Source organism: Myripristis murdjan, chromosome 5 (assembly GCF_902150065.1).
Source record: "Myripristis murdjan chromosome 5, fMyrMur1.1, whole genome shotgun sequence".
NCBI classification, from domain to species: Eukaryota; Metazoa; Chordata; class Actinopteri; order Holocentriformes; family Holocentridae; genus Myripristis; species Myripristis murdjan.
In genome coordinates, this window is record NC_043984.1 from 22,570,116 (window position 1) to 22,714,294 (window position 144,179).

At 40.3% G+C, this 144,179-nt stretch overlaps 8 protein-coding genes and 1 non-coding gene across 11 annotated transcripts; 4 read left to right on the forward strand and 5 right to left on the reverse strand.

Moving 5' to 3' along the window:
- Positions 1-4,847: 4,847 nt before the first annotated feature.
- On the reverse strand, positions 4,848-63,021 carry camk1b (calcium/calmodulin-dependent protein kinase Ib). The gene is made up of 12 exons (XM_030051170.1): positions 62,887-63,021; positions 56,540-56,653; positions 29,108-29,239; positions 16,670-16,744; positions 14,422-14,560; positions 13,758-13,884; positions 13,267-13,342; positions 11,909-12,021; positions 11,401-11,479; positions 11,032-11,119; positions 9,976-10,117; positions 4,848-9,085 (listed from the first exon to the last, which is right to left on the reverse strand). The coding sequence occupies exons 2-12, from the start codon at positions 56,623-56,625 to the stop codon at positions 8,979-8,981; spliced, it is 1,164 nt and encodes a 387-aa protein (XP_029907030.1). The 5' UTR covers positions 56,626-56,653; positions 62,887-63,021; the 3' UTR covers positions 4,848-8,978.
- On the reverse strand, positions 40,630-43,273 carry LOC115358989 (zinc finger BED domain-containing protein 1-like). Its single transcript, XM_030051171.1, has 2 exons — positions 43,173-43,273; positions 40,630-41,935 (listed from the first exon to the last, which is right to left on the reverse strand). The coding sequence occupies exons 1-2, from the start codon at positions 43,239-43,241 to the stop codon at positions 41,417-41,419; spliced, it is 588 nt and encodes a 195-aa protein (XP_029907031.1). The 5' UTR covers positions 43,242-43,273; the 3' UTR covers positions 40,630-41,416.
- A 3,342-nt stretch (positions 63,022-66,363) lies between the features above and the next one.
- On the forward strand, positions 66,364-75,188 carry nek4 (NIMA-related kinase 4). 2 transcript variants are annotated; one of them, XM_030051927.1, is made up of 16 exons: positions 66,364-66,629; positions 67,585-67,851; positions 67,952-68,149; positions 68,287-68,394; positions 69,023-69,177; positions 69,354-69,498; positions 70,155-70,844; positions 70,949-71,005; positions 71,179-71,328; positions 72,015-72,179; positions 72,475-72,541; positions 72,791-72,891; positions 72,974-73,065; positions 73,278-73,486; positions 73,579-73,712; positions 74,212-75,188. In XM_030051927.1, exons 1-16 carry the CDS (start codon positions 66,543-66,545, stop codon positions 74,308-74,310), a joined length of 2,724 nt encoding a protein of 907 aa, XP_029907787.1. In that variant the 5' UTR covers positions 66,364-66,542; the 3' UTR covers positions 74,311-75,188. The 2 variants fall into 2 exon arrangements, with proteins under 2 accessions (XP_029907787.1, XP_029907788.1); XM_030051928.1 differs by having other exon boundaries at positions 72,977-73,065.
- spcs1 (signal peptidase complex subunit 1) lies at positions 75,063-77,056 on the reverse strand. The gene is made up of 4 exons (XM_030051931.1): positions 76,889-77,056; positions 76,188-76,247; positions 75,987-76,073; positions 75,063-75,682 (listed from the first exon to the last, which is right to left on the reverse strand). Exons 1-4 carry the CDS (start codon positions 76,922-76,924, stop codon positions 75,557-75,559), a joined length of 309 nt encoding a protein of 102 aa, XP_029907791.1. The 5' UTR covers positions 76,925-77,056; the 3' UTR covers positions 75,063-75,556.
- A 368-nt stretch (positions 77,057-77,424) lies between these two features.
- glt8d1 (glycosyltransferase 8 domain containing 1) lies at positions 77,425-82,006 on the forward strand. Its single transcript, XM_030051930.1, has 9 exons — positions 77,425-77,716; positions 77,974-78,072; positions 78,231-78,447; positions 78,537-78,654; positions 78,755-78,839; positions 79,008-79,120; positions 79,774-79,940; positions 80,157-80,269; positions 80,615-82,006. Exons 1-9 carry the CDS (start codon positions 77,701-77,703, stop codon positions 80,794-80,796), a joined length of 1,110 nt encoding a protein of 369 aa, XP_029907790.1. The 5' UTR covers positions 77,425-77,700; the 3' UTR covers positions 80,797-82,006.
- A 176-nt stretch (positions 82,007-82,182) lies between these two features.
- gnl3 (G protein nucleolar 3) lies at positions 82,183-90,658 on the reverse strand. Of its 2 annotated transcripts, none has more exons than XM_030052578.1 (15): positions 90,521-90,658; positions 90,244-90,302; positions 89,829-89,969; positions 88,421-88,540; positions 88,239-88,319; positions 87,322-87,457; positions 87,050-87,153; positions 86,108-86,258; positions 85,730-85,817; positions 85,170-85,347; positions 84,553-84,695; positions 84,300-84,436; positions 83,565-83,707; positions 82,716-82,785; positions 82,183-82,616 (listed from the first exon to the last, which is right to left on the reverse strand). In XM_030052578.1, exons 1-15 carry the CDS (start codon positions 90,531-90,533, stop codon positions 82,516-82,518), a joined length of 1,665 nt encoding a protein of 554 aa, XP_029908438.1. In that variant the 5' UTR covers positions 90,534-90,658; the 3' UTR covers positions 82,183-82,515. The 2 variants fall into 2 exon arrangements, with proteins under 2 accessions (XP_029908438.1, XP_029908440.1); XM_030052580.1 differs by having other exon boundaries at positions 82,712-82,785.
- Positions 86,445-86,581, reverse strand: LOC115359989 (small nucleolar RNA SNORA47). The gene has a single exon (XR_003928302.1). It is a non-coding gene; the product is annotated as a small nucleolar RNA SNORA47 (small nucleolar RNA).
- Positions 90,659-93,056: 2,398 nt separating the features above from the next.
- On the forward strand, positions 93,057-96,702 carry LOC115359719 (zinc finger and SCAN domain-containing protein 21-like). The gene is made up of 2 exons (XM_030052325.1): positions 93,057-93,307; positions 93,806-96,702. Exons 1-2 carry the CDS (start codon positions 93,127-93,129, stop codon positions 94,720-94,722), a joined length of 1,098 nt encoding a protein of 365 aa, XP_029908185.1. The 5' UTR covers positions 93,057-93,126; the 3' UTR covers positions 94,723-96,702.
- Positions 96,703-128,944: 32,242 nt separating this feature from the next.
- Positions 128,945-137,557, forward strand: LOC115358650 (adenosine receptor A1-like). Its single transcript, XM_030050589.1, has 3 exons — positions 128,945-129,501; positions 132,822-133,116; positions 134,153-137,557. The coding sequence occupies exons 1-3, from the start codon at positions 129,161-129,163 to the stop codon at positions 134,534-134,536; spliced, it is 1,020 nt and encodes a 339-aa protein (XP_029906449.1). The 5' UTR covers positions 128,945-129,160; the 3' UTR covers positions 134,537-137,557.
- Positions 137,558-144,179: the final 6,622 nt, after the last annotated feature.

A 144,179-nucleotide genomic window follows, 5' to 3' on the forward strand; every position in this document is an offset into this window, starting at 1 on the left:
GGAGGTAATTTATCATCTACTACAGCTTTACATAGTTTCCTGAATTATTTTTCGAATGGAAAAAAGGGTGAAAAAGAGTTAAAAGTTCAAAGCACTTGTGAAAGCACCCCTTACCTATGCTAGAACACACATCGAAGGACAAGTTGGACGTAATGAGCTCACAGAAGTCCACAGAGCACTGACAGATACACACACAATAAATTCCTGATGACAGATGCGGGGGCAGAGTGTGTGCGTGCTCTTTTACTGCGCACATAATACATTTCATTTGCTCTCAAGCACTGGAGAAACCTTAACTCAACACTTTTACATAAGGAGAGCCGGGTAACCTTGAATAAAAACGGTTTATAAGGAGAATTTTCATTGAAGATACGACCATTATAAGCCTTCTAAAGGTGGTCTGACACCAGCAGTGACCTCTATTATCAATTAATATATCTTAATATTAATTTCATTACAACTTGATGCCAACTACAATCGGTCACCTTGCCCTTTGGCTCTCCGGGGCAGCAGTGCTAGTCAGGAAGTTAATGAGAATACTGACGTAATCATTGGGTAAGGACTTATTTAACTTAAAGGCCCCATGCGTAGAGTACATAACTCAGTATCATGGAAAAATAATACACCTCCTTCAAAGGTTTATTCTAGCTACATTATTCATTTTGAATTATGACACGATATGAATATGAATATGAATGTGATACTAATTGGTCTTGTTTCTGCAGAGTGGTGAGACTCTTTATGACAGCTGACATAAAATACATCCATGAAAGAACTCGAGGAGTCGCCAAAGTCATCAGATTTCAAATTGTACTGGCAGTAGTTCTGAGCAGTTGTTTCGGGTTGTCTGCTGTGGACTTCAGGAGAACTGGCTCCATTTTCTTGACACAAAACTTTGTGAGTAACTTTGATCTATATCCTCTGTGATTAAGTTATGCGATTTATACACACTCCACTTATGTTATGTAACTGAAATATGTAAGCAGTAAGGAAAACGTTTCTCTTGCCAAAGGACACAAATCATCCTTCCAGTGACCTCATTTCACTGCTCAAACTTTAAACTTTCCTGAACACTCGGAGCCAATGTTCTCTCATTACCTGCAGCAGCAGGAACAGCAGGTGTGTCACACCTGGGATTCTGTGCCTTGTTCATATGACTGCAGTTAATTCTTTTTCTGGCTTTTTATAAACCAAACATTTGCTTTGTGATGGTTATTTTAACAATGTTTAAATCGCAAGTGGCATTACTAAGAAAAATCAGCCTGTAAATCATGATGTTGCAGGTCAGAGATAACATTGTTGGCTCATTTCTGTGTCACACCCCTGGTTTTATCTCAAACTGCACCCCAGTTCAGTAGATTGTCAGCATGTAGTGAGTGGGAATTGTGGCAATGGTTAGTCTTTTGAGTTGATGAACACTGGGACACTGAAGAGTCAGTGATTTGTTGCTCCTGATAATGATGATTGACAAGCTAAAGCCACACTTAATGATGATGATTAAAGGTAACATCCCTTGAATTATGCACTAGTTTAGAAATCCTGATGCAAAAAGTACTGAAAAATAAAGGCTTAACTATTTAAAGGCAGAATTAGCATTTGTCAGTTGCAATTTGGAAACACAACATTCAAAGCTGGCCCATCCTCCCTAAATGTAACGTTGCCATCCTAGGAAATGCATTTGGTCCACAGGCACCTTCCTGTCCAAAATAAAACAGGCCAACACTGTGCCACTCTTCATCATCATCCTCTCCTTCAGTGCTCGCCAGCGGGTGAAAGCCAACCCCAGATTCACTCTGGTGGTGGAATGAGCTTTGTCCACTTGGTGTTTGAGCTCACAGTATTTCCTTTTTTCTGCGATCTGTGCACACGATTTTTGTGGCTTCCTAATTGGCTGTCGTGCTATTGATCTGGCATCACACGCTGTGATTGGCTGGGAGTTACACACCCACTGCCCAAAGAGTGATGCCCAGAAGAGTCCAGAGCACAGCAAAACAAAAAATCCAGGCAGAGGGCAAGGTTTCTGCAGATACACACACCAACACACACTTCTAGTGGGAAGTGATGATTGAGAGGGATTTATGCATTTTTTGGGGGGGGGAATCCTCCTCATTCTGCCTTTAACAATGGTGTTGTATCAATATTTACATATGAAAATCAAGTTTGGTCTGTCCTCTTCCATGACATCTAACAGTTGGCAAAAGTTGTGAATCAGAGGTTTGGCCGACTTTATTTCCAGTCAGTGAGCACAATGAGCAAAGATGCTCGCTACTTTTTATGGTGCGTTCTGGGAGTTTTCCAGGGAGCTGAACTTCCAGTGCACTGGAACGATTTTGAGACTGGGACTCGCTGAAAAATATCTGACTCCTTGGTGGTTTACTGTCCGTGGAACTTAGAGGCAGCTTGAGACACACCCTCTACTTTGCACCACTTCACATTTCATACAAGCATGAGAAACTGCACTCTGAAGACGCACTGGGAGGCGGATGTGGTGTGAGCAGAGTGCATGTCACACTAATCAACACCGGTGTGCCATTACACTCATATTGTAAGAGACATAAAAACAAAGGACAAAAATAGAGCATGTTTGTTTGCTTAGAAAATTCAGGCACATTCTCTTCTTGTTCTGTCCTTTTTCTTATTTGTACTATTCTCTGCAGTGCCGGGTTTCACCCTTGGCTGTGGTTTCATTCAGTTTTTCCACTGTTCCCCATCGAAACGTGGCTTGCATCTTTCAGCACTTTCTTCCTTGTGATCCATGCAATTTCACTCCCATTATTATGAACCAGTCCCTTGTTCCTAGTTTGACCACATAATCTTTACTCTGTCTACTGTCTCTTGAGTGAGGTAGACCACCAGACTCCCGCTCTCTTTGCTGTAGTCCCCTCCAGCCAGACCACAAGCCTCAATTACCCAGCATTCCTTGGAGAGAGGAAGAGAGAGGCCTCATGTAGCAGACTATGAAATTAACATTCATGACAAACCTCTCAACCCACAAAACTATTTTATGTGATCAACAATTACTCTTGAGAAAACTTCCCTCTATTCTATTCTATTCTATTCTATTCTATTCTATTCTATTCTATTCTATTCTATTCTATTCTATCCTTCTCTGCTGCTGTGTGATTATGACTGTGAGAAGAGGAAGATAAAGTTACTGAGGGAAAAAAATTAGGCATTTTAGTCAATCAGAAGTTGGTTTTAAAGGAAAAGTCCAGCCTAAAATTTGATTGGCACTACATACATTGTGTCTCTGGTTCATTTGTGTTGTTTTAGAGTGTAACTCTGGATTTCCGTTGGTAAAATCGCCAAAAGCAATGCACATAGAGAGCAGCTGCAGCTACATTAGAGGTTAATGGGAGAGAGAAGCGTGCTCTATGCCTTCTATACCGGATTTATCCCTTTATGTTTGTTGAACATAACTTAAATTGATGACTCTACAATGAAGCCCTTGCTCTTATTTTTAAGGGTCATCATCGACATCTGTGTTTTTTTCCCTATTAACACCTTAACCTCTGAAATTCCCTTAAATTCAGTTAGATTTTTTTTCTATATTACTCAACAGTATCACATGTTCTGTATCTGCTAGTTGCAACACTTCACTGACGCCACATCGCAATTATAATGAGTGAAATATTCAAACCCAAGATGTCATTGTTTATGGTTGCACCAATACATCATATGGAAAACATCTATTTGTCTAGACGTCTAGATGTGCATCATTTTTCATGCATTTCCCTGCAAGTCCGCAGGACATATTTGGTATCTTTGGAAACACAGGGATCTCCACTAGAGTTTAAAAATGAAGTTCAGTGGGTTTGAATAAAGCTTAGCTGTGCAGCACAGACACATCCACTAGTGGTGGTGGTGGAGCTGAAGAAGCTAAACACCACTGTAACCGCGCGGAAGACGCCTCCCAGTGATGTAACCGGATTCATTTCAGACTAATTTATGGCAATCCCTGTTTTTAAATGGTACTTATGTGTTTTTAGGCTGTTTTTTCCTTTTAATCTTTACATTTGAAATGGATGAGACACAGATTCAGGATTTCCATTGGGGAATCCACCGTTAACACCGTGTAATTCCCCTGTAGATCCTTTATATCTGATGCAGTGACTCAACAAGGAGCTGCATGTTTTGTGAATCTTGGCAGTTGCAGATTATTAATGTGTGTGATGTTGTAAACAAGTTTTCAGTCAATAAAGCCCCTGCGGTGTGCTGTTTAAGTAAGCTGGACAGAATGATCTGAGCCAGCTTGACTCATGATTTAACACTTGCAGTGCAGTTTGTGTATCAGATGATCAGCATCTCATGGACTTTCCTCAGTGCTGTCAGCTGACTCCATACACGCAACTTGGACTGTCCAGCTGTCATGACTAGCTTCATACAAATATAACAGACTTTAAAGTCACAATGAATGACTTTCTGAGAGCATCTGACTTCTGTAATGTTATTTCCTGCTGACACAGGGACACACCAAAGCAGGATAGCACATGAGGAGGGATCATCCAAAAACAGTCAATGGTGTGAAGTAAAGGGATAGCAGTTTCTGATAGGAGGAGACAGTTTTATATACCGGGATAGGTGGAGGGCTGATTGCTCAAAAAATTTATGACGATATTATTGGTTGGAATTTTCATGTAAGCCCGCTGGTATGTGATGAAAAGCTGCCACACAAAATACATTTCTTTCCAGAGAGGAAAAGTATGGTTTTGTTATAAAAGTTGGGGATTATTATAAAAGTATGCTGCTAGAATTTTTTGTGTAATTAAATGGGTGCATATAATGACATGGAACATTAGCTCATTTCATTGTGACTTTAAACTTTATTAATGGACTCGGATGCAAAATGCATAGACAGGGATTTTAATGTAAGCTTCACTACAAATCTGTTCCAAGCACAAGTCATTGGCTTTGACACTGAGCAGTAGTCAATATTCAACGGTCCATGATGCATTGCATCTATGTATACAGTAAGTACTGTAGCCCAAAACAGCATTTACAAAAAAGGCAACATATTTTACGGTACAAATATTCATTTGTGCAGCATAACTTTCCAAAACAATTGGGTCATTCTCTACAAGTGGCTTATGATTTATCAAAGACTAGAACAGGCTGAAACACAACTTAACTTATCATAGTTTTATCATTAAAAAAATGTATTGGGATCTGGTAGATTTTATGTATTATAAAATCTGTGCAGGAACAATGTATGGACTGTAAAAAAAAAAAAAAAGCTGTGGAAAAAAAGTATTAACCTGTTTGCAAGCATAAGTATTATATTAAAGCTTTACTCTCCTCTGCAAATATGTGCTACTCTTAGTCGGATGCAAATTCAGTATTTCTTTTCCCTAACTCTGCTTTTCATATTAATACCAAAAATTTTGCCCATGCTACTATCCCCTGCTTTTGTTTCCTACCAAGGTGGCTGAGTGGTGAGGTAATGGGATACTGTCAATATAATATCTTGGTTACATATTTTATCATCACTTGCCTCAGTGCACTAGAATGTGGAAATCTTAACTTTTCTCTTTCCAAGGTCTTGGTCCAGCTCATCAGCTGAAAAAACATTCAAAGAGAGAGTTTTTTTTTTTTGGTCAGTCTGTCCTGTCCTCAGACACATGCTCACATACTCAGAGAGACACAGACACACTATAATGGTGCTGACTACAATAAAGCAAATGATAATGTTTACCTCAAGCAGGTTAAACTCTATGTTCTGGCTTCATTTGGCCATCAAATAACATTTGCTTTTAGAGCTGGTGAGAAATACTTTTAATTATCAACTTTTGAGTTCCAGTGCACCAAACCAATAGAGGAACTGGAATAAGTTCACCAATTTATTATATTCCCAATTTAAGATTACAAAATAACTTGCCCATTGTTTGTAGGCCAATTAAAAGTGCTAAATCAAATCACAAAAATCAAATGATAGATGCAGCTGGTATATGTGATCATATGTTACCTTAGTAAAAAAACATATAAAACATAAAACATATACTGTAGATGAGGACTGCCTTCATGCTTTAGACTTCTTATCCTTGTGTTGGTGCTCATTTGTTACAGTAATTCATGAAACATGTAAAATTCACACCGAGGATTCCTGAAAAAGTCACTACAGTTTTGACTCACCAATTACGTCACTGTCCAAATACATCACAATGCTCACTCAAAATAATGCAGAGTAAAGCTCAAAAATAAGTTTTTGGAAGCAACACTTTTGACTTGCTTTAACCCTTCGTCTATATGAGAAACTATTCAAGAGGATTCTGGACTATTACAAAGAAAAAGCATCTGATCAAATCCCTCATTTTACCAGGACTTGTCAAACATTTGTTTTTCACAATAACTGAGTACACACTACTCATCATCAGTCATGGGGTTCACACATTTTAAAGCCACATCATGCAAGCATACGCAAAATTCTGCACTTTTATGACAGAGAAAGCGAAAAAAAACAAAAAAAAAACAAAAACATGATCATGTCAAGGAAAGGCCAAAGTCAAGAGGAGTGTCTGTAAACCTCATGGAGGAACCGAACAGTTCTGCATGCACTCGCTGCAGACCTCAGCATTCGATCATTTTTACTGCCTTTCATCATATTCTGACGGAGCTATCGTTGGAGGTGAGCCGTGAGCCGTGCCAAACGGCAGCTCAAAACGACCTGACTGTAATAGCCTCCAGGATGAAATACAGAGCATACAGACATTGTTTATAACAGCACTTCCACCACTAGTACTGTAATCACGAGCAGAGCAATCATCTGGCTACATTTTGGGAATTCTTTACAAAACCAACCAACACTGAGATAAACATGTGTGTTTAATGAGTTTTTTTTTTTTAATCTATAAAAAGCTTATGAGTCAACAACCACATTCTTCATATGTACTCTTCATGCACACACTAGAATTAAAGTAGTGATGGGTGTAATGATGAAGTGAGCCAACGTGATGCATATTCACATCCTTTAATTCAGGTTCTCTCTGTACAGACTGAATGGAGGTGGAAAACATGCCCATGAAAGAATTTATAAAGACTAGGATGGTAAGGGAGGTGCATTTACAGTACATGGTGACAGCTGCAACTAATGGTAATTTTTAGTTGCAGTTTCTGGCATTCACAGAACCTGCTCTGAGGCTCGAGTCAAGCTGCGTCTGCGTGATCAGATCTTACCATCTTAAATGGATTACAATTTTAATCAGACTGGAAGAGCAGGAACCACACCTATGAGAATGCTAACCCTTCAATCATCACCTTTCAGAGTAAAAATGAGTTAAGTAAGGTAGGTAAGGTAAAGTTTATGTGCTTCCTTGTTGTACATGCAATTATATGTAGAAAGCAACTCAGGACTTCATTTTCTCAACTATAAATTAATTTCTTGATTTTTTTTTGTCTGGTTTGCAACTGGGTGTTCTGGATTTGGGTGTCAGGAGCTGGTAAATAACTGCAAACATTTCCTGTCAAGTTCAGTGTTGACACAGGCTTAAATATGCAGATTTCTAAGGTTAAAGAATAAAATAAAATAAATAAAAATCCAAATGATTTCTATAAATGAGGCTCCCAGAGGGGAGATTTAACAATTAGTTTTGACTGTTAAGAGTGGATTTTAGAGGAAAACATCAAAGGTGGTTTTGACTGTGATGAAATTTTAGCTATTAGATGTACGAATGTCCTCATTATGAGATTACAGTACTTAACTTTCAGACCAAAAAAAAAAAAAAAAATCAAAGAAAACTGCCTTTTCAAGCTGTTACAGCATCAGTGAAATACAGTACATACAAAACATGAAATGACAAAAATAGTTAGTGCTGTAAAACCTGTACAGAGGCAAAGAAACGTCTTCCATTTTTTTTGTTTGTTTGTTTTTGTTTTTGTTTTTTTTTTTGAAGCTACCAGAAAAACAAACCCTTCACACCGTATATCCTAAAGGCACCTTAGACAAAGATTTTTCCCTGTGCTGAAGTGGTTAAAGAGGTTTGGGTTGGAGAAGAGCTGGGTGAGCCTTTTTGTTTTAAAAGCCTAACCACTGGCTGGGAACACCAGACTGTCACAATAAAGGCTACATAGTTGATGGACCGAGTATTCGTTGCATAAACTATTCTGTCACTGATTGTCTAAGAGCCCAACTTAAAGATACTAAATTGGCATGTTGATCTGTGCTGACATTGTAGTACAAATCTAAAATTACTATATAAAGTTTATGAGATTTATGAGAACATCAGTTAATATTCTAAAGCAGCCCTTCATATTAAAACTGCAACGTATCAAAATGCTGAAAAGACATGCTGTTGTGAACCAGTGGGGATATAGAGGCCTACGCCTTTGCACATTTTACTCCATCACATTTGCAACATACTGCAATGCCGCGTTTCTGCAGAGCGGCATTTTTTACAAATAACAAAACATGCTTGGGGATATTCTCTCCTAATCATGCAGATATTTTCTCTGGACTCATGACTCTAATGCTAATGGAGAAAGATTTAAAAAGATACCACATAAATATATAAAAAAAAAAATCAACGAAAAACAAACCAAGAGACATGTTGAATCAAAAAGAATGAATAAGAACCATGACCAACAAGCTCTGTCCTGCTCCCGTAAAACACAATACCCATGAAGCACTGGGTGGTGAGGGATGGGGGTGGGGTTGGGGGGTTGGGGTCTTCCCCTCTCTCCTCCATTTCCTCGCCCCCTTTCAACTCATCCCCTACTATCAGCCCAGTCTGCAAAAGTGATCTCCTGTGATGCATCATCATCATCAGCAGCAGCATCATCATCAAGTCTCTCCTCCCTTCATCCCACTTTACTTCCTCTTCCTCAGACTGGACATGCTTGCCCCCCCCTGCAGGCGAGAGGTTGGAATGACACTGTATTCCTAACCAGACAGGAGGGGGGGAGTTGATGCCTCTGGTTCCACCCAGGGGTTAAAAATGGAAAGTCACTGGGATAGATTAGGTAGGTCAGTGGAGCAGGCGAAAGGATCACACCCTGCTGGTAGGGTGGCAGCGGTAGGTGCAGTTGTTGGACAGAGGGTCTCGCTCTGCACCGCCGTCGACATTTTGGGAGCATCCCCCTTCACACTGGGCCTCTGGGAGAGAGAGAAAGAGAGTATTAATGTAGCTCTTCCTTTAACGTCCAATGCTGTTTTCCTGAGCAGTCTTTTATCTTACAGCTAGCCCTATGAATATTTTTTGACCAATGGTGACATCGGCCAGCTAATATGTCAGCTGTGGTTAGGAAGAATGTGAAAACTAAACCTCAAAACATAAAAGTCTACGGTCTAGGAAAAAAATGCAATCAGGTCACTAAATATGACATAGTGATAATGAAAATAATGAAAATATTTAGAACTACATTTTCCCTCGCCTGGTACCAGCTTCTGCATCGCTCTTACTAATCCTGCCCACTTAGCGGTCATTTTGAGATTTAGATAATATAATATGTCCATGTTCACCACCACCATTAGATTAAACTTTTCCCACACCCTGAAGATAGATAGATAGATAGATCAATAAAGTATATCTATCTATCTATCTATCTATCTTCAGGGTATGGGAAAAGTTTAATCTAATGGTGGTATCACGGAATAAAATTCTCTTCAGGCGTATCAGCATCCATTGCATGCAGTATTCAATGTCAGCGGCCTTTGTTTTTGTACAAGTAGACACGTAAGCACTCCTGCCATCACATTTTTCTTTGAAATTCATGCCCATAGCAGAATCCTAGCTCGCAACAGATGCCAAGCGCCTCAAACATAATTTTGCTGTGATAAGCCATCATTAATGGGAATTATTCCATACTGTCAGTTGCAAAATGACTCCTGAGTACGTGGGGGCTAGTGAGAGTGATTCAGGCGCTGATGCAAGGCTTCGGTTCCCTGTCTTTACTGGCTACATGTGTGCAACAGTATTTGCAAAGCAATGTGTGTGAATGTAGAGTTTGTGCATGTGAGCAGGTGTGCTTCCTCCTGCACAGTACCTGTGTGTTGGGGGTGATCGTCTGGCAGCAGCAGGTGAGCTCGACAGGGGCTGGTCAGGGTGTTTGGACTGGGGCCCTCGCTACTGGTGCCCAGCTGGAGACGCCTCATATGCCGCACCACTGCTGTGGCATTGAACGCTTGCTGCAGAAGACAAGGCACAGATACAAAAACAATAAAATCTTTTTCACCTGAGCCTTTGACTTCCAAACTGACCTGATAGGGAAAAGGCTAAAAAAAAAATCTAAAAATACATACAAAAAATTTAGTGATACAAAAATAAAAAAAACATGATTTAATGAAAACAATCAGTAATGGTTGACGAGATCATTAGTTAAACTAATAAATATATTAGTTACCAAATACTATATGTAAACATTTCTGTATTAACATAACACAAGGCTGGTATTGATATAAACACAGTATCTTAAACCTAGGTAAGTCAACACTAAAATAGTTTTCTGTATCTGTTGCTTGTACTGCTGCATTGAAGCTACATCACAAATATTGAGTAAATTCAAAGGCACTGTTGAATACACATACACACATGCACAACAGTGATTTGCAATGATGATTTGTCTCCCTAAATGTGGCTCAATTCGCCCTCCCTTGATAAAAAAGAACCTCTGATGTTAAGTTGGAAATGCAGCCTTTTACAGGGGTACCTGTCCTAATGAGAATCATTAACCAACACCCCAGCCAATCAGAGAAACGCTGAGAGTGGGTGCAAAATTACTTTATAAACAGTTACAATAGAGAAGAAAATCTGTTCCTTATCAATTCCTCATTAATATACAAAATTATGCAGCAAGTTGCTCCTTAGTCATCTAGTGTGCTGGAAGTACCACTAGTGTAAGTATGAGTTATTGTTTCATTGTTTTATTGTGTAAGACAAAACTGAAAGCATAAGACTTGGATAGCAGCTTAAAAAAACTGTGAAAGTCTCATTCCCAAGAGGTTTCAATAAAACTTTGCAGGAGGGAAAGTACTGTGTATTGTGTATGTTGTAAAACTATACACCATACATACAGAAGAAGAAAATCAAAATTCTGACTCACCTTCCACTTGCTTTTGGCAAAATTCTTCTTGATCTGAGCACTGACAGACTCATGGATGTTCTTTTCCAGAGCTGTATCCCCGGCAATCCTGATGAACAAGAGGAAAAAGAGGACAAGATCACTCTGATAATGTTTGCATTTAGATCTCAGTGGATAGAGCATAAATGTGACATGATATAATGTCGGCTTTTGAGGAACAAGGGAAATATGTGCTGTTTTGTGTGAAAGAAAAGCATATTATTCAACTGAAATTTAAACAGGACAATTACTAACAATTGCAGCTGTGAGATTTTCACGAAACAGCAGAAATGTTACTCTACAAAGTGACTGTGTGCATGTGTCAAGACAGAGGAGTGTTCGGCCCAGTACCAGGGGTGCTGCAGAGCCTGTTCACACGTGTACCGTAGCCTGGGGTCTTTCTCCATCAGGTGGATTATGAAGTCTTTAGCTATATATAAAAAAATATAAAAGGCACAAAAAACCCCAAAAAACATTATCATAAAAGTCACTAGCTGTTCATTAGTCCACTGTATTTGTTAGTGAAAATTAATGTTATAATATTCATAAAATTCAATCAAAAAACAAAAATTAGATCCAACTTAATAAAACTAGAGGCAGTGGATTATTATCGCTGTTAGTACAGCTAGTAAAATATAATATAGCTAGTAAAAAACTAAACAAGTAGTGAAATAATTTCCTGATATTTCTACATCAACCATCAATGTCCTTGTATTCATCTGTTCTTGTTCTGGCTTGGAGACCTGCACATCAACAACGATTTATGCAAATACTGTATGTGTGCAGTCTTTATGAGAAAAGACTGATGGCTTTATGAGAAGACCACGGATAAACAGGTAAATATCAAATCCTCTCTTACCTGAATCAGAGATATCGTCCCAGTAAGGAGAGTCAAACTCGTACTCTGCCTTCAAGATCTGCTCAAACAGTTTGGCATCATTCTCATCATAGAAAGGGGGGTAACCACACAATCTGAAACCACACAGGAGAGGGCACATGTCATTTTCCTTGACAACCAATGCTGTTTTTCTTCTGGAAGCCCCTACACATCCCTGGGAGCTCAATAATAACGGCAGGGGTCCTAAAAGCATTGGGGTCTAGAAATGCAGAATAATAAGAATATGTTAATGAAATATTTGGAACTAGACAACAGAGATTAAATCATGATTAAAGGGTTGTTTCAATGGAGAATCTTTATTAAACAGATGTACTCATCCTACATTAAGTTTATTTATTTACATAAAAAATTTATTTAAAGGTTATTCCACAGCCGAGGGGAGCAACAGAAAAAGCCTCTCAGTCTTTAATGGCCCTGAGGAGTGGCTACAAGCAATTGGTCAGATAACTGAAGTGATCATTCAGGAACAGAGGAGGATAAAAGGTCTGATAAAAAGGAGGATGCCAAACCATGAAGAGCTAAAAAAAAAAACAAATAAAGAACTTTAAAATGTACTTTAAAACAAACTTGCAGCTCTGCAAACGAGAGAGGGTTGAAGGACTGACTCCAAGGTACATGGAATTGGAATAATCAAGACATGAATTAATGAAGGTGGATAACCTCAAAATTATTTGGAGACATAACTGGTGAAATGATTCAGATACGATATGAATCATTGCAGGGATGTTCCTTGGATCCCGACCCAGTTTTAAACTCTGCTGATGGGGATTTTATGATCAACAGTATCAAAGGCTGTACAGGGTCCAGGAGAATAAAAATAGCAAAATTACCTTTGTCAGCTGTTAACAAGAAGTCATTAAGAACCTTAAAAAGAGCAAATCCAGTGCTGTGAAAAACCTTAAAACTGGACTGAATGACTTCAGTAAGACTGTGTTGGATCAGAAGACAATTTCTTACAGAACTTTGGCAAAAAAGGCAGCTTTTTAGAAATGGGCCTAAACTTTGCCACTGTGGAGCTTTTTTGATAAGACGCTGAATCACAGCATGTTTAAATTTTTTAAGTGGATAAAACGCTTGGGCCAACAATATCAAACATATTTTTCGGGTACGATGTCCAAGGACAAGTCAGCTCATTTGACAAATATTTCCTTGCATTAGGCAAGGTACATATCTGGAAAACTGGAAAGCAAAAATTTGACAAGAAGCTTGGAAATTTGGTGTGTGTAAAAAGAAAACATGATCTCGTCAGGAAAAACAACTCAATATTTTATGCTGAAATGTTATGCCAGCTTTAAAAAGCAACAGCTGCAGGTACTCACAGAATATAGGCAATGACGCCAATAGACCAACAGTCCACTGCCTTGCTGTAGGGTTTCTGAGCCAGGACTTCAGGGGCTGAAAGATAAAGAGCAGATCATTCAGTAGCTAACATAAGATGACATCACATTGGCAAGACAGAAATTTCACCGAGTCTAAGACACGACCAGCTCTATTAGCATGTGTTAAGTCTAACCAAATAATGTGGAATTTGTCTGGCAAAGCATTTGGCATCACATCAAAACTATGATCATGCTCTCAGAGGAGGTTCACAGGAAAAAAAGTGAGTGAGTCAAACAATTCTCATGCAATGTTTTACACCTTTAGAAGTGAATATGTATTATTTCAAAACAGTAGAATAATATATCAGCGATGTAAGCAATCCGATTCTCAAAAACGTGTATTGTTTATCACTGCATTTGGGTACATCATGTTGCCCTGTTTAATACACTTTGTGATTCTTGGTTACACCTGATAGAGAAAAGTGCTTTACCAACGTATCCAGGAGTGCCACAGGCCGTAGACATGACGCTGCCAGTGCCCTCGATTTTCGACAGGCCGAAGTCACTGATCATGATCTTGGAGTCTTCGTCCATGCTGTAGTACAACAGGTTCTCTGGCTATTACGGTGGGAACAACACCAAAGACACAGACATAAACAAAGAGCAGTACACCGTGTACACATGTATTCAAAATCTCTCGACACATGTTCCCGAACCCCTCACAAAAGTAAACAATTATTAGTAATCTCGAAATGCGGACTGCATGTAAAGAAAGTTTTGACAGAGACAAATTTTACTTCTTGTCAACAAATCCACACGATAATGAAAATGCTGGTTACTCATAGGTTTATTTATTCTACCCTGTATTAACCCTCTATTGCAAGAATTATTGCTAAAACAGGCTATTTTTGTTTTGAGTTTTTATTTTTTTTTAAATTGCTTGAATAATGGAAAGCACATGCTGTGCTTGGGGCCAGTCATCTGAGCTGACTGGTAAAAATGACGGAACGACATGGTGGCAAAGCAACCTGCTGCTTCTGTTTCCTTTTAAAAGAGAGACTTTTGGCTGTGCTCTCATCCCTCATTTGCTGTGACCTTTCCGTTTCCCACCCCTCCCCTCTGACCTTTCATGTGGATCTCTGACCACTGACTGACCTTTAGGTCACGATGGACAATTCCCATGTCGTGGAGATATTTGACAGCGTCCAGGATCTGCTGGATGAGCTTGCTGGCGTCTTTCTCTGTGTAGAAGCCCTTCTCTATGATACGATCAAACAATTCCCCACCTGATACCCTGGATGAGGAAGGAGAATTTGAACAGTTGAGTGGACAGCTGACCTGAACTCTGTCAGACACATTAAATGGAAATAATGACCACACACATCAGGGAAAGTGCAAAAGACTTGTAGAAAATAGAGGGAATCCGATTACATGGTCACTGATTTCCAAGACTAACATTAAATTTGATTTGTTGAGAGTGTGCAGAGGGATGGTTAGAGATTGCGTCAGACAATCTGAAAGTAAGAAAAAGAGTAATGGGAGGACACTGAATTTTGGGTTTAAGGGAAAAACAGGTGAGGGAAAATCAGGGTGTAAGGGATAGAGCTAGAAGAAAATGTACAGCAGGGGCTATACATAACAAAATAAACATAACTTAAAGATAAAAAAAAAATCACATTACAGTATAATAAATAAAACAGAACATAATAACTTAGGTTATCTTAGGATAAAGCAAAAGAATAAAGGGGATACTGAAAATTGACGACCTCAGTGAGTTCAAAAATGAACAAAACTGTTTTGTCAACCATTTGTCATTGATTCTTCCTCCGAAGTGAAGTAACAACAACAAGCTCACAACAGTGCATGCAGTACACAACAACCTGCCTCCCAGAGCTGATGCAGTGACCCTTTGGGAAAAACACTGACAACTATGCACCATGATCCCAACAAACAACCTCTGAAAGCTCTACACCAATAAAATTGCTCATATTTAAGCACAAGAATGACCATCTATGCTCATATGGACCTATACTATTCCCTCATGCTGCAATACAGTATAGAATAAACACTTTATATCTATACAAATGCCATGTATAGGAACAAACATTTCCTTAAGTCAAATTTATTTCAGTGTTCAGAACTTTTATTAATAATTGTTAATAAAAAGCCCAATGCGTTGTATAAACATGCTGAGTGCCACATTGTCTTAATTCAGCTTGATGCCAACTCAGCGGCCACTAGATGGAGCCGTCACTCTATCTGCAGCATAAAGCATCGACACCATGACTGTTATTTGCTGAGTGCTTTCACTGTAAACACACACACACACACACACACACACACACACACACACACACACCATCACCACCATCACCAACAACAACGACAACACAACAGAGAAGAGGGATGGACAGGACAGGTGGAAAGAAACGGCCTTTCGCCTGTTTGCAGGGTAAAAGTGACTTGGCCTCTGGCTGTGTGAGTAAGCTGGGTGTCAAAAACATCCCCCATGTCACTGAGCCCACCTACTGCTTTCAGTGGAAACAGCGGATTGTGCTTTGTTGTTTCCTCTCATTTTCTTTCAAGCCGTCTCTAGAAGACACGCTATCAGCTGGACACATTTGAAAGTGACAGCTCTCTCATGACGGCCATTGTTACAGAACAACATCAGTTTTACCAGAAGTGGTCGAAGAACAGGCTACAACTGTGTGTGATGACGCACACTCCTATTTCTCACAGTTTCAGTGGATGCTTGATTTTTTCGAGCCAAAGTGGAAGTCAAACTTAATAATATATTTTTCCTCCTAAACTGCTGGTAACGGCCATCTTACCCCTTTAATAACTGAGGTAGTAATCCAGCTTTAATTAGTAATATCACAGATGTCCAATGATTTCTAAAACATGGTAGGGATGCAGTTTTCAAAACAGCGCTCATGGGTGTGTCTGTGAAATAAATAATCACTCTCTCTCCCCTGGTGATACTGTCAGGAGGCCTTATTCTCTCCCTCTGCCTCACCCTTTCATTTCTCCAATTCTCCACTGACACTGAATAAACACATTATTTATTTTTTAGACCCCCCTCAGGCCATCCTATGAACTTGTTCTCTTCAATATTCTTCTCCCCTTCGATGTCTTTTCTCTCTTTCTCTCTCTGACATTTCAGTAGTTAAGGTGGGTGGGAGGCTGACAGGCTGCAGGTGTGAGGGCGTACTCCCCGGTGGTTGTCACGAGTAGGCATGGTAGTGTGTGTGGTTGTTTTTGTGCGTTTGTGTGTGTTGTGTGCACAGGCGAGCGTGTTTTACAGAGCGCAATTAATGGCATGTGGCACTGCGGTGCGTGGGAGACACCGCAGGTAGGGAATTTCAAACACACATCTCACAAACACACATATGTGAATACTCACAGTTGCATGACAAGGTAGAGGTGGGATTTACTCTCAAAGATATCTTCAAGAGATACGATGTTGGCGTGTTTGATCCTGTGAGGAAAGAGCGAGAGGGAGAGGGACAGATAAAAAAAAAAAGAAAAAGAAAATGAAACAATCCAGTGAATAAAGTGCTTGGAAAACTTTCCTCTTTTTATAATTATTGCTATTTGGTAATTCATATGTTTTGTGGTGCGAGCATTATTTCCTGTTGAGAATAATCAAGGTATCCATAGGGATTAAAATACAGAAAGTGCATTAACTGGGGGTTGAAACCTTTTCCGTGAGCAAGGGCTGGAAACTTGGTCTGAGAATCAGTGAACCTGCCAGCTGCGTTTCATACTTTCACCCAACAGTCAAATGCCTTGCTGGCTGCAGACTCTTCAGCCTTGTGTGTCGGCGAGTGCTTCCCTAATTGGCTGATCTCCACGTTCTGATGCCCCATGAGTGGGTGTGGTGACAGGGGCGAGCAGATTGAGTCACCAATCATTGCATTTTCACCAGTATATTTCTCTGCCACTCAACCTGACAAGCGTCTACCTTCAGAGGGCCACACCAGTGATTTTGTAAATTTGGTGTAATATCTACAAAATGTATATATTTGACATTTCTGCCAGTCGTATTTTATAACTCCAAAAGAATTTTTTATGCAGCCATCATTCCACTATGATATGAAAATGAACTTTCAGAAACTTCAAACCTTCTTAACACCAATATTCCATCATCATAATACAGTCATCCACATTTGTTTTCCCAAAAGCTGCAGCATGCTTTTGTTCTGATTAGTTGAATCGCTTGAAACTGGGTGGAATGATATGATCTCTCTGCTGGAAATTAGTCCTTGGGGAAACGTTTGCTTTACATGACTTTGTTAGCTGCAGAACCAGAGCATTATAAGGTGGGTGTTTCAATCAAAAACTTCATATTTGACAATTGAGGGATTTTTTTTTACTATATATTGTGACATCTTTAGTAAGTTATCGTTAGTAAATCATAAATTAAACATTACAAAACACTGACAGGGTACCCGAAGTTACCTAACGAGGACATGCTTCTCAAACACAAACATATAAAAGGTATCCGCCAAGTTACAGTTCCTTGTGGTGTCTACACCTGTACAACCTGGGAGGGTAATGCTGCCTTGAATGAGACATCCTCTCTATACTTTCACAATAAAAGACTGTGGGTGTTCCTTAAGTCTTTGAGTCTCCTACCAGACCTACGATGGTTCTCTACAGTCTCTACGCCGTTCATACAGCAGAGACTGGAGATTTGTCTCTGGAATCTGTTGGAGCTATTCTCCTGGCCTCGATCACTCAGGGCTGCTAATCATCCCACCACCTCTGCCTTCACTTTCCACATCCCTGTGGCAATGGACCCAAAGTGAGGGAAAGTCAAGATTTTCTTTCCGTTCCTGGTATTTCCCCGGCTTCTGACATTCTTGTTTCCTCCCTCCTGTTACTGTCACTGGGAATCACCTCATCACCACTGCTGCTTTCAAGTCATTCTGTATTACCACCAAGTTTTTTTGTTTGTTTGTTTGTTGTTGTTGTTTTTTTGTTTTTGTTTTTTTAAATCTGTCTGGAGCTGGACGTCCCACAGGATCTTACAGTAGTTTTATAATTCTCTACTACCCTTTGTGATGTTTCCCATCTGGACTTGGGAGTGTCCATAATCCCTGCAACCTGGTTAGGCTCACTTTGCCTTACAACTTGAACGCCACACACACACACACACACATGGTTACTGACGTGGTTGCAGACTCTCTCTCCACCTCCCTACACTGATATTTTGAGCGTATGTAATTCATTTGCCAAAAAAAGGAGACAGAACACACAATAAACAAAGTTAAAGATGAATTTGACTGACAGCATTATCTTAATTTTTTTCAAATGTTCTAGAGATATTGCAATAAGATTGTTATCATGAATGTTTGACCATGATAATCATGTAGTGAAAATATGTGACAGCTCTAATCGGAACATGTATTTTCAGCAAACAGTAAGGAAGGCAATGTCGCAGGTGTGAGGCCCTGTCCCTGGACTGTATGTCAAACCCCTCCAACAACATTGATGGTAACCATTTCCCCTAGTCTCAATGTAATAGTCACCTCCATTGTAGCCGCTCTCCTGTTTCCTCCTCCTGACCTACAATTCCTTCTGTGTGCATGTGTGTGTCACCTATTCATGTACCTGTGTGGGCATACACATTTGTCTGTGTGCATGTGCATTTTGTGGGTTGTTGAGTGGAGCTGGACGTAGACAATGACAGCGCAAGGCCACGTTTCTCTACTGTACTGGAGTTGTTATGAGTCAGCCTGAGCTTATGTCAGATTACAACGGTGACTAATATCCAGCCCGTGACAATAGATGGACACATTCATTCATCTGCTTAGCTCTATGTGAAAGAATAGATGAGTCCATTGTAGGATGACTGATGGATTAAACCTGCCAAGTGAACAGGTACATGTGAACACGTGGACACGAACATGTGCATTCACACACACCTAGACGGTTATGTACAAATGTCGTAAAGGCATCAGAGCTAGGTGGACACCTTGCATTTCTGTGCAAGTACAAAAGTGAGAAATATGATGTTGGTATGGTAACCTAAAGTAGACTCTTTTGTCGCCCAGACTGGCAGAGAAATTAAATACCGTTTCAGTAGTGGTGACTCATCTGCTCACCTTGCAGAAGACAATTAGACAATTCAGGTGCAGACCACATCTGACTGCTGGGTGAACCTGTCCCGCAGGGTTGGCAGGTTAACTGATTGGAAACCCCAGACCACCACCATAGCGAGGGGTTCAATTTCAAAAAATGTAAATTTTATTGATTTATTCAAAGCAATAGTTCACCCAAAATACAAAAAAAAGATGTTTTCCTGTGTATCCCTTGCGCAATCTATCCATGCAGTTACTGTGTGATTTGGTGAGGTTTCCATTCTGCTGGAACCTCCCCTGTCTCCCTGTAACCCAAAGGGGCTAGATGGGTATTCGTTCAAGGAGCTCCGATCACCAAAAATTTACATGTGGAAAAAAAAAAATCGGCAGCAACAGCTCTTTCCAGAAACAATGACATGGATCAGAGAAACAGTAGTGAATTCACTGGCAACTATTTCTTGCTAAAAAACATTGAAAAAATGTATCTCTAAGCTACGGATTTGTTGTTTTTAGGGGACACCATCTGGATGGTCACATTGAAAAACAGGGTAAGTGGGAAAATATCTTTTTTGTGTTTTAGTATTTCCTTTAAAGGCACCTTCTGGACTAGTACACAAGTATATCTCTGAGCTGTTGACACCCTGTGAGGTTAGACAGAGCCTGAGATCTTAAAGACCCGACGAAATTGACTCTTACTTTTTGATTTGATGTGTTTCCTATTGAAACAGGATGTTAGGGAAGGAAATAATGTGGGGAAGGATCATTCACAATTGTAAACCAAACCCTAACCCAATAGGATATCAGTTTGGGAGAGAAACAATTTTAGTTGAAAGGATACGTGGCTGAGAGAGGATGTTTAAAGATTAATGAAGGTTTTTTTGATTGAACTTTAAATTTACACCCACTAGTGCAGGATGATGTCACTATTTAAGATATGAAGTAGAAGTCATGTCAGGTCATTTCATGGTGACTTTATGGCAGCTCTTTTCCTCATTCCACAACTTAGGTTAAAGATAAAAGGATAACCTGTCAGATGAGATCAGATGAGCTAACTGTGTCCTCTTTTTAACCACAGATGCCGATCTGTTACTTCTGATCCCTCGTTTGCATTCTTCAGCTATGAGCGCCGTTGTGACACCCACAAAATGTGATCATATAGTGTGATGTTTGTTATTTCTGCTCATTTCTGTTCATGTGGATCTTGTAGAGAACTCCATCCTTCAGCACTTACATCTGGTTTGTGTTTAGATTTATATTTAGTAACACTTTTGGTTTTAAACATCCCAGTTTCAATCTCAGATCAGGTCAGGCTATGTCCAGGCTGTTTTCAAAATTATGGCCTCATCTAGTCAGTAAAGCCTGTTTAACTGTCCCTTACGCACGTGTATCATAGCACCAAGGACACTAGGTCAAAGTCCTCTTACATAATATAATCTGCTTGATAAATTAAGCATTCTGAATTTTTACAGCTATTCAAAAGTGCTTTTATGGGTTTACTTCTTTGTATGAGAAGGTGACATGTGACTGTGGACTACAGACCAGAGTATGAATGGTGTCTCTGCATAGGGATTGTTGATCAGAGATTTGACCAAAGTGCCACTTTAGTAAACACTTGTAATGATAATGAGACCTGAGAAGAGTCGCGCCAACAAAACTGTGACTGATGCGAGCCCATCCAGCTTTTCAACAATCTAATAAAATTTTACGAGATGTAAGATCAATAGCTGCAATGAAATCTAAAACCATTGAGATGGAACTTTGTTCATTTCCTGCTGGTACAAGGTTACTGGCCACTCTGATGTTGCGTTGGATTTTCTCAGACATACTAATTTGACTGATAAAGCATGTCATCTGCCGGAAATTATATGTGTTTTTTCTAAAACAATAGATAAGAACAATATGCAGAAGAACCTGTATTTGGTCAGGTAGGATAGTAAGGTGGTTTGTTCCCAGTTGTTCTAAGGAAATTTATTGTTGCACAATACAAAGAGTAGCAGGACACAATAGAGTAACACTACTTAAACACTGAATCATTACATACCATTAAAAGTAGACAAGTGTAAGTATTTAGAGAGCTATTAATTTAATGACTCTTAAAAAGACAGAAACAACATCCAGGGAGCAGGAAGAGTACATTACGCAGACATAATCCCTTTCAGGATTAAATGAGAAATGGTTTAAAACTGGTCAGAAATAGTTTCAAAGTATCTCATTATTTGAGCTTATTTGGTGGTGCTGTGGTGCTTATTTGCTTAAAGCGAAATATGTCAGCGGTCCATGAGTTTTGGCCATTCATGCTTCTTGCACTACACTCTCCCTCTCTCTCTTCCTTCACTGCAAAGTAAACAGCTCCTTGGAGGAAGTCCTCCCCACCTCCCCGCCCACATCCTTCCTGCCTCTACACACAGCCAATTGTCGCAGAGGGCATGTGTGTCATCTCAGCCATCATCACCATTGTTTCAATTTTGAGATTGACATTGGCAATGCAACCTCAGTCGTGCCCATGTCTGTGGAAATAAGAACCAATCAGAAAAGATGTGGGAGCAGAAAGGTGTTCAGGGGCTGTGAGGGTAATGCCTGGTTCACATGACATGATTTTAGCCCTTATATTCCACTTGCCGACAAAAGCCCCAGAACAGAGGCAAAACGGCTTTCGTTCGGTGCTTGCAAATTTGCTTTCAAGCACTATGTGTGAACTGTTCAAAGACACGAGCTGAAAGGCTTGCCGATGTGTCGCCGACCCATCCCAGATATCTAGCAGGCTAAATATCTGGATTTGAGGAGAGCTACTGCCAGTGAGCCAATGTGAACGCAAGATACAGGGCTCTTCTGTTGTCATCCGAAGCAGCTCCTTAAACCCAGTCCTATTATTTCTTTCTCTCTCTCTCTCTCTCTCTCTCTCTCTCTCTCTCTCCATCACACACACACCAACACACATTGACACACAGACTCCCCCTCTATCTGTCTTTGTGTTATTTGGAGGGTGTGGGGGTACAGTTTATATCAGAATACACTGGTATATAAACAAGGTTTACAGTATTTGTGAACTTGTCGTCCTTGCTGAACCACAATGTCAGCAGGCAGCTACATACTTTTTTATTGTAAAAATATTCATTTACATCCGACTCCTTCTGCACAACAGACAATCCTTACTGCCTGCTGCCCACATATCCCAATCCATTCTCTCAGCCACTCATTTCCTGTGTCACTTCTTGTGTGTTTTTCTGACAAACCGTAGTTTGGAGACGCGGATTCCTCCTGACAAAAGATCTTGTAATGCGTGACGCCCTGTCACTGCTCAGTCAGGTACTGTGCAAACCACAGTGACCTCAAGATTCATGATTACAAGACATCAAGTTGTGTAGTGTGATCAGTACAGCGATCTGATGACTTTGACAGCCATGCAGTGTGAACTTGGTGTAAGTAAACAATGGCCTTGTCTGATACACATTTGTCTGAGTGGAACATTAATTAATTGACAACACCGGGTTAAAGATATGTCCCTGTTATAGTACACAACCATATTATTGAGCCACGGCATATCTTTAGCAATGCTTTTCACACCAACTTGGCATAACTGCAAATGATTTAGCAGTGATTAATCAGTGTGTGTATGTGTGAGTGTGAAAGAGTAAATGTTTGGTCTAGAGTGAATGGGATGCCCGGCTGGTTCTTTTTATGGTTCTGCAGTCAGACAGCTAACCAGTATGACGCAAACACACAGCTGCTCTGAACTGACACTATGCTAGGCAGCCATCTTGCAAGGAGTAATTGGTGGAGGAGACTGCCTGACTGCACGCATCACAGGAGGATCATCTGGCCCATCTGCGTCCCGACTGACTGGACCATCAAACTGTTTACTGGAACGCTCGTCTGGCTTCTGTTTCATAGAAAGGGGCAGGGATGAGGTGTACTGCAAAAAGTGTATCAGAGTGTTTATTAGAAAATAAACCTTGGGAAGAAACTGAATGCCAGAATTTCAAATGTTATTCAGCTGTTTCCCGTAGTCAAAAACCTAGAGTTTACCTGATTTTTGGGGAAAAGATAAAAGCAGCACCAGTTATGGTCCTCATCATCATGTGGGAATGATAAATTTCAGGTTAAATAGTAAGAATTGTTTTGTTATATAGGAGGTACAAAAATAGTGTGGTATGAATACACTGGACTGTCTTCAGTGAGGCATAATTTTGTACAAAATACTATACACTGCCAAAAAACATCCACTCATTCATTGTGAAAAAGTTGCCACAAACTTCTGTCCTATCTGTTGGAGTTGTAAAGAAGTGTTTCAAAAGGATAAGAGTCTCATGTTGACTATGGGATGGGGAGGATTTGTGCTCCTGGAATGATACCATCAAATGGAACCAGGGAAAACAAGACATTTCTGACAAAAAGATTTAATTTTGCAAGGCCAATAATCCTATGCATGTTTTTGCAGGGGCTTAGTAGCCTCATGTTGTTTGTTGTTGCTAAGCCAAGTGGCAACAGTGTGGTCTAGATGTTAGGGAGACATGCCCCAGAAGTGAAGAAACAAGTTCAGTCTCTGCAACAGTCATGTGTGGTAGAGCCATGTCAGACCCTCACTTTTAATGTCTATAATGGAAATGAGAAAAAATAACTATATAATTATGTATGAGCCTTTAATTTTCTCACATAATATACTTGCATATACAGTACAGGCCAAAAGTTTGGACACACCTTCTCATTCAATGCGTTTTCTTTATTTTCATGACTATTTACATTGTAGATTCTCACTGAAGGAATCAAAACTATGAATGAACACATGTGGAGTTATGTACTTAACAAAAAAAGGTGAAATAAATGAAAACATGTTTTATATTCTAGTTTCTTCAAAATAGCCACCCTTTGCTCTGATTACTGCTTTGCACACTCTTGGCATTCTCTCGATGAGCTTCAAGAGGTAGTCACCTGAAATGGTTTTCACTTCACAGGTGTGCCTTATCAGGGTTAATTAGTGGAATTTCTTGCTTTATCAATGGGGTTGGGACCATCAGTTGTGTTGTGCAGAAGTCAGGTTACTACACAGCCGACAGCCCTATTGGACAACTGTTAAAATTCATATAATGGCAAGAACCAATCAGCTAACTAAAGAAAAACTAGTGGCCATCATTACTTTAAGAAATGAAGGTCAGTCAGTCCAGAAAATTGCAAAAACTTTAAATGTGTCCCCAAGTGGAGTCGCAAAAACCATCAAGCGCTACAAAACTGGCACACATGAGGACCGCCCCAGGAAAGGAAGACCAAGAGTCACCTCTGCTTCTGAGGACAAGTTCATCCGAGTCACCAGCCTCAGAAATCGCAAGTTAACAGCAGCTCAGATCAGAGACCAGATAAATGCCACACAGAGTTCTAGCAGCAGACCCATCTCTAGAAGAGGAGACTGCGCCAATAAGGCCTTCCTGGTCAAATAGCTGCTAGGAAACCACTGCTAAGGAGAGGCAACAAGCAGAAGAGATTTGTTTGGGCCAAGAAACACAGGGAATGGACATTAGACCAGTGGAAATCTGTGCTTTGGTCTGATGAGTCCAAATTTGAGATCTTTGGTTCCAACCACCGTGTCTTTGTGAGATGCAGAAAAGGTGAACGGATGGATTCCACATGCCTGGTTCCCACTGTGAAGCATGGAGGAGGAGGTGTGATGGTGTGGGGGTGTTTTGCTGGTGACACTGTTGGGGATTTATTCAAAATTGAAGGCACACTGAACCAGCATGGCTACCACAGCATCCTGCAGCGACATGCCATCCCATTTGCCATCCCCGTTTGCGTTTAGTTGGACCATCATTTATTTTTCAACAGGACAATGACCCCAAACACACCTCCAGGCTGTGTAAGGGCTATTTGACCAAGAAGGAGAGTGATGGAGTGCTGGGGCAGATAACCTGGCCTCCACAGTCACTGGACCTGAACCCAATCCAGATGGTTTGGGGCGAGCTGGACCGCAGAGTGCAGGCAAAGGGGCCAACAAGTGCTAAACACCTCTGGGAACTCCTTCAAGACTGTTGGAAAACCATTTCAGGTGACTACCTCTTGAAGCTCATCGAGAGAATGCCAAGAGTGTGCAAAGCAGTAATCAGAGCAAAGGGTGGCTATTTTGAAGAAACTAGAATATAAAACATGTTTTCATTTATTTCACCGTTTTTTGTTAAGTAAATAACTCCACGTGTTCATTCACAGTTTTGATTCCTTCAGTTAGAATCTACAATGTAAATAGTCATGAAAATAAAGAAAACGCATTGAATGAGAAGGTGTGTCCAAACTTTTGGCCTGTACTGTACATCAAGATGACACCTGGTGGCTAAATGATCTAGAGAGTTCAGTTTTATAGTTCATCGGTATTATCGAGGATGTATTTAGTTCAGGGCACCTCAGAATGAAGGGTTACAGTCCTTGTCTCGTTTCTCATGTTGAGATGTTCAACTTCCCCTTGGGACTTCCTCTCAGGGGAAACCCTCCTGCCATCTCACAACGAAAACTCACGTTTCTGAGATTGGTCTCTGCATGACCAAGGGAGTGAATCATATTATAGTTAGTATTGTATTCAGTGTTTTTCAGAAGTCAACATGCCGCTTACTGTAATGTGCATCAGTTTTTTCTTGTAGGTAATTAATAACAATATAGACTCCAATCTCCAATCTAGTTTAGCCTAAATAATACCGGAATGAAGTGCAAAAACATAAAAATATTGATAACTAGGGGGAACTCAGTACAGCACAAACCTCCAACCATGAACAAATAGCATGTGAATGCCATATTGTTTGGCAGCTGACTTGGGAGTCTCAGATGTTAAACCTTGAATGCAGCGTAACAGTTACGGCTAAAAGGTGATGACTGTCTAATGGTGGAAAACCCAGATCTGGATCACCACTAAAATCTAACATTTGGACAGTATTCACAGACACATATACACCCCAGTAGCATTGTTTTTTTTTTTTTCTTTTTTTTCTGTTTTTATGTATGAATAGTTGTTATTTTATATAGACATTTAGTCTGCAATAAAGATTTATATACATTTATGCATTAGTTTCCATCCAGCTATAAATAAATGTTCCCTTTTTTGTTGACAGATGTACAGATTGCTGACAGAACATATCATAAAACACAGAGATGTTTTTACTTATTACTTGGTGTATAGTGGGAGCATCTACATAGGAGCTGGGATGTATCTATGGTACGCAGTCTAAGCTGCTCAGAGACATAAGAGCACTGAATAAGGCAATGTGCACAAAAATGTGCTTTTTTTGTTTTGTTTTTTTTACAAGTGCAATGACTCATTGCATAAGTTAAACATTTTGCTCAGAAATTCTCTTATAATGACATTGTGCTACCACATGACTAAGTTTGCTGATGATACAACTCTGATGGGACTGATTTCCTGTAATGATGAGACAGCTTATAGGAATGAGGTCTCCTCTAAAGTTGACTGGTGTAGCAGTAACAATCTGGAACTGAATGTCGACATAACTCAAGAAGTTGTGGTGGACTCGCACCACTGCAAAGATCAGGGAGACCTACTACCACTGGTCATCAATAACCAAGGGGCAGAGAGAGTGGATCATTTCAAATTCCTTGGCACTATAATCTCCTCCCTAGAACTTCACCACCATCCAGAAGAAAGCTCACCAAGGACTATTCCTTCTAAGGCAGCTTAGGAAATTTGGAGTGTCAAGGGTTGCAACGATACAGTTCTACAGAGCTACAGGGCTCACTGTATGGTATGGCAATTATATAACCCACGAGACAAAACTGAGAGGGAGAGTCGTATGCACGGCCTCTGATAATCGGCTGAGAACTCCCTGCCATTTCTAATTATATCACAACCGCATTCAGTGGAAAAGTTTTAAAGTCTTAAAAAGAACTCCTCGCACCCGGCCAACCTCCTATTCAGTATTGAGTATTAAGACCAGAACATCTTACTTCCACAATAGCATTTACCTTGAAGCAATCTGCATCCTAAATGCTTCACTGGTTGTATAAATTTGTATCAACTCCTTGAGCACATGCACTTTAAGGGCATGGGCTATATGGTTGAATTAGTTGAAATATTTTAATGGAACTGTAACAGTTTTTATGGTCACTTTTATGGTCACTGTATGTACTGAGTGGTTATATGTTTCCTGTTGTGATCTCTGTGCACACCAAAACAAATTTCAAATCAACTGTAAAGTTGACGTGGCAATAAATTATCGAATCTTGAATCGTAGCTGGTTTTAAGGGTATGTCCACACTAAGCCAGGTAAATTTAAATGCACCTCTTTTTTCTGTTCTGGCCCTCTGTCCACACCAGGTCAGTGTTAAATGGACACAACCGTGGGGCTTTATGAAAATGCTCTCAAACGTGTGTAAATTTGAAAAGGCTGGTCAGGCTGGTCTGCACAGGCAGAAATGGAGCTTTTAGAAAATGCTGATATAAGATTATCATGTAATCTGGTTGTAGTCTAGCATCAAGCACGCATGAGCCGTGCACAAAGGCATGCGTATGCTCAGCAGGGAACTTGAAGAATTTCAGAGGCGCTGTAGCGTGGACAGTGGAGTGTGGATGGAAAATAAAAAAAACATTTTCCAATTTTCCTGGCCTACTGTGGACATGGCCTAAAGTGAGTGCAGTTTTATTCACTCCAGTCATGCATAATCCCCTCCCCTCCCTTCACATGAGCACCAAAGCTTAGTATTACTTAGTATTACTTATTATTAGAATTTAGTATCACCACTGCTAATGGGCAAATAAATTCTGTTTCAAATACTACTTCACACACTCAGACTCTGCCCCCTGTGCTGCAAATTTCCACTTAAACTGATGTGGCTGGTACATATCACAAAGTACCAAGAGTAATTCAAGTAGTGCTGCTTAAAGTGAGTAATGAAATGGGACCCCGGTATAAGTTTGTACAAACTGAGTGAGCAGTCATGTTCAGGCCAAGATATCTTTGGTTTACCTCCATTGGTCAAATTTGTAAATAAATCACTTCCTGCCACCCAACTCTCTCATTCCACCATCCTCACCTCAGGGATGGCTTTATATTGGCATGAGTTGTGTGTCTCCTGTAACCCAGGCAACAAGGGCTCTAAAAATAACTTAGGACCCAATGTAGTTCAGCCATTTTCGCCATGGCCTGTAATTCCCCACATCTGAGGAAGAGGTATTTGAACCACACCACAATTACTGGGAGTGTTGTCACTGTCTTGATGTTATCACTAAAACTGTCATGTATCGTGAATCTCTGGTACAATTAGAAGGAAAATTTGCATAGTAGCTGCTGAGGAGGAACTGTGCATAGTAATTTTGGTAGGTGTGCATACTACTGGGCATGCATGTGTGTTGGCATTAACATACATATATTCATATGCCATTTGAAATTATGCTTTGACACAGTATCTGAAACCAAGCAGCCACATCGTCGTGCTAGCTACCTAACAGCTAATTTAACTAGCAGTGCTGACTCTCTGTGTCAGCCTCCTATATCAAAAACACCATCAAATCAAACAGTCTTATCATTTAACATGTCATTCTTTCACAGCCACTGTATATATATCAACAAAATGTTCAGAGTAGTGTGACCTTGCAAAACTTTTAAAGGTATTTTCTCATTCATTATTCAATAAACCTTTAACTTTGTGTTCTTCTATTCAATTGCAAAATACAATCTATTGTGGAGAAAAAAATAACACTTGGAGTCCGTGAGTGCTAATTTGGCAGCCCCTGTCACATTTATAATGCAGAAAAAAATCATACTCACTTGTGCAGGACTGCAATTTCATTCTCGATGCTGTTTTCCTTGCCCTCTAAAGCTTTCTTTGGGATGCACTTGATGGCCACCAATTTCTGGGTGCTCTTCTCCTCTGCCAGGACCACCTCAGAGAAGGCTCCCCTGAAACACAAACACACAGGCCAGCCTGTCAGAAGTGAGTCCATTTATCACCGAGTGTTTACACAGAGCTGTCCCCGTGCATCTATTAGTTTGTTGCTAGGTAGAAAAGTAAACTATTGCTTTGAAGAGAATTTGGCCTAACTGTCGTGATGACTTGCCATCAGCTTCCCTGTCCTGAATACTAAATTTGAATACCAGTAGGGATGCTATTGCCTGATAGATTCTATTTTTAACTTTAGCCTTCTCTCAAGGTCTCTGGAAGGCTGAGCCAAACTTGTGAGGAGGTAACAACTTGACGGGATGATACAAAACCACCACGCTCGAATGCTGGGGTTTATCTGGGTGATGATTCATATGTGCAACTCCTTCTCTCTGTTCTATTTTACTGATGTTTGAATTAAATATATTTACAGGTTTAATGCTTGCTCAAATATGTTTCAGACTTTCAGCAGACCAATACTGAAAAAGCAGTATGCCATTTTTAGCATTTTGCAGAATTGCCAGATGGCCACATTCTCCTGCTTCTGTATATGCGGTATAGTCTCCCTCCCTCTCTCTGTCTGTCTTGCTCTAAAAATAATGAATTAAAAGCAAGAAAAGCAGCAGCAGAACTCAAACTGTGCTTAAGCAAAAGAATTTTAGCATTTTCCCATGACCCAGAAAACGGCAGAGGCAGACATTTCTAATGACTTCTGGGTTTTTGGCCCAGACCCAGGGAGCTTTGGCTGGGGCCCAAAGCTGTAAAATAAGGTGGAATCCTGTCCAACCATTATTGATCTACATTTCTGAGGAGTCAGCTCAGCACCACATCAACACATCTACAATGGTATGATAACATTAAAAATTAGATACAGTAAAGAGAGTGATCTTCTAATTAGAGCAGTAATGTAGTTCAGTGTGGGTAAGCTGAAAAAGAAACACAGCTGTTAAAGGTAAAACCCTGCTACAGTAACCATACACTGTCTGCTTTTCATTGGAAGCAACATATTTCTCCACTCCACTGATTTAAAAACACTGCTTTCCAGTCTGACAGGAAACAAATTAAGATTTTATGGAAAATCCGACCTGATACTTCCCAAATCCCCCCACATGAAGGCTGTGACGTAAAGGATCGCAGATTTATGGCACGCATTTAAGTCTCTGCAGGATTTGGCAGAAGGTTCTCGATGTTTGTTTAAACCACATGCTTGACCTTGTGATGACTCTCTGGAAAAACTATAAGAAATGGCAATAACAAAAAAAAAAAAAAAACATTTTCTTTTCTTGTTCAGAAGAAGGAATAATTGTATAATGGGGTAAATTTTGATGATCTGTACACTAGGCAATTCAGTGAAAATTGTGATTTTGTCATACAAAGGTTGACACTGAATCAGAAGGAGAATCAAAATGGATGTGACAGGTGTCTGGCACCCATGGCCAACAATACTAGTTTACTTGCAACATTAGGATGAGATCTAGGTTACCAAACAAAAAAATACTGCATACAAAAAAATTCAGAAAACATGGTGAAAGAAGGACAGTACAAAGAAATGAAAACACACCTAGGTGGAAAAAAAAAAAAAGTATTGGGCAATAATCTCAAACAAGTTGATTAACTGTATGTGTCATACTTGCAGTAAGATATTGTCAAAGATGTACTTATAAATAAGTATAAATGTTAAACCTGTATGTTCAGGTTTAACATTGTGTCATCAGCATTGCAAAGGAAAGAGACAACAGTCTGGGCTAAAGGGAACAAGAGCATGTCTATGTAATTGCCTATTCATTTTTATGGGGAAGTTTGCACAACAGGTCAAACTCGTGCTTCCTTAGAAGTTTTGCAACTACAGAAAGCAGACGCTCTACATCCTCTCATCGTACAGAACTGCACTTCAATCCTAGGAATAGTGATCAGTACAATAAACACCCTGACACTGAATGGTGGCATTAGTATAAGCAGCTCAGGTCCGAGCATATCTTTATACTTGCGGTATCAAAGTTGAAGGACTGATTAGTGCCAGCCTGCCTATGAACACTAATCAACAATGAAATCACACAGGTCTTCTGCATTATCCCCTGCCAAAATGTGAGGATATAAATTCAATTTCAATGAATTGGTTGTGCACATTTGCAAAATTGTGACATGTAAAAATAGCCCTTAAAAGACTAAATGTCATAAAAATAGAGGAGTTTGTGTGTGTATGAGTCAGCTGTCAGTTTGTGCGTTATCTCCTCTGCCACAGATAGCTGTAACGTGTGGGCAGAGAGGAACCATAAGCATTCAAGGGCTGGGTTCGTAGGAATATTATCAGTAGTATAAACAAGGAATGACTGCTTGGCGCCATGCCAGTGTCTAAATAAAAGAAACTGAGTGACATAAACACCATGACAGAAGATGCCCTCTGCAGCGTAAAACAGACATCATCCAGACTCAAGATGTCTAAGATCCAGTACAATGTACTCCCTGCACTGTATCTTATTCTCTACTTTTATCCGTAAGTCAACTTTGTATGTCCTCTATTTGTGAAAATACAGGACACGATGTTACTATACATGAAAACCTCTTTAACTGAAAATGTACAACTATGTCTTTAAGGTAGCATATCACCAACATGTACAATCAGAAGCTGGTCCACAGACAATAAACAAGAGGATTTTCATTTTGCAGACCCACATAAGACTTTTTATACCTAAATGATTTTTATCCTACAATAGTGTTATCTGCTCTGAACCAGAACATGCTGCCTTATCCCCAAGCAGTCACAGTGGGTGCTTTGACTGTCTGCTTTGCCAGAAAAATAAGAACTGAACCTGTACTATTATCAAGACAGAGCATCTGGAGCTGCATCCCAGAAAATGCCATATCTGTCTCAATTCATTCAGAGGCTCAGGTTTTCTCTCTCTGTTTTCTTGCTTTGGGAGAGAGTTGTTCATGTTCACAAATAATAGCTGGACGGGCCTGCACAATAAGCCACTGCCAAGATCAAGCTCACATTTCAAAACTCTATAAACAATTTGCTTAGTTTGCATGAGTGATAGAAAACTCTCCAGAATTCACAGTTGGCTGTTCATTCATTTTCACCCCTTATCCAACAAAATATTGTTTCCCACTGACATCAATTGTTTGGAAATGTGTTTCTTTTTTTTTTTTTTTACCAGATATGGGGCTACTGGTAAAGGAGGATGCTGACCTCACAGATCTGCATGACTGACTTAGCAGCAACAATATTTGCTACTACAGAGTTGATGACTTGGTTGCTACTTTTCAGAGCCTCCTGGCAACTGTTGTGGAGCTCTGGGGGAAAAAAAGTTAATGTGTTGACCCCCAAACCATTTTCAGCAGCAAACTAGTGCAGCTGATGCCGATTTGCATTACTTGCTTGCTTGTCTAATGCAAAGAGGACTGATCACAGTGCACGGGCCCAGCTAACACCAGGGGAAACAAGGGTCAGCGTGGCAAATACAACAATATGCAAAATCACTGGAGGAGGTCATCAATCTTCCATTCTCTTGCATTCTTGTCTTTTCTGTCATGTGTATTGATGAAACATCTGCTCTCATTTTTTGAACTTTGATTGGCCTTTTCTCATTTTAACAGAAATAAGAAATACAGAACAAACTATTCTGTACTTATTCATTAAGCACTATGACATTTTTAACTACAGATAGTGGGAAACTCTAGGTGTATCTGAATCAAGAGAGCAAAGGAGGCCACACATAGTTAATATAGCTAGTCTGCTCTTAGGCTGACTGATCTTAGTCAAACAGTTTGTTGATTAAATCTCCTGATTTTATTATTGTCACCTGTGTAACAGTTCTAAAGTCAAGTCCAAAGAGGGTTCCACAGTCCAGCATTTTATGTTATCTTATTTTATTCTATCTTGCAATTGAGTTGGCTAATCGGTTCCTTGAGTGACTGATGTGCAGACACACCACATATGACTTCATGGCTGAACTCCCTTTTGCAAATAAGTGGGAGGTCTATTCATAGGCCGACAATGCTGCTCCAGTGCCTGAACTGAGACCGCAATGTTTGATTGTGTCTGTAGAGTCACATCAGCTATACACAGTCCAGACACACTACATTGTTTAACAAATGATGCTGTGACATACGTCCTCTTTTTACCTCACGTTAACATACTGTATGTGTTGTACTGCGTCTGGATATGATTTAGCTGCATTACATATACATGAAAACTTGACATGAAAATATAACTCTGGTGCCTGTGCACTAATAACAAATTTAAATTTGTCTGACCAAAAGGCAAATTGGTGCAGATGTCACTCCCTTTCATAAAATTTACATGTACAGGACCCAACATTAATATGTGGGTGACCTGACCAATTGATTTTTATTTATGTATACATATGCTGGAGATATACTGCATAGTTTTGCTGCTAGAATCTTCAACTGGTACATTTATAATAATAGCAAAAGCTGAACAAAATTAGATGTAACTGCGACACTACAGTAGATTACAGTAGATAATCTGGAATACTATAGTTAAACAGCAATATATCAATACGCTGCAGTTAAACAGCAGTATTTCAATGAATCTCTACCCATCTTTTGAATCACTACCCATCTTTCAACAGAGACTGAAGACTCATCTCTTCACAATACACGTGGACCCTACTAAAAAAAGAAATATATTACAACTATAAAAAGAAAAAAACAAACTACAAGTGCTACTTATTCCTGTTTAGGGCTTAGCTGGTGAAGCAATAAGTGGTTGGTCGAACAGCTGTTGACAAAATGTACTTACTGTAAGTCACATTTGACAAAAGCTTCTGCTAAATGACGTAATGTGTAGATAATAACCTTATTCTATCTCCCAGTCCCAAACATATTTTCGTTTTGCGTGACCTACATATGACTTTTCTGGTGCTCTGACTGACAACCATGTCAACACAACTCACTCTAAAGCCAAGGCCTAGTCAAAGCAGCAACTGTCCTGGGAGTGAGGCCTTGTGGTCACATCTCACCAAGGAGCAAAAATTCCAAAGAAAAGGTCATCGAGACACTGGGCAGAAGTCCAGCTGCGAAGGAGGCTGTCAGTGGTTCACATTCCTCTGTAGGATGTGGAGCATCCAGTGGACATTCTCTATACACCCTCTGACGGAGTGAGGAGCCTGCGGAGTCAACAAATAATTCACCAAGTCCTTTGTAACTACAGAAAGCCATTCATGCCCATGGCACATCGCTTGTAGAAATTGAAAGTAAAGAAAAAAAGTGTGTTTTTTGATGGAAATGAGCTATTCAATTTACTCTTGCAAGGCTTCTGTTGGATCACCTGGATTACTCTGAGTCTGAGTCTGAATTAAAAAGTATGGGGAAACAGACTCTCGGCTACAAGGTAAGCTTTTAATGAAATTTTGGTGTCGCTGCATTGCTGATTCATGAGGCACACAACTAATTGGAAATTTGCACAAGTTTGCCTGCAGAATGTGCAGTTTCAGAGAGGCTTTATCACCGCTATCAAAATCACTAGAAGTGCCCGAGTTGAATTTTCATGTGTCATTTGAATGAAACCGGATGATGGCCATGCTTGTTATGAGCATTATAACGATAAAGTAGCGATAAAGTAGTAGTCGTGATTGGCTCAGGTGCCACCACACTGTTGCTGGACTGATCTAATCAGTGACACAGAGGAAGAGAAAGGGGGTGGGAAGGAAGAGAATAACTTCAAAGTTCAAACATTATGAAAACACTGGGATGGCTCTATTTTCATGGACAAACAGCCCAGAGCATAGCAGGCAAAAGGCAGAGAGGATGAACATACAGAATGTATGGGCATATAAACATCAACACACAAAGTGCAGCAACTGATTTGTGGTCATTTTGTGGCCAATAGTGCACAGTACACAGCACAACTGAGGTACAGATGGAAAAAGAGTTGGATGCAGAAGAGTACACAAATTGGTCATCAGGTCACTAATAGGTCTTCAGTCATGAACAACTGAAGCACCTCATTTACCCCATCAGAAGCAACAGGTTCTGCACCACAGTGCTCCAACACTGCACCAAAACTACTCACAAGAGGAAACTGATATCCTTATATAGAAGGTGCACGACAGCTACAAGTGAATAAACAGCACCTTAAACAAGACACCAAGGACAGATAATGTTAACTTAGCTTGAGAAACGATAATGTCTTTAGTTAACTTGTTGCTCAGGTCCCTAGGAGAATTGTTGCACAATATAGAAAAGGATTAAATGATGGACTGTTAGGCGGACAGCCAAAGAACTTGGTGGTGAACTGTAGCAACAGATGGTCCTTGACAATATACATATAGAGTTTGGCATCAGGGGACTAACTGCACCTGCTGAAATGATACAGTAGATTCTTGAATTGGGATGAGAAGGACCACTAGCTTTCTATACTAAAGATCTGACCCACTTCATTTATGAACAAGTTCAGAAATATTTAAAGGAGCAACAAGAAGTGCAAAGCCTTAGGCAACAAGGAAAACATTTCATACTACATACAGACTGTGAGTCATACTGCTCTGCTATTACCTGCAGCAAGTTGTTCTGAGCAAACTGATGGAGAGATATTTATAACTTTACTAAGGGTGAGCACAAAGAAGAAAACAGTAGTAGTGTTTTGCTAACAATATGTTTAAGGGGAGTTACAAACAGTACATATTGCTTTCTTGAGCAACAAATGTAAAAGCCAGTTAGTTTGTTAGTTTGCCATATTAATGGGTTTCCAAAGTGACTGAACATATCAGGCCATTCAACAGCTTCAAATGCTAGCCTGGCCCAGTTCGCATGGCAAACATAAGACTCTCAAGTGGTGCTGTGCTCATGCAGTTGGCATCGTATTGGCATCACTACATTTGAGTATTGGAAAGGGAGGGACGGGGATTTTCAGCAAAATGGAACAAAGTGGTTGGATGAGCTTCGCAGTTTTCACTGGCATTGATCAACAACACTTGTGTATCCTTGGTATTGTGTTATGGTCATTTGCATATTTGGCAACATCGGTTGTTCACGCCACAAAGACAGCGCAGAGTAGACCATGCTTTGCACAGTGTGTGGTTTTCGAGTAAGTAGGAGATACAAGCATAAATCTCTGTAATCCTACACCAAAACTGCACTGCACTGCTTAATCGTTACTGACACAGCCCCTACTGCACCTCCCCCTCTCGTTTTGGTGCAGTCAAGTCACCAAAATATTAAATGGACACAGAAAAGAAAAGAAAAGAACTAAACTAACTAACTAAAGAAGAAAAAAAAAAAACTGTGCGCACCCAACGAAAAGCCACTTCACTGGCACAAACCTGTGCCATCCACCATTAAAACAAATAGGGACAATAGTGGTTTAAAGTTTATATGAGGCAGTAATACTGATGAAGAACATGCTTCCACCCTTAGGCCCCATGCTTTGTCTCACACAAAGACAAGCAGAAACTGTTCTCTCAGCCAGGTGCATCTCCATAAATGTCACAGCCAGAATATAAGAGCAAAACACAGCTAATAATGCAACTGTAGTACCTTCAATTGTGAAAAAAACAAGGATTTGTCTATGCTGATCAGTTTTATGCATGAATAAAGCTCCTGTAAACAATGGTGACAATCCCTGGCAACACAGCGCAGGTTATGAAAATATGAAGAGGTTGATTGTGATGAATATTTGATAGGAGCAAAGTAGTGCGAGGGGTGTGCTGATGCAGAGCCTAAGCCTAGTGTGGGTTTTGGCTGAACTGTAAACATTTGTGTTTACTGAGCTGTTCCTGTTCCTAACAGGATATTCTTATCGTCACCACGGGACTTGTGTCCAGGAAGAAGACACAAACACTGCACCGCTGCCAGGCTATTAGTCACTAAGTCCTCAATGCAGATACACTTTCTGCCACTATCCAAACAGAGGGGTGTGCTCTCATAACGTTACTGTGCAAATACGTTGTAAGAGTTGAGACTTAAACAGTGTAAATATTTACATACCAATGGACTGACACGTACTCCTGTGATCGACATAGTGCTATTGAGCACCAAATCTGTCAAAACACTTTTTATCCTGCCCAAACAGCAGGCTATAAGCAGCCTTTATGCTTTCACTGTTCAAAAGCAGACCTGGGCTGCATCATGTGACCAAAATATTGTACACACACAGTACATTAAGTATGGCATTTTCTGAAGTGTTTGTGCTTTGCTGATATCACTCTCTGACCACCATCATTTCTCTACAAACCAGGGGCCTAAGAGTGATGCTTCTATGATGAAGACACACCATTATCTCTCGAACCAGCAACCTGTTGGTCTTTATGAAATCCATACAATTTTATTTAAAGACATCTGTATTTGAGCTGATCTTACAGTGTGCTAATTCTTACAAGGGAAAGGCATCAGTCACACATAAACCATTTAGCTATCTCACTGTAATCTCTCCATTACATCTCTGCATCTGGTTAAATTCTCCCTCAAAGTAAGCCTATTTGGTTAAAATAAAGATTTGATACTGTTTGTAAGCTACCTTTTCATACCGCACTGTGCCTCACCATGTATCAAAGAAATTCAAAACAGATGGATGCACCAGCCTGCGTGCACGCATGTGTGCTCACTCACAAACACCATCAACTGGCACGTAATAAATAAATGAGCAAATGTATACAGACAAAAAAAGAGGCTGCAGTTACACACATGCAGGCTATTTCCAGCAACAATCGCTCATAAATAACTGCCAATGAGTAGAATGATCAGTTATGGTATATGATTAAACCTAACCATAATCAAAATTATCATTATTTTACATTTAAATAAAAGCATGACCTTGCCTTTACACCAACCAAGCCAAACAAGATAACTTCTTTTTGTTATTAATCTTTTTTTTTTTTTTTTTTGTTACAGCCACTGCTTTGTGTGTGCATCTTTGTCCTTGGTCAAAAATATCTAAATAGCTTGTCCTTTTTTTGTTGTAGCAGGGGGTTAAGTCTCAACAGCTATGGCATCTATTATCTCCCTTTTAAAACCCTCTCTCTTTCATCAGTACACAAGATGTGCTATTTAAAGTGGATGCCAATACAGACAGGTGCTAGATGCTAGATGTTAGATGTTTAGCGGGAAATGGGATAGGTGAGAAACATACTGTGCTAAAATAAGCTCAAAGTATATATCAGTGCTGCTGATTTTGATCAGAAAGTCGACAGGGAGGCATCAGTTTTACGTTGCGATGTTTCATGAACACAGGCCCTCTGTGACTATCTGCTGCGTTTAATTCCCAAAAATCCCACATTATCCCAAACCTCTGACCAGTTGTGCCATCTGGCCGGGTGAGGAGCTTGGTCAAGAAGGTATAGAAACAGATGACAAAATGGTAACTACGAAAAGGTCAGGCAGACATAGGGAAGGACCATCTGGTCCAATCAGAGCTCACAGATACCCAACTGTGACACTGGCCCTGATACATAAAAGGACCATCTTTGCTCTGTGGGCCCTCAAAACATAACCACCTGGCCAACCAAACCAGAGTGACTCCCCTAACTAATTTTAAAGATGAGCGTAAGCAAACCCTTTTGGTGCTGTAGGTTTAATCCAGAATTTATTCAGCACTTCAAGTGTAATTGCACGTTATTAAAGAATTAAGGCTTGAACTGTAGAAGCACATGAAATAATTCTACATTTATTTCCACAAGCTGAGAGCAGATTGTAGTGTATCAAAGCATTCACATTTTTTTTTTTTTTTTTTTTGGCCAGGTCAATTTCCTGACACCGAGGTCTCAGATGTAATAAGAGAGCAGACTGATTCAGTTTACTTCTAACTGATAACAGTGATAATCTGCTGGTGTCATGTTTTTTCCACTCTTTTCTTGGGATAATCCCTTCGCAGGACAGTTGCCATGGCGCTGGAATGGTACACTCGCTGCCAATAACTTTGTCCTTTAGCCAAAGACCACAGCGCAAACCATTGTAAGGCTCAAGAGGAATTTGCGAAACCATATTAAGAAATCTAAGCAAAACAGATATGCCCTTGTATCAAGAGAAGTTCATGCTAATCACAGAAAAGGGCAAAAAGGTGACAAAATGTTGGCATGGCTGGAGTGAAAATCAGAGAATCAAACCAATTGCCTCAGATAAATTTTGTTCCAGGCGACCAAGAACTGCTGCTCAGTCCAAATAGCAAATACTGTAGGCCTGAAAAACAACAAAAAAAAAAGACACAGTTTCCACCATGCCTCCCTCTCTCTCACCCTTCTCTGACACATTTCTGCATGCAGTCGATGTTATCTCCATTTGCAAACCTGCCGATGAGAATGACTAACAGTTTACATTTGGACATCTGTTCTGTAAATCTGATAACTTGAGTAGCCAACAAAACACATTTTCACAGTCACTGTCGATGCTCTTGCATTGGGCTGTGAATTTGTTAATCTGCAAGTTACATCTGTTAATCTTTAGATCTGTGAATAGCCAACAGCAGAAATTCTGTATTAGAATAAAAATCTAATTCTCAGTATTACTGTTTTTAAATGTACACTCATCTAAACTTTACTTTTTGGTGCCAAAATCACCCGATTTATCCTCAGAATCAATAAACATTATCTTGATTTTACAGTGATTAGCACGTAGTTGATCTCTTTTACTTTTTACCCCAGTTGTAACTCTGTGCTCATCACATGGCAGTGTCCTTCTGTGCAGTCAGACACCGTAGCTCCAAATAGGATTTGTATTTATTTAATTTCTTTCCATCCTCTCTTCCCCCTGCTCTCTTCACCATTCTCCTATTTAAATCCACTCCAGATGGAAACATATGGGCTTCTTGTGTCTTTCTCCCTCTCATTCACTTACCATATGTGCTGTTTTCTAAATCTAACCTGTCTGGCTAAAACTGGTCATAATACTGCATCCTACCTTTCCTGCAAATTATTCTGTCTCTACTTATTCCCTTCCCAATTCAACTTGTCGGCCCCTCTCTCTGCCTCCCATACATGCATACACCATGCTCCAACTTCAAGAAAATAATCTAGATGAGAGAGAACGAAATGAAGGCAGGAGGACATGTGGGCCCATTGTTGCTTTTGCTGGTTGTGTCTAATCGTCTTTCTTAATGAAGTTTAAAAAAAAAACAAAAAAAAAACTTTTCACTTGTCACTGGTCTTGTCACTTGTCACCAGTGTTGTGCTAGTTACTGAAAACCAGTAACTAGTTACTGTTACTAGTTACTTCATTTCAAAAGTAACTCAGTTACTAACTCAGTTACTTACACCAAAAAGTAATGCGTTACTCTGAAAAGTAACTATTTAGTTACTAAAAAAAAAAAAGGCTCCCATTAATGCCCTTTTAGCCTTCATTACAGAAATGATACTGCATTGGAGAATAATACAATCTGCTGATGAACTTGACATGCATTTGCATCACTGAACTCTGCAAAGCAATGTGGTCTATATACAAACACAAACAACAAAGATGTTTCCAAGTGCCAATTTATTTTAGGCCAGAACAAACTGACAATACTACATACTAGGTAGTTGCCTGCAAACTTGCTGCCCTTTACAGGTCAGAATTGCCCTTTAGGAGGTCAGAGTTGGGTCTAGTCTGCCATAAATAATACAGAAGATAGCTGCAACATAAGTAACAAACAGCATTCATTATAACAACATATCACAACATAGCTGTAAACCTGGCTTAACTCAAGAAAGGCACACAACATAGCCTAACCAAAAAGCCATTTTTTCTCAAGTAATTCTGAATTAAAATGATGGCTTCATCAGATCAGCAGCACCATAACTATTGTTCCTTCATATCTCTAATCCAGCAAACAACATAAACACAAAATAAATTATCTTATTTTTCTCAAGGCATTCTGAAACAAATAACTGCATACAATTGGAATATATTATTCAGAATCAAGTTGGAAAAATGAACATTCACTCAGCACCAAGTAACTGCTGGTTAGACAACCATAAATGTAAGCTGAATATATTATTCAGAATCAATGTGCAAAAATACAACTGCTTTCAGCACGAAATATGTATGAGGTAAGCAACTGCTGTTGTGTATAGTCCATCAAAATAAGTATATATATAAAAATAAAAATAAAGTCAAAACATCTTTCCTTAAGTTCAACTATGAAGTCCAGGCAGCAACCATAAAATAAGTGTTGTAAAATTTAACAGAATGTAAAACAAACAACAACAACAAACAACAAAGAAGGTGCTTATTGGCAAAGACCTGACTAATGTTTGAGTGGAGGTTTAGTCTTCGAACCAGTGGTTGTACCTCATGAGAAGCAGCTTCTCAAACCTTTGGTCAGAAAGCCTGTTCCTCTTTGGAGACAGTACCAGGCCTCCCAGACTGAAGAGTCTCTCAACAGGTGCACTGGATGGGATAGCTGCATTTTTCTTCAGACAAATTTCCTTTATTGTGGGAAATTGTTGGAGAATCTCCATGCCTGTTTCGGCGGTTTTCAAGTAGGACATTACCTCAGTCTCCACAGAGGCAAAGTGTTCATCATCGTCCTCAAAGGAAAAGAAGTCCTGCTCTTTGTCTTTGGAGGAGCCTGAGTCTGGTGGGGTTGTCGGAGACACAAGTTTCCTGGCTGGTTGCTGCTCAGGGCCAGGGACAAACTTGTGACACTCTGCTACCAGGATTCCCTTGATCATCTCTTTCTTCCTCTGGTCTCTCAGCCACCGCAACTTGAATTTGGGAAGAGTGACGGCTGCCAGCATTGCGTCGCTGCTTTCCAAGACGGATGCAAATCGTCTTTTGATAGCCTGTAAAACACACACACAGTGTCACAGACATTAGAATAAGTGAGATTCCCTTTTATTTATTTATTTAGTGTATGTAACGCGCTCGGACCGTGCCGTGCTGCTGCAGCCTCCCTAAATACCCTGGGACTCTGCGTTGGGTATAGGCCCGTTTCCACCGAAGGAACGTCGGGCTAATTTTACCGGCCCGGGGCCGCTGTCGCGTGTCTCCAAACGCAGGAACTACCTCGAAGGAAAGAGTTCAGGAACTTTTACAGGGACTAAACAAGTCCCTGCCTCGGGGTAGGGACTCTTGAGCGGCCCCGAAAAACTCCCGGGTGGGGCTTGGGGTTTACTTGTTGCTGATTGGATTTACTCACGGCGCGATGTGGTGTCAACAGAATACAGACGTTAGCTAACGTTAACTAAAGCAAAAAGAAAAAAAAAAACTAACTAGCTAGCGCTAGCGTCCCTAGCAACACGACCAACACTCCACATCTGTTGCTGGCCGTTGCAAAGCAGTGAAAATAAACATTCACTTATCTTACAACATATCTTAACAAATCGACTGGATGGCCATTTTTTCTGTCAGAATATTTTAAAATGATACAGGGAGCCGTTTACAATGCTTACCTTGCAAAGCAGTGAATATAAACATTGAATCAAGATGGCACCCGCACGGAAAAGGAAATGGAAGGAAACTAGAGGAAAGGAAACTACGGTGTCCTGTGAGGGACAAACTACACCAAAAAAAAGAAAACTTAAACTACGGTGTCCTGTAAGGGACAAACGACAGCAATTGCTAGATTCTCGAGGGAATACACAGCTCAATAGCGACACCTTATGACATATCTCAGTCACTACCTTACATGTACATTTCCATGAAAGCAGCACACCACCAGGTGATATTGAACTATAGTTATTATGAATCATTTAAACTAAACTAAAACTTTATTTAGCCAAAAAAGTATTGCTATTTATTTCTGCTGCACCCTGCAGTACAATTTATAAATATCATTCAGTTTGTCAATACGTTCGAGATTTATTATTCCCTTAAATAGAATACATTAAAAATAACTTTTTGCACATTTCAACCGATTTCTTTGGCTATATTAGTACTCTCTCAACTAACAATATTAATGACATCGACTCTATAGTTAAAATAATGAGTGGTGTGTGTCCATTGATTAAATGCAGTCTTTCTGTACAATGAAGAGGGAAAACCAGTTAATTACAAAAGTGTTGAGGAAATGTTTCTTACCTGAACTATGGCTTTAGGTAGGCCCGTTGCCACAGTCAGACTGTCTTTCACCTCCAGGGTCTTTGACATTAGTGTTTCAAGAGTGGGCAGGAGGGTGCCAAAGTAACAGTTATCCTCTCCTTGTAGGATGTCCAGAGCAACTGTGAGTGGCTTCATTGTGGCACAATACTCCTTCAGAAAATGAAGTTCCCTGTCGCTAATAGATTTTAGCTGTAAACGATCAGAGATGGCACTCAAGTCAGTCATAGGTATTTCAACAATTCTGGCCACAGCATCATAAAATGAATTCCATCTTGTAGTGCATGGCACAAGCAGCTTTTTGGTGACCACCTCACTCACTACCTCTGCAGCCAATGTGGACTTGCTTGTCTTATTCCACAGGGCTGTGCATTTAGCGGTAGAGCTTCTGTACAATGCCTTAGTCCCAGGATTTGAAACAAGCCACTTGTCTATGTCATTGCATGAAATTAGGTTTAGTGTGTGAGATGCACATCGCTGGTGCGGAGGTAAAACAATCCCTTCCTCTGCAGCGCTGTTGAGAGCGTCAGCAACATCAGTAAAGGTAACCTCTTCATCATCATCATGATCATCATCGTCGTCGTCAGAGAGCGATTCCGGTTGATACATGGCAAAGGCTTTCACAAAGTTGGAGCCGTTATCTGTAATTGTGGAGGTAACTTTTGTTGACACTCCATACAAAGAGTGAATGTGGTCAATCTCACTAGCAACTACATCGTAGGTGTGCCTACCCTTTATCCTTTTACAGGCTAACGCAGCTTTCTGGCGTTGTAAAGTGGTGGGGTTTATCCAGTGAGATGTTATCCCCATGAAGCTTCTGTTGTGGGCAGACCAGATGTCTGCGGTGGTAGAGATGTAATTCAGCCCCTCAAAAGTTTTCTTTAGCTCGCTTTCCATTTTTGTATATTCTCCCTCCAGGTACTTGGAAAAGGTTTTCCGTCCCATTTGCCGTGTCGCGCCCGGTATCAGGCTAACTAGGCGCCTGAAAGCGGGCGACTCCACTGTAGAAATAGCCTGCATGTCTTCAACAACATACCTTGCGATGGCTTTATCAACTTTGTCCTGGCTAGCAGTCCCACGGTTAAAATCCAACCGCTGCTGCTTAGGTGGTGGAGGAGGTGAAGTTGCATCGGATGATGAGTCTGTTTCTGTGCCGGTACTTTTAGCTACTAGCCTCGTCGTAGCATGTTGCCTCTGTAGGTGTTTCAGCAGATTAGAATTGCTGTTTTGGGCCGTAGATAGGATCTTTGATCCAAGGCACAATTTACATTTAACTAAAATGTTATTTTCTTTTTGCTTGATATAGGTGAAATACTGAGAATATCTCCAAGTGAAAAAGCTCAACTTGGGCTCCGCCGCCGCCATGATGATGCTAGTACTTTTTTTTAGTCTAGTCTTGTTGTTGGTAAACACAGACACGCCCCCACAGCGCGTGTCCTCTCTCCCGCTCTCTGACAGAGGAAGATTCAGGACTACACAACACTGCACTGCAGCTCAGTCTCTATCTGAGACTGTAAAATAACGTAAAATAACGCAGTAACGCATCGTGTAGTAACGGTAACGGAGTTACTGAATTAAAAAAATAACGCGTTAGAGTACTCGTTACTGCCAAAAATAACGCCGTTACAGTAACGCGTTACTTTGTAACGCGTTAGTCCCAACACTGCTTGTCACTGGTTAAAATTTATCCTGATTCTTCCAACATGGCTTGGTGGCAGATGTGACGACCTCAAGGAACGCCCATCTCATTCTCCTCAGGATGCACTTTGAAACATTACGATTAGGCAACTATTAGAGATGGTTAAAGTTAGGCCACAGTTTGGTGTGGTTGAGGTTAGAGTAGATGAAGGTTCCTTAATGTTTTTGAGGTCTTCGGCGTGCTGCTGGACCCTTCTTGACTTCCTGTTTATGTAACAACCTACATATCTGTCTATCTGTCTACCTGTCATCCAAACCTCCAGAAGGGTCTCTCCCGCTACCAGCATCTTTGACTCTGACAACAGGGTCCTGTTCTCCTGATTTCCTTCTCTCTCACTATTCCTTTGAGGCCCCACCTCCCACCTAGGACACCATTAAATATTGTGGACTTGCATGTCCTCAAATATATCTCATTCTGCTCTCTAGCTATTTTCTCCTGATTCACTCCACATTAATTCAAGGCTCCTGCTGTCTTTACAGTTGAAGTCACATTTAAAAACATACCTATGGAGGACGGCAGGGAAAGGAGAAGAAGAAAGACAGAGCATGCAAGAAGAGAGAGAGAGCATAAGACTGATTTTGATTATCTTCATCTCGTAATAAAATACAGACTCTCACAGGTATATTTGAGAGTGAGCATTAGTTCTGGAACAGACACACGCATACACACACACATATACACACACAAAACAGTGGTAAAGAGGTGGAAAAAGCTTACAAAATTATAGTACTGTTTCATATTTCATATGGTGACACTGCATTCAATCTGGCACCCAAGCTCATTAAGTGCTTAAGTACTTTTTGACAGTTGTGTCAGCTAAAAATAAAAACATGCCAGAACAAAGGCTTTGACCAAACTTATGCATAAAACACCTTTGGGGAAGGAAGAAGTTTATTCAAATGAAAAAAGACTTCAAAAGTTGATGCACACCATGTAACTAAAAATATTCATAACAATATCATACTTGATTATGACTAGGCTGCCAGGCTAAGGACATGCCTCCCTAAGGATTTCTAGCACCTGAGATAAAAGCAGCTGGAAAGTCTTTTCATGCCAGCTCGCTGATTCCTCGATAACCCTGTCATGTGGGGAAGATGAGAAAGCAGCGATAACAGTGGCGGATTAGAAAAGAATGCGCAAAGATGCACATACTGGGCCTGTAAGCGTACAGTCTGTAACACTGTTAGGACAATGTATTGTTGAGAGCAGATGGAGATGCATAAGTGGGCCAAACGGTAGGTATATGTTTGCGTGTGTGTGAGCACGTGTTCGTGTATGTATGCGCGTATTCCAGGAACTACAGGCTATGCCGTGCTGAGCTGTGTAGTGCTGAGACGTCGGCTTCTGTTAGAATTAGGTCAGGGCAGGGCTGAAGGGCTGAGGGTGGAGTAAGTAGGGATGGATTTTGAGCATCAGATCTGACTTGGAAACGGATCTGATTTGTTTGATTCAAAAAGAACAATTAAACTGTGAGATTCTGAGATTACAGTTTCCATTAATGAATGTTGTATTCTATTGAGTTTTTATTTATTTTATTGTATTTATTTGTTTTACTGTTAAACACTCTGTAGCCCCTGTTTTAAAAAGTGTTTTATAATTATCATTATTATTATTAAAAATGAATTAATACTATTGCTTAACTTGGTTATCTAAGAGTTAGCTTTTTAGTTTATTGATGCTGGGTGCTGAACCTGTTAGTTGAAACCGTTGTGCTTGATGACTTTGCTTACAAGTGACATTTTAATCTCTCGCTACGCTCTTGCTTGCTTTGTCTAAGTTGGAGCACAGTGTGTGTGTTATCTGCATAGGGCGGGGGGGGGTAAGAGAGGCAGAGCAGCGTGCTACAAGCCGTACTCATCGTTCCTGTATGGGCTTATCAGTGGCTGAGACAGAATTACAAGGCCAGCACAGTTACATGCTGTCCCGTGCTTTAAGGTCCAGCATGTGAGCCGGCCACTCAGCGACTGGCCGCCCCTTTTAAGGAGGAAAGTCTTAGCTTAATATCCGCCTGCAGCAAAGAGAGCTGTGTGTCAAAGTACACTAAAGTAAATTAAACTTAGATGAAAGGAAAATAAGAGAGGAGAAAAGAAGAAAAGAAAAGAGAGCAAATATTTGATCAAAAAACGTGGCAGCATCTACACTGATAGATTTGGTTTTACGAAGTATTAATACATGCAACATGGAGAATGTAGTGCTCCAAATGACAGACACACACACACCCATGCACACACACAGACACATCGCTGTAGGAAGACAAGACGGAAGATCGGGACAAAATGAGGGAATAAGAGAGATCACAGGAACACAATGGGGCCAGGACACAAGAGAAAGTGATATGATATAGTACTAATGATGGTGGAGAGAGGCAGCACCAGAGAGAGAGAGAGAGAGAGAGAGAGAGAGAGAGAGAGAGAGAGAGAGAGAGAGAGAGAATTATGAATAATAGAAGAACTGGGATAGCTCTCATGCTGGGAGACACAGCTGCTCCATAAAGGTGGCTATTTCCTTTGGTCTACATTAATTTGTTGTTATTTTGAATTTATTTGAATCAGACTTGTAATACAATGACTGAATCATGAAAAAGCAACAAAAATAGCACCAGAAAAAGGCAGCTCAGGTTAAAATCCTGTTAAAACCAATTTCTTCACTGCCTAAACTTACCAACTTAGCAAACAGCCAGACTCAGAAGTCCATGGCATAACACATACCACTCATAGACTAGGGTGAGCAGAAGGGGTAGCAGTGCTTTAATTACAATAAACAATAAACAACAATAGGGTTTCTCTGTCAGTCTAATGTTTACCAAAGATTGTCATACGAAAACATCAAGCTTTCACAATCAACATCTGTGGCCTAAAAAACGTCATTTAACGAGTTCTGGATTTGATCCAAGGTATTTCCTGCATCTGTGTAATTCTGGGATACTCCTGTGAGAGCTGATTTTTTGAGGATCTGGTTTCTTACTGTAAAAAAAAAAAAAAAAATCATGTTGGTTAACTAAAAAGCATTTAACTTGCATTTGTGCAGGGTTAGAAAACTCTCCCTCTCGTCACACAGACAACATATATGCTTTCACAAGTGCATCTGCATGTGCGCGCACCCACACACAAACATACACACACACAAAAACACATATACACGCACACATACACACACACGCGCACCCCGGTGAGTGGAGAGTTATTGGAGCTCTCCACTCAGCAGCAGAGAGCCCTCAGACAGAGTGGCAGATCAGTGTTAAAGCCCATATAATGTAGCCGAGAGCCAAGAGTGTTAGGGAACAAGTGGAGCAAAAGGTTCCTGTTTTCACTGCCAGATTGTGTCCCTGCCCAGTCTACAATCTGTGCACCATACAAATGGAAATCTCATTAACTGAGGATGGATAGGTGCAAGATTTCAAACAATCAGCAATGTTGACACATTTTGAGTATCAACAAAGAAATATCCATCAGGATTGTCACTCAAACCTAAAACTCACTTATTTCTCGACAATTTCCCATGAATAAAATGTTGAATCTCTATAACCTTCAGAAATGTATACACAATAAATACTACATTCATTTTTTAAAATTAAGGCTGAAAAAATTCCATGATATTCCATGACTTATCCCAAGAATTTCTTAAATCCCCTGACTTTCCCTGCTTATTCCAGGCATTTAAAAATTCCATGACCCATGGGAGCCCTGATCCATTAAAACAGAGAAGCCTGACTTTGTCTCATCAAATGAAAAGGTCAAATACTCCCATTGTGGGTAATTCATCTTTGCAATGTTTTATCAGAGCAACATGCTCATATGGGAAAACTGGTGATGAGGAAGATAACTCATACTGAAAGCCATGAGACACTGAAAAGCAACTTCCGAGAAACACCAGGGCTTTTCATGAGGGATCCTCAGCAAAACAAATCATAAATAACAACCAGAGGAAAAGGACTCCCAGCTTAAAAAAAAAAACAAGAAAAAAAATAGTAGATGATGTGTGGTAGGTGGATCATGTGTATTCATTCAAAGATGGAAAAATAAGAGATCTGGAAGGAAAGGTGGTCAACAGGAGGACACAGAGAAAGAAAGAGAGAGGAGGACAACAACCTTTTCCTGTAAACTGCCCTCTATCCATCAATTACCAACCTACAAGCGTGCGCGCACACACACACACAGTGTTCCCTCTAAATCAATTCGGCAACACAGCAGATCATGCGACCAGCGAGGGCAGAAGCCACTGGGTCACAGTTCCATGAGTGACAGTAACGGGAGGGGCCGATCCATCAGCCCTAATGATTTTAGATGATTACAGCTCATTCCCTGACACTCACCCCACATTTTCTCCCCAACTCCACATCCTCCCGTTCCCCTTCCCCCCCATTGATCCATCCCCCCTTCTTCACAATGCATTCTGGGTTAAAAACACTGGGAACTCCCCTCCCTGGAGAGGAACATGCTTATTGCCCTCGGCATGAGAACATGTGCAGTCATTTAAATGTCAGAAATGCGGCATGGCCCATTTGTGCAGTTTGCTGGTCAGTTCAGAAACCTCAGAGCCAGCAAGGGAGAAGGGGAACATGGGAAACTACTAAAAATAAAATAATAACAAAGAACACAACAGCACACCAGTAAAAACATCCAAAACTTCAATTTGTTTTAGTGAACATGTGAACATCAGAAATGAACAAATCAGACAAATAAAAACAACTTAGTATTCACACGTCTGAGTACCTGAGGGGCTCTTGAACGAGCTTGAACGAATTAAAATGTTGCTACCTATCATTTGTAACCGCACACAACACAGTCCAGCAGAGCACTCATTCTGAATTTTCCTCCCTAGGGAATACCATGGAAAGACTGATCCATTTTTCCTGTGTTGACACGGCCATGCTGTTGCAGGTTGGAAATTTGTAAGACATAAATTGCAAGGTCTGAAATCAAGTAAATGCATCATTGGCCGACCACACAGATGAAGAGTTTGGATGTAAACAAGGATATGTATTAATGTAAATGCAAAATCTGTTTACCATTTTGCACGTGATAACAGTGACAAGAGTAAGTTGTGCTACAATGGATACCAATATTTTTATGCTACCAGGGTTGAAAAATACAGAACCTATTTTTTAATGTCAAAGTGCAGAATCAACTATCAACATCTGTCACATTTGACTTAATATTGTTTACTTTCTTGTTTACATTCTACATTAAATCAACATTACAGATCAGAGAGAATCAGAGTGCAGAATCTGCAGACTGCAGTATGTGGAGTCATGGAGGACAGTGCTATTTGAGGTCCCACTATTCATTTCTGCTGACTGTCCCTAATTATCAAAAGGCAAGAAAGTGTTTGATATCTCTGCCCCGCCCGTGTGGAACAGCCTGCAGAGAGACGTGAAAATCATGTACATGCTTTCTCTTTATATATTCAAAGTAACTGTTTCAGCAAGTGAAGTGGTGGAAAATGAATTTCTTGGGAACTGTCTATGTGTTGATTAAGATGACTGTGCAATTACCCCAATTTCCATCGACTCTTTCTTCTTTTTCACTCTTTTTTCTGCGATCGCTCATTATGAAAGTTTTATATTGTCGTTTTGAGTGTAACTTCTATGCAAAACAGGCTCTGTGAAGTATTTTCTGGGACCACCGCTGCCTCGCAAATGTGCTCAGCTTAAGAAATGGAAAGGATATGGAGCATGGACATTCAAGATTGGACAGTGCTTCACAACAGAAAAAAGTGCATTTAACACAATGGTTAAGAGGAGCTTCTCCAATCATATGAGTGAATTCTAACATTTAACAGGAAAATATCAATAGCAATTTTTCAAACATGTGAACATTGATCTACAACCGGCCAAAAGGTCTGAATGATGACATATTGCACAACATACGCTGGGGAGCTCTAGGGTAAGTCAATATTTGAAACAAAGCCAAGGAAAATGCGAGAGAAGCCAAGGGACTCCAAACTTTCCAAGCGAGATTGGGTCGTGTGTGTGTGTGTGTGTGTGTGTGTGTGTGTGTGTGTGTATGTGTGTGTGTGTGAGAGAGAGAGAGAGAGAGAGAGAGAGAGAGAGAGAGAGAGAGAGAGAGAGAGAGAGAGAGAGAATACATGCCTGCACTACTTGGCATATATTTTATTCCAAAATAGCATGATGTCTTTATTTATCTATGTCATCTACAATCTTATCATTATGCGAGCAAAGGCCAGCTTTGGCATTTCAGATCATTTCGGATGTAATGAGTTATTTTGATGCTACCAATTATATTGTAAAGGCAGATTCTTATTTGATTTGTAACCAATAATGCCTTATTGACAATAACCATAAACAGGATCAACCAGTGTACTCAGTAGAGAGCAGATCTCCACCGGGCGTACCTGCCCTTTTCGGGTCTAGGGGCAATGTGCTGAGCAAAATTGGGAGACTCAGCAACTGATTGTATAGTCAAACACTTCTAAAATTAAACTGCTGTATGGTTCAGATTTAATACAGAGGAGTATAGAAAATATGCTGCAAACCTCCCAAAGCCTCTCAAGTTCAGCTGTTTCTTGTTCTCTCTGTATTTGTGTCACTATATTACACACATTGTACCAGTGGTCAGGAACATATGGCTCTCCAGCCATTTCTGGTTCTTTGCCAGTAGTCATATGGCTTTCAAGGAAAAATGTATTTCAAAATTAACACAAATTTAAATAGCAAAATTCTACATTATTACAAAAGGCCTCTCTCATGGTCAATGGTCAGCCGATGTATAAAACTGCGACAGCTGTTTTACTCGTTTTTCACATTTTCATGAAGCATCAGGCTATTTAACCTATTTTAACCCCACTACCACACTTTTTCCATTTTTTGTCAATGTATCTCCTCAATGCCCTGCTATCTTCCCTGTCAGCAGTCTGTAAACTCGCCCAAAAATATAATGCACATCCAGGAATTTTTCACACAAGCTGGACAGTGAATCAAGAGTGGCAGGGACGTATAGCGACCCTGGAGAAGAGAAAGGGGCAGCAGCAGTGGTTGAGCAAGCTAGACAGTGAATGAAGACAGAGAATGGAAGTAGCCAAAACAAACATTTTGCAAAGGTTTTGAAACAACACGACCCTGAGAGATTCCTTATCATATGGTCATAATCCTGCACAGAAATTTTAGACTGATAGGTAGAAGAATGTTTGGTAAATGTTGTCCTGTGTGTCCTGATCTCTGTATGATTAAAGATCTAATTTCAGCTGAAGATCAAAGAGCTGCAGGATGCACCAGGATCCCAATTGTACAGCAAACACAGTATGAAAACAGGAACTGGGTATGAAGCAGCTGAGAGAAATTGGGAGCCAAAATGGAGCTGGATGTCTGCTGAGACAGATGTGACTTTGGGTTGGACAGACAGAAACAAAGGCAGAGAAAGGGAGATCAACATAAAGGAACCTCAACAAGAAAATAATGAAGAAAGAGGATATGAGTTGACTGCAGTGGAAGTGCTGTTGCCAGTGTGTGCATTATTAATCTCCATCTGTTTTAATTATAAAAACGTGGCTGCAGCTGGGTATTCACAAGCATGTGTGCATGTGCACACATACACACAAATTCATGCCATTGGTAGAAGTTACTTATTTCTTCTTTTTCTTCTTTGTCAAACTGAGATGTTGTTTTTTTTTTAAGTCAAATACAAGCACTACTTTGTCCATGAGAAACGAATCGTATATTTATTACACACTGGCCTGAATCCATAAAAAGTCTTCAGTGCACAGTATTGTGAGGCTGTTTTAAATCTAAACTGAGCAACTTCAAGGGTTCAAGATATTATCCAATGATGTGCCATTTTGGACCAATAACTGATGGATCATAAAAAGTTAGCTTACACACTCTCTGTTCTCATAATTTTCATTGATCTGACAGAGATTTGAGCTGAAAAACAATCAAATGATGCAATCACGTGAAGTTATTAAAAAGTAGCACAATGAATATCTACTAATGTATTGTCTGAATCATATAAGACTTCGTAAATTTACTGTGTTCAAGATGAGATGGATCTTTGATCAATTTTCATCATGGAGAAACACATAGATATGCACATGCAAAACACACAGACACACCTAAAACACCCACATGGCCTCAGACAAAATATGAGGAAGGGAGCATCCAGAAATGACGGGCAGCTCTAATCACCACTCATGTCAGGTTGTTTATTAAGAAATGCATGTATGTTTGTGTGTAGGTGTGTGTGTGTGTCTATGTGTGTGTGAGTGTTGCATGTTTTTCCTGTGGAGGAAGGGGAGAGAGTTTATCTCTCCCACAATGCACACATATGCACCGGGTGGAGGATTATTAATAGCAAATCAAAAACTTTGTTTCCATAGTGACTGTTTGAGTCCATTATGGAAAGTGTCTCCTGTTGTTGCTACGACAACCATCCAGCAATGGCAAATGAATGTGGCACACAGCTGAGTGATGTGGTGAGCTGGTGATTTCTCCATAAACAAGCTCTCAGCACCAAGCCAGGGGCAGGTGGAGGACTGCAGAGATGAGAATAAGAAGTAAAGAGGAGCAGGGAACATCTTCACACACAGACTATTGAGCTGTGCTTTTATATAGTTGAGTTATAGGACTTCAACTTGACATGAGATTTAAAAATGACATGTTTAAAAAAAGCAATGTCTGTAAAGCTTTTTTTCAGTATACATAATTGTCTACTTTTGAGCATGCACCATCAGTGAGGGAGTTAGCCACAGTTTTATAAATGAGGACCCATGGTTTACAAAAACAAGGCTGGTCATGTGAACAGTTCATGTTCTCAGTCCTTAATTCTTCTACTAACAAGGACGTGGGTGTACTTAAATGGTGCTTCAGGTAGGAGGATACCTTAGATAAACATCCTGTGCTGTGACACTCAAAACATCTATGATTTATGATCATAAAGCCAAGTAAAGTTCAGGCCACACATAATCTGTGTAGACATAAAATTACATTCTAGTGCCACTGATGAGTGAAATGGTAATTATTAAACAAAACCATCTTCTGCTACTTCAAAATTGCAGGGCAACCCATCCAAACAGCCACAGCATTTGCACTTGCCAATTTGGTGGAGGCATATTTTCTTGCTGGGGGCAGCTTCACTGCGGGATGGACAGGAGGACCCAATCAACCAAGGCTGCAGTGCAGGAAGCCAAAAATGGTCCAGTTTTGGTGCTGGAATATGCCCTGGAGTATGGAGTGCCAAATTATGCTTGGAACCATCTCAAGAGATGGGTATGAAAAATGTAATCTTGTCAAACCTGGAGGATACGCTGTTAACACAGAACATGATATGCAGGTTGCACAAAGAATAACTAGGATTTAATAAGAACCTGGGTGAAGTATGCACTGGATTTGAGTCACAAACTGCAAGTGTACTATATCACTACCACAATGGTGTCTCTGCTCACTTGAATAAGAGAAACAGAGCATGTCATACAGGCCAGGCTTGACAGAAGCAAGGAATGCATTAATGTTAAACAAATGAGAAACAGAAGGTATGAAACTATATACTCCAAAAATAAATGTGACCATTTTAAGTAAAACGGATTGTAAAACAAATACAAACAGATATACACACAAAAACCTGTGCATGTGCACATGTGTTCCACATGTCATGTACATATTGGTCTGTGAAAGTGACAGTAAAAGCCAGTTAAATATCCTCTAAAGTTAAGAGCTTTAGGAGTTAACTGCATTATCAAGGCTCGAGGAAAAGCAGTAGAGCAAATAAGGAGACATGGGTGCACGTCCATCCAACTGAACTATAGGCAAAATATCCCAGCAGTAGTCCAAAACATAAAGCCTATAATTGTCTTGCAGTGAGGCAGATTGTCATCCATTTTCCATTTCAGGCATTCATTTTTGGCTTTGTCACCCATTTTCCATTTTAACACTATTATAAAACACTGACTCATAATGGTGAAAACATTTCCTGCTATTTACAAATGACACAAATCAGATTAGAATAGACCTTCCACTATGCAAGCACGAAAAAGCACTATCTGAGGCCCAACCTGCTTCAGATAGGTGCCTGGTGCCTGCTCATACATGCTGCCATGTGGGATAGCAGGCTGTCTGCAAGACGTTCTCAGCAAACTACGCTGCCGCAGACCTCGTTAAAGATGGCTGTATGGTGGAGTTGACAATGTAGTGCTTCTGTCTCTGAGTGCCGTTTCCCAGACTCTCTCAAACCCCCTGCAGAAACCTCTGTGAGATGTTCCCTGTGTCAGAGGGCAAATCTCACATCCGCACACTGAGCAGGCACAACAAAACCCACGACGGAGAGGAATGTTCAAGGGGGCCACAAGAGACATCCTGGCACAGCAGAGTTGAGCTTAGTGTTAGAAAACACAGAGCTACTGGCTGCAGTGGAGACATTCCTGTGAACAAATCCTGATGGATGGAGCGCCTTCTTTAATGGCTTCACTGAAAGAAAGCCCAGTTTAAAATCATCACCTTATAGTCATATGGGTGTGTGTGTGTGTACGTGTGTATATGTGTGTGTGTGTGTGTGTGTGTGTGTGTGTGTGTGTGTGTGTGTGTGTGTGTGTGTGTGTGTGTGTGTGTGTGTGGTGGTAACATTAATATTCACCATGTTAAGAGAAGATCATCTGGATTTGGGAACTAGGTTATAAGTTACGTTTCCATGACTATGACAACCTGCTATTTGGCTGCTGAAATTACAATAAATTACAATTATGTAATCATAAATATTAAATAATGATTATAGAATAATGTATGGATTATATCACATTTTTATAATAATACGCATGTGGAAAATGAGAGCACCTGATAAACAACATTGTTTTTTACTGATTTAAAGACACATCTGGATCTCACATCATTATCTGTAGTTTACCAATAATTTAAACATTAGCCTACATTTCACCATAATCAGGAAATAAAGATACTGATCAAAATGTGGGATACTCTGTAACTGGCATCCAGCCAAAGGAAAAAAAAAAAAAAAAAAAAAAAAACTTATCCAGTCTGACTTGCTTAGACACTGTTCAGTAAGTTTCAGTAAGTTTATTATTTCTTTTGCACACCTCAGTGCCTTTTTATAATAATAGTGATGCGGAGCTTCACTACTCTTCACCACATTATTCATTTAATTAACCTTCAAAAATAATCAGCTCAAATGTCAGCTTGATCTTTGGTTCTATTACGAATCATGCTGTTGGCCTACTGAAGCCCACAGGTGCAGCCCACAAGGTATTTCTTCATCACTGGCATTTTTACAAACAAGACAAGACAGAGCAGCCTTCTTAGGAAGCCAGCGCCACAACATTAATAATAATCTACTCTAGGATGGGCAGGTAGCCAGCAAATATTGGCTCCTCATCTGAGCCTAATCTGATTGCATTCAGAGCCAAGTGGATATACCCAATCATTTAAGAACAATAATTACCTGCCAAAACAAGTAAGCGATAATAAAAATAATTTCCATGCACACAAATACATTGGAATTGGAAACAAAACACATGCAAATTTTCTATCTTTTGTCCATTTGAGTGAACAGTCACAGATGCATTAAGTGCACCATTGAAACCGTAAAAACACACGCATTTTTCTAAAGCATGGCAACATTTTCCAGAGCGTGAAAAACCCATCACAGGTAGCTGAAACACAGTTGTCTGCCTCTGGCGCTGACACACTTACGTTCCCAGGATCTCTTTGAAGTCATAGTTCTCCTTCACATCTGAGGTCTTCTTTTTCCAGGCATGGCAATCGTCACCCAGTGGCATCTTCTTGCTCTGACGGTTGGCAACAATACTGATGAGGATGAGGAGAAGAAGAGAAAAAGGAGCAGGAGGAAAATGTTAATTAACACCAATGACCGATGTTAAAAAAAAAAAAAAAAAAAATGCAGCAGATGTTGCTCACTTTTCTTAGGTGCAGCTGACTGTATTAAGTGTGACTCCAGCTGATCATTTTCATTTTTATATGCTTGGATGGTTGACATCAGTCAACTCCATGCTATGTTTGCATGTATTTACACACTTCTACAATGTGTGACACACAGTGTGGTAATGTTGGAGCACACAAAAAAATGCCATATTTTGTAGATTGAATAACCACTGGGAGGTTGGCGTTAATTTTTTTGTTTATGGTACCCAATATGGCATGAACACAGCATTAAAGTACTTGAACGTTTCCACTAGCTCACACTAGTTAAAGTAACATATCTAACCCTTGAATATAGCTAGGTTTTAGACAATTATAATCAGAAAATCAGATGGAAGCAGGTCCCATTGCAGTTTGAGTGTTTCTGTGTTGAAACAACATGCTTCATTCACTATTTGGGTTCAACTTGATTTGTCTCTATGAGAGTGCAATTAAGAGCAGAGAGTGTTTCCTGCAGCTAAGAGGTCACCTGAAGCTCTGCAATGAAGCAAGTGACTATACTGTGCATTTGATCATTATGATGGCAAAAACAGAGCAAATAAGGCCCAGTTTGAAAATAACTGAAATGATCCTTTAATTAATTGTTCATAACTTAAGATGAGAAGATAATTAAAATGGGGAGATAATTACAGCCTAAATAGAAACAAAACCTGTCACAACTAAGCAATTATAAATTCTTGTTTCTCAAAATGATCACTCTGTTTTTCCAGAAAGGCAGTCATCAAACTCACTAGTTAGTGCATAGTAACTAGATCTGTTATCACAGTGGAAGTGTGAAAACTCATCAGGCTGCTGCAGACAGTTAGAATGCTGCTCAGGTGACAAAAAATGCAGTGAGTCCTGTTTTCTGCCTCTCAAACATTCAGATGAGCTTTTCCTTTGAGAACAACAAAGGACCTACTGCTGTCAACTGAAATGTGCTTGTTGTGTGATTTAGTTTTCACAGAGCACAAGGAGCTTCACTGAGCTTGTGGGAAACTGAAGCCCTATGACAGCTTTGATGCTGCCGACACTAAAAAAGAAAAGTTTTCAGTTTCTCAGGTGACATACAGTAGCATAGCCGATTTGGGACAAATAAAATAATGTGCTGAGGTAGGTACGGACAGCAACAACAAAAAGGTGAACTTATGAGATTTCACTGCTGACTAATCAGTGGACCGACAGCTTAAACAAAGACATGAGCAATGTAAAATCACGTTTTTCCACGTTGTTCTCCACATTCCTTGACAGGAATCCACACGTAGCTCATGGTCTTCTGGGAAAACAAGATGCACAGTTGTACCTTTTGTTACTGAGGTTGTATTATTTTGACAAAAAGGTACAGCCCCAGCGACAAAACAGTACAATTCTGCACCTTGTTTCCTCACATCTCTGGCCTGGGTGTGAGCATAGAGGACATTGCCGTCACAGCTATCATCAGCTAAACCCAGAAAGTGCCTCACTCAAGACCTGGAAGACTAAAATAGCCCTGTTCATATCAGCATGCCTCAGTCCTCTATTCCTGCAGCCTGCCTGGCAACTTCACAGTCTGTCTGTCTATGATGATGTACCACATCGGTCTGGTTTGCACACGTGTCATTGATAGAGGGTTTATATACCATTCCACTGTTAATCATCTTAATTTTCTAGTTTATGGTGATCACATTAAAACACTGATCTGTGTGCATGAGTGAGATTGAGCAGTAGAAAGGTTAGCTTGGCTCCAGACTCCCCAAATATCTGTGGTTATGGCACTTGTTCCTTGGAAGTGTTTGTTTTTGCGTGTCAAACACACACACTTTTTTTTCCAAATATTTTTGGAACTATTTTTCACTGGAATCTACATTAGTAAGTTTGTGGACAAGGTCAGGGATGATGGTATAATGAGTCACCATGAGCCTCAGATGAAGCAACTGTGTAACATGGATACTGTGACTGAATTACCAGTAAGTTGACTACACCTGTACTAAATCTCCACTAAAACCCAACCAATAAATGCTTTTAAAAGGATTTGTTCGGGAATGTCTCGTCTTAGTTAATGAAATACACCTTTCTTAAAAAACACTTTTCTTTTCTTTTTGTCATTTTGATCTTCTCTAGCCATAATAGTTTGAAATGTGAGGCAAGTATTGCTGTAACATCCCCATCTTCCATGCTATGATTGGTTAGGAATGACATCAAGGCAATTCAGTCACAGCTTATTCTCCCGCCTTTGTATTGATGTCTGGAGGGGACCTAGACGGACAATTCCATCAGACCTACAAAGTGCCAAAATTTCTCCAGAGGGCTCTGGAGGGCTGGGCTTCAATGCACACATACCATCTTTACACATGTATGTGTGTATACACACATACACACACAGTCCTCTCGCTGCCTTCACTGCGGTCTGAAGTCGGCTTCATATGTGTCGTTATGGAAACCCAAAGGAGCTGCTATGATATCCGAAAGGCTAAATTGCACTAGTGTCTAATGGCAGGTGGCAGCTAAGGTGGAAATAATTTGAGTCACTTTGATGGCTGGCTGCAGTGTGAGTAATTATGTTTCCCATAAGTGACCACAAAAAAAAAAAAAACTGTACAGAGGCAACTCAAGACCAGACTATATGGTTACCAGATACAGATGTGAAGAAGCAAACACATAAGAACCACAAAGCAACATATAAAGATATAGCTTAATGGTTTTGACCACATCTAGTCTGCACTATGTTGATTCATTTCGTTCCACAGCTATAGACCAGGTCTTAACATCAGACTAATGCAAAATAATGTTTGATCCAGCACTGGTACTGTGGACATGTTGTGTTACATTACTGGAGGTATAATCCCTGAACTGGTAATGAAAGTCAACGGTCTAGGGAGATGACAGCTCTGCACACAGGGGTTAAAGTTTGTTGCTTATCAGTTCCAGTTATTCTACATCATTATTTCCTCCATTGCAGTTTTGCATGCCTTTGAAGGCGATTGAACTAAAAACAAACACAAATTAGGCATGTCAGACTGGCATGCAAAGTAGTGTGCTTAAGGGAACTAGTTAGAGGAAGTCTAGTCAAATGTGAACCAGGCTTTTCCTCTATAGCAACCCTGTTATACACTGATGTTTGCTCCAGGACTCTGAAAACTAATGTAGGTGAACAAACATACAATACACAGCAGGCTGTAACTCTATTCCACAGTGCACGTCCACTTGATATCACTTTCTTTCCCTGGAAACTGAGCATTTATCTTCGTTTAGATTTGTTCCAGTGTTTTCATGGCAAATTGATCTCTGTGTTATAAAAATACTGAAGCGGCCAATGTGTTGTAACCATTACCTGAAAATACAACAAGAATGCAGAACACAGTACCACTGCTTTTTTATATAGTTTTTTTGTTTTTTTTTTTTATGTTTTGGTGCTTGGATTTCACATTTTATATACAGCCTAATCTAGGTCCGGGAGTTCAGATCTCTGGACATTTCACTGCAAAGGAAAGGACTTTGAATTTCAGTATTTGAGAAAAGGATATTTGAATGACTGAAACAGTGAAAATTGCTATCATAGTCTGCTTGTTTGCAGCCTCTCGCCGTGCTCACATGTAGATGCATGGAGATTAATTTAAATTCATGCACTGAGCACGTGTGATACAGAACATCAAAGCCATTATCAATCTACGAATCCAACAACCTTTGCTTTTCACATGTCGGACTAATTTTTTTTTTTTTTTTTTATGTGTATAAAAATACCAGCCTGCAGACAGCAAATATGAACATGCAGACCCAAATCACCTTCAAGACACTTGCATTTCATTTCGGGCCACAAGCATTTGGAGACATTTTAAATCAGGCTGCCTGATATCACATTTAAAACAATACATTTCAATCCAATGACTGTAAATTCAAAGACAGGGGAGGGGTTCTGTTTACCAAACAGGCATGTGTATAGAGAACAGAGCAAGGTTAAAGTTTGAGACTTGCACAGGGGCAGACAGGAGCTGAAGAGAAGAGGAGAAACACATGCAGGTATAGAGCAAGTGTTCAAAAACAATCTCTGTTCATTTAATAAAATCATTTGTGGACAATGGGTGAAGTTAAGCTTTCCGATACCGAAGCAACAGGATTGAGGAGGCTTGAGGTGTGAGAGGGAGATGCACAATGCTGAACCATAACCACATTCCCTAAATACTACTTGACATGCAGGATTCACCCTCGTTCAAAGTATGGAGAGAATTGCTGTACTCACTGGTTTCCCATTCCTGTGATGTGCAATAGACAGAAGAAACACACACAAATGCGCACACGCACACACACACAAACACACACACATACAAACACACAAGTGCAAATTTATGAAAAAAACAACTGTATGGCAAGTAGTTAAGGTTTCTGAGTCCAATGCGTGGTGTCACTGGTAGATTTTAGCTACACTCAAACCCCAAACAGTGCATTACTCACCTGCACACACACACACACACACACACACACACACACACACACACACACAAAGTTGTCCTGCAGATGTAAAAAACAAGACGCTTAACCTCAGTTAAACTTGGACATGACCGAGGCCCTGAAGTCTTCCTTAGGTTAATGAAGCTTTTATCCTTACCTCTGTAGCCGAGTTTCAGTTTTGTTTTTACATAATGGGAAATGTATGTACATAAATGTATAAAATGTATGTAAATGTATGTATGTATGAATTTCCCTGGTTGGGATCAATAAAGTATATCTATCTATCTATCTATCTATCTGTGTGTTTGCATTGTCTCACCTTTGTAATTACAAGCTACAGATCCAAATTGTGCAGAAATTAACTGCCAAGACACTGACAAAGACTAAATGAATGTCACCGAATCCTAGCACCATTACTGTAGCTTAACAACACTGACAACCCAGTAGATTTAAAAGAGGATATTACTGATCACTTTCACAGTTTGGCTGAGTCTAGAGGTGTTGAAGGTAATCTTGATCACCTTCAGATTGACACCCCCAGGGAAACCCCCCTTCCACACCACACACACACACACACACACACACACACACACACACAAACATGCCCTTCAGGCTGTGGATCATACTGCCTTAGGTTCTAAAATTGTAAAATTAAGCACCATCTATTTTATGCATTTCATAAATGCATCTGCTTTCGTATAACTGTCTCTCCCTCCCGATCAAATGCCATACACACGCTGGATGGCTGAGAGGGCTTGACTAACCAGCCTGGTCAACTGGAGCTCTAGTGTTGCGAGAGTGTCCATGACTCACAACAAATCTCCTTTCAATGTGAGCTTATTAATTGATAAGCAGACTTTGCAGACCTTGCAAGCTGCCTTAGAGAGAGGAGCTGAGGAAGAGGCACGAGAGCGAGAGAGAGAGAGAGAGAGAGAGAGAGAGAGAGAGAGAGAGAGAGAGAGAGAGAGAGAGAGAGAGAGATGGAGGGGGAGACAGAAGGGGAGGTAAAGTAAAAGCAAAAGCAAAAGCCAAAACTACCTCAAGCACTGAATTTCAAGAAATGCATCAAATTTTGGATATAGTGATTTCTACTGAGAAAACCCTCACACCAATGCCATTCACTTTTAGTTTTTTTTTTTTTTTTTTTTTCTATTTATAGATATCAGAATTAATATAGCGCGCATGTCGACTTCAAAACTGCCTCAACAAAGTTCAGAGAGCGGGCGATGATACTTTATATGGAAGAGGACATCTAGCTCTCCAGTCTCTTGCATATTCCATGAATGTCAGTCTCTGATCTTCGAAACTGCATCGCGACTTAAGTTACATACAGGCAATGTGGCAGAGCTCTGTGTGATGATAATGAGCGCACAGCTGCGGCAGCCTCGCTGCTGTAGGCTACACTTAACTTCAGCAGGATGCACTATGTGGTATTGCCGCTGCGAATGACTGATGATTTCCAATAGTTCATAGAGCTTTGCGCTAAAATGTCCTTACAAATGAGAAGTCTTCCGCACCATGTCACAGCCAGGTCCTGGGTACAGTACGGACTGATATGTGTTTGTTGAAGGGAGCTGTCAAAAAAGCAGGCAGGGGGGCGCGTCTGCGTTCACCGTGCCACCGTCTAACGTTACCTGCCTTTTGTGGTAAATGGAAATTTAAAGTTTCAGTCATGACAGCATGACAGTAGTTCCTACCTGCAATTTGACGGTCTCAAAGGTCGGCTTGTGTCCTATCACCCTGCCCGACTCGGAGCGCTCACTGGGAGTCTCGACTTGGCAACCTCGCAGGCAGCGCTCCCTCTGACGTCACTTCAGGGGGTTGGAGCCAGAGGGCGGGGCCACGGCACGCTGTCCAATCACCGGCCTACTTGTGGCGCACAGGTAAAGACTTCTGCTTTACTATTAGTCAGTTCTCTCTGCGTGTTGTGTTTTGTACTGTGATAGTATACACTCAGTTTCCACTGTATTAGGTCCACCTGTACAATGTAATACAATCAAATATGTTCTGCCATTAAGTTTTTATTTTTTTTTATTTATTTTTTTTTTTTCTGAAGGCTAATGCTCAGGTTTTCTTTTTGTCACAGTAATACAGGTGTTCATTCAATTCTATGTTTGGCATTGAGCTCATAGTTAGTGCTGCTGTTGTATTGGACTGCATTTTACTGAGAGGTGTTTCTACTATTCTGTCCCCCTCATGTATACAAATAGGCAGGACAAAAAATCAGAAACCCCTCTAAATATAATGCAGTCCAGTGCAAGACCTCTGCAAACTACAACCTCAGTAATAAACATGTAATTAAATTTATACATTCTGCACAATGTCAACAAAAACTGAACATCATAAACTTTCTTAAAAGTTAGAATTTATGGCAGAGCTGTTGTGTTGAACTGCATTAGATTGTACAGGTGGATTGTATAAAGTGGCCACCAAGTGTTGGTAACCTGTGTTTGCAGGGTTGTTAGTGTGCTGTTTTGAAATGTTATTATTATCAGTGGTCTGGATTGCACACTCATGCTAAAAGCAGAAGTAGCAGCAGTAGTAAACCGCAGTAGCCAAGGGTAGTAGCAGTAGGATGTCCAAAACACTGGACTACTTTGATATGCCTTCAGCTAAACTCTGCTCCAACTCTGAAGCATCCAGAAGGCCTACTTTAGGAAATGTTCTAATGCATGAAACTTTATGATACTCTTGTTTGGCTGTAAAATATTTAAATTTGATCCTCATGTTTATTCCCTTTGGAACAGATGGTAGAGAACTGTTACAACCTGTTGTAAAATTGCACACAGTTTCATAACATAAGACTTCTGTTTTCAACTGCTTTTCCCCAGGAAACACTTGCTGGCTGTTGAGTCCTGTATCAACCTATCTATGCCGGCTACAGTTTAACAACTTTTAATATATATTTTTTTACAATTTTAAAGACTGGACAATTTATGTCTATGGAGCAGGAACAAACAGACTTTCACAGAAAATTCATGCTTACCTTTGCAATACCTTTGCAAAAGGTTGTAAAACGTCACGTGCCAACTCGATCACCTGTTTATGAATATCTGTACAAACTACAACCCATATCCCCTTGCTTTGAAACAAACTATTAAGACGTTTTGAATTTACATAGACCAGTTTCTTTCTTTCTTTCTTTCTTTCTTTCTTTCTTTCTTTCTTTCTTTCTTTCTTTCTTTCGTTCTTTCTTTCATTCTTTCTTTCTTTCTTTCTTACTTACTTTTCACTTATTTGTGGCTATTATACTGCATATTGTAGGTTGTAGTCCATATGAGTGGCTATGCACCATATTTGACCATTAATCTGTTTCCTATTTGACTGATGAAGCTGCTGTACATGATGAACAGTCAACACAAATCAGATTGTCCATAGCCTATAAATCCTAACAGGTGGCCACCTCTCTGTTTCCCAAACTGCATCACTGTTAATTTGTGGTGTAGTGTACCATCTAGTGGAAGTCAGGATCCTAATCAGTCAAGGACAAGGAGTCACTCATATTCAGCCTGACTGCAGGAGTCAGTAATCACATTTATAACAACAGGCTAACTCTTGTATTCTGCCAAAGGATCTAATCAAAAGATTAGATATTGCATTTAAATGTAGACACCTTTAAAGCCAAGTGGTTAGCCATATGATTTTGTTTGATCCCCTCTGTGGCCAAACCTGCCAACTTCCCTAAATGCTCTTTGTCCTGGCCTGCAGTTTAACCAGAGGGTGAAAAGACAATTTTCCATATAGAATCAATATTGTATGAATGTTGTGATGAGGAAGATGTGTATCTTGAAGATTTGTTAGTGCTCACCCTCCAACAAAAAAAATCTCAAAGTTATAATAGTAAATATATGTTTGTTTGAAAGTTCGGGTTTTATACCTGAAAAACAACTGATAATTAATTGTGTGAAATGTATGGGACAGCTATATGGGTGATGACATCACCCACTCTAGACATACACAATATACATCCATTGTAATCTCTGAAAGCTGCAGTACACTTGAACTGTAATTTCTCAAAAACCATACAAGATATGAAAAAGGTGTTTCAGGCTCATAAAGTGTTGCTTTCCTGAAACAAGCACAATAATAAAGAAACAAAAAAGAGTGCATAAGTGTGCTTTGCTGAAGCACATATGAGGTAGTAATGAGGTTAACAAAGTGATAACACTGTGACAGTAACTAGAGTTCAGCACTGTGGACAGCGTGTTAGCACTAACAGTAACTACAGTTCAATACCATGGACAACGTCTTTGCTTGCACGCACCATGTAGGGTGTGTGGCAGGTATAGCCACATAGGGCATCTAACAAGACAATCTGGCTAACCACTTGGCTTTAAGGGTGTCTGAATTTAACGGCAAGCTTGTACAGTACATACAGTTCAACACCATGGACAGAGGCACAGTGTATACATATCAAATCACCGTGATATAGCCGACAACAACAGCCATTTCTAGGCAGAGAACCCATGGTTCATTTGAATTGCATATGCTTATCAGATTGGTAAATTTGATTATGGTCATTCTATGGTTATAACTCTGTGCATTCAGGCATTTACAGACTGCACTCTCTATGTGGACTTTTATTTTGAAATATGTTACTTAACCCTCTAAACAAAGTTCCCTTTATTTATTTATTAAAAACAAAGGCTGGTAAAGATGCGAGTTTTTTTTTTTTTTTTTTTAACACACACACACACACACACACACACACACACACACACACACACGTATACAATACCATAAATATAAATTCTTTATGTGTTATTTTATTTTATGCCCCCCATGGGTCTTTTCAGAGGATTGTTGATTTTATTCATTTGAAACACAATTCAAATCAAGTGAATCAACACTCAAACATCATGGTAACCTCTGGGAAATGGCGATAATAGGAACACCCCTCAGGGTCTGTGCAGGTACTCAGTAAGCATGTTGTGCCAGTGACAATTTATCTGAATGTTTGATAGTATCCCTCTAAAATTGCATAAGTTGTCTCGTGGAGGCTGTGCATGATGATATGTGAATAATCGGCGCGTGTTTCCGTCTTTGGACGCTAGATGGGGCTGTGCCATAAACAGCAGTGTATTTTTGGCTCGGTCGGCCCCTCTCGCCAACATCGACAGTAAGAGCCAGTTGCCTAGTGACGAATAACTAGCTACTGATGATTTCCTGTGTTTTCAAAATCTCGTCGCTGGCACTTAACATTAATTAACTAAGTTTTAGAAGCAGCTTTTTCGCGATTAGCTCATCTTTACGGCCACAACATGTTTAGAAGTAACTGTGTAACTTCTTATCCGCGCTGAGAGTCTTGTGTAGCGTTTCGGATACACCGCGTTATGAAGACTTGTTAGGAGTGATGAATAATTATATTTTCATTAGAGTCGTCGGGAAAGGCAGCTATGGAGAGGTGAACTTGGTGAAACACAAAACAGACCGAAAGCAGGTGAGAAGCAAAAGTTAATGTGGAGTTCGTCACGAAATTTTTAAGGCGTCAGACGTTTACACATGTGGAAATCACATCACTAAGCCAGAGAAGCAGCCCTGCTAGCGTCAGGTTAGCTTAGCCAACTTGGGCTCAAACGCCTCGGTTTGTGACAAGCAGCTGCTCGGATATGTGTGGTGATGATGTGTGTTGAGACACCTGGGGTCTAGAAATACCACTCCTGTTATCAGACTGTTATCAGATTTACATTACATCAAAGTTATGCCTGGTGGTCTGTAGCACCCACAGAGCTTGAGGGACAGTACAGACAGTAACTCGACTAATATCTAAAACACTGGCAATTTACACAAAATAAATGCCGCTCTGGCCACTATGATCCTAGTTTTCCTGTTATTCCTTATTCACCAATGAGAGAAAAACAACAAAACAGCTTTTCATGCCTTAATGTCCGTTTTATCCATTTCTTATCCATTTTGAGGATCATTGACTCATGAATTTGTGAAACTCTGGTCTAGGACAGAAAACATTTCTGAGCATAACATATGGCTCTCCCCACAGCCAGAAACCAGACAATTCAAGACTTGACCTTGTATTGTCATCAAGATGTAAAATCTGGAGCAATGCAGAGGATGAATAATAATGAATGTTCTGTGTTTTACATGCATATTTTGTCTCTCTTTTATCTTCAGAAAGGATACAACACAATGGAATAATGCTAATTTGTGCATGAAAATTGGTAATTCTCTGGGTTTGCCTAAAATTTAATCCAATGACTGTTTATTTGATCAGCTAAATATTTTCCATCTTGTGATGACATTACAGATTTGTTTCTTAGTTTTCTGGTTTCTTGCTTTGTAAATGTTCATAAATATAGATTGATAAATAGAGTATTTATCCTTTCACTCTGAATGCGGCTATTTCTTTTTCTTCTTTTTTTTTTTTTTTTTTTTGCCAGTATGTCATAAAGAAGCTGAACTTGACCGCATCGTCTAAGCGGGAACGGCGTGCTGCAGAGCAGGAGGCGCAGCTTCTGTCCCAGCTGCGACACCCCAACATCGTAACCTACAGGGAGTCTTGGGAAGGAGATGACTGTCAGCTGTACATCGTCATGGGTTTCTGTGAGGGAGGTGACCTCTACCACAGACTCAAGCAACAAAAGGGTGAACTCTTACCCGAGAGGCAGGTGGTGGAGTGGTTTGTCCAGATTGCTATGGCACTTCAGGTATGTTGTAATTATGAAAACATAAGTCAATAGAAATTAAGCATGAGGGTAACCTACATGTGACAATATCTGAAGTGACTGCAGTGGGTTTGCTTTGTAGTATCTGCATGAGAAGAACATTCTTCACCGGGACCTTAAAACTCAAAACATCTTCTTGACGAAGACCAACATCATCAAAGTGGGGGATCTTGGCATCGCACGGGTTTTGGAGAACCAGAATGATATGGCCAGCACACTAATCGGGACCCCTTATTACATGAGCCCAGAGCTCTTCTCTAATAAACCCTATAACCACAAGGTATTTGTTATATGTGCACACTTGATAATATCATCTTTTTGAATAGGAATAAATTGAAAAACATCAGACTGAGTGAAGTCTTCCTTTGGATGGCAGTAGGCCTTACCTGTACTCTTTTTTTTTTTTTTTTCCCACAGTCAGATGTATGGGCCTTGGGATGCTGCGTGTATGAAATGTCCACATTGAAACACGCCTTCAATGCCAAGGACATGAACTCACTGGTGTATCGAATTGTGGGAGGAAAGGTGGGTTTCATGTCGAGTTCTAGCTGCTATTGGTTTTTCAACAAATTTGTCAAAATAATTTTCTCAGAAGCTTAGTGTTTTCAAGAGAATGCCATAAGAATTCAGGAACTGATCCTTTTGAAAAGGGCTTACCAAGGCACGCCAAAAAGCTATTATTAACCTATATATGGTTAAACATATTTAAAACTGGCCAACACAGCCTCCATCAGGGGATTAAAGAGCTAAACACACATGCGCACACACACAAAAACATGCAGGGTTATATATATAGAATAAAGACAGGTGATAAATAAACAAAGGTAGGTTATGTACAGAGAAAGAACCATGTACAGTAGAAAAGTACAGATTATTTCAGAAATGGGCTGGGCTATTTAAAACATGTATCAGTGTAAAATAAAGACTTTTATGTATTTTTTGTGCATTGGAATCCCCTCTTTTAAGGTTATGCTTGAGAACCTTTTGTCCAAAGAGCACCCAACTACAGTATGAATATTGTTGCACACTTGAAAACTCTGCAGCATTCCAGCCATATCTATTTTCTTTAGTTCATGGACCTTTTTACAGCCCTGTCCTGATTCTGAGTTTCCATCAATCACATAATGATCTTTTCCCTTGCTTTTTTCATCAGTTGCCACAGATGCCCAGTAAGTATGACCCCCAGCTGGGAGAACTCATCAAGAGCATGCTATGCAAGAGACCCGAAGACAGGCCTGATGTGAAGCTTATCCTCCGACAGCCCTACATCAAAAGACAAATTGCCATGTTCCTTGAGGCCACTAAAGAGTAGGTGGCACTGGTAGCAAACTGCTTAGCTGCAATTCTCAATTCTATTTTGCTTTACAAGGCCTCTATCCACCTCTGTGTTGCTCTGTCTTTTGTTTTCTGCCCCAATGAGCCGCTAGCACTAAGTTAAAGCAATTCTTAGGTGTCTGTGTTTGTTTGGGTTCTCACCACACCAGGAAAACTGCTATGTCAAGAAAGAAAGCTGTGGGGGGCGGTGGCGATAGCAGGGCCAACAGCGCTGCATCTGTAGTGTCATCTCAGCCAAAGCCTGAGAGGCTGCCACCAAGTACCCAGCCTGAAGCTTCTGCCAGGGGGAGACGGGTGAGCCTGTGGAAAATAGCCAGACTGCTTTTACACGCAGAAACTCTTGGCACCTACCTGTAATTGTGGCTTGGCACCACATGCAAACAATAAGAAATATCACAGACATAGGACTGTGAAAAGTAGCCAGCAGTAAATACATGTGGATTGAGATTCATTTCACTTTGATTTGACACGAGTGACAAATCAATGATAAGCCTGAGGTGTCCTCACAACTATGTTAGTTAAATTTTCAACAATTTAAATCAGTCTGATACATTTTCAGTTGCTTAAAGATAGTATTCTTTATTGATCATAGTAAGTAGTTATTCCTGTTATATTGTTGCTCTGATGCTAAATTCATCCTTATTACACTTTGTCACTCCAGTGCAATTAAGGTGAAAGCTTATATTCAAGATGCACAGTGCAGATACACCCTTTGCAGAACCCTATACCTTCATAATGTTCCTCCTGATGAAAGCTGTAGTGGGAAATTGTAACTTGAAACAGAACATACAGTACTCTTACATCTTTATCTTTTGAGTTATAACATGTATATAACATATTACATGCAGGTTTCTCAGTGTTGCTGAAGTCTTGTGACCATTTCTGAATACTTTTCCTCATTATTCTAGGTTTGTTCTAACAGATGTTTTTTTTTTTTCCTACACTCTCAGACAGAGGTTTCACAACAAGATAAAGAACGGAACGGTGTCTCAAACCAACACAGAACCCAGACACCTCCAGTGCCCAAATCTCCTCCACCTGATGCTCTCAAAGGTAGCAGTGTGTCCTTGGCAACGATTAGCAACATTAATATTGATATCCAGCCGCAGGAGGATAAGGACCTGATGGAGAGACAGGTTCAGCAGCCCCAGTCAGTTGTGACAAATCACCGAGCAGATAATGAACCTGTGACTCACAGTGCACCCAAAGACAGGAGGGGAAGAGGGAAACCAGATCCTTCTCCCCCTCCTTCCCCACTCCAGCCCCCTCTAAAGCCAATATCAGGTGTTGCGAGAAGGGGAGGACAGGAGAAGAGGCCACCCAATGGATTGTTAGGTGTTCGCTCACAAGCCACACCGAACCCTGGAGATAGATTTCCTGTCTTTGTGGAGAAAAAAACGTTGGATGTGGATGATAAGGATGATACAATGGAGTTACTCAAAGAGGCTGACATGGAAAACCCAAAGCACGAAGATGAGAGACAGACTTTTGTTTCTGTCAGCGTCCCTGAGAGGAAGTCTGCACACAAACCCGGTGTAGAAAATGTCAAGGAGGTTTTGGAAGTGAATATAGACAGTAAAAACGATACTGTGAACCTCCTCAAGGGAGCACCAACACAAAGCATTACCTCAGATGTCCAAGTAAGTGCTTGTAGTGATGGAAAAATACTTATTCTGTCATGTCATTATAATGCATTCATTTTCTTCTTGTCTGTTTTTATAAATGCTAACTGCTGTCTTTGTAGGATAGTCTAGAATCCACTGAGAAGCTGTTGGAGCCCTTTCCTCCAACCACAGCATCGGTGAGACTTAAAACCCTTGTGCTCATTCTGTGATTGTTTGTCAGACCAAAGCCCATAAGCTTACTTTATAACACTGCCAACACTCGGTGGCCCAAAGTGGAGGTTTTCTTTTCCAGCATTGTTGGACAGTGTTTACTGCAGTGGAAAAAAGGACTGTAATTGTGTCTGTTTAGGAGCCTCTTCAAGGGGAATCTCCCTTAGATGCTGTCAAGCCGAGCCTGTCCACTCCAGGTCCAAGTCCTCCATGCATTTCAATGGAGCCCTCTGTCTCACAGCAACACAGGCAGAGGAACAAGAGACAGACACATGGGGATCAGGACAAGGTAATGGCAAAGTAGAAGTAATGACAGGTAGATGACACAAAGGAGCTTACGAGATAATAAGTGCACAGAAAGAGTGGGTGTATTTAAATATGTATAACAACAAACAGATCATCTGGAAACAATTAAATGATGTCATAGGATTGGACTTTATCTTAAAAGCACATGTTTAAAACCAGTGAAACAACATAAGAAAAGTTTCGGGTAAGTTACTGAATTACTTAGGCTACTTAAATTTAACTATCAGAATAATTTGTTTCACATGCTGTCTTAAGATTGTATCAATGGACAAAACTTGAAACTAAGGAAATTTAACCTTTTTTTTTTTTTTTTTTTTTTTCCAAATATCTGTTATAAAAGTAAACTGTTATAAAGAAGCAATGTGTATTGTTTTTCTCCTGTATGAGACTTTTGTGTTTCTTATCTATGATGTCTCTTTCATAACATCATTTTGACATGTATCAAAAATAAGATATATACTGCAAAGGCATCAGTTTTGTCAGTTAAGAAACTCCTTGTTGAATGCCTTATTGTTGCCCAATGAGTTGTCAAATGCAGTGTCCCAATACGTTTCCCTCCTGTCTAATATTTAAGCTGTTTTCTAGAATTACATTATACTACAGTATTGCCAAGCTAGTGAATGAAAAATTTAACTCGGGGATCTTGGATCTTGCTTTGCCTTCTGTTAGTCTAAGGTGGCCACTCGTAGACCCTTGCCTCCCCCGCCTGCTGACGTCCCAGCCCCGGAAGGGAAGAGGAGGAGCAGAGAGAGCACCGATACCAAGAAATCCACCGTGGCTGCATCAACCACATCAGTTAGTTCCTGTCAGGACAGATTATTACCACTGCCACAGGTGAGAAAGCTGTCCACCCCCATACAGTATATGAAGCACTATATTACATTACACATGTGCAACGTTACCATGCACCCATGTATCTGCTATCTTTAACTAATAAAAAATCCTACTTTATCCCACTCACACTTAAGTTTAACAGTGGCTGAACTGAGAGCTATGCATGACTAAAATTATTGGGCCTATTTAACAGGAAAAACAACCACATTAAGTTTAAATAAGTTTAAATAAAGTCCTGAAGAACAGACCTTTACAACATAAAAGCAATTGTGCACATGAAAAACCTTTTCTGCAGGACCGTCCTCTGTCTGCTCGAGAAAGGAGAAGACTGAGACAGTCCCAAGAGAGCACCAGCCAAACAGGTACTCATTATCTTTTTTCCTGAATTTAAAGTAGAATATTTATAGTTTGCACAGAATTTAAGTTTTATTATGTGGGCTTTTTTTCTAGCTTTTCCTGCAAAACCTTGTTTCTTTTAGAGGCCTCTGAATAAATTAACTCTTTTTCACATTGGCATTACAAAGATGTAAAAATAATAATAAAAAAAAAAATCTAGACTTGGTACTTGAATGTTTTTCTCTTGTTCAGCTTAGTTTTTGGGTCCTCTACAGGTGCTGCAAGAAGAGCGTCTCATGATGTCACTTCCTCCAAGGCTGAGCACACTCCAGTCGTCCGATGTGTTTCAGAGCCTTTCGCTGAGGCCAACAATAAGGTGTAGATACTATAGATGAAGCCATACTGTGGCTGATTTTTTTTTTTTAATTAAAATGGAACTGAAATGTATTTTCCTGCAGCAGGATAAATTTCTGGGACGGAGGTCAGATGAAGATGAATGCAGCTCATCCACAAGTTCCACAGAGCGCTCAGAGGGCGACTGCAAAGAAGGGTGAGAGCGTCCAGATAGGGTGATGTGGCATATAGGGCAACTTAATGTGTAAAACTTATAAAAACCTCACATTTTCTTAACTCCCACATATAGAACTGCCACACTGTATGCTGCTTTTAATAAATGAGCCTCAGCACTTACATTTGTTCCACTTTCACATTACTTATATAATTCTATAATCCATGTTTTATTTGTTTATGGATCCTCTGCAGGAAGACTGAATCAAATGACATTCAGGATCTAGTCCAGATGATGACCCAGACTTTGCGAATGGATGGCAGAGAGGGTGTGAGCGAGCTGGAACGAGGCTCTACCACACTGCCAGAGTTTAAACTGAACAGGAAGTACCGTGACACCCTGGTGCTTCATGGGAAGGCTCAAGAGGAAGCAGAGGATTTACGACTCAGCCAATTACCAATGAGTTAGATGAACTTAAATACTGTTTCTGTTATCATCAATCAGCTGTCCACTGTCATGCATTCTTCTTTTTAACAATTTTTTTCTCCCCATAAGACTCCACGTCTGGCCCAGCAAAGATCCGCAGAGCCATCGAGCAGCTGAGGACAGATGTGGTGAAGGGCCTGGGTGTCAAGCTGCTGGACAGAGTCCTGGAAATCATGGAGGAGGATGACGACAACAAACGAGAAGTAGGGACACAAACAAAACACATAAGACCTCTAGATCACACCTAAGCTAATACACTGCCTCTTATTTATGAAGCCATCAGAGAGTATATAATATAAGAGCATATGATGACAGCCTTTTTTAGCTTACAGTGTCAGACCACAGTGTCAGACAAAAAAACAATGCTGAAGAGAATAATTGGGTCGGTTTCAATAACTACTGCATGTGGCCTTGTTGCATTATTGCAAAGAACTGCTTCAGTAGGGCATACATCCACTGAGACCTGACATGACGAGAATAATGTCACTAGTATGATAAAGTTAAAAATCATATAGTCATTTTTAAGATCAAACTTGATCTATGTGTGCTCCCTTCATAGCACAACCCTCACTATGCCTTTCAAAATGCATTTTAGGAGTAACATAGTCTGGAAAGTGCAAAACTGAATTCCTCTTGAAGTGCAAATCATGTGTCTTGGTACCTAAGTGATCTCAGCTGTGATCTTTTTATCTCACATCGCAGCTGTGCCTTCGGGATCAAATGGGAGAGGAGAAGTACCAAGCCTATGCTGTGATGGTGAGGCAGCTGAAATTCTTCGAGGATGTTGCCTTCAAAGTTTAGAGGGCTGCGTTGGCAGCCCAAGCGTCACCTTGTAGTGGCATTTCCTTGACAAAACATGTGAAACTACGAGAGAATGTACACATGAGCCAGAGGATGGCCATCACAAGGAAATGGCACTGCTTCACACTCCAGCACTTCCAGCTAGTACGATACCAACGCTTGCACAAGAGGGAACTTGATCTTTGTGAGTAATACTGCAGCTTGCAAGCAGAAGTCCAGACCTGATCTCACACACAAACTGAAGGAGCAATCCAAGTTCATTCCCCACAAACTTTAGGCTCAGTGTTCAAGTGAAATTTAAGTTTGACAGTCTGGGGAAGCCTCAGCGTTAGACCTTTGTGTCTATACATTTCATTGGTTACTGTAAATGTTCTGCCTATCTGAAACTGTATTGTGATTTGCTGTCTGTTACCCTTTGAAGCAGAAAACATGGCAGCACAGAACTACTGTTAATGATAAAGAAAAAGAAATTCTGCTTCATCCTCTCTCCTTTGTGGTGGTACAGTGTTACCATTTCCTTGTTTGGGTCTTCTTGCCTGTGCATGCATTTTCTCGGATGCTTGTAATTTTTGTGAGGCACTCTTATGCAAATATGGGTATCAAGTTTTTGTACCGCAATTTTCAGTACAGATTGAGCAGAAAATCATTTCTATAATTTCTAGAATCCCTATGCAAAGATCGAGTTATTTTAAGGCAGACTACTTGACGTTCTGTTTACTATAGTGATACTAGTTATAATGCAATTCCAAGAATTGTGCCTATGCTGTATCTTTATTGACATTAGGTCTCATTTGAGCTGTATTTTGTATTTTCTTACACACAAGATGATACAGTAGATCATGTATTGTAGATATTTACATTAAAATATTTCCAATGAATGCAAAAATTATTTATTTCTCTCAGTTTACAGTTTTTTTTTCCACATAGTTTTGAGAACTGGAACAAGACAAACAAAAACAACAGTGACAGCAATAATGTCTCATTTTGCTGCTCCTCACTCGAACATCCCCATTAAGCCTTTTTGAGGAAAAAAAAATCCTAAATCACAAAAGAAATGTCTCATTTATAAAACACAGACCACATTGGATGTTTGTTAATTCGAGACCCTGGTGTTTTACCATTGACTGACAAACAATGTAACAACATTATTCTTCCAAATGCTTCAAATTTGAATTTTCACATTCAAAGTAAATAACATTATAAAAAAGATGTGATGTATATGCAGCTGGGTTTGGACAGCTCGGAGTTACTTGTGCCTCTTCTTCTTGAGGCTCTCCTGAGGTTTCTGGTTGGTCTCCCCGCTGCTCTCTGGTACAACCGGCTGCCAGGACAGAGGGCTCTTTCTGTACATTGGCCATGGGGGCAGAGTCAACTGAAAACATGACAGAGAAAAAGTCAGGAAACAGTATGAGGATATAGTTTCCAGCACCTCCCTCCCTCCCTCAACGTTGTGCCCTGGTGAATCATCGGAGGTGAAACAGCAGTTTTTATATTATTCAAAAATGTTGTCTTGTTCCATCTACAGTGTTGCTTCATTAGTAAATACACAATTGGACCATCTTTAGTCATGCATGAACTCAGCTGCACTGGAGTAAATGTGCAGCACAGCTATACCCTACTCCTTCATATAGCCTAAATTAAGCAGAGAGAGAGAGGGAGGGAAAAAAGAGACTTACCACACAGGACACTGCAAAACCGGCCAAAACTATGTACACTGTCCACCCAAACTGTTCAATGACCAGACCATATATGAATCCAATCACCTGACAGTGCAAAAGACAACAGTGTACTGTTAGGTGAACACAGGCAAAAAAAAAAAAATGCCATTTAAGTGTGATGCTCTGAATAAATAGATCCTGTATTTTAGGGATAGTTACCGCTGAGATGAGAATTATTCCCTGGAAAATCTGCTCAGCCAGCTTCTGGCCTTTGTAATCCTGTGACAGACAGTGGCAAGGACAAATGTAATTTAAACAGATACAGTTTGTGATACCAAGTCAATACAAGGTAAGCAGAGTAGTGGGTCCATATAGAAAACGCTGGCTGTTGTTGGCTGCTCATTTTAATTGACACATGATGGCAAACAGATACACGGGGTAAGAGTTCAACAAGAATCACTAATGCCATATGGTCCAAGTGTACGGATATGCCTCAGCATCAGTCAGCCTATGCCTCAGCATCAGCCAACAAACAGCAACCCCTTCATAACACTGAACAGAGAGCAGCTTGTAGTTGTATTGTTAAATATCACTCTGTCACTCTGTGTTTTGTTAAATGCATCTGATTTCGTATTTGGAGCATGAACTTAGTGGAAAACTCCACATGCAAAGCAGGTGTCGGCTGTAAGACGTATTAAAGTTTAAAATACTAGAAAAGTTGTTACCAAATAAGTAGTCAAATTTTAACTTAAGTTAATTTTGCATTAACGCTAAAAATAAGTAAGGTTAGATATGACAACTGAAAGAGACACGCAGCGTTTTGCGCGCTGCTAGTCAGCACAGCTAGCTGACTGAGCTCAAACGGAGGAGGACTTCAACCAAACACATTTTGTTTATGCGTTCAGTTACTTATGTCTTACCATATATGTTGGAATGGAGTTGAATATCGCCAGCATCTTTGTGTTCCTAGAAAGCTAAATAAACAAACGGAATACACTCCACACAAATGTAGATTTGATTTCCGGTTGAAAATGCTACGTAGTTCTGTCAAGGACCCCCTCCGGCTGTTCGCGACGGTCATAAGTCCACAGATCTGCGCAGGTTCACAGAGCTACAAATAATAAGGATCGGCTCAAAGGGCTTGTTTTTAACACCATCGTAGTTTGGCATCAGCGGAAACTGGCGTGAGGACACATGAAACGAGCGCCAGACAATATAATCCGCATATTATATGTTATCTACACAAATATCCGTTTTAGGATTCCCATTTTAAATCATGTTATATTTAATGCATGCAATACATCACCCCATTACCGGCATAGCGCAAACGGCAGGATAATATAATTTAATGTAATCAGGCAAACACGTGGACGCCTATGACTACAAGCAGGTCAAGTGAGGGGTACAAACTTGTTGATGTTGAGTTGGCACTTTGGCAATAACGTGGAGTAGTTTTGAATGTTTTTTTTTTTTTTTTTTTTTTGCAGCCGGTTGTGTGTACATCGCGGAAGAAGAAAGCAGCACATGAGTCGTTTAGCAGCATCAGGCTGAAGGCAGCTGTGTGTTTGTGTGTTTCTGCAGCCGCCACGGAGCATGCAGCAGCGTTTCGTCCTCAGTTTTCTTTAGCCAGCTGACTAACATCGTGTCTCCATACACATCATCACAGAATTTAGTTTTCTGTGTTTTTTTGTGACTCTGCAGAGCTGCCGCAGTGACGAATGAGGGCGTCGTCATGACCCTGAGGAGAGGTGAGTTCATGTGGATGAAATAGTTGCTTTTTTTCATTCTTGCAGCTTAGACCACAGAGCAATAATCTGTGTACAATAACTAGTCAAATATTTGGCATACAGTTGGTGGGTGGCACCAGTAACAACAGTGCAAACTGGTTCCACAGCAATAGTGTGGCACTTACAGGTGCAAAAACATTTCTCAACACAGAAAATTAAAACTGATCAATTAATTCATCAACTAATATTTCCTTAATGAGGTTTTTTTTCTGTTTCAGTAAACGTGATCATTCTTGTGCTGCTGGCTGTGGCCTTCTTGATCATCGTTCAACGCAATCTCCTGAACCTCAATGACTTTTTGCAGAGAGAAAATCCAGGTGTGGTTATTTTGCACTGTGTGACCTCAGTTGCCCTGCACTTACATGTGAAGCTGCTGTTGTTTTAAGCATATCTGGCATGTTTTTGTGAAAATGAACAGATATTAAAATGAAATCAAAAGCTGTGCCTGAAGTCCTCCACATGTCCTTTTCCCCAGATGCAGTGCCAGGTGTGATTCTTCCCTTTGAGTCTGAGCTGTCTCCAAACCTCAGACTGGAGTCGGTGAGGACGGGGGAGGAGATCCCTGTCCTCATTACTGCTGCTGAGGAGAGACTTGGTGCCGCGGTGGCCGCTATGAACAGCATCTACAAGAACAGTAAAGCCAATGTCGTGTTCAGCATAGTGACCCTGAACAACACAGTGGATCATCTAAAGTAAGACGTAAAACGAATGCGTAATGTTACGTTCACCCATTTGCATATCAGTCATAATATCTTCAACCTTTTCCTTTTTTTAACAACAGAGTGTGGCTGAGCAAGACGGCACTAAACAACATTAAATATAAGATAATTGTTTTCAACCCTGAGACCCTTGAAGGAAAGATATCCAAAGATCCCGAGAGGCTTGAGACCGTCAAACCGGTGAGACATGTCACATTTTGCACTACCAACGAATAAATATGAATGTTTACTTAATTTCCTGCTGCGTCTACCAGCTTTTTTCAAACACTTTGTTTTTCAGTTGACATTTGCCCGGTTCTATTTGCCTGTGTACATACCTGAGGCAGAGAAAGCCATCTATCTGGATGATGACGTCATTGTACAAGGTATGACACCGCCGTGAAAGACATGCGGCTCTTTGGCTGTGGATGCAGGAAAGCATCAGTCTCTTCAACAGCTTACATTCAATCAGAATATATTGTTTTCCACAGACCATTTCACTCATAACTCTAAGACAAAATGTACAAACTGCAATCTGCTCTGTTTGGGCCCAGGGGATATCAAAGAGCTGTATGACACCAGCCTCAAACCAGGACATGCAGCTGCCTTCTCAGATGACTGTGATTCAGCATCTGCTAAAGGGTTCGTTCGAGGAGCTGGAAACCAGGTATGCTCTCCTTCAGCCTGTGAGGACAGAGGTGATTGCAGGGCTGGTGTCCTCCCTACATGGTTCAAGCCTCACCATGCACTTACTGTTGAAATGCATCTTAAAACAGTTAAATGTTGTTAGTCATATACCTTTAACTTCTTAATCCATCTTTGTTTGATGTATTTTACTTTTATGGATAAATAGTGAAATGTGGTCACGTCACCTCCCACTGAGATATTTACAACACAGCTGACTCAAGGCAAGCTGTCTTTTTAGCGAGAGGAATGACTCACACTTTAATCTCAGCTGGAAAAGCTTGCTATTTCCACACTATTGCTGTCACTGACACCATTTACACCTACACACAGTGAATGCAGCAGGTGTAATACTTCCATTCACGCCTGCTCTCTGGGGGTTGTCACAAGGCACTCTGGGAAATGCAGCACATCACTTTTTGAAGTAAAAGTGGGCAAGGCAGGTTTTGTGAAACTTGAGTACACACACATAAGCACACACTTCATCAGAAAATAACTTATCTAATGCACAGCACATCCCAGGGTGTTTATATTTAACTCTGTGGAGGATGTAGAGGTGGCATTTTCCTCACTAGGCCATCTGAAATAGATCATTGTGAACCATGATTAACATAATAAATGTTTGCCTTTCAATAGAATAACTACATAGGCTTCCTGGACTTCAAGAAGGAGGCGATCATGAAGCTGGGGATGAGGGCCAACACGTGCTCCTTCAACCCTGGAGTGATGCTTGCCAACCTGACTGAGTGGAAGAACCAGAACATCACCAGGCAGCTGGAGCACTGGATGGAGCTTAATGCACAGTAAGATGGGATTTGGCTCTGGGTGAACCATTTTCTCAGATTTAGAGGCCGCCTTTCCTGCTGAATCAAAAGGAATTTCAGCCAAAAGTCATTCTCTATTTCTGTTCTATTTAAAAAGTGATGTGCTTGCAAGTTGTCAGCCAAGGACATGACTGCAAAATCATATTATTGTTCATGATGAGTTAAATTGATTGCTGATATCACTGGTCTCCCCAGAGAGGATCTGTACAGTAAGACACTGGCAGACAGTATCACTACCCCGCCTCTCCTCATCGTCTTTTACAAACATCACTCCGTCATCGACCCCATGTGGCACGTCAGGCACCTCGGTAAGTAGGTAACACTTAGCTACCGACACAACACTGGAAATGAAACACTGGCACATTTATCGTTACTCTAGGATGTTTGTATTTGAAACATCCATTGCAAATTATATTCCATTTATGTTCATTCACAACACAGAGTCTCCTAGTCACCAACACATTAGTTTAATTGCGGCAAGTGGAAATTCCAGTTTGATTAACGGCAGACATAGTCATAATAATTCAGTATAGTGTGGAATTCCCACAATATTTTCCAGTTTAAGCAGCATCTAATAATCACTACATTGACACCAAACTGTACAGTGAATAGTGTGAAGATCAGAGAAATGTAAAACAAATAACTTTTTTAAGGCAATACCGGCGCTGGGAACCGCTACTCCTCCCAGTTTGTGAAAGCTGCCAAGCTGCTCCACTGGAACGGACATTATAAACCTTGGGGAAGAGCGTCCTCCTTCTCTGAGGTGTGGGATAAGTGGTACATTCCAGACCCCACGGGGAAGTTTCATCCTGTGCGAAGACACAGAGGAGACTGAAGATGGCTCTCATGAACTGTGGATCATCAGCCAGCCCTGTTCCAGCAGGACCAAGCCTTTTGACTTCTCAGGAACAAACAGTACGATGCAACATCATTTCACTCACCAAACCTCTATCTGATCTCTGCCATCCTTCAGACCTATAGACCTGTGTGCCCTCAAAATGCCTTGAACATATAGAGATAATCTTTCGCCAGCACCTACCCTACACGTCTTATCGTTGCTGTTTCTATCCTTGATATGGTGCTGTGGAAAAGTGTTTCTATCCATCTTTGGTACAGAACTTAAATGCCCTTGAGATTGCTATGGTCTGTGCTTCTCTTTTGATATTTTGATATATGCAAACTGTTGAGAGCAGCTTGTTTTATATTGTGTATTTTTGCATCTAAAGATTGTGTCCTTTTGCTCAGTAGAAATCAGAGAATCACACAGTATGGATAGATTCCTTGACAGTGTCGTAAGACCACCTCATACTTGAGCCAGCTTATGTGACAATTCTCTCAAGAGGTGATCAGTGGGAAGTTCATTAATTATGTTTACGAGAAGCTTAATTATTGTCAGTTTACTTGTATCACCAAATCAGAGGATTCCACAAAAGTACCTCAACCATGACAGAGTAACTCAGTTGGTCCCAACCTCACTGAATTTTTAACCGGTTCAAATAATTCAATTTCCATCTAATAATCAGTCTAAGATTATTATGCAATTTGCCATGTAACTGCTTTGTCATTACCCCACTTAAGTATTTTTGTGAGTGTTTAATTTTTCATATATGAAACACTAAATTTATAGCCACAAGGGGATTCTCACCAGTATCAAGTACAGCTTTGACTGCTGCAGTCAGGTTTATGCAGTTACACCCTGCATGCAACTGTGACCCATCTTGGCTTGAATGGCCCCAGCTAACGATAATATACCAAACATAAAAATCCAAATGAACATGAATACAACACTATTTAACCCATCAAGCTTGACAGTGGATGTTTTGAGTCAGGATTTTTGCTGTGGTTTTTAAACTTTATATGCAAACCACTAACCAAATCACACCTCTTGAATGCGTGAAGAACCTAATTTAAAGTTTGATCAAAATTCTCGTGCTTTATCCCTTCACTGTATTCAGTTTTATACTTGCTAAAACATTCACCTTGCAGGTGTAAATATGTCATCCTTTTGTAAAGCAGATGAAATAAAAATACATTTGTGACTTCCAGTGTATTGCTGTGTATGTCTAGATGCCATTTGTTCCAAAGTTTTGTCCAGTTCCGCTAAAACATCTAAGCTAAGTTGTACTTCCTAGTTTCTTCTTGTAAACTAAATAGCACATAAGGAGCTCTTGAAAAGTTGAAAAAAAGTGTTCAGGAGATGGTATAAAAACATAAACCAGAGTGAAGCATGGCAAACGATTTATTTATTACAGATATGTAGGCTATGTACAGTTATCTGGATGAAAGTATGATTACAGAAAACCAATGGACAGGGATCACTTTCACCTACAGCATTTCAGGGAAAAGTCACTGGTTACATTTGACTTAACATTTTCTGCAGGCTTATAACAGTAAAGAAAGAGAGTGTACTGACTTTTAAACAAAAATAAGTCAAAGGCACAGTACAGTTACTCTGTACCAGCATGCTCATCAATCTTTAAGTCCAGGTCTGCATGTCTACGAGACATGTGGATGGGGGTAGTACGGTGTGAGGCAGGAGTTCAGGGGCTCAGCATTATTTAAAATCTGTGTTGAAGTCATAGGCATCATCCGTCTTGGCTGTACAGAGGCTGATGTCAACTGGGACAGACTGGAACCGCACTTGGCCTGTTTTTTCTGTAAAAAGGACACAAATCATTCCCTAATATGGCCAACCAAGTGCAGGCGTTACTTGGTAATAAGAGGAAAATAGGAAAATCTTTCATAAGCACTTACGTATTACTGATGTGCTCTGTGCTTCCACTGTTTTTTCTACCTTCTCTGACTCTTCGACAGTACACTCAGGCTGAAAGAAAAGCAGATGTTTCAAGGATTTTCAACAAAATCTGGCAACTGATTAATCACACTAAGGGTCCAAGCCAGCAGGATCAGAGTTGGATTAGAGGTCTTCATCAACAAATCAAGACTTCAAAATATTGTCCTCATTTCCACGCTGGTGTACAGATCAGACTCCACAGCATGTTCTTTTTACAGCAGGATTTTTTATGCAGCTGTAGTGTCTGGGTAGTTTTTTCTGCAAAACAGTAAGTTCCAGCCAATGTAAAATGATGTGAGGTTTTGTACTGTTAAAAATAAATCGTGGCAGAGACTGACAAGGCTCAAGGAGAACAAATACTTAGCATGCCTTCCCTTGTGGTGAACAATCTGATTTACATCTTGTAAAATAGGTCAGTCTTTTTTCCCCAAGTCGAGAAGAATGCTTATCAGGTATTATAATAAGCTTTAGTGTATTGCAATTTGGCTTTGAGTGTGTAGCAGCTGTGCAACATAATATAATGAAGCAGCATGGTTGTCACAGTAATGAATTACAGATGAACGCCCTGTGGACAGGCCAGTTTGTGCATAGTTACAGAGCAGTTCTGGCACTGTAAGCAGAATTATTCTCATCTATTAAATTTAAGAAATTTCACATTTTCATGACTTAAGACATGTTTTGTGAGTGTCCCTGTGACTCGGGGCTCTGCTATAGAGGCACTGTAACTGCACTGCTCTTTCACTTGTGAATTTGAGATAAATCACCAAACCAAACAGAGCTGTCCTATGATAGCAGTTCTGGATAGTTACCTCCTCACTCTTCTTCTCTGCCTCTGGCTGTGTGGGTGAAATGCCAGGTTTCTCTTCAGGGATTTCACTCACACTTAGCAGGCCTGCAGTGGGACCTTTAGAGATAAAGCTTATGCTGCTTGCCGGGTTGGGAAACTTTACACCTGAAAGAGGCAAAGATTGGTGTCAACAGTACAGGCAGACAGTACTGTCTTATTTGAGTGGCTATGTTATAAAAAAAAACAAACAAACAAACAAAAAAAAAAAAAAACAGATTGCAAAGTCAAACTAATGTACTGTACAGTAAAACAAACAAACAAAAAAAAAACCCTTCTGACTGAATTCATTTAGAATGTGCAGATTTGTTATTATGCGCATCTCTCCAGACAGACACAAATTGTACTTCACACAGCCACTGTTTGATGACCAGGGCCTAGTGAAGGACACTGTTTATCTTTCATCTTATCATTTTCCCCCCTTTCGTGCTCAACCTACACTCAGGGGTGTTAACATTTTGATTGGCATCTCTTCGCCAGCAAAACATCTGATGATGTTTATCGCCATAATGATGACTTTGCTGTCAGAAACTATTGACTCTGAGCTGGATTTGTTGCTTAACATCCATGCCAACGTAAAGGACGCATGGCAGCATGTGGGAAGAAACGCTTACAACGCTTCAAACGGGCATATCAATTCTTGTACATGAAGAGAGTATAAATGAGCCTTAACATCTCTATTTCAAGAAATTACCCGCACCTTTCAGAGTTTCCACATTGCCAGTTGCCAGTTTCTTTAGGTCCCAGCCATTCTGCATCTCTGTAATATTGTCTTTAGACAGGTAGGAGGGGGGGTTGTACTTCTCTGGCACCTTGCAGTGGTAGCTCAGCTTGGCACTGAGAAGACACAAAACCAAGTGAAACAGTTAATTTGACCGGCCTACTTCAGTTTTTCCAAACTATGAACAACACATCAAGTGGGACTTTAAGAACTCCTAAGTGGAAGCACTCACCCCGTCCAATCAGCAAGGAACGTTGTGGCCGCTAGCTCTGTGTTAGGCACTCCACCCTTTTGTAGATAGCCACGTTTTTTGGCAAACAGGGTCAAAAACTCCAAAGAGTTTCTGAAGTCTGGGACATTGTACTGGAGCATTATCTGAAACAAGACAAGACAGATGACTGTGAATGCTTAAATGACCACATTCATCTACAAGTAGCAAAAAAATATACTACAAAAAAAACTTAAGATGCACCACACCATTCTGTACAATATGATCATGACATGGAAGTTTCTCTGTTCAACTAAAACTTCAACAAGAAAAGTTTATTTAGTCTGAACACCTGCACACCTCTTTCCCATTACCCAATTTCCATTCATCATTTCCCCCTTTCCCCTACTAAAGGACCAATTGCTGACATACAATTGAACTGAATATAACCCCTGCTGCACTGAGCCATTGCCATTTTAATGTTGATCTCAATGTTTTGTTTCCATTTGTTTGGAAATTTAAATGTCAATACTTGTCCCATTTGTTTTTACCCATCACATTTTGAAACCCCACTAATCAGTTTGTCTGGATAGCTCATTAATAAATAATGCCCACGCAATCTCTTCTAGCAACCCTCCTACCTGGGTCTTGTCGCACTGTTTGAGCAGAGTCCGGACAGCCTCCAGCATGCTCTCCTGCCCCTCCTCCACTTGCAGGCTCCTCAGCGCCATGGAGACTACTGGGTTGGATGGTGCTGCCACAATCCCTGGGCTGTCCAGCAGTTTCACATTCTTGAGGATGTGCACGTCCTGCATTGACCTGAGGTATGGCATGAAATCAGGTTGGATAGTGTTGATATGATACAAACAGGAGGGGCTAGTGGAACACAGTGGGAGCTGATCAAAGTAAACAATCCCTGGAGTTAATGCACTCTTTCAGATGAGTCAATAAAAAGGCAGGTGTATGAAGTTCAGTGTTGGATTGAAAAAAAGACTCCATGGTCTTGTCAGATCATCAACTTCATCATGCTTCAAACTGTTCCCACCAATGACACACCAAAAGAACAAAATAACCCCCACACACACAGTGCCTCCAATTTATGTTTTACAATTTTGTTAAAAATGCCATGTTCTTCACTCTTCTTGGGAAATGTAACATTTCACACAAAACCAATATTTTCTTGGTTGTATTTCTGACTCACTTGGTGATGCCCCTCTTGACTCCGGCATTGCATGCCTGGAACCCCTTCATACTGTTAATGAGACTGCTCTTCCCCACGTTAGGAAAGCCTGCGGGTGAAAGGACACTGGTAAACATTGAGAATTCAACAAAGTGGTAGGAACAAATTCAATGACATAAATTCTGACCAGAATTAATAAAATATAAACCATGGTGATGTGTGTGAGAGAGAAGACTGGCTGGATTACAGACTTGGATTACAATTCCTCCCAAAAACACAGTTTATCCTACTGTGCCACCCTTGGAATATAACTGCCCATCGATGACACATAGTCCAAAAAAACTACCGGTAAATAAAATCTAAAGAGTAGGTTCAGCAATATATAAAATGTATGCTTACCAACTATGCCCACTTTCAGTGAGTCTTCACTCTGTGCATTAGCTACATATGTTGCAAGAAGCTCGCTGAGACAGCTGCTGCCGGAGCAGACTGCTCCTCTGGATTTGTCCAGGATTTCATTTGAGGGGACTATCCTGCTCTTCTTCTCTTGCTGATGAAGACAGAAAAAAAAAAAAAAAAAATCAAGAAAAACGCCTTAAATTTGTGATGCACAAAGACATATTCTGTTTCCTGTATGCAATGAAACACACAGCTGGATCACATGGCACAGGTGAAGAATCATTAGGACAGACATCCACCTGTGTTCATGTACATTACACTGTACACCTTCTTTCCTGTTGTGTTAACAAACACAGCTGTCAGCTCTGTGGCATCACACCGAGCTGCACAGTCGTGTTGTTTGTTAGTTGCTCTCGGAGGCTATAACCAGTTATAACAGCACAGCACAAGCTGCTTAACCTTCTCAGTCCTCCATAACTACAAGGGTGTTCAGATAAAACACTAAAGGAAAACTATCTGGACTCAAACAATTGAGTCCAAATCATATGTATCTGCAAAGGATGCACTATGCCATTAATAATCATGGTGGACATTGCTATAGGCCCCTGTACATGCACATAGCAATGCATAGAAACAATTCTCCACCCTATGTTGGCTTTTACAATTAAATGCTCCTGTAAGACTATTTCAGTAAAATGTGTCACTATCCTGCAAACCGTTTCATAATGAAACATTTTGGAATCAAATTTTAATGTTATTTTTGATCTATGAGAAAAGTAGCCATGGAGCAGGAAATGATTTCTTTTTCAAATAATTTGTTGCCTTTAGTGTAAACCCCCCCCCATCCCTCGACTGATAAATGAGCCAAAAAGTCCACTGATATTTATATGTAGTCACTATAAATATATCTTTTTGATCAATTATGTAAAATGAATCTCCTACCACTGTTTTTTCTCGGATGAGTGTGGCTGCCTTGAATAACACAACTGGAAACTCCTGTTGTAGACATCGTTGCCACCTCTCCACGTTTTCCTTAGGCACCAGATCTAAAAAGCACAAGATGGAAAGTCAAGTTATACAAGATATGGATAGTGCATTTAAAGCCATTATCAACTTCTTACTGGTGCCACTGTAATTCACAGTTGCGTCCTATATTAGCAACCAGTATATGTACTTAACCATTGCTGTCATGGCAGAGTCTCACATCTATTTACCTATTTTATTTAAAACAAGAAGCAGTTTCTTGTTGCCCTCTCTCTGGAGCACAGCCTGCTCCAGCTGCGGGCACCTGTAGCCCAGCGGATCACGAGCATCCAGGACTTCCACTATCACATCAGATGCATCAATTACCTGAAAAGCAATGCAGATCACATTTGCAATTATCAAATAGAGTTCAAATGTCAGATGCACATCTCAATAAAGAGCAATACAGCGTGTTCTACAGAAAAATAAATAAGACGTTCCACTGATCAGCCTCTCCAGGGAAACCTACACCCAAGATGCTGGAGCACAAAGGCTAATCAGGGGGAAAGTCGTGTTGCTGGGTAGGAAGTACTTCTCACATTTTAGTTGCCATTTATACCCTCATTACAAGTCTCTTATCTGCTCTAAATGCGGTGATAAGAGAAACACCTTACAGCAAATGCCAACCGCATAGAAAGGAGACAAAGCAACAGTTTCAGGCAAAAAATCCTGCCCAGTGGACTAATTACATAAACACACTGTGCTTTGTCCACTCTATGGTAAAGACAGCAATGGAAAAGGGTGTAGAAAATGGGAGCTTGGTGATACAATATAAGCCTATATCATATATGTAATGTCATATAATATATGCATCTCAATTCTAGGCTAAGATCTTCATTTGTTTGGACCTAGCTGCTTCTCATTTTGTTTTAAAAATGTAAACAGAAATGTTTCAAACCGTTTCTCATGTACCAAAAAAACAAACAAAAAAAAAAACAACTTGCACTTGTTCAAGTGTGTGTGTTTAACAATGTTATCTGGGAATGCTTCAGGAAACCCAGCTCTGTCTGAGTCCTCCAGCTCCTCTCTTCTCTGCCAGAAGTGTGAACAGAAGTCCACAATGGCTCTACGTTACCTGACAGAAGGTGAAAGAGACACGTGGTTTTACCTTGTTCAATTCAGAGCAAAGGAACGGTTTTGAGCTCTTGTCTAAGGCAATCCGTTTCGCTGACTGCTTGCTATCCTTATCCTGTACAAATAAGAAAGAAGAGTCAATTATGTAGACATTATAATAAAATATCACTTTGAAATTTTTGACTAATAATTTGGATGCGTGTTTCTGCCCTTTACCTGCCGAGCCTTCTTGGCATTAGGTTCTGCTTCTTTACTTGCTGCCTCCTTTTCCTTCTTCCTCTTCTGCGCTCGCTCCTCTTTTATGGCTTGTTTCTTTTTCTCTTTCTCCTCTTCAATCTATGACATAAAAATCTGGTCAGTGAGCAATATAACTTTTTTTGGCTAATCGGTAGCAAAAATGTTATCAATATACACTCAGTGGCCACTTTATAAGGTCCACCTGCACAATCTAATCCAATCCAATCCAACTGTTCTGCCATGAAGTTTACTTTTGTGCTGCCTATAATGCTCAGGTATTCTTTTTGTCACGGTAATAGTGGTGTTTATTCAATTCTGTTTGGCACTGAGCTCATAGTTAGTGGTGCTGTTGTACTGGACTGCATCTTATTGAGGTGTTTCTACTTTTCTGTCCCTCCTCATGTATATAATTAGGGAGGACAAAATAAAAAAAAAAAAAAAAAATTGGAAACACCTCTCAATATAAAATAGCCCAGTATAAGACCTCTGCAAACTACAACCTAAGTAATAAACATTGATTTAAATTTACACATTCTCCACAATGTCAGCAAAAACTGAACATTATAAACTTTATTAAAAAGGTAGAATTCATGGCAGAGCTGTTGCACTGAACTGCATTAGACTGTACATGTGGACGTGATAAAGTCAAGAGCGTGTATGTGCGTGCACTGCAAATACTGGCTGACGTTGGCTTGGTGACTCCACCCTATGTTGTTGTTGTTGTAAAAACAACAGCACTCACACAGCGGAAAAGAGCACAGTAATCTAACATGGCAATGAAAGGAAAGGCACTTGTTTTGCCTGATTTGTAAAACCGATGCCACCAGCATGACCACAAATCTCTCTCAGCAAACTGATGAAGTGACGATGATGCTGAAAAACAGATTCAGCAACTGACTGGACATCATGTGCATACAAGTTCACATGACACACTCCAAATTAATCTGACACTCCCTGCCTCCACTGAGAGCATATGTGTCCTCTGAGACTCAAGTAAGCTATTTATCCATAGTTTACATACAAAAATTAACAGTCAGCCCTAAAAACTATTACAAAACGTAGCTGTGGCTGACTGCAACTTAATGACATGACACAAGATTGACTTTAGGGCTACAACAAAGACGACTATATAAAGTAACTTAGTAGTAAAATGCAGTCGGTCCGACAATAAGCCCACTTTTCAGATTTGATGCAAGTTAATTAATAAATGATGACCAACGTCTATTTTCCAAGAATTCCTCCATATGTTTCCAAATAAACTCACATGTAACAGATGATTATGTGCCTTTAACATTATGGCAATGTTTATATAAACATACCATGGCTTTTGCAATGAAGCACTTAAAAAGACATGACAGTGGGGGGAAAAAAGATAATCACGTCCAACCTGTAACCTCCTCTGCTCAGCCTCTCTGAGAACCTCCTCTTTGAAAGGCGCACTGCTGGGCACCCCAGGGTCCTTCTTCACGCGCCTGCTCACTCCTTTCTTCTTCGCCTCCTTCCGCAGTTTCCTGTTGTGTTCCCGGACCTGAGCGTCAAACACCAAAATACCAGTGAGCGTCAGCCACTTGGACCAAGACATACAAAATGATTTGAACAAGATGACAAAAATTAAAAATGCCACAAAGTGACGTCACGAACACACACACACACACACACACACACACACACACACACACACACACACACACACACACACACACACACACACACACACACAGGACTCATGCAGGCCGTTGAGCTCACACACACTGACAGGCGGCTAATGTTAAAGCTAACCCAAATCAAGTGACTAAACTTACCTTTTTCTGTATTTTGTACCGTTTGGCACATGATACCCGCTTACTTGCTTTCTTTAACTCTATGGATGAGGAAAAATAACACATTTCAGCTCGTCAAACAGTGGCTAATACACAACATGACACATGCCGATCGATTATCGTGGTGGCTGTTGGAAAATCTCACTTAGTCAGCTAAAGTAACCAACTTTGTGGACTATCTGCGCAATAAAAACCAAAATATCTCATTTTTTAACAAAACAGCAAACATGGTGGAGATGGCTAACACTACTTCACTTACTTGGTCGCTTCATGTTGGTGTTGTGAACCTCCCAATGTGACTAGTTTGCTCTCACACGTGGAGTCAAGCGCATATGTACATTATCTGATTTCCGCTTCTCCTTCTTCTTCGTTTGGTGTATTTAATGTTGGCAGACCGGTTTCCGCTTTCGTCAGGACGTTTTCATCTATACCGCCATCTAGCGAGGTGGATGTCCCATGGTTAGAGTCATTATAATAACACAGGCTTAAATGTATCTGTAAACTAATTAAAACTATTGAAATATTCAGATGTCCTCTGATAGTTAAGCAGGGCCTCATACCGGCTCTTTTGAAACAACTACAGTCGTGTCGTCCTTTTCATTAAAGATTTTTATCAAAATAAAAACTTTTACATTTTGTTTGAGCTATGAAAATTCTAAAAGTATGTAAATAGCATAATAATGGTCAAGGCACAGTATATGACACGTATAGATTGATGATAATGATATGCAGTATGCCCACAGCTGGATGATGATAAACAGATACACATATAGGATATCGAGTATGGCATTAATTTGTCCATATCTATAGCTGATATGTATATTGAGAGCTATTTGCGACCTCCATGCACATTATTACACATGGATGCAACTGGCTTCATTTAAATGTTCAGTGTTTCCAGTCATTCTGAATGTGCTGCTAGTCTATTGATACTCAGTGTCTGGCCAACAAACAGCCCTAAAGCCTTGGGGTTAATGTAAGTCGGGGGTAATGTAAGTTTAGGGTTGGGGTTAGAAAGGTTAGAAATGTTGAACATCTTTAGGGCCCACTCACATTGGCAAGATTGAGCCCGTATCGTGCTAAAGCCAAAATCCCCCCCTCCCCAGTCCCCGGCTGGCCTGCACTCACATTACCTTTTTCCCAAACGCGCCCAAGCACGATTGCCCCCGGTGTGCACGTCATCACATTGAAATACGACAACAGACATGGCCCGACGTCATTATAAATCAATGTAGTTCAAATACATCATGTCTTCCTTTTAACTAAAAAACGTTTTTGGTCCTTTTAATCAGACATGGGATGTTTATTTACCTTGACAGTTTCGGAGGTAACTTCCTCCTTCAGAAAGGTCCAACTGACAGCCGGAGCGGCACCTGTCAGATCCGGCAGACCGGGTGACTGGGTGGCCGCACACCGCGCGGTGCCGCGGCCAGTGCCAGCCGGTGCCGACGCGGTGCCGGCCAGCACCAGGTCTGCCGGACTGCTGTACTTTCATTATAAACCGACTTTTGTTTATACGCGGTTGCAGCAGCACAACGGACAATGACACAGACAACATGGTTGATTATTGATTGCGCAACGCGGCCATTCGCCGGTAATCGCGCTGCGCACATTAAACAGTTTTGCAGAGGCAGGAGGAAAGTTGCATGATTTACATCCGCGCACTGCGTGCGTGACCGTGCATGTGCTCGTATATGCGCCCGTACCGCGCTGAAGCACACCCCTTCCAACCGTGCCAGAGCGGGGGAAGTGTACTGTATTCAAGCACGATACGGAGCGATCACACTGGTCAAAGAATCCGGATTTTAGGGGCAATCGTGCTTGGGCGCGGATCAAACTTGCCAGTGTGAGTGGCCTCTTAGTCACCTGGTAATGGCGCCAGTGAGCTTCCTTGTTCACATGCAACCACACACCCCGGGAGCCATCCACACCGGGAGCCTCCCGGTGTGGATGGAACCCAAAGAATGAATGGTGTTTCCTCATCTGGTCCCTCAGTGCTCAGCCATATTTTATTCTATCTTTGGGTTGGGTTGGGGTGGGCTGGGGCGTGGTGGGGTGTATGCCTGGAGTGTATGCATGTGTGAAATATGTTGTACTTGTGTGTGTGTGCGTGTGTGGGTGAGTATGAGGGGGTGGGGGATTAGGGTTGTATGTATTTTAATGTAAAGCACTTTGTGTTGCATTTGTTTTATGTATGAAAGGTGCTATATAAATAAAATTTGATTTGATTTGATTTGATAACTACCCTTTAATCAGAATCAGAATCAGAGATAGTTTATTGATCCCCGAGGGAAAACTGTGTCAGCTGTAGTTGCGCAAATTCTCAAGAGAAGAATGAAATTGTAAGAAGTAGGAAAAGAAATAAAAATATGGAAATATGTGCCGTAGAAATTTATAACAAAAATATTTACAGTATGTATAAAGTATAGGCATTATGTATTAAGTTGTAAAAAAAAAAAAGCATGTTTATTATGTGCATTATATCTAAATATGTGCATTTATCCTACAAAGTATTACAATAATAAATACAGAAATAAGAAATTGAGCATACGTTAAAAAAAAAGGCTACCTATATGCACACCATAAATATATTGAACTGTTGAATTGTTGTCAAGTCCTATATAAAAATTATTGTATAAATTATTGCACAGTTAGATGGTTAATAATGGTTAGTTGTTCTAGTCACCATCATCATCTTGGACATCCAGCCCGTTACCCAAACAGCAGCACCGGCGGGAAGCCTCGACATTACGGTAGCTCCACCTGCCATTACGGTAATAGCAGCCACTCCGTGTCACGTGACTGGGTCGAGCATCTTTTTGGTCCATTTTGGATGATAGCGAGTGTCCTGTGCAAGCCACGAAAATGACCAAATTGCAGTTTTTGAACGTCTTTTTGACTGAGCGCCTCATGCTTGCTGCGCAGGAGATATACAAATCTGTCGAAGATACGATTTTGGAGTACCAGGAGGAGATAGCGCTCAGAGAGCGGGAGAACGACCATCTGAGACGCAGACTGCGAGAAGCTGGAATTGAAATATGGCCAGGTTAGCTTTCTTGCTACAGACTAGCTGGCTACTAGCAGGCTAGCTGGCATTGAAGTCGCGCCCCTGTAGGTCCAGCCACCTAAGCTCTTGAAATCGGAGTGGCTGCTGATGTGGAAATGGCTGCGAGCAGAAGAAAACAAGTTATCATGACTCGCATCAGTGTTGGTTTGCTTTCCAATAATCTAGCTGCACTATCGATAGCCTTTAGCATGCTAGTTGACGTTAGCTGTTGTGAAGCGGTTGATGCGTTAGCTAGCCTAAGAGCAACCTTTGTTCGTTAGCCAGCTAACGTTAGCTAGGTTAACCAGTTAGCTACACTTTAGGCTAGCCTTTAGCCGCTAGTTTATTCATGCAATCCGATTATGTTTCCGGTCGTTGTGGTATGTGAAGATGAGCTACGATGCGGCTGTGTGGCATGTGCACATTCTTATCTGATGAAGTTATGGAGTTATTATTTGCAGATGATAACTTGCCACTTATGTGCTGCTATGTTCTCAGACCGCCCGTCCATGGCGCTGTTGGACGATGAGGACGGTGAGCATCCACGGCGCGAGTGGAGTCCCAGCATGGGACACGAGGAGCGTCTCCCTCTGCAGATAAAAGATAAGAGAGATCTCAGGACCAACCAGGGAGAGGATCAGCTCCGCGGCCATGGGTCTTGCAGCACACCAGAGTCCATGTTCACTCCGCCCCGTGTTGGGAATGAGTATCCCCAGGACGCTCCTCACACATCCAACCTCCCCCAAAGCCAAGGTGTGGAGAACCGGGAGCGAGATCCGGGATCTAGAGGCTCATCGAGACATGTGAAAGCAGAGAGTGGAGCAGGCCACAGAGGCTCTACTTCCTCCAACAGTGGCCCCCAGCCTCTTGCCCCAGTCAACCCAAACTGCTCAAATGAGAATAACATTGATATCATTGGGGTGGAGAATGGAGGACAGATGGTCGGATCTAAAGGGGGTGCTGGAGGTAGTAGAGGACAGGGCTCTCACATGCGCAGCCAGGGTGCCAATGCCGTGGACTGCCCCCACCAAAAATCTCCACTACAGGGTCACATGTCATCGTTCTGCTGCAAGGTGTGCGGCGAGGCGTTTAGTCACATCGGACACTTGCATGTCCACGTGCAGGTGCACACACGGGAAAAGCCTTACCGCTGTGGAGTATGTGGGAAATGCTGCAGCTCTTCCGGCAGGCTCCAGGAGCACCAGCGTAGCCACACGGGAGAGAAACCTTTCCGTTGCCAGATTTGTGGAAAGGGTTTCACTCAGATGGCCCACCTGAAGGTACACATGAGGATCCACACTGGGGAGAAGCCGTACAGTTGCCCCGTGTGCGGAAAGTGCTTCAGCCGTTCTGACAAAATCAAAAGGCACCTTCAGACCCACAGCCGCGAGGGAACCTATTTCTCAGGGCAATGAAACGAGTGTGTTGTTGAATGACCCAGTTTGTGAATCATATTTACATGGGACACTTTTTTAAAGCTAAAATTGCTGCCATTAAGACAAGGCTTTTTCTTCCTACTTTCGAAGAACTAGGAATTCTGCAACTCTTAGAGAATGTTTTTATCTAACCTAACACTTCTCCATGCCATAGTCCCTGCAATAGAATTTGTATTAGTCTGTTTAGTATGTCATTTACTTACTTTTTTACTTGGCACTGAATATAAAACTCTAAGACACAATTTGAGTTATTAGCTAGCCTTTCTGAATTATTTAGCCTTTTTTTAGTCATATAATTAGCATGATGAAGTCTTCCACACATGCCTTGGAACTGAGATGCATTCAGGATTGCAACAATGTGCAGCATTACAATAATGATCGTCTTGACTGATTTTCAAACAGCCACCTCAAATCCTTCCGTAGCTCGAGTGCTCAGTTTACACAGCTGAAAATGTACAGACTTGATATCTGACTTGCATTTTTTTCAATGAAGGTGTTGAAAGCAATAGTCTACCTGGAGACAAGAGTCGGTGCACAGAAAGATGTACTGTAACTAGAAAATAGTGTAACCGTGAAGGGCATTTTTATCTGATGTAGTCTAACTTAGCTAATGCAATTTTTTCACCTAGCAATTTAAAATTGTCGCACCTGCAAAAACGTATTTGCGAGACAATATTTAGGCAGGGTGACAAAAGGCTGCAGAAACAACCCGATAAACTGTGGACTCATTTCCAAAGACACAAGAAGATCAAAATCCGATCCGACAGTTCTCTATTTTATACTCTATTCTAACTTCTTGTTCCATTTTGCCTTATGTATGAAACCCTGGTTGGTTGCATATTTGAACCATTGGCCTACTGTAAGTGGGAGAATTAGGTGTAATATTAAGTATTGTGTGGGCAGATTTTTATGTACAGTTAACCATCCAAAGCCCACCTAAAACTAATTTAGCATACTAATGCTGTTACATTGTTGCAGAGCTCAGTACTGCCATCTCATATGTCAGTGCTTCATATTGTCCATTGAAATCATGGAGAAATCTATTGTGACACTGCTCTACTATTGCGTAAGCTAATGTGATATTCTGTAAAATACCACTAGTCCCAACTTATCATGCATTTAGGAATTTTGTGGTGTCCTTTATATGACCTGCACTATGGCATCTGTCCAAGATGATGCAGAAATGTACTCCATAACAGGGCCATACAGTATTAGCTGAACTTATCTGAGGTTTTTCAGGAGGGTCAGTGCAAAAGTTCACTAGTGTTTCTACAAAAGTGCAGTTATTTTACATGTATGATTTTTTTTAGCGTGTCCTCATTTGTGGTTGATTTTTAACAAAAAACAAAACAAACAAACAAAAAACTAATAATGGGTGGTTCATCATCGAATCAGGTACCTGCTCTGTTCTCCTTGGATTGACCTTCCTGAACAACACACTCTACAGTTACCTTTTCCTCTCAGGACCAATGCTGCATTCATGTCATGTGGAGGTAACCACGAATACCACTGTCTGACTCAAAACAACTCTGGTACACGTCAGAAACTCAGGGTTTTTCTTTTCCTTGCCGTACAATTTGTCCCTGCTCATCGCAGTAATAAATCTAAAGACCTCTTTTTACAACTTGAATACTTTTCAAAAAGATGCACCATTTAGAGTATATGAAGACAATTTGATAGCTCCAAAGTGAGTGGAGTTTAGAATGAATGAGAGCTAAATTGTCGCTCTGGGAAGTCCAGGGTATCTCCACATGTAATGAATGCAGCATGAGATGACAGCAAAACGTCCTCAAAGCTAACCAGCATCCCTTCTCTCACAGTCTGCTCTGGGACAACTTTGTCCTGCCACCCTACCCTGCCCCTCAAACGCACACACACACACACACATTTTACTGTACAGTGTTGTACCATTGTGTATTAAATGTTATTTTTTAATAAAGTAGTAATTGAGTAACAATTGGAATTGTGTCTTCTGCTAGTATGTAAACAAATCCAACATTGAGATCAGTGCTGTTTCCTTATTCAGGTTTTAGGTAGATAGTACTGATGTTAACTTGTTGATTTCCTCAAGATGACATCTGGGGGCCACAAAAAAAGGCTGTAGAGGTTCCAGTGGATCCACAGAAAGAGGAATACTGTTGAAATTTTTAGTTTGACTATTGTTTGACTCATTTGAATTAGTACAGTGACAAAATCAGACAGGGTTGTTAATTTTGACTAGAGATGTCACTACAGTTTTATGTGAAATGACATCAAACAAGTAAAATACGATGGAACCTTGATAAACTCCGTATAGCTTATTAGTGTTTCTGGGGGACCCTCTGACAAAATATCAGATGAGAGTCACACATTATTTACGGGAGGCACATGGCTCAACAAATGATCAAGGTGGCCAACATATAGAAATGAGAGCACTGAATTAATTTACCCCTCTTTACATGACCATGCATGAATAGCGAGTATTTTTCAGCAACAAATCATGTTTGTTATGATTTGGGTTGGGTGTCATTTATAATTTGTCTGATAGCGGTGCTAAAATGCTATATTTAAAATGGTACCAGTGCGTAATGGGTGCCTGAACCACTGATTCTACTCAAGCGCAGACCAGAATTTGGAATATTTGCACGTTATTTTGTTGATTTTGTTCAGGAGCCCTGTGCTGACAACCTAACTTTATGCTCAGACAAGAAAAATGAAGCAGATTTTTTTCTCCATACAGTTTGTATTTCTTCTGGAGTCTGAAAAAAAAAAAAAAAAGATTTTGACTCTGTTTCTCTTACTGAACTTTCCTATGTCTATATGTCACACATAACATGTAAAGGAGCTGCAAAACATCCTGGTTTAAAATATGGCCACTCTCCAGATCCCTGAGCTCTCAGCATTTGATTTCTGTGGTCAGTCTGCAGTCATACTGTGGCAATACAGTGGTGATGCTTTGGTTCCATGTTATTTTTGTCAAAACACCAGAGGGCGGTGTAAAAAAAAAGAAAAAAAAAAAAGATTATTTTTCAATCAGTAGCTCACACATTGTCTCTTAATGTGGCACAGAAAACAGGGACTGAAATCTGTGCTGCAGTTCGGTCTAGGTATTGGTTATGTCACAGCTAGTGTCACAGTGGTGCCCAGTTTCAACCCAGAGTTGTTCTTAAAGCTGAACTCACTAACCTGAAATGCAGACTATGTACATTCAACCTAATATGGATGTAACATAGTAGTGAATCTGCATGGTTCCATTGTTGTGTTTGATTCCACTTGGTTCACAATTCATGTAATCTCACTAAATGCAGCTTTAAGTTATAGTTTTACAATAATCACTAATCTTTACATTTGTTTCTCACATTTCAGCTAATATAAAAGTTTAAAGGTATAAATGAAGGGTTTAAATGAAAATAATGCGCTTTTAGAGCCTAATTACAAGTGGCAGCAAGGTTCCTCATGCTCATCTTGAATGCGTGAACAAAAATGGAAAATTAGTTTGACAAGTTACAGGCGTTGACAAGTTTTACAGTTGTTAAAATAATTTGCAAATGGCAGAGCCGCATTTTTAACATGCCTCTGGAAAATGTTTTTACTTTGATATATCCTAACCAATTAAAGCATTTTCATGTACGTCTTTGGCTCAATGCGAGTGTGCCTTAAATAAGTCTCTTAGTCTTTTAACATGTTATATTTGTTTTCTGGTGTATGGTATGGACTAATTGGGGGGCATATTGCTAATCACCGGCAACAGATATTACTAAACACTGACCAAAATATTCAAGACCATTAAAGGAATAAAGATTGGAAAAAGTATGGAGTGTGGTTTTGAGGGACAATAGCAGTGAGGGATGGCTGATTGGTAATTATTTGTACTTATAGTGGAGAACAGGTTGATTAGACTATAATTTGGATTCAGTTTCTTATTACATTTTCTATTTAATTCTTTAGTGTAATTCTTTATACTGCATGTAAACTGCATGTATGTTGATGAAAAAAATGAATACTTGCTGTGTACACAGTCTATCACCACACAATTCTGTAGCACTCATGTTCGTAAATCATTTTTCTTTTGTTTCAGCTCTAAAAATTGTCTATAGCACATGTCCACATTCAGTTAGTAGATTTAAAATGTCTGCTTAATCAGAGTCAAAGAGCCATACTATACATTGCACCGTTTTTTCAGTGCACTGATGTTGGCAAAAACTGAACAAAAAGAACAAAAAGAAGCTGTTGTAAGTTGGTGTGCTGAAACAGCCAGGTAGGCACTGGCAGCCACTAGTAAATGTTCTGCTCAGTGTTGTTGTAGTAACAAATAACAAACACTAGGTGGTGTAATTACCATTTCAATGTTTTAATGAGCGCACTTGACAATTATAAAGAGGGTAAATAAATTCAAAACTTATTTTGAGTGGGTTGTGAATCACCTGAGTGGGATAATGATTTTCTAATACAACATTATGCAAAGGTATTTATGTTAGAGTTAAAACTGGCACATAGCAGATTACTTTTTTTTTTTTTTTTTTTAAGTCATTGAGCCCAGTCGTTTATGGTGGTACAAACAATCTTGAACCACTTTAACTTGATCTTTAACTGCTGTCAAGGCTTCAATAAAGTTCCAGCAAAGTCTTCAAAGTGAGTGGAAATGGCTGCGTATTTTTGAATTTGCCTTTGATGGCACCCATGAGAGCAGAGGGGGGTTACTGTATATATATATGCTGATGCATGTGCCCTGAATATATATCATTACCGATATATATATCGGTATATATATATCGGTAATGATATATATTCAGGGCACATGCATCAGCACACAGTTCAGTTGTCAGTTGTCCCATGCCCTGAGTCAAGGGAGGGCCCACTAACCTTTAAGTGATCTGCATGGGGGGGCTTTGGAGATCATCTTGTCCTCTTGTCCTGGGCACGAGCATGACACACGGCAGTCCTGGCCAGGAATACTAATGAGTGAGTCTACAGACCAAGGAGACCAAGGAGTTACCACATCAAGGAGACCTGGAAGTCCTGCCTCAACATCCAACCAACACGGTGCTGCTGGATGATACACTGATGTAGCTGATACACTGAATTTGTTCATGTCAAATTTTAAATAGCTGTGTGACAGAAACAGATGATGAGACACGTCCATTCAGTTACTGAAGGGAAATCAAATGCATAGTTGTTCCCCCGTCGGAGGCAATAAAACCAGAATCTCATTGTGCAGCCAACCGTCACACTCAGACATAAAGCCAACACTGGCACTGTCAGAAAGTGCCAATATTGACTCCATCCTCAAATTCACCACAGCACATATTATCATAACTATATCAGACATTATTGTTTTACTTTGATTTCCACCAAGAATAGTGATTGTTTTTATTATGTGCCATATCAATTTTTAGCTGTACTAAAATTGGTGATTATGTCGTGTTGTCTTCAAAAATGTAGTGAGTGCAGCGTTCTTATCTATCTCATTTGAAAACTTTCTCCAGCGTTTCTTTATATCTATGTGCTTGTTAATGTGAGAGAAAAGCTGAGGGCAAACTACAATATGTCAGCTCTGTGTGAATGTTGCACAGCTGTGTAGCTGGGAGGATTGTTAACTGCAATGATCATTTGTGACAGTAAAACTCAATTACATTTGACAGTGACTTTCACTTTTTTTTTCATCAGTATTAACAATAAAATGTTGTAACGTTGTAATTAAATTATGTTATAGTCACGGAGGTCACTGGCCTAGACAGACAATGCAAATGGTCTGTTATTAATTATGGAAGCACTATCATCTGTTAAAGTCAAACTCTTGCACTGTGTTAGACAATGTTATGGTAAATTACAAGGTTATTTCTCTCTCCAAAGTTATTGCACATTATTACCAGGCTTAATATTTACAAAGCTTGTAAATAATGTTTTTAGAATTTACTTTTAGGAATCTTAACTTAAAACATCAAATTAATTGCAGCTGTTTCACAGATAGACTTTCTGGTTGTACGATTATTGTAGCATCACCAGTCTGTAACCAGGGTTTTACTAGAGGAAGGCATTTATTAGTTAATTTTCGAAGATTATTAAGCCACCAAAGCAAACAATCCATTGTTTGAAACAAGGTAGGTAGTAAATGTGTAACAGTAAAATGACATCAGAACATATTGTTTCAAAAGTGTTTGCAAATTATTATCAGAAATAAAGTGAACTATCTAACATTTTACATCACTATTAATAAAGAAGACTGACCTCCATCAAGTATAGAGATGGGGATGTAACATACATTTTAAAAAGAGATGTCTGGAAATGTGCATTTGATTGGTGATTTTGTAACTTTTACTGAAGGCGCACTTTTTGAAAAAGTACCATGATCTGTCTTGTGGATTTCTAAAAATAGCACAGTGGATTGATAGTTTATGAGCTATGGAGGGTTATACCAGGCAGCAGTTGACTAATGGATGATTGACTGAGGAGAGAGAGAGAGCCCTAGAAAAAAAAAAAAAAAAAGTCTTCTTAAGAAGTCACTCATTCAAATGAATCTCCACTTTACTACTGGAAAGAATTGCATAAAGATGACTGTTCTTAACACACAACTTTGGCACAAGTATCAAATCTAGTTTTAAAAATCTAGTTTGTGCTCAGCAGCTGTGTACAGATTAGAAGCTGTGGGTGTCCAACAAAAACCTTACACCCACGAGGTCTATTAAATGTATTGGAATGGGGCTGAGCAAGGTGCTTTGGCTGTCAACCAACTGTTTTTCACAGCGACCATGAGGATTTAAATCAGCAGGACAGGAGGAGGGTCCACACCAATCTCTCTGTGAATGTGCCAGCATGCATTCACATATTGCAACCCCAAAACCTCAAGTTATAAGTCATTGTAACCTTAACCTTAGATACATAGGATGAAGTTAAGATTAGGCATGGAAAGGGAGCAGTTAATGTCGGGGTTGGAGACAGAACAAGTCCACTGTCGCAAATATGACATTACAGCAGAATATGAGGGCGCCTTAATTGATCAGTTGCCTTCACTCACCTTTAAACCAAACAGCTGACATTTAGATTTCATGATTCATTGGTGTTGTCGCATTCAAACATGACTGAGGCCCCTTGTCAAGGTCAGTGCTTAAGCAGACAGTGAGTGCTGTTTGTGTGTGTGTCTCACAGCAGAGCAGAATGGATCTAAAAAAAGGACAGAACAGAGCAGCACAAATGAGAAAAGAAAAGAACAGAGCAGGACAGAATAAAACAGGAAGGAATGAAACAACAGAGCCACATAAATAGAACAGAATAGAATTGGGCATTGCACAACAGACCAGAGGAAGGGCCTTATGGATTTGATTTTCATTAATGTCTTTAACAGTAACCTTCATCCATTTGCCCTCATCTAAAAAGCGTGAGGCATGGACATCAAACAATAAGTGCCTGTGCAGTGCAGTGTGTGTTGCATGTTTTTATATGCATCGGTGTATTTGTGTATATGCAGACAAGCGTGCTGCTCTGATTCTTTATTTACTTCTGCTATTACATTAATATTCCCATCAAGCCATGCGTTCCAGATGCTGCCTGAGAAAAACAATCCCAGACACAGTGGGAGGAGGTTTTCCCGGGTTCGCTTGTGTCCCATTTATTGTAGCTTTTACTAAGCTGCTTTACCGTTGGTCTCGAAAAATACACTGACTCAACACTGATACCCCAGATCCAAGAGGACTCAGCATCTTAGACGGCCATCCATCATCAGGACACAATAGCCTGTCCAGTAGATAAGGCTCTCCATTAGGTCCATCTGTGTTGTTTACTGGAGAACACTGACATTTATTTTCTATCTTCGGTCTTTTGCACTGCCTTTACCAGCAATCGCTTTGCAACTGTGCTGCCAGCAGTTTGACATCACTGGAGTGAGGGCAACTCCATCACCTCTGAATGGAAAATGATTTGCTGGATCGCAGGTTTTTCTATTCAAATTAACAATGAAATGTATGACTTTTGAACTATATTGTAAGCATTTCTTCAAAGCAAACTCAAACTTGAGTTCGGGGTTATATAATCAGTTTTATACATTTATATCCATCATGCAATTATTGTATCTATGTGAGTCTGATAAATGTCCCTCAGCTGCAGCAGCACTCACTGACATTTCAAAGAAATCAGCTGTGGTTTGCTTTGAAGTCACATAAAGCGATGTCTCTTTCCTCAGTGACATTTTTGAGACAGTGTGGTAAGTTTGTTGAAGTGGTAAGTTTTTTAAGGTTTTTCAACAAGTCTATTATGTGCAGCAGGATTAGAGGGTTTTAATGACTGGCTTCTGTTGTTATTTATAACATCTGCTCTGGGGGTGTGGATATTGCTCATAACACTATTGACTATACATGCCAGTCTAATCCCACAAACATTTCATCAGAGTTTTGTATTATTGCTTCTTTTCCCCAGTTACATTAGACACGCTTCAAATTGCTATCAGTGTAATTGCCTGCTACTCTTGGCATCATCAAAATATAGCTATTAATCTTTAAAGAGAGGCTCTCTTTATTTTTCCCAGGTTTTCTGTCAGCTTGACGGCTATATCACCTTATCAGCTGGGCTGTGTTTTATTTTTGTCACAAACAACTATTAATTGCCTAAACTGGTCAAAGTATGTGCAGTAGGTCACTTTTATCGTCAATTTTCAGAAAATACTCATTAACTTGAAATTTGCATTTATCATATCTGTTAGAATACTCTTCTAATGTACCCATTAGCTTTGGTTTGATGTAGCACAAAACCAACCTGTTTTTGGTAAGACTTTGCATGGTGGTACCACTACTCTAGTTCTTCAATTTATTCCAAACAAACCATTATTGCTGCAGCAAAACACATTATTCCCTTTATGAAATGCATGAAATGGATATTGCTTGGGGTCTCAATTATCATTACTACAAAATTGCTATTTACACTAAATGATAAGATGATGAGAAATAATGAGAAGAGCAAAAATGACATTTATGTATATGAAAAGGTTATGTATTATTACAATGCATGACCTCTCAAAGAAATTATTTAGTTTTGTTAGCTCTACAGCTGTATTCCCATATGTAGGTATGTAGGAGAAGCCTCAGAAATGCCAAATAGCACTGATAAGTGGCTCACCTGGAGCTTACCTATGGCTGGCTGATCCCTGTTTTCCTCCATTGCATCATTGCAGCACAAAACTCTCCTGACAGTTACTGAGCAAATGATAATTGCCGGGATGTATGACACTGGAAACCTGCTGGAAAACAACTCAAAAATATCCCCTGTAGCTAGAAAATATCACATGTGATGAAAATTAATCACTTGACCTTATTGCTTGGCAAGCCTGGGAAAAAAAAACAACAGAAAATTAAGCCTGCTGCTGTTAGCGGCATTGGCAACACCCACAGGGCAAATGAGCCTGACTGATCATTTATCAAGTTTCATGTTTTAAAGGTAGAACTTTAAATAAATACATAGGTAAAAGGCAGATTTGTTGACACAAGGCGGTATGACTTACTTGCTACAAGTGATATTAATGCATGGACATTGTCTCCAACGATGATTCCCATGCTCTTGGAGTTATGGCCAATCCTCCAAGTGAGCAGGGAACTAAATGAATAGCAGTCCAGTCGATGGGATCAGCTCAGAGCAAACATCTGAAGCCACAAAAAAACTCACTAAAATGCAACAGCAATAATGTGCTGTAGTAGTTATATCAGTGCTCTTCGCTGTTGTAGTGTGGGGCTCAGAACTATTTTACTTATTGAATGAGGAGCAGCACTTTACTGCAGCACACTGGAGCCTGTTTAACTTCACCAAAGCTCCAAGAGGGAAAATTTGTGTAGTAATACACTGACTGACACGATTGCAGCACCATCAGTGGGGGTAAGCCTGGGTTTCAGGATTTGTATCCCTTCTCCATACATGGGTTACCAAAGACTGCTTTTGGATGCACTGAATGACAAATTAATTTCTTGTAAAAATTACAGAAAAGGTGAAAATACTCACTCACTGATTGCACCATAGTCTCATTGGCAAAAGTTTGTCTCTGAGATGTCCCTTTTCCTTTTGCCACAAACACATGCACATGCATACGTACACATGCAGGCACACACAAACAGATGACCGTGCTGACAGGATGAAGGTGATCTCATTTCTTCCTCACAGCTTACATACAGGACCCTGCAGCTTGCCTGACCCCCCTGTGATGCATCGATCTGTTCTTCACAGAGAGAGGGAAGACAGGATCCAGCCTTCATGTGTCTGTAATATCCTTGTTTTATCTCAGCATACAATACTGCCTCTGGAGAACTGTGTAAATTGAAGCATATATTGTATGGTGGCAGCAGGACCTTGGAGGTTAGAAAAGCAATTGATTAGAAGCTCATGACCATAAGGTCCCCGGTTTGAACTCCATGTTTAGCCAGAAAACTGTGTAACAACTAGCAAGAGTAGGAAACTGGGCATGTCGTCACTGGCTGCCTGGCAGTTTTGGAAGACATCTCCAGTTAGAAAATAAGATGGGCTATGAGCCTCAGACACTGCTTTCCATAATTCAAGATTAGTTATGTTTGAAGATTGGAATCGCTTCAAACATTGTGAATTGTGATGTGAGGATAAACCTGGATCATTAAATGGTTAAGTAGTTTCGAAGATGTAATGTTTTATGATCTGTAGTCCTGTTTCTTGTCCATTTTCATGAAATACATTTCCCTTTGTGCACTGCAAGACTTGGGCAGATCAGATGCCGTGTGCTCATCTGGACATTCTCAGAATCCTCTTGCCACAAAACACATTTGGTACTAGCCTTGCTCCACCAGGCATTAATATCAGAAGGCTAAGGGTTTCTGGATGTGTGGCCACTAGATCATGACTGTACTTCATCATTAATGAGAAAAAAATCATGGAACAATAAGAGGGGATCTCATTAACACGAGAAAAGATGAGATAAGATTATTGGAGGGAAAATAGCATTTTTAAGACAAATGCAGCATGGCCGTATAAAGAGGTGCTCTACTCTGTCTATAGGAAGACAGCAAGTGCAGCACGTTTCCCAAAATGTGAGCTCTCTATCCACCCTGTGGCCACTCTTCATCACCTTCCTTGTGGAAAAGGCTGCTGTCACTGTGAAAAGGCAGAACTGTGAGAAAACACCATTAACCACCAGATTACTTCAGTTGAGAAGCACACATTAGCGAGGTGGGCATGATGTAAAAATGGTGCAACAATCCCTCTGCTGGCATTCAACTCTTTTAAAGTTGGTGGAACATTTTAAAAACAGTATACAGTAACATGAATACACTGGTGACATAGGCAGTTTATTATTTGTAGTGCAGTTTTATTTGAATTAAAACTGGACAGTTGAGACTTGGAACAAATATCAGAAACAAACTAAATCTAGGTCTAATTGTTTTGCTGCCTCTCTCCTTTTCATGTTGGCCCCATAAGCCAACATCATGCCATAAACACTTGTGGTTTTACACTAATATGATTTGCCAGCTGGACTAATTACTACATATAATCTCTTGGAAAATCCGTAATAAGGATTAGGGGAAATTAATTTATCCATAATAGGATTAGAGACCTCAGTCACAAATACCATCAACAACTCTCACTTGACTCTTGTTGCGTCTCTTCCCCCTCAGTTTTTGGAGGGAGCTGAGGAGAAAACCTGTGTCTTAAATCATATTGAAAAAGGAGGTGGTAAAAGGGTCAACACAGCTGACATTTGACCGAAGCAATTTTAGCCAAAGAGAAGAAATGAGGTCTAAAACACACAGGTTCATGAATCTTTTTATTTATTTATTTATTTTTTAAATTTTTCCATATGACAGAGACACTGGAAATAAATCTTATAAAGCAGGTGAAAAATCCTGGTCTTTGGCAATTAAAGCTGCAGTGGGTGAGGACTAACACATCTATCTATCTATCTATCTATCTATCCTCAAAACCTCTCTCTTTCCTTCAGCCTCACAGTCTCTTGGCACAGCCCACGTTGATGATTTACAGGAGGTTTTTAATGTTGCCATTGGCCTTAGTGGACGCCCTACATTCTCACAGACCATAAGTCTCCAGGATTACATGCAGACTCATATTTCTGATCCCCTATCCTGGCATACAGGCAAATTGGTGGTTTTTTTCCATTTATACTGGTAGTCACTGATCACCTGTAAGTGGCAAGATAAATCGTCAAGCTGTGTTTTATGATGCTGTGGGAGACGGCCACTCTTCAAAGAGAAGTAAACACATGTACTGTATGTTATCTGAGGGTGTGGGAAGTAGTGGTGAACCTCCTGAAGCTTACCAAGAAAGAAAGGAAAAAAAAAAAAAAACACTTGTCAGAAAAGGCTGAATGGAAACATCCCTGCATGGGATTATTCTGAGTCCATTTTGCATTTCTGTGTCTACTACTTGTTGCTTATGTATTCAGTGTTTAAAATCTCTTTTTGCTGCGTTTCTGCTTCACTGGACAATTTTAAGTGGAGAGTGGAGTGGCTGTGAAAGATGTGAGGGGGGAGGGCATGGGGTGACATGCAGCACAAGTCATGAGCCATGCACAGAAGCCACTCACTGGCTTGTTGAGCATCACAACAAGTCTGCAAACCCCCCCGTCCCCAACATTTGTGTTGGTCTCATCTCAAACAAACAACTTTATACTCTGAATAGCATGCCTCAGCTGTGCTAACTGCATCTGTGAAATTTCCATTTTTTCAGAATAAATGTTTATCAAGCCGGTTAGTGTGCTAATTTTGTCAGGGTTGGAATTAGCATTATTATTTTTACTAACACACACATCTAAGAAATTTTTGGGCTAGTGATGCAACTTTACAAAAAACCCTAAAGGACAGAATCTGCTATAAGTTTCTGTCAACAATGACCAAAAACCATGGATCCAAGTGCTAAATAACTACCATATCTATATTTATATTTATATCTATCTATATCTATATTTCAAACAAGTGTGAAACAGGATGGAAGAAAGATTTCAGTATGGAAATATTAACCTGGGCATTGTGTAGTAAGTAATATCATTTACCTCTAATTTGGTACCTTAGCATTTCCATTCTGGTTTGTGGTGCATATTTGCAGAGATTTTAAAGGAGCAGAGGCAGAGGGAATGAAAGGGAGGGAGGGAGAGAGAGAGGGAAAGGGAGGAGGAGAGAGAGAGCGAATGAGTCTTGGTTCATTGGGCAGCAAGTTTCGTGGGCCTCATTAGAGATGAAGCTTCATAATAGAGGACACTCACTAACAATCGCGGTGCTCTGACCCTGGTGGGGGGACAGGGTTTACAGAGGACAAGCTTGGATAAACACATCAAGACAGGGGTCCCCCACTTGGGTCCCTAGGGTTCCCCTGTTCACTCCTGGAAATCATTTATCTCGATGAAAGTATTATCCTGAAAATCAATAATATAAATAGACTAATCCATTAAATGGGCTCGCTCCAGGAAATTATAAACATAAAAGGATTTTAGGCACACAGAATGCAGTAGAAATGAGATGCTGTACAAGCTGTTTGTTCTCTTTCTCCACAACCAGCCAAAAGCTTACTTTTTGAAAATAATTGAGAGGATCTGAGCTGTATAGGCCTTTTCAAAGTTAAAGTGCACTTCAATAGTTTCAAATTAAAAGAGCATATCCCCATCTGAATAATGCTCTTACATAATTTCCATAAAGGGAAAACTAAAGTAAAGATATTGGCCATCTTAAGATTCTTGTCCACAAAATACACATGCAAACACATACACACACACACACACACACGCATATATCTATGTATATGTGTTTGTGTGTGTTACTGGGGCCACCGCTGGAGTCTGGAGTCTGCTGGAGCCAATCTCCCAGTCTCCCAGAGCTCTGATTACCACCGGCACCACTGTTCATTTCACCTTCACTCCCCACATCTTCTCCAGGTCCTCTCTCAGCCCTTGGTATTTTTTGAGCTTCTCATGTTCCTTCTTCCTGATGTTGCTGTCACCCTGGATGGCTACGTCTATCACTACTGCCTTCTTCTGCTGTTTGTCGACCACCATGATGTCTGGTTGATTGGCCACCACCAGCTTATCTGTCTCAACCACATTTGGAGGTATAGATAGATAAATAGATAGATAGATAGATAGATAGATACAGTTACAGATAAATACTGTATGTATGTACAAAGTCATTAATTTCAGATGATCATTTTGTTGTCAATAAGAAGAATTTGGGAATATATCATTTAGAGAGTGCAGCTTTCTCATTAATGATTCCTAATTTTGTTGAATTAGCACAGGGCAGTGATGTCTCATGCAAGTCATGCATCTCTAGTGGAGCAGAGAGTGCAATTAGAGGCTGTTTAGAGGGCTATTAAAAACATCTGATAACATCAATAGGCTCTCCTTCTCAATAAGTGTATCATCAAAACTTTCCTCTTTTCCACTCGCCATCAAGAGCTCCCATCTCACCTCCACTTTCCTGCACTCATCTTTATCCCTGCAGTTTCAAGGCGTGCAGCACCTTTGGATTCATATTGGATGATGTTGTAATTTTCATTTGCAGTATGCACTATTACCGGCTACTCTACAAACCAAATATATTTCCTATATTACAAATATTTTTTGCAGGATTTTAAAATAAGTTTTCTATTCATATACACACTAACTGGACGTCTTATTTTCAACAAAAATGCCACAGCTCTTTGGTTTGAATGTTTTTTTTAATTGTTTGCTGTCCATGATAGAACACAGTAAGCTTACCTTCCTCACATCAGTATAGAATAACAGGGCGATGAATCCCTTGCCTAAATACACATCAAATACAATGCTGTGTCTCAGTTCTGGCTATAAAGGCTTTTTAAAATGCTGATGACGTGATGGTTTTCCTCCTGAACCGGGATGAGTTCGATCAAGCCAATGTTAGTATATAATGTTCAGTTTTTGCTGACATTGTGGAGAATGAGTAAATTTAACTATATGTTTATTATTGAGGTTGTAGTTTGCAGAGGTATTAGAGGTGTTCCTGACTTTATTTATATACACGAGGGGGGCAGAATAGTGGAAACAACTCTAAATAAAATGCAGTCCAGTACAACAGCAGCACTAACTATGAGTTCAATGCCAAACATAGAATTGAATGAACACCTGTATTACTGCGACAAAAGAAAACCTGATCATTACAGGCATCATAGGCAACATTTGTATTAGACTGTATTAGATTGTGTAGGTGTACCTAATAAAGTGGCCACTGAGTGTATATATTTGCCTCATTTCCTATGGTTGCTGCTTGACCTGATATTTCTTATAGCTCCTGTAAAAATTTCAAACATTATGTGTTAACCTAACCTTGTGTTGTGGTGTAAAAATATTGCCTCTGTGGTAAATGAAATAATGTTTAGCTTACAACTTACGACCTCTCAGGTCTGCATATAGACGTGGATGGCGGTGGACACTAGATGGTGCTTAAGCATTTTAAAATTACATAGTGTAAATAACAGGTATATACTTCTAGAGCCAAGAAGGTAGCCCATGGCCAAAATCTGGCAATAAACCATACTTCAGCATAATCGGTGAGAGGATGTTGGAATAAATACATGTTGGGATATTTTAAAATTTGCAGTTTTACTAAGACTACATGATTCATATATGACATGCTGACAAAGTAAAAGCTGTCATTAACGTCAGCGTGGTGACTTTTTTCTCTGTGGAAGAATAAGAATAACCACAACAGAGAAGACATGAATGTGGGCAGACACTTTTTCCTCTGAGTGTCTGGATGTAATTCCTTGGAGAAGAACAGTCAGTCCTGTCTGTGTTTCTGGATGAATGGACAGGTAGTTATTTGAGTGACTGATGCAGTGGACAAGTGTCAGACAACCACATGCACATACCACCACATGTACTGCACAGTAGTTACACCCCTGCAGCCCACCTGCCTATCCCAGTTCTCTTCCATTTCTTACTGCTATATGGCTCATGAGAGACATCTTATGAAAAGTAATGATTGCATTTATTCAGTTTTTAAAAGCACTCAGTGTCAAAGTGTTGACTTTAAATAGGCCATGCTAATTGCTCCCTTACTCAGGCAACTTGACATAATTTATTTTGTGAAAGTATATATGGGTAAACAAAAGCACCATGGTTATTTCTCAAATCAGCTCTGCCCACTGTCGATAGGTAAACCTGTTACATGAATTTGTACATGTCGACCTTCAATCTTGTAACCAGCATGCAGTCTGAACACTGAAACACAGAGCTGACATTTCTTTTTGCAGCGCTGTTGTATCACAGGCTCAATGACCTACCTAGGGAGGGGAGGAAACACACACTGTTTGAAGATATTCAGTGTTATTGCGATAACGCTACTCGGCGAGAAACAGCTAACCTCATTTATGGAATTCCTCTGAGCAAGTATTGAAAATACTTGGCAGCGGGAGCAAACAATGAACTCCCCATGGACACATACAGAATGAAACAGACACAACTTTCTGATGGTAAGATACAATATAAAAGCCACAACACATGATGAGCCAAAATGACATTCATAGTAGAAAGCCTCTCCAGATAATGGAATAGGACCAATGAGGTTGGAGGCTGGGGAGGTGGAGGGAAGCTTCAGCAACACAAACCATGAACATCAGCCACAGCAACATGTGTCTACAGCAGGAATTAGTGTTCATGCAGAAATCTGGTATTTCCCAATTTCCCTGCTTTGCCTCCACCCCTTGCAGGAAGAAACATGTGGGGGAATTAGAGATGTAAGCAGGAGCCTGACCATGCAACACTTTAAAAACTAGTAGTAATTTTTTAAATTAAATTCTGAAATGCACAGGCAACCAGTGAAGGGCAGCGAGGACTGGTGCAATAGAGTCTTGTCTCCTGGAGCGTGTTAGAAGTCTTGCATTCTGTACTAGCTGGAAGGGGAAGATATTTCTTTGGCTGAGTCCTGAGTAAAGTGAGTTACAAAAGTCAAGCCTGGAAGAATCAAAGGCATGAATGTCCTTGTCTAGGACTGCAAATGAAAGAAAAGGATATAAGGTTGGAAATGAGCCTCAGATGAAGAAAATACGCTTTTGTTAGTTTAAAAGATCACACCGACAGGCTTTGGATTTAACAATTGCAGGTAGCTTATGCAAAAGATGAGACTGTTTAACCCCTTAAACTAATTTTCCGTTAAATTCCCTGCTTCAAAGTTGAATATTTTTTCTATTTTTATGACAATTGCACATATATATTCTGTATATGCTGGTTACAGCTACATCATGCTTATACTGAGTGAAATGTTCAAAGCCAAAATGCCATTGTTTAATGGCTGCACAATTATACCAATTAGAAAGTATCTGGATGTGTTCTGCATCATTTTATACACATTTCCCTCTAATTCAGCAGGACATATGTGGTATCTTTAGAAACCTTGGGATCCTCAATTTTAAATAAGGTTCTATGGGTTTGATCAAAGCAGTATGTTTAAATACACCAATGGGAATGGCGGTGTTAAATTAGATGAAGGAAATCCTAAGACAGCGAGCACTTAATGTCAGACAGACAGCAGATAATGCAGGACAAGTCTGTCACGGCAGGTTTTATTGAGACGTACAGCTGTGTGTCGTCGACATATATTGTTAGAAATAATGTCGGGACCACAATATCGAAGGTGTAGCATATCAAGTTTCATTCTTGTGCAGTCAGCTCTCCAGTAAACAGTTCCCACCTTAGTAGAACTCACCTCTCTAACTAGGTGATTTGACCAGTAACTTCTTTAATTAAATTGGGTAATAGTATTGATTATGATGCTCTGAATATGAATCCATAGCATATCAGTCATGTTGGCCAAATATTATTTTCAATTTAAGCTCTTTGCGTAGGCTAGAATGCAAACTAGCAATCACTCCATTATACCCTGCCTGTGTTGGTCTTGCCATGTCAAAACTTTCACCAGCAGTCTACAGAGATTGTCTCTACCCATGGCAATATGGCAGAATGGTATAACCTGACTCCGCAGTCCAGATAAATAAAATACTATTAAACAAAAAGTATTATTTAGAAGCATGCTGTTAAGTTATAGTTGCTGTGCTGATAGCTTTGTCAGATATATTATTACTGTAATGACTGATGGGGTCTAAGTCTGTTGTTCTGTCACAATAAAATCAGGCTTTAAAAAGAAAGTGGCATAGCACACACAAACACCTAGTTGGTATGTATACCCAGGTACTGAATAAACTATGTATGCTGTATGTCTGCAGAGATTTATATGTTACACAAGAGTTACTGTATGTAAAATTTTTGCTGAGCCTTTGGAGAAGAACTTGGCAGCCACTGGAAAGTGTGCTAGGGCGCAGTCACTTTCCCTCCCCTCTTCTGTCCTTGTTTGAATATTACAAAGCAGTGGCGTGTCAAATGCTCACTGGGCAGCAGCGACGTGTCCAACTGAAAAGCGGCAGGAGGTCTCTTGTGTTCCTGCTGCCATTCAGCTGGAGTTCAAATCCAAATCTCACCAAAGATCAGCTGCTGAGACATCCAGTATGATTAAAACATACACACTGTGGCTTTTGTTTTCTGTTTTTATTAAAGTCTTCACTGTTCCAAAGTGCGATAAAAGGAGTTTTAATAAAACTGAGCTTCAGCACATACACAGCCACAAGGATAAAGATAGAGACTTCACAAGTATTTGGACTTTGATAGTAACACTTAACCTTATTGTACTGTTCCAGAAGTCATAAATGTTAGATAGGTGCTTTATTAATCATTGACGGAAAATTACACAGTTACTGCAGCTGACAACATTCATACAGACAAATTCAAGGGAAGCAATAACCCCTAGAATAAAATAAGATATCATACATAACAGAAGTGAAACCGTTTGTATGAGTGATGGGCTGTATATCAGTCACTACATCGCTTGGATGGAATGTTTTCCAATTTAAAATGGCACATTAATCTTGTAACATGAATAAAAACACAAATGCTTGTTGCCGGGAGTGAATGACACAACTGGACTGTCAAGCTGCAGAAACACACGCGCACAATAGCAGCACTGTAGGGAATGTCAAATGCCAGAAATCCACTTAGCGTAGATGAGTTTGAGCAAGGTTCTCATTCAGTGACATTTAGGACTGTCCTTGGAAATTTACAAACAACAAAAACCCTGTCAAACCACAACAATACGTAACAAATGATATGCTGCCAGTACCAAAAACACCTCCCTTCAGTGACTGACACATTTTTGTCTCAAAGGGCGTTTTTTTTTTTTTTTTTTCTGCAAGATCCTGAAATTAAAGGCTACCCCCAGGCATTGATTATACCCCTAAAACCCATCTCTGTTCATCAGGGTTACATATTTAGAGGTTTGTTTTTTCCATGAAAAAGATCCCCTCATGCCTTAAATTGCTTCATTTGTCTGCTTTCATTTGCTTCATTTAGTATGCGCAGTTCTATGAATATGCAACCTGCTTGTAACTTGTAAAAATCAGACAATCTCTTAGTTATGCTTATATTATTCATGTGAAGTAGCCATTTCAGGTTGGTCTTGTTGATTTTTGAAAATAATGAGATGGAAAGAACCATATGACTGGTTCTGGTTTTTGATTTTGTTCTTGGCACACTGCAGTTTCAAAGTGGCAAAACTCAACCATTTGACAGCTGATATCTCTCCTGATATGTCTTGTAGCTGATGAAAAACATCAGCTGGACATGTTAACAAGGTTAAACACATGTTTTTCATCAGAGGGAGTCTTTTAAGATACACACGGAAAATCTTTTACGTAAAAAATAGAGCCATATTATTAGCCTAAACCACAACGAGAAGCTGCAAAAGAGAGGAACTTCCCATAAACTCCTATTTGAAAGCCTATAAATATACCATTTTTGCCCAAATTAATTCCTGTTGCCAGGTCTGCCCACAGGAGGTCATAAATGAAAAGTTAATGCTATGGGTCACAAGAAGATGGCTATTGGTTGAGTTACTTTTTGCACCAACTAATTAACACCAATTGGTCAGCAATGCTGTCAGTTTGCATGTCAATAACAAATAAAAGACCAGGGTCAGGGTGCTCACTGTGTGGAGCACGTGCCATGTAATGCCCAGGCTAAGCTGTGGTGATCTCTAATAATGCAGAAATGCTCAAAAAACAATCTTAAAAACAAGCTAGTTTTAAGTAAATGTTAAGTGTACTGCATAAGCGATTCATATAACCTGGACAAAAACAAACAAACAAACAAAGAAACAAACAAACAAACAAAACAAAAACAAAACAAACACCTCAGGATAAAACATAACTGACATCCCCATCCTGCTTGGAGACTGTTTTTTGTATTTCGTTAGGAAAGGTAGTGTTATACTGTGATGCTGTGTGCTGCATTACAATGAATTTTGGCTCCCCGACTGTCTGGGTCAATACTTGAGCCACAGGAGAAAAATGGAAGAAGGGAGAGGTAAAAAAAAAAGAAGGGGGCAAGAGAGATAAGGAAAGGCATACCACAAAATTCAGAGTGAATGCAACCCCAAAAAAGAGGAAATGGACTCAAATGGAGAAAGTGAAAGTGAAAAGTGCCATACAAAATGACATATCAGTACCATATAAATAAAGTTATTGTTATTACTATTATTATATATGCATCAGTGAGATGACAGTCTCACCGAACAGAGGATTTTATCAAAATTTTGCCTAATTAACAACATTTTCAGTTCACCAATTTTCTTGCTTGCAGAGGCTTTGTCACATTTTGAAAGTGGGTGGACCTTTGTGAGAATACCACACATGTTGGACATTTACCGTTTTTGCAAGCATGACCAATCTTGTAAAATCGCTGCTAACAGCCGCAAGATGTACAGACATGCTCTCTGAGGTTGCCAGGCATGCACACATTAACAAATAATCTCACACTAGAGCACCATAACAGGGCTATTCAACAGAGTGTGCTGATGCAATTTCCTCTTAGGTAAGCAGTTTCCCTTAATGAACCTGATCTTTAGCAAACAATTTATTTCTTTGAATAAATAGATGATGAAACAGTTTCAGAGATGCACTTCCTGTGCATGAGCATGTGGTCATCCACACCCTAGAAGTGCCATTTCCTCTCAGCCCTCATTTTGATACAACGGACATGAATGTCCTACTAGTCATTTTCACAGTCTCTGTAAGCAACTAAACCCCTAATCCCTTTTTTTCCATTTGCCAGCATGTCCCCTCAGAAGTCAAAGAATCCCCTGTTGGTGACAACATGACGTTTGACATTTTCCCATTCAACACTTTTAATTCCTGACTGTGAATCATGCATTTGCAATCCCCTTTTGCACCATTAGAAATAGAATCGTTAGGAGTGTGGCAACCAAGAAATTGAGGATTTGATGGATTGGATAGGTGGATAAGTAGGCATGTTTGTGTGTAAAGAGTAAAGCCATCCTGGTGTTTTGTTGGGACCTAAACACATAAAGCATTAAAATGTCATTAAAATCACCTCTGATTTTCTTCTGCACCCTGGATAAAAGCATTAACTGGGTACCTAAAACTAAATGATTGATTTCATATGATGTGAACTGGAAGGTTTGAGGTCAAACAGCTCTAACTGTCCGACAGATGGAGGAAGAGGTCAGAAAGAAAATATTCAAAACCACAACCTGGTAAAAGGTTATGGCTGCGTAGAGCACACACTGCTTGAAAAATGATCAGATTTGAATGCCGTGCTGTGTGCTGTACATACACAATGAGTGGAGAACCTAGTCTGCTGTGTATGATGGTCATTCATGTGTATATCTTGCTATTTTGTGGCTATATCGGCATGTGGATGGAATGTAAATTAGAAGTTTTCAACATCAACTCAACCCACTTCTGCAGCACAAATAAAATCTCAAACACTGAGGTTAGTCAAAACAAAGTATGATACGTTTAGATATTGAACACAGCTGAAAGACGCAGTGATTTAGTGGAACTATGTTTGTGCTGGTTTGTTTGCACCATGGCTTAATTTGCATACATTTCTAAGTAAGATGAAACGTCTGTGAAATGAGCTTGAACAGCTGAGCGGCACATAATTTATCACACAACATAGTCTTAGTGAATGTGGGCCTACAAGAAGTATTCCTTTGATCTATTCCCTGCTTTAAACCTGGAAATAGAATGAAAAAACAAGTTATTTGAGGTACTTTAGCCAGATTCTTTGTCTCTGCCTCCTCTATGCAATTGATCTTGTCTCTCGGGAACTTAGGGAGGATCTGGCGTAGAGATGCAACAGGAATGACAATAGCACAAGCACTGATTCAGTCTTGCCCTTGTGCTTCTAGAGAACTTGGACGTGTCAACAGAACAGAGAGCTTTTGATAAAATTCCTCTCTTTGTGGTTGACTTAGTAGCTGCTATGTTTGCTGCCGTCTCACAGTCTGCTTTAAACCCTTGCCTCTTAACCAGCAGGTAGATAATCTCTGTTATCTCTATTTTTCAGGCATTATTTTCACTTCATTATGAAATACACAAATTGAAAACAAAGACATATGGAGAGAGCTTGAAACAAAGGAGACTGTTTGGTTGTGGCAGGATTTCAGTCTGAGCCAGGGGGGAATTCATTGTTACAGAGACCCAGGGATTAAAGTGCACCACTATGAGGAAAATGCACAACTGTGGAAAACAGATGTGTGTGTGTTCAAGAGAGGAAAGCATTTTTTTGTATCATTAACTGAACTGTACAACAACATATAATGAGAATGCCTGCCTCTGTGCACAAAGGCATACAGATATATACAGGCTAATAGTTTTACAATGTCATAACAGGTGTTTTTCATCGTAAATCTGCATGATGCCAGGATGAGGTGCCTAATTAATCTTTGAAACAGCTACCTCATGTGCTTACTGTTTTGTTTCACAGGGGAAAAAAAATGTCTGCCTAATTTTATAATCCCATTATTATTTTTATGATTTTACATTGAAGCCAAAACACAAATCACCGACAATCTCAAGGAGCTACGTTTGCTGAACTGACCCTAAATTGTTTGATGCTTGTAAGAAGCACTTATTTCAACTGTCTGAGTTTGAATAACTATATTGTACTTCGAATCATCTAACTCTCAGGGGTCCTGGATTGGGACCTCAAAGCCCCTGAATCCCCTCAGCTGATTTCCACATTATATCAGGATATACACTTCCAGATAAGGGCTTTTATGGAAAACTCAGCTGAAGGAGGGAGACAAATCAATCAGAATATAAATGGCCAACATTCTTTACAGTGTGCAAATTAATTTCCCTTCGGACTGAGCAGCATGGTGGATTGACGGTGCCAGGGTGATCCACAGCTACATAGCTCGCTGTGGGTGTTGAGAGTGAGAGAGACGGGGTGGGGGGGGCAGATTGGTACGAAATCCATCTAGGAATCTCATATCTGCTTAAGGAATGCAGCCGCATAAACTCTGTCGGACAGGGGAGGAATATTTCCTGCATTATAGCCCCGCTGTCCAACTGTCACGAGAAACCCATCAGTTTTAAAGAGAGAGAGCGCGAGAACTGACATTTCTTTGTGACCGCTAAAATCGGCATTGAGGCCGTGGGGTTGCTGAGATCAAAACAGCTTTGGCCTCATTAACTGTGATCTGGCTCCAGTGTGAACTTGGCTGCTGGAGAGCTCAGACTCATGAGCACACATGCGCACACAAACAAAGATAAGTTCTTTTGTGGCACGACTCTTAAATCTAAATCCTTATGGTAAGATAAACCCTTTCTTTCTATCATCACGTGAAGTGTGAAGGTAATATTGTCAGTTTTTTGTTTTGCTGTGGAATCAGTCAAATATCTTATTACAGTGCAGATTAGAAGCAAATCAATACCTAGGCATGGCATCTAATCTGTTATACAGCGGATTTATCAGTATTCATTACTGAAAACCCAACTTGAGGACCATGAAGTGAAAAAAGTAAACAACTCCTGTTCTATTATCTTGGAGTCCAGCCAGGTTAAGCTCTTTCTGCCTTGTCTGGGCATGAAATGCAATTCCAAAGTCAAGATGCTATCCAAAAACAATTAACACATGGTCCAGTTAGTTGACTCCAGTGATAGCTTCAGGCTTCCAGGCCAAAGGAGAGGAGCAATGCAGGCCAAAATGCTCTCTGACTCTAGTCAAAGCTGTCTATCACAGCAGTCTGTATGTATACGTTATCATAGCTGGAGAGGGCGAGCTGAGAAGGTTCACTTGGCCTGATTGATGAGGTGATACCACAAGCAATCTTGTCTAACTCAGAGGATCAAGGTTTTATTTTCACTGCAGCAAAAGCAACAAAGAAGATACAGCAGTTGAGACATTGGAGGAAAGGTTTGGTTAAGACATCGATTGGGAAATAACAATTCTATTATCTGTGAACACTTTTTTTTTTTTTTTTTAGTTTTTTAGTTAGTTATAGTAATAAATGAACCGGCTGACACTTAAAACTGTGCAGAAAAGTTGAAAATCATGAAATGTAATGATTTCTCTGTCTTCCATTAGACTTGCGCCCCCCCCCCCCCCAAAAAAAAAAAAACACATGTATGGAATATCTGGGTTGAGGAGGCAAATAAACCACAAGTAAATCTTACACAGTATGTTGCTGCTCTATACCCATTTACTATATCAAAACCGCACAATCTGTGGAGTAAACTCCATCCGGCTATCGCCACATCAGAAATGGAAAACAAATCCCACTGCAATCCAAACTTGGCTCTCATTCCTGAGTCTTGGCCTGCAAGAAAATGGCATTACAATTATATCTACTCTACTGCACAGAATCAGATAATAAAGCCTTTCAATTTTCCAGGACACAGCACAGGACCAGGCCTCATATTTGCTACAGCTACAAACAGGAAACAGGCAGGCAGGTGTCAGTGAACCGGACCCGTTTTAAAAAACTCAGTAGATTCATGGGCCAGGCTCTGTTTCCATTAGCAATGAGCCACACACAGATGATGTAAGAGCACGGGCATCCTGAAACCTAATATTGACCCAGTATTTTTTTTTTTTTTTTGTCTCTACCCACTTAATCCTTTTCATGGTCACATGGTGCTGGGGCATTCAGTGGAAGGCAGGGAAACACTGACATGTTGCCAGTCCATTACAGGGCTAACACAGACAGTTTCAACAGTATTTCTTTCTTCTTTTTTTTAAATTTATTATTATTATTGTTGTTGTTGTTGTTGTTGTTTTAGAAAAAGAAAATCTGAATTTTCGAGAAGCCATTGTCAGAGCCTTTTGATAGAATCTTCCCTCTGTGTGGCGTTGAGAAACAACAGTGAAGACACCCATGGTACCATACCACTGACTCAACAGTGACAGGGCTATATACTGAACACAACAGTGTGAGCAGTGGGGATTTTGAAAGCTCCAGTTTCATTTTGCATTCTGCATCCATCTAGCTACAACACCCTGTCACAGCACTGAGCTGATTTTCTGTTCAGCAAGGAGGTAAACTTTGTGGAGTGGCTGATTTGATGAGGATGCAGCAGGAATCCAAAACAACAATCACGGCAGGTCCAAACAATATTGATTTGTGTCTGTTGTGATCGTGAATGAATAAGGCATGGGTGATGGGTTAACAAATGCAATTGGAAATGCTATTTGTAACTTCCTGATGTCTGTGACACTGTTTGTACTGACAGTTGTTGTTTATTGTCTTGCACTTTTATACAACAGGAAGGTCTGTGTCTCTTTCCAAATTGAGAGCAGGTATATGGAGTGACCATACCACATCCTGCATTTTGTACAAAACAAAAAAGTCAACATCCTCATTAAGATTGTAGAAAATGCATGCCAGCTTACCACAGCTTTATGCACACAACCCAGAAGCTGCAAGATTACTTTCTAACTCCCACTAGATGTTCTGGTTTCACAATACTAACATGTTCCATATGCAGGAAATGTGTATGTTATGTGCATATTGCTACTGCTGTGTGAAACTGAATTTGGATGATTTTCATGCTTAACATCAGCTGAGGGAGTCTGAGTCGAACAGTCACCTTCAGGAAGCCCTTTCAAATCCTCGTGGACAAAATCGAAAACACAATGACCATCCGGCTAAAACAAAAGTTGTTTTATTGGTTTCTAAAAACACTGTTCCCGTAGTGTTCCCGTAATAGCAGTAATATGCAGCATGTTGTCATAAATGTGCTTTTTAGGCCTAACCTTCATAAGTGATTGTTGGAAAAAATGTTGCCCCTTGTCCCAGCTCTATCTTTTTTCAGCAAACAAATTACAGTAAAACATATTAATGCAATCTACCACCTGCAGCCAGTGCTAAATGCTGCTAATCAAATTACACAAGTTATAAAAACTGTGTGTTTATAGTGTGCAAAACAAGAGCAATGCAGAAAACGATAGCCTGCCTTTCTTTGGGTGGCATGTAGCTGTTGGTATTCAAGACAGCCCTCTGTTTCTCCCTGCTTGTTGCTGACCTTGAAAGATATCACAAACCAAGATTCATGACCAGAAGGCTTCAGGGTTGAATGTAGTTAAAAGAACTGATCAGTGATCCAGATCCCTGTTCTATCAGATATTGATCTGATATATTGACTTGACACCTCTTTGCTTTACATTACCTCAAGCTGCTCTTATGCACATATTCTATGCACAGTTTTACACATTTCAGCATTTCATTTCAGGGATATCTATTTTGCTACCATAGCATAAATTTGTAATCAGCATTATCAAATTAAGGGTAGTTCAGAGGAAAAGAGGCATGCTAGTAATAACAACAAATCTAAAAAAAAAAAAAAAAAAAAAATGGAAAAAAAGGGGAAAAAATGGTGATATTAATGCAAATAGATATCATAAAGGAGCTTTCATTTCTGTTTGGAGTTATAGCATAATGAGCCTCAGTCAGTATGACACAGACCTCTCAGTTGCATCTCTGGCATCTAACAACACAACACTGATAGCCCAAATGTCACATTGAATCATGTTTTCAACAACAGCAGCTTTCTTTTCACCTTCATAAGAGATATCTCTGAATATAATGAAAGTGATTGTTGCTAAGCCATATATTTTACTGTCCTTTCTCTGTATATATACATATTTGTGATAGTCTAACTTCCAGCAGAAAGCTTACTGTAAAACATGCCCATTGGGAAAATGTTGATGTAAAAAATTCAACCAAGTCCGCCTGCATCTGCTGGAGTTTTGCAATGATAATGTATCTCACCTCCACCATCAGTGGTTTATCATTTCTGCAGGTTTACTGGTGTTCAGCTGGCCTGTTCTTTGCACACCAAGATTTTATCAAAACAGTTCACCTTCCTCTGGCATTGATGGATAGGTCACCACAGGTGCACCAGAGAGAGGATACAGACATGTGGGCCCGTGGTGTTAACCAAGAGAGGAACAGACAGGTGAGGGCTCAGCTGGTCACCCGTGTCGGGTTAGTCAGGAAGTTGGAGAGCCATTGACAGATGGAGAGCCCAGTGTTCAGCTGAGACGTCTGTGTGGGAGGCTGAGTCAAGCTGCAATGACAAAAAATAAGTTCTCTGTGCAACACTGATTCATGTGGCAATTTCCATGTCTTGTTCAAAGCTGCCTCATTTTTCCTTGTGTACCTGGGCTTCTGTGCTACTGTTTGAACAACGATATTGAGTACATACTTGTGTTTATATCTCTTATTTTCTCAGGAGGTATTCACAAGAGAAATGGCAGCAGATTTAGAACAATTTAAAGATCATCCTTTCATGGATGGCTGATCCCAGGCATTATAGCTTCATGACCCAGACAGACTGCAACTGCATGCTGCTAGCAACACAGGCTGGACACTGCCTTTCATACCTGAAAAAAAAAAAAAAAAAAAAAAAAACAATATTGATCTTTACTTGTCTCTTTCATGAAGACGATTTGGTATTCCAGAGCTGTGTAGCTTGAGTTTAGGTACACTAACAAATAGCTCATTTCCACTATAAAGAGCCGTACCTATTTGGCCCTGGAGTGTTTCCATTGCTTATGGTACCAGCGGGTTGCGACACTGGCCGGCGGGCCGGCCGCGGCACCGGTCGGCGTCAAGCGGGCCGGCCGCGGCACCGGTCAGTGGGTCCGGTGCCGCAGGGGGCCGGACGGTGTACTGGTGGTACTGGTGCCGCAGCCGGCCTGCTTGACGCCGACCGGTGCCTCGGCCGACCTGCCTGATGCCATCATCATCATCTTCACAGATGCTCTGCCATCTGCGCTTAGTGGTCACATTTCCATTTGTAAGAAAAATGTAAACTAGGCTACACAACAGAAAAGCCCAACAAAAAACTCAGCAAGCAAATCAGTTTCTTCCATAATCTCTCCAGAAACTAATGTTTGTAAATAATAGCCTACTGGCTGAAGGTTTAATGGTTGACACGTCACTTGTCAGTTTGTAGCAGCCTGGTTAACTGACATTCTAATGGACCAATCACGAAGGAGATCATATTTAGGCCGCGGCCCCGTTCTAATCGGCCAGCACCAGATGTCAAACCGGGCTGAAACTTTCACGGTTGGTTCCCGGAACCAAGCGGGCTGTTGTAGTGGGAATGAATGCAGAACCGTGAATTTCACATCACGGCGCGGCACGGTACTATAGGTACTAAAAATAAAACCAACACTGACACCACAGTCATGTTTCTATTCTGTGGTTAAGTTCCAGTTCCTGGCAGCTGGTAATAATGATGTCACACTATGACTTCAACAAAAGCAGAGAGGTGCATATGGACCTGAAACAAGCACACAGTTAAACCATATAATTTATTCCTCTCTATTTTCATTTATTTATGTGTGAATAACAAGATTATAGTAAGAGAGATTATACCAATCCTGTTTAATTGTCTGAGTGCTCTATCTGTGACTTACTCCCTCTGACAGCTTCAGCACCGTGTGTCTCCTCTATAGTTATTACACAAACTGTGTTCATCAGAACCCGTGGGAGGAACCAGACAGTTTCCCAAGTGGCTATAACTGGCAAACATGTGGCAATAAAAGAGGCTGATCTGCGAAGTTCATTGTTGGAATTTCTTACAATTTCTAAATTTCTTACAATTACATACAACTAAATACTTGGGAAAACAGTAAAAACCTGCCAATGTCATTTGTTTTTGCCTGCAGGGAAACGACAGGAAAGAGTTACTCATTCCTTTATAATATGTAAATGCATTGGAACTCTATAATTATCTTGTAATTCTTGTGAAATCAGTACTGGACCCCTATAAAGAAGTTTGTCTAGATAACTTAAAGATGTCGATAATCCAGGAAATCCAGAATGTAAATACACTGAGTTCAATTTCTCATTGAGTTATATTTCAAAGATATCTGATTCTCTCCCATATCCTTCAACAACATGGGATCCCACCCAAACATGGCATGACAGGAGAACCATTGATAGCTGAAACCAGAGGAGGGTCTCCTTTCAGTCTTACAAAATGTGAATGCTTTGACCCCAACAAGGTTCTTCTGGCCAGATTCTGGACAATTATGCAGCAACTTTTGTGTGTCAATTTTGACTTTTCAGTAAATTCAAAAACATCGAACTGTAAAATGTTGAGAAAAACCTCTCTGTCGCAATCACTATGTATGAATATACTGGAAAATGTGCATGTCTGGTTGACTGGCAGCCTCGTGGTCGCAAAAACTGCATGACTCCCAGGGTATCAGTTTCAGAATTGTGATTGGGAGTAGTGTGTGCCACTGTCCCATGTGGTTTGGTGTGAATGAACACTATTATTTCTCATCTCCCAAGTCTCAAGGTTCAGTCCAAAGCAATTAAATTGTATGTCATCGCAGACATGGACAAACTGAATACAGTCAAACCTCAATCCTAAACTCAGGCATTACGGTCAGAATATTGTGTGTTTAAAAGAAGTAGAGCGTACCAAATCTAAAATATATTCTTACTGGGTGCTGCTAAGTCTCCTCTGTTGATACATGCCATTTGAGGTTTTTTATTTGCACAGTCGACTATATGACGCTTTTTAAAATAAGTAAGCACATACTACGTTTCATATTGTGAATATGTAATGTTCAGGCTTTAACTGTACTTCTGTACATGTCTCACTGGTTGTCTTCTGCTGGTATGTTTCTGTGGCTTTTGCACAAGCATGCCACACCCAAAATATGCAAAATATGAATGTTATGAACATAATGTCATATGCACAGTAATAAACAACTCAATTAACCCGGCGAGGTATTGCATCCCTCCACTTCTACTGTCTTACTGGTGTTTTAGTACGCAGTAATGGGACAACAAAGCATCTGCCATCAATGATCCTTTCACTCTCAATCTGCCCTCCACCAATTCCCTTTTCTCCTCTGCCACATTTCCAATCTTCTTTCTATCTTCAAGGGTTTAACACACAATCCAAGTTGATGTTACCACCCGCCTGCTAAGTCTACCTCTTTAATATTTCATGTGGTCTGCTATAGGCATCTGTGGTATTGCAAGGTGACCCAGTGGCACACACTAATTTCTTCTGAGGGTTACCACAAGTTGAATTGTGGGCAGTTTATAAGCAGTGACAATAAAGATAAATATATATTTTTAAAGGTTTCTTATTGCTTTTTTCATAGCTTTAAAGCTTCCGTCTGATATAAAATGAAAAGAGAAACATTAGAAAACTCATATCATATTCATCTATAACCTTTTAAATGCTGTAGAAAATGCACCATGTCAAGCTCACGTCACACAAAGTTCCTGGAAAGTGCCACTGTACTCCTGCAGCTTTCCACAAGAACTCTGTATTTAGCATCTCCCCTTATATCCTTATAAGGTTCATTTGTATTTATTCGATGTTATCAAATGGTCTGGTTTGGCTTATGCTCAGCTGACTCAATGAATGAAATTGTACATACAGTACAAAACGTATTCAGTTATGGTTTGTTTTTATCTATGAGTAATGATTCTTCTCTAAAGAGTCAGACAACATCAGGGGTTGAAATTGTATTTTTGACTTCCTTTATGATCAAGGCCTTATTCCTGAGAGACACATTTCAACTGCTTATGTTTGTGTTAACGAACATGATCAAGTACTTTGCCAAAGTCCTGGAAGCCTGATGCTTTGTCTTGGCTGAATATTATGAGAAAATACCAGTAAAAGGCTGATTGCAATGTTGTGACATTCCAACTTTGTACTCTACCAGTCAGTTCTATCATATTCAGTGACTAACCACAAACAGTATGTACCGAACTTCAAAATTACACCAGCACCCAAACAACCAGTCATCCACAATAAGATTTACAGTCACACTCCATCATTAGATAAATAAAATCTAGGGTGATCTCTGACAACTTCTCACTTAATGGACTACTCCAGGAACATTAAATCCTAGAAGGACGGGAAATGAATAATAGCTTATTTTCACACACACTGTTTGCACAGGAAGTTATATTTACTGAGGACAAAATAAATCCAACAACCTGGACTGAACACTGAATGATGATTATTACAAAACTTCATAGTTTGTGTCAGTTGAGACATCTTTTAATGTGAGGCTAGCAAGACCTGTTGCTTTCTAAATATATGCCTGGATTCCCCAATAAACAGAGGACAAGTACCCACTGCCAAAGTGAGAGAAATGTGAACATATTAGATAGCATGCAGTATTGCTCATGCAGTATTGCAGTATTGAAAATAGCAGGGCCATTAAAATTCCAAGAGTCCAAAATTATTGACCTAATTATTACCATTATTTTCATCACTGACAACATTCTGAGTGCCTGAATATCCTCCCTACAGTGTCAAACAACAAGAATTTGAAGGTGAACTTTTGCAGGGCATCCAGCTGAACTCATATGCCATCTATAAATGCTTGCATCAACCAGAATGCCTTCCCCTCTGCTGCCAAATTTACTTCCAGCTTTACTACCTGATGTGACAGCATAGTGTCATTTCATAATGGGATACAAAGTATCATAATAGACACATTACTGATGAATCTACATCTCTGACAATGTCAGATATTGACTTAAAACCTGTTTGATGGGCCAAACTGTTTTAATTAGTTGTTTCCCTGGAACATGCTCTCTCTTTCCGTCACACAAAACTTCCTCTGGGGTTTCAGTGTTTTGTCGTTTAGATGTTTTAGATATTCAAATCACGGGTCTTGCAGCATGAGAGATGGCAGGCTCTACAACATTCTTCATCAGCCAAGTTTTGGTTGAAATAAAATAAAGGGACCATCTGAGCAGTAGAGGCAGGTTTTAGATGTTGCACGTCTTGCACGTTTCAGCTTTTGGTGTATAGGTCAGTAAATGATGAGCATGTGATGTGAGGCTCATCCCAGCAGTAAAGTGTCTGAACAATTCCCTCCATTTATGCAGAGCTGGAGAGGGTTGATGAGGGATTGCACGTTCTCTCCCTAAATTATTACGCCTCAACAACCGCCACACACATTGTAACACAATGGACCTCAAAGCACTCTAGGAAGCATTCACCAAGACCTTGAAGGTTTATTTCTAAACATGTTTGAGAGGGAAAAATGAAACAAAACCTCTGCACTACTTGCAGGTCAGTGTAAACTATTCTTTCGATATGCAATACAGCTGATGGAAACAAAACAAAACTACAGCAGTGCACACATTAGAGTACAAATCACCGTTAGATCTTAGTCAGCACTCAGTTGTGGTGTGTTTTATATCTATATCTATCTATCTATCTATCTATCTATCTATCTATCTATCTATCTATCTATCTATCTATCTATCTATCTATATATATATATATATATATTTCATACACACACACACACACACACACATAGATAGATAGATAGATAGATAGATATGAAAATAGCCACATGAAATTGTCAGTTTTGATGTCTCACTCTGGAATAATATTATTTCATTTTTCAGGTATGTTTTTGATCCTTGTAACATACTGTCTCTGGTTTTCATTTCTGTTCCCTGAACTGGTTTGAAGCCCTCATTGCACTTATTATATAGCCTATATGTTTTGGAATACCTGTTTCAAATTGCTGTTGATACCAAGAAGATAAGTTGCTGTTCACTGCTATGTTGTTAAACCCCATTGGAGGTAAGGCTTTGACATTTTGTGGTCTCTGTGTTCATAAATACCATGCATATGGTTGTTTTAACTATCAACACATTTCTTGGAATATCTTCCAAATGTGCAATGAAATGTCTGCTATTCAGATGTTAGCAGGACTGTTACTGTCAGAAATTATCCCAAATTTGGCTCAATCCAGTGGTCATGTGTTTGATTATGGGGGAGGGGACATCTTGCCCTGAGTTACCCCACACTCTGAGGTCAGTCAGTGATGACACACAGAGACAAGCACAGCAGATACACAGCCAAAAGAGTGATCTAGAGTGGGAGATAATGACAAAATCACCCTGAGTTAAAGGACCTTCAGTGGTCAGTGTGAGAGTGAGAATAAGCCTTGATGTTGATCTATTTCCATCTGTTAATGGGACATCACATTAGGATTGTGGGTCTGTAATTTTGTTTGCTATTGAGAGTGCAGAGGGCATGATGAATGAATCCTTATGCCCAATCCTACGTGTGTGTGTGTGTGTGTGTGTGTGTGTGTGTGTGTGTGTGTGTGTGTGTGTATGTGTACATCTGGTTTACACCACTTGCAGCTTTCCTGGTGTTTTTCCACTGATACCAAGCAGATATTGTAAGATATTGTCTTCCTGTGACACAAAGCATGAGATTTTATCTTTCTCCAGCTCCCTCTCAGAAATACACTGGTATTTGTTTGCCTCATCAGATTGAGTGACTGCAGGTCATTTTACACACCAGCACATCCCTGATAAACAAGTTAGTTGACACGTTTGTTTGTTTTTGTCTCCTTAATCAGTTTGAATAAGCTGCAGGCTATATCAGTGTCATATTCAAACAAATTAGTGTGTTGTCCATTTCCTCCAAGAAGCTTGAGGGCAGGATCCAGAAAGTGTACTGTTAATAGGTGATAAGGGATCAATAATAGGTTTGGGGAGGCAGTGACCTTATGTAAACTTATTTCACAAGAGATGTATGGTTTTCGGCTGCTTCCCACCCTGTGTGAGACTGATAAATATTTGTTCCACAGCAAACTGAAATTCATACAACAGGACAATATCTGACCTATGGATGGAGCTGCTTACGAAATCGACACAATGACTCAAATTTCCGAAGAAGTCTGTGCAGTGCTTATTTATTGGGATTTATCAGACTTGATACTGTATCTGATCTTCGTCTTCTGGTGACTGAGAGTGGAGTAAGTAGTGCTAATCTGCGCTTTGGGAACCGGAGTGTGACTCATTCACTTTCATCGAGGGTCGGTCCTGTCTCTCTGCCAATAAGACTGCAGGGGCCACTTCCATTCCCGGAATCACCGTTTCGGAGCGTATGGGCACGAAGTTGAGCGTATATAGCGCGCAGGTTTATGTCCGAGACCAGATTCCACTGACGCGACAGCTGCCTCAGCGGGACATAAAACATGCAAACCCTAAGAGAGAGTTTCTCCAGCGGTGCTCCGAAACTCAAACAGGGAATTAACGCGACGGGTGTATTTCTCCACTGAGCGCACGGTCATCCAAAATCCGTGAAGATGCCTTCGGGTCTACCTTCGTCTCAAGCCCTCTATATAGGGATGGAAGTGGTGATCGCCATGTCCTCGGTCATCGGTAACGTGATGGTTGTCTGGGCTGTGCGTATCAACCGGTCCCTGAGAGAGACCACGTTTTGTTTCATCGTCTCCCTGGCCTTGGCTGACATTGCGGTCGGCGCTCTTGTCATCCCCCTCGCCATAACCATCAGCATCGGACTCCAGACGCACTTCTACAGCTGCCTGATGGTCGCCTGCACCGTGCTTGTCCTGACGCAAAGTTCAATCCTGGCGCTGCTGGCCATCGCCATTGACCGCTACCTGAGAGTCAAAATACCCATGAGGTAGGGCCTAAAGGTGAATTCCTCCAGGTTTCACTATCTCTTTTGCCCATGTCTGTCTGGTGGGATCCTTTGGCGAAGGTCACACATCACACTGGTCATGTTCTTGTTATCTGCGGTGCAGGATTTTCACTGTAATACCCCATAGTATTTCTGTATGGACTTGATGTTGCTATATTTGCAACAGTACTTTGAGTTTTTGTTGACCTTGTGCATTGTGGTATCTTTTAATCTCTTAAAGTGACACTATAACATTGCTGTCGGGAGTTACAGTGTGTCAGTGGCGGTCAATTGGCTTTTTAAGTGATCTCATGCATCACTGTGACATTTATATCTCTTATTACTAAGAGACTTTTGCTTAGATAGTTGTAAAATATCTTAAAATTAGGATGTCTGAGTAGCCATCATGTAGTCATCGCACAGATTAACCTGTTTGACCTTCATATTGTAGCCACCATGTATTACCAGCCATGAAAACACAGTAATATAACAGCAACAGTAACAGTCATCCAGTTCTTCTAAAAGCATCACTTGAATTAGAGTATTTTGGTATAGATAAAACAAACAATTATTCCTTGTTGCTACAACAGAGGTTCAAAAGGAGGCTCCATGCAGGTCCATCTGGCACTTTGAAGATGATGAATTCCACACCTGTGGGAAGGCAGGACACACTCCCAGTCTGGACTAAACACACATGTGGTGAAAAGCATGTAAAAGTCATATGGGTCACATATTTTTTTATGCTTTCCTCTTGGGCCTCTCTAAGAATGCACATAAACACAGAAAACTGGTAAATGTGCATTTTCATGTGGTTTTGTCCGAGGTCAAACCCCTTTTTACTTAAGTGAAAAAAAATCACACAAAGCAACATAACATTCCTGTGGCAAGCTGCATTTCCATAGCATCTTTTTTTTTTCTTCCTCGGAGCCTTTATATGTTTGTTGTAAATCCAAAGAGAGAGCGAACAGTATCACAGACGTCCCAGAGAGTGATATCTTTGTCGCATGGTAGCTGTTTTCACAAGACGTGTTGCCCTATGGGAGCCTTTCAACCTATATATCCTCTTACCAGTCTAATGCCCTTTACAGTGCGATTCCATGTGCCCATATTTTAACTGAATGAGCTTATCTTTGCCTTGTACGATTGCTCATTGACTGTAAGCTTGAAATAGGATGACACTGTATGCATGATTGGTCAATATGCACATGGTGGTTGGTTGATGGATTGCATAATTTCTCAAGCTGGCAGCCTGCACACAGAAACATCCACACACATGCACGTGTACACACTCACACTCAAACTGAATGGTCACTGAAAGGGGGATAAAGAGTGAAACAGGTGCTTTTCATTAATTGTTACACTGACAGCAAACAGGATACATTGAAAGTATGCAATATTAGGCTTACTCTATCTGTATAAACCAACTGTCACTCTTATCAGTGTGTGCTGCAGGATTTCGAAACCATTTTCATAATAAGAGCCAAGATTGCACTTAAACTGATGTTGTTGTAGTTTGATATAGGGCAGTGGAGAATATATATTGCAGAATTTGCCCAGTAAAAAATGGAACATCATGCAACATGTTTCTGCATTTTTCAGACATTTGGATCTTGGTAACTGATAAAAATCTATCATATTTCAGTCACTATTATCCCATTTACCCATAGCATTTATCGGGATACCTGAAACTTTCTGCTGAGGGTTGGTAACAACAGTAGAAAAGGTAGTTTTGATGCTTCCCCATGATGCACATTTTACAGTTCTGCTTTTTGCAAAGGCACCTAATCTTAGAAACTTTTTGACACATTCCTCCACGTCACCTGCGTCTCATCTTACCTGGAAACTCCCATCTTGCTACTTTTAGATTTCATTTCACTGAACGGTATCTTGCTTTCAAGAGGTAAAGTGACTGTTGTTGATAGCAGAGGCTTGTTTGGACCCTGCTGTCGTGATGAAGGTGATCTTGTAAATACCCAGGTGTCGCCTGTGTGCTCAGGCCTATTTGCTTGGCTGAAGATTTTGCAGCATTTGAAGCTGTTGCCTGAGCCACAGGGTTGAAATCCCACTAGGGAGTATATTCTCAAATCCAGGTAGTAATCCTGAGCAGTAAAATACAACGAGACAGACAGCTGAATTATAGTGACACTGGTTGCATTTAGAGTTGTGATATCACAGGAGATGCAGTAAACATTGTATAGTAACACTCAAGCTCTAACAACAAATTTAGAAGAAATACTCTTCTATTTCTCTCTCTCTCACTTATCTGTTTGCTTGTGTGTGTGTGTGTCATGTGTGTCGCAGTACCAAAGTGCTCTATCCACAAACAGCTTTGTGTCAGATAACTCAGTGAGGTCTCTTTCAACATCCTGTGAGCATTCATTCTTCCTGTGTTGGCTGCACCATTGTGACTCATTCTGAACTCTGGTCTAGTGGTGTGTGTGTGTGCGTGTGTGTGTGTGTTGGGGGTTGTGGTGGTGGGGTAGAGACAGAGAGACCAAGAGAGTGAGAGAGGGAAAGGAAGGAGTGAAAAAAAGAGAGAATAATAGGTTGGCTCAGGTGTGTGTGTGTGTGTGTGCACATGTGTGTGTGCAAGGTTAACCAGGGAACAGGGAGTTATGATAAGCAAGAAAGAATGTGTCGTCTCATGTGCTACAGAAGAAGGATCGACTCTGGATATTACTCACTCACGCTTTTTCTGTGATTGAGTCAACATTTATTCTTCAAAAAAAAAACAGCTTGAATCCTACGACCAGCAGCCTTACACTGAGGTTGCAGTCAACTGCAGGAATCTTTTCATGTCCTTTCGACAAGGACTAAGACACAGATTTCCAGTGTGCGACAGCAGGACTTTATTTGGGAGAGAAAAAGTGATGATGTCCATTAAGGCTACAAAAGGATTGGACATTGTTGTTAATTAAGCCAAGACACCTATAATGCTTCCAGGCTGTGCAGCAGCATTGCAGCAGCGTCTTAGGCTGTTCCTGCTGTAACTTGTAGTACTTGACTTCCCACCTGTATGTTAGAGCACAGTAGTGATTTAAAGTCAAACAGCAAAATGGAGGAAAAATGACTGTTTCACCTGCTACCTACTTTACAGTATGTGATCTAGATGGAGCTAGTATCATTCCACATTGTGACTGTTTTAGCTGACATGTTAAGGCAGTTTTGTCCACAGGTAATATGCTCGCTGTCTTTAAATTGAAATGCATTCTGATAAAATTGAATAAATAGAAACAGAAATGACATACACACCCACACACAGAGTAATTCTACCTCTCTCTATGGAAAGTCATTGTCCTGATTAGTTTATCTTGTTGCTACAGCTACAAGCGGGTGGTGACCCCACGGCGAGCCGGCACGGCTGTGGTGGTTTGTTGGCTGGTGTCCATCGTCGTGGGCCTCACGCCCATGTTGGGCTGGAATAACCTGCAACGTCTCCGTGACAATGGCTCACTGGTGACTGAAGACCTCCTGGTGACCTGCCAGTTTGAGAACGTCATCAGCATGGAGTACATGGTCTACTTCAACTTCTTCGGCTGGGTGCTGCCGCCTCTGGTCCTCATGTTGGTCATCTATGCAGAGATCTTCTACATGATTCACAAGCAGCTCAACAAGAAGGTGAGAGGATGATTCTTAGACAGACTTTAAATCAATTTATACATATCAAGCTGTGGACCTGTATTTGATCAAATGTAGGCACAGCGATCTCCATTTGATAAGATTTAGTTGTACATAACTGTCTATACTGTAGACTGGCAGAACAAAATTGTCATTTTTATATTTTCTCTCATTGGGCTAACTTCTAGTCAGTGAAATAATAAGGAAATTAAAATATTCCCTATTTTTCAGTGCACTCCCTGGAACCTCGTCAAGTACCCCTGGGGGTCCATAGACCTTAGGTTGAGAACCTCAGCTGTAAATGAGCTCTATTGATATGTTTTCGGTTTGAAGTAGGTTTAGTGTCTAGTAGTATAATTGATCAGACACAGTTACAGCATTGGCCCTTTGAGTACTAATTTAGCCACTAAAATTGCACCGGAAATCACTGTTATTAGCTTACTTGTAAGTCAACTTAGGACGCACTCACATTAAGCCCAGTTGCTCCGTATTGTGCCGAATACCCCCCCTCCCCAGTCCCCCGCTGGCCTGCACTCACATTACCCGAAGCACCAACCGTCCTTAAGCGTGATTGCCTCTGGTACGTACGGCATCACGTTGCATGGCTTGACATCATCATAAATCGACTTTTATTTATACGCAGTTGCAGCAGCACAATGGACAGCGACACAGACAACATGGTTGATTATTGATTGCGCGAGGTGGCGATTTGCAGTTAATCGCGCTGCATGCATAAAACAATTTTGCGGAGGCAGGAGGAAATGCAGGAGGGACGGTTGCATGATTTACGTCATATCCACATTCACGCTGCGTGCGTGACCGTGCATGTGCTTGTGCATGAACGCCCGCACCGTGCTGAAGCACACCTCCTCCAACCGTGTCAGAGCGGAGGAAGTGTACTGTACTGAAGCACGGAACGGGCCGCTCACACTAGTCAAATAATCCGGATTTGGGGGTCAAACGTGCTTGGGCACAGCACGAATAGGCTCATGTGAGTAGGCCCTTATATGCTGATGATCTTTTCCTTTGTCTCTAGGTGACAGCCAGCCACACAGACCCCAGCCGATACTTTGGCAAGGAGCTCAAGCTAGCCAAGTCGCTAGCACTGGTTCTCTTCCTCTTCGCAGTCAGCTGGCTTCCTCTTCACATCCTCAACTGCATCACCCTCTTCTGCCCTACCTGTGAAAAACCCATGTACCTCATTTACATCGCCATCCTCCTCACCCATGGCAACTCAGCTGTCAATCCCATTGTTTACGCTTTCCGCATCAAAAAGTTTCGCACAGCATTCCGGAAAATCTGGGAACACTACGTGCTTTGTCACGATCCAGTTGGTCGGCTTCCTCAAAGAGGAAGTCAGAGAGGACAAAGTCATGAGAGGAGGCTGAGGCAGAATGATGATGATGACGATGATGTGTGATGTTTGCAACTGACTGGACCGCAGTGCAACTGTTAAGTCTCATTCAGTTGGTTCACAGAATGGAAAGGACTGTGGCCTGACCTTCATGCTTTAGGGATTACTGGTGAAAATGGGCGTCATGCTATCGTAGAAGGTTACAAGGATGAAATGAACAAGGGAACTCCATAGTGGACCGACTCATTTGAGACTGTTGGATACTGGAGGAGGACAGGATGATGAACATATTTGAAGGAAACATACTCATGCTGAATCACACTTTGATTCAGTTAAATTGTAATTTCTCCATTGGCTGACAGAGTAATGATGTCATATGGGATAAGGGGCTTCTCATCAGTTTGAACAAAAACCTGTTGAACTTGAATCAGTAAATTTATATGGGTAGCACACAGGCTACACTCTGTACAGTAGTAGTGAATGATGTAAGCATCTTTGAGCTGAACTAAAACTATTGGCCTTTTCTTTGTGAGTGACCTCAATTAGCTGAGAATATTATCTCAAATAGCTGAGCATCTTAGTATTGTATGTGAAGAAAAAAAGCTCACCCTGTTACATGTACATCCATAGTTCTGTGGCCTTATGGACAGAGAATATGATGGAGACTTGAGGAAAATATAGCGTAATGTTAATACTTGGAATATGGTGTATAGCACACCAGTGGTGATGCTACTGATGCACTGATACTGACACTGATATCAGTATTGATGCTGATACTGGGCTAAATTAGAGTAGCCTGCTAATATCAAAGATTTTATCCAAGACTAATTTCCAATTCCAAAAGCCCTGAGTAATTAGTTAGGAATAAAAGCAAACTGTCTTGATTTTTGCATTTTTTGGTGCACAGAAGCCTGTATTCCTCACATCATGGGAAAAGAAGGATTTTATATCAATAATTTTATCCACTGACCCCAAGGTAATGGTCCAAGCCTACACTGTGGAGTGAAAGTGGTGGTCGATACTGAACGTTTAATTCTGGGTGCTGGCACTAACATTGAAAAAGTGGTATCAGTGCATTCCTACTTGATGCTCCTCATTCAGTATTTGTGGACATGAACAACTCCCTCCCAGTGCTACTGAGCTAATGGATCTGTGTAATCCGCAGTGTCATCAAGATGTATTTGTAGCTGCGCAAATCATGAGGACTTGAGACTGACTTCATTAAGAATGGCCTTCTTACACCTAACGAGCCTCATTTTATGTTAGTGATAGTCCTAATCAATTTTACCAATTTTTTCAAACGCCTAGTACTTCACACTTTCCTCCCGCACGTAGTCAAAACTTTCATCTTTTCCACTTCATTCTCAGGAGGGATGTGTCTCAGAGTAATATCAGAGCTATTTGAATAGAACATCCTCTTTTCTGTTTTATGGCTGACTTAAACTGTAAGTGATAGGACATAAAGAACTGACTACATAACGCCACCATTCACACTATGTCCTATATTTACTGATCTATGTATAAATGTTAATGACACTATATGAAAATATGGTAAACAGACATTCCACAAGATGATTCAGCTCATTGTGCAAACCGTAGTCTGTCTCCGTCACTCCTGCTGCAGCTGATGATGGAATGAGACCTTTTACTGAAGAATGTTTTCTTAACGAGAGTGGGAGATCCACTTTTCAAGCATCTCATTACTTTAGGTGATAGCTACAAATGAAGAGAGATGGGACAATAGGCAGAGAAATGCCACGGCATTAGGTGAGCTTTGCTTTTAATTCATGCAGTTTTGGATGCGTGGTGCTGTATGCTCATTACCAGGCACAGCCATCACAGTCCACTTCATGTTTCTCGTGTACCTACAGTGTGATGGAGCTACTCTCTCTGACCAATCTCACTTAAGGGACTGAGGACATCAGTGTGTGGGCAGATTTTATGTGAGCACATTTATCTTCTTTGACTTGGCAGACAGCGGGCTAGTCTGTGAATAAATGCGACCAGGGATTGAGGAATGGAGTTTTGAGGCTGTTAAGACTCCGGGGGTGGGATGGGGTTATCCTGCTTATTCTGTTTACAAGGGGGCCGGAAGACGAGCAGCAAGATCACAGTTGAGCAACTCATTATAATTCACATCTCAGTGGAGGTCAGCAGCAAGGCCGCCTTGAAACTATCTCATCAACTAGCAAGGCCTTTACCAGCGACCTGCCTTTATGTACTGGAGCAACATGTGTGATGCATGGTGTGTGTGTGTGTGTGTGTGTGCAACATGGGCACCAGAGGAGACACGAGGACAAGAGCATATGTCTTCATCAGTCCAGTGTACTCAGTGGATTTTAAATGCTGCTTTTGTAAAGACACTCCCATGTGGTCCTTTCTTCACTTTGTGTTCAAACAAAATGGTGTTAAAGTTTTATCTGTTTACTTTTACTGAACCAGTGTTACAAATTCGACACAATTTGTGCAATATTCTCAGATGTACATTGATAATATTGAAGAAAATGTATAGATGTTAATCAGAATCTAGCACTGAAGGCTCATAATGGTACATGCTAATATGATGGATATACCATGATTTGTCATATCTGTCTCTAATTATGGAGGAATATTTTATGTTTTGATAGGTTGAGTGACAGAAAGCAGTGTTAGTATCACAGTTGAACGCGTACATGGATCCAGTGCAGTTGGTGTTATCTGCTCTATTGTTGTAAAGTCAAAATGCATTTCCATGAAACATGAGAGGAAGAAAATAAAGCTTTGAAAATAAAGTGTGGAGCCTCAAAAGAAGCCGTTAATAGGTCTTCCCAACACAAGCGCAATATTGACACCTCAAATACCATATAATACCTGGTATGTCCCAGCAGAGTGAGGGAAATGTCAAAGCCTCTCTCTCTCTCTCTCTCTCTCTGTCTCTCTCTCAACAATTGCATTTGACATGAAGAAGTTCAAGTTCACATATTTAACGATGTGTGAATTAATCAAGCATTTTCTTATCTTATAGTGATTTTGTCAACAGCGTACTATAATTTAAAATAACTTTAAACAGCAACAGTTGATATGTTGAACTGGACTGAAAAGTATGTCTGCAGCACTATTATCTTGTTGTTGTCATGCACTAATCAAGTCTGTGTGAACTTAATTTCTATAAATGAGTCCCCTGGGCTCTGGCATACTCACATGGAGTGTGAAACACACACACACATGCGTGCATGCGCGTGTGCGCACACACACATACAAAAACACACCCTCACACACACACACACACACACACACACACAAAGGCATGCACGTGTCTGTTGTAAATATTTGCCCTATAAATAGAGAGACTGGAATCCAGCTCTTTCTAGGGTCAAAGATAATTTTGCCCTTTGGGTTGTGATGCACTTAGCAGTGACTCCGCCTCCCAGCTGGCTCCAGATCAGCCCCCTCATGTCCTAAACAGTTAGTATGTGCAGACTGACAAACAGCAGGGGACAGAAATATGGAAAACCAATCATTTTATCTTTGGAGTGGTCACCATTATGAGGCTGGCAAGAATGCAGTGAACTTTGTCAATAGAAGTGTGAAGTATTTTATGTCAAATCAAATAAATATATGACAAACACATTTCATTTAACTGTTGATTCATTGCTGTACAAGTATTTCATTTCTTGTGTGTTGTGTCAAGACTGTCAGCAACTATTTCTAACATATTTATGCACCCTTGGCATCGCAGTTTCTTCACAGAGGTGCAAATCTACAGTCAGATGCCTTAACAGCCCAGTGTGAAATGTAGCCAGAGAAGTTATGGCCCCGGCTGTTGAGTTGCATGCTGTATACCAGACAACAATTTATCTATTATTATTATTATTATTATTATTGTTGTTGTTGTTGTTGTTGTTGTTGTTGTTACCTGCTTATTACTCTTCAGGGTTACGGGGATCTGCCATTCAGTGGTTATTCACCTCTGACCCCCTGAACAGTTCACAAAACAAAAATACCTAAGAATTATTAAATAAATAAATAAATAAATGTAGGTTTTTGGACCTTATCTTGTAGGAAAACAAATAAAAATCTCGAAATGTTCATACTTTATTTAGGCAAAATATCTTATTCTATCTCTTTGTAAATGATACGGAATATTGTATATTTATACAATTTCAATCTAATTATAAGATTTTTTTGTAAAATAAATTTCAAATGACAATAAAAATATAATGAGCTGATTGCTGTGATTTGGACAAAAATTCCCACCTGAGGTGAGCACCCCGCCCTGTGCTTAAAATCTGAGTGGCATCCTCAGCGTTGGCATGTGGTGAATGACACTGTTCAGTGCTGCACTCTACTGGCTATTGAAAGAAAAAATTAGATGCATCCATGAGATATGTGATGAGAGATAATGAGAGATAATAAATGATATTCGATTTGCTCATTGGCCCTCGCATTTACAGTATTTTGTTTGGTTAACTCACTTAACATTATCCTTTTAAGGGACAAGGAATTTGAGTCTATAGTGAATATTATTATTAGTATTAGAAGAACTGTATTGTGGGAATATAAGCCTGCAGGTGTCGTTGGTCCTTGTTTACAGCTTCCTTCTTTCTTTTTTTTTGTTTTTGTTTTGTTTTTCTTGTTTCTTCTTCTTGCTCCAGTGACACACCACTTCAGTCTTAGTCTTACCTGTCATTCTCTCTCTCTGACACACACACACACACACACACACGCACGCACGCACGCACGCACGCACGCACGCACGCACGCACGCACGCACGCACGCACACACACATTTAGCCCTCTAATGGTTGTATCATTTTTTTTCCACAAATGCTAAACCACTGCAATATTTTAGCAGCTATGTTCTAAATGAGTTAATCTGCGCCATTTCTCTTGAAGCTTTAAAAATCCCAAACACCAATAAACAGATCAACAAAAATCTGTTTAGGTACTGTAATGCATGTAATATTTGCGTGTACTGTATTAAATTACACAATATACAGTGAAATGTACCATGTATATCTCTGGTTATGTTGATGCACTGTACATGAACCAGCAACCTTCCCAATTCAAGATATTATGTTTGACAAATGTTCTAGCCAGTCTCTCTCTCTCCCATTTGTCTTTGGTCACCTGTTCACTTCAGCTTCCTCCCTTGAGCTGCTCCACCATGTCCCGCAGAATCTTACACTGATTTGATTAAGATGGTGCCGTCTGGGCTGCATTCACCATCAATGCCCATGACTGGCTTTTATCGTCTTTGGGGGCACAGTCTCTACAAAAAGAAAGCTGGCAGTAAGAGAGGAGAAGGTTGACACAAGATCTCTGTGTTGATGGACACAGAGCGCATCGTTAGATCAGTGGAATCATCACATTTAAGCAGTGCTGCAGACACTGGAAATATTTCTCTTCCTCTTCTCCTCTTCTGTCCTCCTGCTGCAGCAAAGCGTTGGCATCCAGCCCTTCAACCTCCTGTTCAATACGATGCAGCCTGAAGACATAGAGGTCTGGCCAACAACAGTGACAAGGTTTTTTACACCTAAATCACCCATCTGTGATCGATACAGAAACTATATATGGAGGTCCGCCTTTGGCCAGGCTCTCTCACAGTAATGAAGAAAAGGCAAGGCACTTTACCTATATAGCACATTTCATACACAGAGGGAATTCAAAATGCTTTGCAGAGTAATAAAAATTTAGTAAAGTAAAAAAAATATTTTCAGTTTAAAAAGGGCAAAAGTTCCATTACAAGGCAGACTATGCAGTGCAAAGTGTGGGAGTTTTGCACTTTTAAGAGTTTTGGCTTGTCCTATATTAATGGGAGGTTGTTCCCTGTCTGTGTTACATGATAACAAAACAGTGCTGATAACAAAACATGCTGTGTCAATAACTCTTGCTACAGCCAGTAGGCCAGCCACAGATGTCCTAGGGGTCTTTGGAGGTTCATATGGCAAAAGCATGTCAAAGAGGAATTTAGGCCCAAAACCATTTGTAGACTAGTTTACACTAAATTAGTAGCAACATTTAAAAATACAATCAAAATAATTTGGAAAGAAGTACTGCACAAAACCCAGTGCTACAAAATTACTGAGCCACGTGCTTTTGCATTAACAGCAGGAGAGATAACTGATAACATTTGGCATGGTAGGCTTAACTGTTTAATATCTGAGAGAAATGCAAAGCTCTTACTTTGTCTCCATCAAAGCAAATGCCCAGCGATTGTTCATCTGTCACAATAGCCATGCTTGTTTTTGCACTGCATTCATTTGAGGGGAACTAAAGTAGAGCCAACAGAAATCAGATATCAGAAATGCTTTTTTACTCCCTGAAGAGAAATTGGGTAAACATGCTGACAATGTGGTGATTTTTAGAGTCATGAACTCTGCCTGTGTTTCCTGACGTGTTTTGATTGTGTATTATCCTCTCTGTGTTACAGTCATTATCTTGTGTAATTTATTCAGCTTGGTTAAAAAGAGTGAGGTTCACCTCATGTGCCTGGATTGCTATACAGGTGTCTGGTCTGATTTTGCTTGGTGTTCAATCATCCTCAGAATGACTCAAACTTGGTCCATCATCTGCCCTGTCCCAAACCAACCAAGCCAGCGGCCCTCAGATGTCATGGCATTTTGGCAGAAAATGAACTCAGGAGAGTTTAAATGCCCACTGCAGAATACAATGATTGACTCAAAAAGATGATTTTTAGCTGTGAGGAAAGGGATAATGTCAAAATAAATAAAACTTAACTCCATAAGAAAGTCTGTCATGTACACAGGCTGCATTTGCAATTATTTGCAAATGCTGTGTCTTGGTGCTAACATAAATACTGATTTATGTAAGGTTTAAAAAAAAAATCACATCAGGAACTTTCATAAAGAGATTTTAACAGTTTTTGAGCTGTTGGGTTTGAACAGCAGTTGCACAGCCTCATCAAATCAGCATCACTTTACAGGACTTTTTAGATCAATGTTTCTCAGCAAGTTAAACATATGAAATAAAGGCTTAACAAAGTGCTAACACAACACTACTGCAATATCTGGTTTTAACCAAAATAGCATTAAAAAATCATTTAACATCATATCCAGAAAATACTGCTTCACAAACTACATTTATTTCAATCCTTTTTCATGTCATTTTTTTTATTGAAATCATTAAAAATATTACAGAAAAAAAACACATAAATCATAAAACCTGTGATTATCTACTTAGCTCATGACAGACTGTTCCCAAGCATGACCCAAAGCGGTCTACTTCTAAGTGCTGGACATCACAGCTTGATAGATTTCCAAAAATTACGTGCCAGTGTGTGCATACCTTGAGTTCATCATACCCTGAGTTCATCAGTTTCACTTAGTTGCTGAACAGCACCATTGTAGAAATCAAAATCACTTGTTAAAGGTTTGTGAGGCAGTGCAAACTGTAGATGGAAAGGCAAGAGTATAAGATACATCAGAGGACTGTTTTTTCTTGGTTGACTTTTACAATAATTCATTAAAAGATGCAGAAGCCCATATTCCCCACAAGTCAAGGTAAACACACACATTATGTTCAAGATTTAAATCACTTATCAAGATAATTTTAAGACAACCAAGCAGGAATGTGATTTACCAAACTTTTAGCTGACATAAAATTTTGTGACTTGTAAAGTTGTAGTATACATCCTACAAAGTAGCATCACAATGATTTATGTCATGCCAAGACAGTGAGTTTTAAGGAAGGAAGAAGCAGAAATTAATAGTTTTCAGTGATTAAAACTAACTTTTGTTTCCATTTTTATCCTTGTGATGTCGATCCACAGGAGGTTATATTAGTGCAAGTCAGTGGGGAATGAAACCATTTCTTTCCAGCACAGATTCAATCCATTTCATTTTTGTCAGTAAACTATGTTCGCTGTCTGAAAGGATTGCATCACTTTAAGGGAAATAGTTTCATTAACTTGTGACTTGCACTCACTTGCATGGGGCTGGTGGCAAACCGCCGGTGTTATAACCTTCTCAATGTCTTGTGAAGGGACTTGCCCAACAGGACACAGTTTCAAAAACCTTTCCTTGAACATACTATCCATTTCCCGTTGCCTGAGTGATAACAGCATATTAAGGGTCAAGTCTCTTGGTAATACATCCACCACATAGATTTGAGAATGTCCCAGTTATTCCATGAGGTTGTTTGGTGAAATATTATCTTGAAAGGTTTAAGTAAGCCGTCACCTCATGACTATGGTCTGGTTTGGCAAGGTCCATCTGCCACTGCGTCCTAAGAGAAAGCCAAGGAACACAAAATGTGGAATTGCAATAAATATTAGCAATCACTTTATAAACAGGACATGCCTATTAGTATTACTATGTCTGTTAAAAGCCTGCTAGTATAAATCCTACTTCTGCTGCATGCCATCTGAGTATTCACAAAGAAAATATATAGAAAATATACAAACAAGAAAGGAGTGCATGCACTGGCATCAGCTGTGCCATTTTATCCTCAAATGTAGAGTTTTTAAATCAAAATAAACATTTTTGCTGATGGCTCAAAAAGGCAGCTAGATTGCGGTTGGCTAAATACTATGGCAGGGTGTGGTAAACACTTTGGCAAGCCACTATTACTTCATTTCAAAGTCAGAACAGGTTCAGTGCATGCATGCCTGGTATGAGAGCCATCAAGATTTACAGGAAATATTTACCATAAATGACAAGATGGAGAAAAAAGGGGAAAAGAAGCACTCTCACAAAAAATCCATTTCTTGAGAAATAGTTCTTGTTAAGAGAAATAGTGTTCTTGTTATTGTACGGTGTGACCTACAGAGAAAAACACGCTCTAAAATGCCTCTAAAAAAAGGATTGGCCACATCCTTCCTGGAGAATACCAAAAGTTTGATACAAATCTTCATTTCACTTGTGTTATCTGTGAAATATGAGCCTTGATCATTTTCGGCATAGTGACATATTACACTAAAATTACGAGTATCTGTCATCTCTATGATCCATTACTAGTAGCAATCAAATAATAGCCACCGATGACAGACAATAAAGAAACCTGCGCAGTGAGTGATGAGCTACTGTCGATGTGCATGGATACTCACCCATCCACCTTGCTGATCCACCCAGCTGCCAACACGCCTGTTCAGGAATTCAGCCATAACTCCCTGGAGTCTGCGTATGAGGTCTGGAGCCTCTTTCTTTATGTAGAGGCCCAGAGCCACTGACACTTTGATCAGCTGCATCTCTGGAACCACTTCAGCGTTTTGAGAATCCATCGCCCGACACAGGTTCTCCACACCCTGGCTAAATGCTTCTGGCATCTTCTGGGGAGAGATGATCAAAACATCAGCACATGGTTACCCACTAACCAAGGAACCAGTGCTGACAACTGTCCTTAGACTGAAATGTTTGCTTTTAACCTGGCATTTGTGCACTGGAGCCCCTTTCTCCCTGCCAAACAGAGTAAATCCCAAAAAACTACTGATCTCAGCATCATGATTATTTTTCTGAGCCTCATTGCTGCTCTTTTCTATATGTGTAAATCATGTACTGATGTTCCCTTAATATTTTGACCTATGCACCAAATAGACCTCTTTTTGCAACTTGGGAGTTATATAACCACAGAGCAGGTGAAAATACCCAAAGTTCAATTGTCAGGCAGTTTTAAGAGGTTTGCTGTGTTCTCAATACTGAAAGTCTAAAGAATAGTCAAACTGCACAGTCAGTAGATCAACAGGACAGACAGACAGACAGACAGACAGCAC

Excerpts from the sequence above, each read along its gene's own strand:
- LOC115358989 (XM_030051171.1), bottom strand. The coding sequence starts at position 43,241 with ATGTCAAAGACCCTGGAGGTGAAAGACAGTCTGACTGTGGCAACGGGC. Across the intron at positions 41,936-43,172 it reads TACCTAAAGCCATAGTTCAG|GCTATCAAAAGACGATTTGC; the intron begins GTAAGAAACATT and ends TGTGTTTTACAG.
- LOC115359719 (XM_030052325.1), top strand. The coding sequence starts at position 93,127 with ATGACCAAATTGCAGTTTTTGAACGTCTTTTTGACTGAGCGCCTCATG. Across the intron at positions 93,308-93,805 it reads TGGAATTGAAATATGGCCAG|ACCGCCCGTCCATGGCGCTG; the intron begins GTTAGCTTTCTT and ends CTATGTTCTCAG.
- camk1b (XM_030051170.1), bottom strand. The coding sequence starts at position 56,625 with ATGCCACTGGGTGACGATTGCCATGCCTGGAAAAAGAAGACCTCAGAT. Across the intron at positions 29,240-56,539 it reads TTCAAAGAGATCCTGGGAAC|GGGAGCCTTCTCTGAGGTGG; the intron begins GTAAGTGTGTCA and ends TTTGTGTTTCAG. Across the intron at positions 11,480-11,908 it reads GGACGATATCTCTGATTCAG|CTAAAGACTTCATAATCCAC; the intron begins GTAAGAGAGGAT and ends TTTTATATATAG.
- gnl3 (XM_030052578.1), bottom strand. Across the intron at positions 83,708-84,299 it reads CAATGTGGAAACTCTGAAAG|GTGTAAAGTTTCCCAACCCG; the intron begins GTGCGGGTAATT and ends TGCCTCTTTCAG. Across the intron at positions 82,617-82,715 it reads ACAGAGCACATCAGTAATAC|AAAAAACAGGCCAAGTGCGG; the intron begins GTAAGTGCTTAT and ends TCCTTTTTACAG.
- spcs1 (XM_030051931.1), bottom strand. The coding sequence starts at position 76,924 with ATGCTGGCGATATTCAACTCCATTCCAACATATATG. Across the intron at positions 76,248-76,888 it reads ACTCCATTCCAACATATATG|GATTACAAAGGCCAGAAGCT; the intron begins GTAAGACATAAG and ends TGTCTGTCACAG. Across the intron at positions 76,074-76,187 it reads GAATAATTCTCATCTCAGCG|GTGATTGGATTCATATATGG; the intron begins GTAACTATCCCT and ends TTGCACTGTCAG.
- nek4 (XM_030051927.1), top strand. The coding sequence starts at position 66,543 with ATGAATAATTATATTTTCATTAGAGTCGTCGGGAAAGGCAGCTATGGA. Across the intron at positions 67,852-67,951 it reads AGATTGCTATGGCACTTCAG|TATCTGCATGAGAAGAACAT; the intron begins GTATGTTGTAAT and ends TTTGCTTTGTAG. Across the intron at positions 68,150-68,286 it reads ATAAACCCTATAACCACAAG|TCAGATGTATGGGCCTTGGG; the intron begins GTATTTGTTATA and ends TTTTTCCCACAG.
- glt8d1 (XM_030051930.1), top strand. Across the intron at positions 79,941-80,156 it reads TGGATGGAGCTTAATGCACA|AGAGGATCTGTACAGTAAGA; the intron begins GTAAGATGGGAT and ends TGGTCTCCCCAG. Across the intron at positions 80,270-80,614 it reads GTGGCACGTCAGGCACCTCG|GCAATACCGGCGCTGGGAAC; the intron begins GTAAGTAGGTAA and ends AACTTTTTTAAG.
- LOC115358650 (XM_030050589.1), top strand. The coding sequence starts at position 129,161 with ATGCCTTCGGGTCTACCTTCGTCTCAAGCCCTCTATATAGGGATGGAA. Across the intron at positions 129,502-132,821 it reads AGAGTCAAAATACCCATGAG|CTACAAGCGGGTGGTGACCC; the intron begins GTAGGGCCTAAA and ends TTGTTGCTACAG. Across the intron at positions 133,117-134,152 it reads ACAAGCAGCTCAACAAGAAG|GTGACAGCCAGCCACACAGA; the intron begins GTGAGAGGATGA and ends CTTTGTCTCTAG.